Consider the following 139,663-nt stretch of genomic DNA (forward strand, 5'->3'; position numbering starts at 1 on the left):
AGATTATGACGATAATAAACTTGACTAATCATTTTTATTACAGCCAGCCCCATCCATCTGTTACCACGAAAAATCTCGGAAATCGTTTTCGGTTTTTTCCCAGAACCCCAAACGAGTTGCAGAGATACAAAAATCCGGCGATCCGTAGATCCGAAAGAAAACTCAGAGACGGCTTATTAATTTTTCATAACTTAAATACATATAATAATAATATAATTATTTGTTCTTCTCAATAGATTCACTTTTATTTGCATTTTTTTAAGTTTCTGTTTTTCGGTTTTGTTTTCGCTTGGGCTTGCGTAATAAATTATGAGACTATGCTTAATGCTTACGAACAGAGTGTGGGATACATTGGCATCCGTGTATAATTTAATTGTGGTAATCAATACATGTACGATCGCTCATAGACTTACTTATCGCTAGGGGTTAATCCTTCCTTCCAATGAAGTGAAATTAGAGTGTGAGAGTGTGTGTGTGTTTTGTGGGTTTTTTGGGTTTTGTGGGTCGGGGATTGTCCCCTCTCGGCTAACAACTAAATTAACTATGAATGTTAGATATCTTTTGTGGTTCTTCATCTGTGATATGGAAAGCATTTTGCTGGGGCTTCGATTGGGGGCTTCGATTTCCCCCGGCCACCGCAATCGTAATTTGTATTTCGTTTTTACATTTAATATCACAATTTCTCATATATATTTTTTTTTAGATTTTTATTCCGTTTTTAGCTCCTAACCCATATACTCGAAAGCAAAGCGTTTTGGATTTCGAAATGTGTGTGTTTTTAATGATAATAAGTGTGTGTGAGTGTGGTGTGCTTATATACGTAGTATGTACAGAAAGTGGAAAATAAATCTAATTTACGAGTAGTAGGAAACAAAAGCCTGCGCTCGGCGATCGCATCTAAATTTATAGCATGTCATATTATTGCACATTCCAAATAGATTATTAACGTGTATGCGTATGCGTGTGTCTGTGTGGGATTTGGTTATAATATATCATATATATTTATATATACGTATGTACACATGTCTCGCTTAGGTACCTATTATTTTTTTTATATTAGCATATACCTTAAGATTTGCTTTAAATTCGAATTTTGATTTTACTACGCCTTCACTGCCTGCTTCAGCTGCTTGAATTCGGATTCGGACTCGTATTCGGATACGGATACGAATTCGGATACGGATACGGATTTGGATTTAGTTTAGATTCCGTTCTCAGTTTTGTGGAACATGAAACGCCATCAGTCTCTCCATACCAAGCAGCCTTTGGTTCCAGATCAGCAGATCTTTCGATTTGTTTAGCTGGAACACAAATCGCTTTTGATGCATCTTTGGATACGTTTCATGATCCCGCCTTAGTATGGGTGTACGTGTGCTCGGCATTCCCCCGTTAATTCCCCGGCTAGATCATAAAAAATTGTTTATGAAAGGCCCGAGCCCGGGAACATAATCGATCATCGATCAGCCCATTTTGCAGTTGGAAACTTTTGCACTTTTCGCTTGGAACAACAATCAAGTAATATTTTTGTGGGCAACAATTTATAAATATAAAGATTTGTGTACACGACCGATCTTCACCGGACTCGTCGCCGGCTCCTTCTTTCTCCCCCTCATTTCGCTCTAAATCTTGAGATCATTTGGTTGCGAGAATCGATTGCATCTTGACTGGGTCTGGACTGCGATCGCCAAACTTTTTTCCGGGAGTCAAGTGATCTTGATAGCGGATTAAGCCATCTGGATCGTAATCGTGGTAGTGTAGAGTGTTTACTTATTCGCGATCTTCGTTCCACTCACTCATCTGCAATGGGAAAGAGCAAAAAGATATTGATTGTTTAGTAAAAGTGAAATGATAAAGGTATTTACATATGTGGTCATTAGGGGCTTAGGAACAATTATTTATAGGGATGTATCTAGTGTCTCCAAAATCCATAAACTTCTGATAATACAACTTTCAACATGATATAGAAATCATCGTAAAGAAAAAGTGCCATACAAAATAAAAGCAAACTAAAGGATCTATGAATAGGATTGGAAAGGATGGGACGGGACGGGATGGGTGATATTGGAAGACTTACATACTTTACGGCACGATTTCTGAAGGTTTCTTGCTCCATATCGCGGATTTTATGAGTTAGCATGTGTTGCTTCAGGTTGCCCTGGAAAATAAACGAAAAAAAAAGGAAATTTCCCATCAGTTTTCTGGTTTAAATTTCGTTTTAAGCGTAGGCACCGTTAGATAACCCCCCAATAAATTCAGAATAGAAGTATCTATAGCTCACCTTGGTCGTAAAGCCGCGATCACAGATGCTGCACTTGAATGGCCGCTCCTTGGTGTGGCTCCTGTAGTGGATCTCCAGCGCCGAGTGGCAGGGGAATGTCTTGTAGCAGATGCCGCAGGTGGTGCTGCCGCGAACCCCGCTGAGAGCCAGTGGGTTGAATGGAGCCGCCGGCATTACGGACTGGGCGATCTGGTTCATGGCATTGCACATGTTCTGGGTGGTGGCGGGGGGGAAGAGCGGCAGGTTGGGGAACATGCCAAAGGGCGGGCGGGCGCCCATCAGCGGATTGGGCGGCGGTCCCGCTCCCGGTCCGCCTTCCTGCCGCTGATCGCGCGCTTGCGGCGGGGTTTGACGCTGGGCCGCGGCTGCTGCGGCCGCTGCTGCAGCAGCTGCTGCGGCCTTTTGCTGCGCCTCAGCTGCCTCGCGACGCAGTTGCTCCTGGTGCTGATGCAGTGCAGCCATTTGCTGGTGATGGTGGTGCTGCGCAGCTGCTGCCGCTGCTACTGCCGCCTGTTGCTGCATCAAGTGCTGATGCTGCTGCTGCAGATGGTGTTGCAGTCCGGGGGGCAAGCAGTCAATGCCCACGGTGGGCGGCAGAGGTGAGGTCAGTAGGTTGGCGGAGGCGTGGCCAGAGCCACTGGGGCTCCTAGGCAAGCTGGGCGGACTGACTGGCTTCTCCTTTGGCAGGGGCGAACGCGAACTGGAACTCGAGGTGGGAGCAGCACGGGGCGTCAAGTCCAGGGCTCCCTGAGAAGCCTCCGAACGAGCGGGCGAAGAGCTGCGCTTGATAGCCTGGGATGATGCATGTACGCTGGGCGAGGTGGGCGCAGAGGTTGAGCCCACCGAATGGCCATGACTCGAGGCGGAGGAACGCGGTCTTACGGGGTTCGTGTTGACCACGCCGGTGGCATCAATCCTCAACTTTTGCTCGAACAACAGGGACTTGAAGTCATCACCAGAGCGCGATCTGTCGCCCTCCTGCTCGAGATTACTATTCGAGAGGTGCTCCGACGACACATCATCGTCGTAGTCCTCGCCGCAGTCCATATTATCATCCATATCACCCTGCGACGACTCCGATCCCAAGGCGCCATTGTGGGCACCATGATTCGGACCCGGCGGACCCCCTGGACCGCCGGGAAGAGCGCCGAAATGGAAGGCAGCCGCTGCGAAGGGATTCATAAAGTGACCGGGCATCATCGAAGGTGGTGGGTCCCTGATCTCCGCCGCCTGGATTTGCTCCGGCGTCAGATCAGTGGGTTCACCCGTATGCAATCGGATGTGCTGCTGCAGGACCAGGGCATTCGAGTACTTCTTGTGGCAAACGGGGCATTGGTGGAAGTTCCTCATCGGCGGACGAATCTTGTGCACAGCCATGTGGGTCTTTAGGTTGCCCTTGGTGGTGAATGCCCGGCCGCAGATCCTGCACTTGAATGGGCGCTCACCGGTGTGGGTTCGGTAGTGCATCTGGAGGGCACTCTTGCAGGATAACACCCGATCGCAGACCACACACTGATTGGGATCGCTGATCTTCTTGTTCTTCATCAGCTCCTTGAGCTTCATGGTCTCACAGGTGTTCGAAACCTCGATGAAGTTCTCCCACGAGTTATCGTTGCTGTGTGGGCGGGGCAGTAGTGCGGCCATCTCGTGCTTGATGGGATTAAAGAACGGCGATCTGGCCATGTGGTGCGGGTGGTGGTGCGGTGGTGGTGGAACACCCGGCGGAAGTGCTCCGCCTGCGGGCGATCTTACTGGAGAGTGGTGTTCAGGGGATAGCATCTTGGCGGTGGTAAAGTTGAGGGGGAAACGCTCAGCAAAGAAATCCTCGCGGGGTGGCAATTGCCCAGGCGTGGGCAGGTGATCTAGGTGGGATTGGGAACCGGGCGAAGATTGCGGATGCATTAGTGCGGCCGGTTGGATGGGCTGCACCACTGGTGGATAGCCCATGTGGCTATGACGGTGGTGGTGCGGGGAGCGGTGCTCTGATGAAGGAGAGGGTGTCCTTCGTGGCTCTATGCGATGGTCCTCCTGCTTAACCTGTTCCTGCTCCTCCACACGCTCCTCCTTGATGCGCACCTCCAGGGGCAGTGGTTCCGGCTCGGGCTCTGAGCACTCTGCCATCTCCTGTTCATGTTCATCCCGCTGGTCCTTCTCTTCGACAGGTTCGTTCTTTACCTGCGGCTCATCCTCATCCAATTGAGGCGAGGGCTTTCTCAGATCCGTGGGCAACTCCTGAGGGAAGTATTGGTGCGGCGCAGCGGCTCCAAGACTTTTAAGGATTTCCATGGGCGGGCGATAGAGATTCTGGAGGCCAGGGAAGGCGGGCGGAAAGGATGCCGGAGCAGAACCCAATGGGGGCGGGGCGGGGGAATGATTGGGAGAGCTATCCGTGGGCGACATTTGATCCAGCAGCGGCGGATGAAACTTGTCCATGTGCTCCGGAATGGGCGTGGCATTCATGGGCACATGGGGGAACTTTTGGGCATGCCGCTGAAAGTGAACCTTGAGGTTTCCCTTGGTGGTGAACCGACTGCCGCACACATTGCACTTAAAGGGCCGCTCGCCAGTATGTGATCTTATGTGGATTTGGAGCGCCGAGTCCGATCCAAAGACCTTCCCGCAGTACCTGCAGCGGTGCTTAAAGAACGGCTCATTGCGACCCTTTCCCTCACCCGATTTCTCACCGAAGGCAAAGTCGTCAGCCATGCTGTTGGCCAGGATTCCCTGCGACGCGGAGTCCAGCACCTCCTGGGCACGTTTCTGGAGCAGATCCAGGGAATTCGGCTCGGGCAGATCATCATGGTTGGTGATAATGCTGGAGGCCAGGTCGGAACCGAAGGGCAGTGGTGTGTTCTCCATTTCCTTTAACTTGGCCAGCGCATCCTGCGCCGTATCTGCTTTGTGTGTGTTATCCAAACTCGGTCTACGATTTGGTTGGGATTCGTGATCATGTTCACGTCTTCGCTTCAGAGATTCAGCTGGAGAACCGGAGGACTCTCGCAGCGGTACACCCGCATTTATCAGATGCTGACGCGCCTTAGCCTCCGCCATTCTGGCCTCCGCCTTCTGGCGCAGTTCCATATCGGCAATGCGCTCCTCCTCCTCATAGGTATCTGTTTCCTGTTCCTGATCCTGCTCCTGATCCGCATCCTCCTCGATATCCTCTTCCTGTTTGGCCTGGTTAAGTGCCAACTGCGACTGGAGCTGCTGGATCAGCTGGATCTGGAAGAGCTGCTGTTGCTGCAGATTGAAGAGGGTTTGCTGGAGAAAGGCCAGCTGCTTCATGGCAGCCTCATTGTCGGCTCCATTGGAACCATTCGCAATGGTCTTGGCCGCAAACTGGGCAATGGCCATTTGCATATTCTGGATGGCCTCCAGGGTGACCGGTGCTCCTGCTCCGCCCGGCAGAGTTACCTCCGTCGAGGGCACCGCACTGCTGGGTGCCTCATCGGGCATCTCCACATCCACCTCCACGTCCTTCTCCTTCTCCGGCGCCCTCTCGGTGGCCGCCTCCTCGGCACTGGCCTCCGCCACTGGGGAGCTCGGCATGGAGCCACTGGCATTCGGTTCCCGCTCCTCTGAACTGGGCTTTGTCATCGCCACTCTGTTGTTGTTATCCTCAACGGGCTCTATCTCTGATTTCGCCTCGGATTTGATATCGTTCTCGAGTTGGTGGTCTGTGGTGCTTTGCTCTGGTATGCTCTGCTCGGGAGTGCTATGCTCCTCGGGCTGCTCCTCCTCCGGCTCGGGACTCCGGCTCGGACTGGCCGTAGTGGTGGCCGTGGTCAGTGGCGAGCAGCCACCATTCTCCTCCTGATCGCTACCGATGTCTGCAAACACAGAAAACAACATTCTCAAATTATTTACGATACGAGTTAAGTAAACGCAATTCACAGCCTAACTATTTTATTAATATTGAGCTGTATTTTGACACTCAACTAAAAAGTTTATAAGATTTATGATTATGATTTTTTTCTAACTGCACATGATTGAATTAAATGTCTAAAAGTAAATGATTAATGTAAAAATTCCACCTAACCATTTCAATATAAAATTGTTACTCCAATCGCCAAGTTGTTCATATGAAATACATTTTCATGTTTTTCTTCGCATACCAAAGATGCTCATCGCATGCAGTTGGAGTGCAACCAAAATAGTCAGAAGCTGGTTGAGATTGCTGCCCATTTCCCGATAACTCAACTACCTGTTAACTGCCCCCCTGCCGCCCGCTCTTCACCCCCTTCCCCCCGTTGCATATGACTTAATCGCCGGCAATTGTTCATTGCAATGCGTTAAAGTTGCAGCTAGTTGCTGCTGTTGCTGTTGCCGCTGCCAACTGAATGCAATTACACTTCTTGTTGAAGCATGTGTTCTCTCTCCTTTTCCCTCAGTCGCAGCTGTTTTTTTTTTGCTTTCTGCCCACAATTAGTCTCCAAGTCGATCGCTGGCAGTTGCAATTGTTGCTGTTGCTCGTGTTGCTGCTGTTGCTGCTGCTGCTGCTGGCCGACTGATGCTCACTTGTTGCCAGGTGAGCTGTCCAAAGGGGAGAAAGCAGTTGACAGCCGTTTGGCCTGGTCCAGTGCCTCTGACTAATTAATCGCGGCGGGCCTAAAAAGCAAACCAAGTCAAAGATTGGTCCACCAGCGACATCAGCAACACCAAAAGCAACAGCAATAGCAGCAACTTTTGCCGCACACGCACATAAAATATAATTTATGATAAGTCAGAGCCAACGAACTGGGGCCACACTCGTTCGATATATATAATAAAACATATTTCTGCACAAATCAAACGAGTTGGGCGAGTTTTCTGTTGTCTGTTTCTGTTTTCGTCCACAAAAGATACACAGCTACAAACAGAGCTACAGCTATAGCTACAGCTTCAGATTCCGATTCAGATTCAGATACACGGATGGCGAGTACGAAAAAAGATATGCAGATAGAGCGCGCCTGGTCACTATCAGCGCCATTTGCATATCGATCGCATTTATATTATTTGTATGATTACTTTTCGGAACAGAATTCATTTTAAAGATCTTTTTTAGCCGCCTAACGTTCAATTAAAAACGCCATTTGGCCGGCCTGCAATTGCAGTTCAAAAACGAAACCGCTCGGCTGGAGGAGTTATGATTATGATTGCTGATAAGTGAAGTGTATTTTAATTAATTGAAATTAATTATAATGTTGCCATAAACCTTTCAAGCGGCGGCAACACGCAAGCCGAAAAACAAAACCACTTCCAATTATGACGAACATAAAATTGTCTCGAACATGGTTAAGTCATTTTGCAATTGGTAATAAAATTGTTAAATTTACAATAACAATTAACGCAGCTTGTTTATTGTGTTGGTGTTGCCCTGTAAAGACAGGGAGATATTGCTCCTCGTCTGAGGCCATTGCCTTAGTCCCCGATTCGAATTCGATTTGGATGTGGATTTGAATTTGGATTTTGGTCTTTAGTTTGCCGTGTTTTAGTTCCTCGGATCGGAAGCGTGGGCGCCCAAACAAAATATCCAAACATTTAACTAAGTCTATATATACACCGATAGTACCGCCGATCTGCCACCGCGTGTGTGTGTGAGCCATTTAAAGATTTATTTTTTGTCTACCAGAAACGAGCGTATTTTGTTCCACTGACAACTGGCCAGGTTCATTCCGCCCGAGCTTTCTGTATTTGTATCTGCCAGATAAATAAATATGAAATTGTTAAACGAGACGAAATTATATATTTCCCATTGTTGAGGCACACAAACCGCTCCTATCCTATATAAATTCAATCGTGCAAGTTTAAAGGTGGATTAAGTCAAGCCATAAATTCGCGCCATGTCTGTTGGCTAAATTCGAATGAATTATTCCCGCTTCTCGTGCGCAACTAAATCGAATAAATCCCTCCGTTCAGGAACGATTGAAGAGTTTTTGTTGGGGGGGTGGGGCCCGTGCCTCCCCCGCCCTTAAATACTCATAATTGCTAACCCAGCCTGTCCATCAACTCATTAACCAATGTCAACTTTTTGGCACTTTGTGTGTTCAAATATTTTCAACAATATTTGGCTGCAAATAAATTGTGCTTTGGTTTATATCTGCTTTCAGCACATACATTTTTTACCCGAACTTCGAATGGTAAGAACTGGTAAAGTAAATTAATTGAAATACATTTATTTTTAGGAATATGAAAGTATGGGCCAACGAAGCATAAACCATTTAAATTTATTTCCAGAATTCGTTATACATCTTTAAAGGAAATTATATTTTCTGTATTTATACCAAAAAAAAAGGGCTGTTCTTGTGATTCGAATGCAAGAGTTTCGGTTGGGAAACATCGGAATAATCGGTATTAGATCAGATTTTGTCAATATTAATTAAAAGTATGCACAAATGAGTGATTATTGATGATTGAAATATATCCAAAGTTTGCTTTCCCTTTTTAGGTTACCTTCCCATTAAATTTAATCTATAAAAAGTTCAGCAATCACAACTTTAAATATTTACGTTCATCTGTGCCAATGACATTTTTTTCTTTCTGTGTGCTGAACTCGCAGTTCCCTTGGGTCCGTACCTTTACCTCGACATTTTTCAGTTCATTCCTCTAGCACTGACTTTTGCATACGCCTCGACTTTAGTTCTGGGCTGACTTTCAATTATTCCATCATCATATTCAATATGCAAATCGCTGCGAACCAACCGTGAGCCCGCTGGCCTGAGGTGAAACAAATGTTCAGCCAATTGGAAAATGTAAAATCAAAAGCAGAAAAAAAAGAAAGACATGCGAATAAACTACATAAAGTATACACAAAGTAAGCTAAAACAGAAAAAACAACGAGTGTGTGGCATAATTGAATAATATATCCAAGTCCGGTCTGATCGGATTTGGCTGCCATAGGTCACAAAGGGGAAGAGCGCAGCAATTGAGTTTTAGGTTTTTCATACATTTTTAATAGGAACAGGGAAAAAAGAACAGCAAAATCGCATAAATAAAAATAATTAAATAATTAATGCCATTAAGTTATGCGAGCGCGACTTCGATTACAAAGCAAAACGACACAAATTGATGAGCATTTCCATATTCACAGAATTGGCTTTGCACTGACCACATTGCATGTTAAGGTATATAGTCCATATAAATCATATGGAAATAAGCGCCAGCTCACAGCGAGTCTGCTTCGATTTTCATTTTTGCGATATTAATTTAATTTATTATCCCGCACTAATGAGTTAACATTTATTAATGCTCGATGCAGCAACAACACATGTGAATAAACAGCTTATATACCTATGTGCCGTCATATGCGGTGTATAAATAAAAATCGCGCCAAACGAAATGATGAAAAAATATCCCCATCTTTACGCACACAGGAAAAAATGGTTATGATTTTTTTAAAGCAATTTTTGAAACCTAATGTGCACTCACTTGTAATTATGGTTGATAAATACTGTGTGATTGCGGACTTAAATTGAAAATATACTTTATTTCATTTAGGCAGAGTAAAGTAGGAAAATGAGTTAAATTTGGCTTCATCTTTTGAAATGCCATAACCAATATGGCCTCACTTCCCTTAGTCGTAAAATTCACTTGATTCAACAGCCTTACAAATTTCAATAAATATAATTAAGTTCGCTGGCATGCAAATGTCCGAATATCGAAGCTTTCAAAACCAATTAAAGAAACACGCCTGCCGAGAGGCCTCCAAAAATTAAACATAACACCGCGTCCAACTTATTTCAGTGCCTTTCCCAAAGTTATGTATTTCTTCCATATAAAATGAGCCGAAGCCATATTTAAATCATATCGTTTTTAAGTTGCTCCATTAAAACGAAATCGATTTTTGATTTATCATAAAAAACAAGATCGCAAAAGGGGCGCGGGGAAATTAACCAATAGAAGCTGTTAACGTTTGAATTAAATCAAATCAGAAACTGGAAATGCAAAACCGAAGAAATATGGTTTAAATGTATACATATGTCCATATAATCGGGGGGAAAACTGGTGCATTTCTCAATTTGAATATACCATTTTTTTAGACATGATAAGCCATAAGCTCTTTTGAATTTGTATTAAATTGCCTACCTACGATTTCTGCCTCTGATGCCACAATTATTAATGTTTTTACCAGAAATGTTGGTTTCCACTTCGGAGTCTTATCAGTCAAATGGAAAACGGTTGTTAAGAAAACTCCAGAAAACAATAATGACAAATTGGTCAGCTAATCTTAAATGGTTCAGTTATGCATACAAATGGGTTTCGTTTGGAAAATGTCGTTTTTAAGTTCCGCTGATGGGAAAATACTTTCTAATTTGCGGTTTTTTGTTTTTTCTAGAGAAATGACAAATAGGATAACAAAATATAAAAGGCAGCCGCCAAGCTGTTGGTTAAAGATTTTTGACTCGACACGTTTTCGAAATATCAAATTTTTGTCTATTAGAAATTTCAATTATGTCAAAAAACATTTAAGACATTCCTTTCAACAAGTTTTTCTATATCCCAGTGAATTTCCCAGTTTTCTTGGCAAATAGATTTTCAGCTCACCTTTGTCGGCGCTGCGAGCGCGATCCTTCAGCTGTTTGACAATGCCATATTTCACTGTACCAAATTGTATCATTTTATTGATGGTCTCCTGGTGATTATCCTTGAAGTCACTACGCATCGCACACAGAACGTTGGACAGGTGATTTTTCATCAAGAGAACTTTTAGCTAGCACTTTTGTGTGAGTGTGTTTTTGGTAAAGATTTTCATTAACTCAGCTTGATCATTGCACTGTGTTTTTTTTTTTTTTTTTTGGTTTATTTTTGTGTTGGAAAAATAACTAAATTTTAGTTACTCGTAGCACTTTTGTGTTTTGCCGTCGGCAGTGGGAAACGCGTAGTACCGCTGGCCTTTGCGCGTGTTTAGCTAATTTATCGTATCTAGCTGTTGGCCAAAAACTATAGCTGCCCGTTGATTGTCATCGTAAGTGGTAATTTTCGCGGCACTTGAGGGAAATATCTTGTGTAAATCGATGGAAAACTCGCCAAAAACAGAACTGAGTGCGCGTTACGCATACGCAACGTGTTACGAGTGCGGCACTGAGAGAAATCGAGTGCTCGCTGCGAACGTTCAGCAACGCGCGTCCAAACAAGAGTGACACAAACAATAACAGCCGCCACGAATAACAGCCGCCAGAAGTCGTCGGGCGCTCGGCTTTGTTCGGCTGCCTTCGTGAGCAACCGGTTTGTGTGCGTGTGTGAGTGTGTGTGTGTGTTATTACATCCTGACAATCACTATCACTCAGCCAACCCACCTTGTGCTCACTCACACACGCACGCACGCTCTCCCGCTCGCATTTCATATTATTTTTCATATGCGCCTCTCGCTCGCTCTCATCATAATTTTTATTAAATTGCTGTTACTGTTACTCTTGCCGGCCCGCTCACTCCCTGGTGCTTTTTTTCCTTCTACTTTTGCCTTTTGCCTCGGGATGCTCAGTCGCAGTCGCTGTTTTTACCTGAGAGACGTTTATGAAACTTGTTCGGCGAATTATGAGCTGCTCTTCTTTACTCCCTCTCTCTCTTTCTCTCGGGCCGCCTCGTGAATGAGAGCATAAAAAGAAGAAGCAGCGAGACTTCCTTCCGCCTTTTGCGGCTCACCTTTGCGCCATTGTTGTTGTAATGCCCCATCTCGCTCGCTCTCTCGATTAATAATTTATCATAATTTATGGGAGGGGGCTACCCCGCCGACGAGCCCTTGGCAGCCTGCCATCTCACTTGCTCTCGCGTCAAGAGCCTGCTATTTGTTGCGCCCTCTTTCGCTTACTCACTCACTCCCTCTCTCTCACTCACCATTCGCCATCTCGCTCAGCAGCGCAGTTATGAGCGTTGTTGTTGCCTTTTTTAATTTCGGTTTATAAGATTTTGTGTTCTTCGCTATTGTTCGTATAAAACCCCCCTTTTTATCGGGGAATTCTGACTTGGGTGACTTCGCTTATTCGTCAGTTTCTCGGCGTGTGCATGTGTGTGTATGGTGCTCCCGTGTGTGTGTGAATATTATGAACCATTCATCAAAATGATTTCTTTTTTTTTGTTGGCCTTCTGACTTTTGGGCTACTCCCACTTCTTTAATTATTTTTCGTTGCCTCTCTGCAAATGAGGAATTTTTAGCATTTCAAGTCTAGGCATTAAAAACTTTCGTACCAGTTCCCATTTTAATTGCAAATGTTCTTTTGTCTGCCTGAAACACCTGGCGATACCAACTTTTTGGTTCCATTTTTAAGCTGCACAATAAGAAACACTTGGCAAATCAGTTATGATAGATTGAGCGTTTAATGTTAAGCTTTTAAACGTTTCTTGATTCGATTGTGAGTTACCTTCAGGGACTGCTGATTTTTATAAAAAAATCAATTAAGGAATTGGATAATTTTGAAAGTTTTTGCTCTGTTTAAGAATCATTTTAACGATGTGATTCAAATAAATGCACTGTGGTTGAGTAATCGAACATTCTTTAAAACTCTTATGAGTGATAATTTTTTTAATTAAAAGTCTGGATTGAGAAAACGGAAATAAAAAGGTAAGAACATCAGTGCTGAGTACCTAATGTCTTGTTAATGTAGCTTAACTTTTGTAACTTAAGAAACTCTAGCCTAGGATCTACCATCTAGTTCTATGTATTTACACCCAGAAATTGACTTTATTACCGAAACACCAGGAATGCGATGGAAACATCTGAGAAAGAGAGGGCACGAAGGTCCTCGGGAAAATCAACAATAAGCTGAAATAAAAGGAGGCATTAATAATGCTGCTTGCGTCGGCGTCGCTGCTACCAAGTGGGTGAATGTGACAAAGGGGGTGGGACAGGGACTGTCATAAATTTTGGGGAGCGAGCGCAATCAGATGAGAGCGCCAATAAAATGCAGAAAACGGGAGGAGTAGGAAAAATAATACGTATTAAGAGGCGAAAGAAAGACGGCAAGTAGAAAAAAATGAGGAAAGGATGTGGAAAAGGGGGTGATGGGTTCGGATCCGAGTGGATGGGGAGGGGAGAGCCACCTTGCGCACCAGTAAGAAAAAGCCACCAGCACAAGCAGAGAGCATGACGCAGTGTATGTGTGTGCGAGAGAGGGTTTGTTTATGTACAGGGCAAATACATAATTCATAACGCTCATATTCGCTCATTTTGCAGCAGCTTCGACCAACGAAAAAGCGGATCTGCCCTTTTCATATCTGCCATCATATTCACACCCATACCACGGCATTGTCGAAACACACACAGGCATCGCTCTTACACTAACACTCCCCCAACCCCACTCACACACACATAGCGACAGCGCAGACAAGTTTTTGATAGACTCTCATAATCATAACGAAAACAACAACAGCGCATCGCTGCGTCTCGCTCTTCGACTGCCTACAGGTTGCCTTCTCTCTCCCTCTCCCCTTCAACAAAAACCATCGCACAAATGCGCGCTCTGCGCTCATTTTCGAAATGCCAGACCAGCTATTTCTGTCGCACTCTCACTCACCAACAGCGCTGTTCCTCTCCACTGTTATGGCTAAAAGTCTTATACGACCATATCATAGCTAACTTCGAAAATGTTAAGTTTTTCGAAAGGGGCATGCCATGTAAAAGTGCTGTTATTAAGTCAATTCTCTGCGTCTTGAACGTCAAGAATAAAAATCCTGTGAAGTTTCTCACGTATTTATTTAATTAAAAATTTATCTTAATTTTTCTAATTAATTAAATAATAATTAATAAACACAGTATATATAATATAAGGCACAATTATTGGTTCAATATATAAAAATACATTTATATTTATTTTAAAATTTGTAGACTGGGGGCACGATGTATTGTTAATATCTAATATCTAAGCTATGAATAAACAATCTTCAAACCCCATTAGCTTCATAACCATAAACCACGAAATTAATTTGAATGTTTATTTGCCTAGACTTTTAAGAGTCTGACATAGAATTGATTAATTAACTTAGAATGCGGAATGATTTTATAAACCTTTCTGTTCTTTGAAAGAGACTTGTCATAAAACTGGGCATTTAGAAATATTACAAATTAGAGTTAAGTGTTAATGTACAATGGTGAATAGGGTGAATAGGTTTGATAAATAACAACATAAAACTCTATCTAAGAAAAACTATAGTAATACAATACTTCATAAGCTCCTTCCCTACGTTTCCTTGCTTAAAATTATGTTCAAAATTTACAATTCGGAACTCGACATCAATTATTCATAGCCTTCTATTTATTTCACCATTCCATTAGAAACAATAATCGAAAATGCAATCGTTAAGCTCCGGTTTTGTCACCCCAATTCTGAAACCCCTTCTTCCCGAATGAAAGCCTCATACCCATTGCTCGGTAATCTGTAGTCCGAATTTCAATATCGCTTTGCGGTCTCTTTGTTGCCCTAATTTAAAATCCACAACGAAAACAACAGCAATATCCGAAAGTAAAAAGAAAACAGAAATTAAACGCAACTGAAATAAAATAAAAAACGGAATTACTTCCGTTCGGTTTCGGATCGGTTGCCCCGGCAGATTTATGGGGCAAGGCACTCAGAGGATCCTGCCGGCGGTTGCCTCAAAGTCCCCGAGGAAAAGCGGCTAGGAAAATCCGGAGGCCAAGGTAAATCGACTCGAAAGTGAATGGGAAAATGAAATGCGACTAGCATTCCAAGTGCCCAGCGATCTTCGGCATAATTATTGGCCACTCGCGGAGCCAGAAGGGAGTTTTTCCGAGCCTCAGGCACGTTCGTTTCCCTTTTCCCCCTTTTTTAATTGCCGATTGCGTGTCCTGGCAAAAGGATTAGTCCGTTTGTTCTGGCCGCTCGCGCTTTTCACACTTGTCTCATTGCCGCTCATAAAAATTATGGCAGTCCAGGCCCTAATTTAAATTTTCACCGTAGGTCTAGAGGTGAGCAAAGTTCGTGAGCGGTTACGCAAGAGTTTTACAAAATGGCGAAGGATTATCAAGAAGATTTTAAAGAATTTAAACTAAACGTACTAATTATAGTTCTTATTAGTTGTGAAATTAAAATAAAGATTTGTTTAATTATATTTTGGACTTGTGTAAGTTGCTGTAACCTAGAAATATTCATACAATATAAGGTACATTTTTATCACGAGGCCATCTGTATGATACATCGCCGTGCTCTGCGCATGCGTGACTCCATTTTGGAGACGTGCCCACTTTCGTGAAGAGTTCGAAGGTGGGGATTACGTGATCCGAGGGGGGAGTTGGAATCGGGGGAGTGTTGGCTTAGGGTGCGTTTTATGGCCTGGATCGAGCTACCGTTTTGGAATTTTAACAATTTCAAGCGAGTTTTATTTGATTTTAATGTTGACCATTTTTGCCGCCTTTGTGGTTCACTTTGCCTCCTTCACTTTATCTAATTACAAATTCAAATCGCATTCGGCTGAGAAATTTTCTATCAAAATACGAACTCATTTAAATCGCCTCGAAAACGTTTGATGTTTGGTTTATGAGCCTCGTTCCCAAACTCATTTCTCCATCAAATCTTTTTCTTTGCCCAGGTTATAAACGATATGATTGTCGGTATATGCAGGTTCTGAGATTGAAATTAAGATTGGAGTTAGGATTAGTTGATCCATGGGTTGGGCATACTTAATTGGACTAAGAATTCTTTGAGCAACATTCTAAGGAAAAATATATACTTAGTTATATATTTATCCTTATTTTGAATTATTCTTGCTTATACAAAAATCCCTACTCAAGAAATAAAATCTTAAAGTATGTTTATAATCTCGCTGTTTCCCTCACATATTATCAATGATCATTAGGTCTCATGTCAATCAATTGGATGAAGTTAATCGGTAGTCGAATTGCTGATTTGGAGACAAAGCAATTCGGGAAGTTGAAGGGAGCCGTAAATCTCGACGGTCTGCATGGTTACTTTGGTATGGGGGAGCTAATAAAAAATCAGAAAGAATGCATTTATGGAGTCCTTTAATAAACTGAGACTCAAGATCGTCAGTTCGTCGAAAATTTTACAACTCTGCAACGCGATAAAGATTTTTATAGAGCGACATTTAAATATTCCCGGACATCAAACCAGGTATACATAATTGCATATAAATCAATGCGCCGAGAAAAGGTAGATGCATAATGATATCTTCATAGGTATGGGCCTCGAAGTCGATCAATATTTCATTGATAGACCCGAGAGGACACTGCGGGCAAAGGAAAAGCGAAAGGAAAATACGGGAGAGATAAGGAAAATGTCAACAACTCTGAGGCTTGGCCATAAATTTGCCCTTCCCCACACTGTTTCCAAACCGAAAAACTCATTCCTCTCTCCCTGTTAGGCAATATTAAAAAAGGATTTCCCTTTGTCTTAGCTCAAGCAGTACATAAACGTCGAGCAATAATAATTAAAAAAAAAAAAACATTGAAAACGAAGCAACCTTTTTTACCTGCCCTGATTTTCAAGTTCGTTTCGGTTTTTAGTCAATGAAATGCAGACAATTGGCGACAAAACTATCGATCGAGTTGACAAAAACAAAATTATGAACTCAAACAGGTACAAAATCGACTCGATGATCGTGAGGCGCCGTTGATAGTCTGGGCCCACTCATAACTCTCATGCGACTGGGTCCGATAAGGTTTGGGTGCCCATCCTGGCGCCGGTGTCCTTGCGGATGTCCTGTCGTCCAGCCAGCAACCTGCAGGTGTCCCTGCCGCAATTGTTATTCTTCGACTTGTCGTTTTTTATAACGTCTCTGCGCAAATCGAATCAAATCAAAACTCATCAAATATTTGACATAATTAGATTTGAGTGCCGACAGCCGCAAATGGGAGGAAACCAAGTGTTTCCAAGGCAGCGGAAAAACATCTCGAAAGGATACACTGGGACAAAAGTATGAAAGCAGAGAACTGCAAGGGTGGCATTTTTAGCCACTCGACTCACACCCAACAATTTTGTGTGCGGGTGCTACCCGCCACGCACATCGCGGGTACTTACAAACACACAGTATACATCTGCACATGTAGACAAGACACCCCGTTGTGCCCGCACCCGAATCAATACGGTGACCTGCGTCGCGGGTGCCGATCATACTCGGCACCCATAACGGAGGGTAGAGAAGACAAACAGTCAGAAAAAGACAAATGCCTAAAAAGGGATGAGTAACAAAAACACTTGTGGGTTTACCGTTAAACACATGGGTGTTTCCAAAAATACTCGGGTGTTTCTAAAAATACTCGGGTAATAGTCTCTATCAGTCTATCTACTCTTGTAGATAGTCGAGTCACAGACAAGATGCGTAACTCCATACGTTTTACACTCCATACGTTTATACACTATTCTTTCGGCGTGGCTCTAGACTTTGTCGAATACTTTGTAAAATATGTCCTTCATCTTATTATTATATTTTATTATAATTATATATATTATATTATATTTTATTATATTATATATTATAAATATATATATATATGTAATTTAATTATTATATATATATATATATATATATATATATATATTATATTATATATTATTATATATTATATATATTATTAACGTTTTTATTATTTAAATGTAAATTATAGTAAAAATAATAGTAATAGTAATAATGCTAATAGCCGAATTTCACAAAATTCATTTCAAAAATGAATTTATGCAAGAATATTTGTCATTAGAGTATTCAGCTAGCGACTTGTGAAAAATTAGTAAGGCAATGATTCGAAACGGGTGGCACCCGACATGAGCACGAAATTTTTCTTGGGTATTCCCTTTTACCCTTCATTTCTTATACCCGTCGCGCTTCCACCCATACAAATTTTAGGCGTACAAAAAATGACCTGCGGCCGATCGTTGACTGTGCGTCCACTCACCCATACGGCTCTTGCGCAGCAGGCCTCGGGTGGTTTTTTTACTCGTAACAGAAACACAACGTTGGTAAAACACCCGAATATTTTCTGTTGCCGCAAGTAGGGTGTCAAAAAAGACGGGGTGCCTAGAGACCGAGTGTTTATCGGGTGGACGTAGAGTGCCAGTGGCGGGCTGCAGTTCTCTGTATGAAAGAAACATATCTATGTGTTTTTGTTTGAGATAAATAATAAGTTTTAGTAAGTGGAGCCTTACAATTTTACCATTTCGCACTACTTACATTTAATTCGTTTTTTTTCGGAAATTTGAAGAGCTTTGTCCTATTTTTGCGCAGTGTGTCGCCAATCGCTACTCACGCACGCATAATTTCGGAAGAGATCCTTCAGCCCATCATCTCCATCTCTCCTCCACTTCTCCTCGCCATTTGAGAGTCGAGATTTCATTGTTGGCTTCCTTTGTCAATTGCACTCACTTAACGCGATTTCTGAAGCCCCTCCTCGTTACACATTTGTTGCATTTATTTATTTATGTGCTGAATGCTGCGAAAATTATATTTGCCCAGCCCACTCGACAGTCGTTCGTTTTGATTGCGATTGCTCCTTGTGGCCAGCCGCACAAATCACTTCAAAAATTTGTCGAGTGGAATTGGTGCGGGGGGAGAAGTGACAATCTTTTGTATTTTCGCACTCGCGTGTGCAATTCTCGCAGTGCAAATATGTGGCAAAAATGTATCGAATTATGCTGTCAATTAAGTTGTCAGCAAAGTTAAGGGCTTTTCGTTAACAAAGTGCTAGAAAAACGGCGAAATTTAAATTGTTACATTTAAAGTTCGCAGGGTTGTTTGGGGTTAAGCACTACTTAAGAACTATTGAATATTATGCTTATTTAACCATAACAATATAAGTGCTTTTTGCTTCGATACATGTTTTTTTTAGCTACTTAAAATTGTGTGGAATATTTATTTTGCTTCAAGCATTCCTGCAGAGTGGTGTCCTTTTTGTTGAAAGGTACTTTCCTTTGCTAATCTAACAAAGATCCCAAATGGGTTTTAAAACCTAGGGAAAGAAAATCAAATTGTGCGAAAGATGTAGCAATTACATAGCTGTAAAATTAAAGTGTTTGGGAATGAGTAACAACAATGGGTTTCATTTAAAGGATGCCGCCCAGTCCTCACCCTTAATGGCATCTTATCAATCTGGTGTCCTGAAATTAGGAGACACATGATGTCAGACAGTATTCCCAGAACACGGAAATCATAGTTCAAACCTTTCCTTCAATACCTTCACAGTAGCCCATGTGAGAGCTATAAAAACTATAGAAAGCTATAGAAAGAAATCCAAATTAGATCTCGAAAATTAGGCGCAATTAGAGACAAATTTGGTGAGCTCTTCGTGGCGATAAGGCTGCCAAAAAAGCAGAAGGCGAAGACATAATTGGGTTTAATTGCGCAACTCTCCGGGAAATAAACAAACGATATCAGATCGATCCACCAAGAGAGTGGGTTTTACGAGCGCGTGTCAGAGGCGGACTTTGGGTGAAAGCAGGCCCGGATCGTTCAGATCAATACTATATACATTTACAGGTAGATCATACCGATCTCAAGATCGGTATAGTTCGACGAAAGGATAAAGGAGCCATAAACTCAACCCTCGGAAACGCAACAATGTTTCTGTTTACGACCTCGCCCCGTCGCCCATTGTCGATCGCTGATCGCGCTCATTGTGCCCTGTGCTGTCTGCTCTACATATAAACCAGACGATTTATCTTTTATTGTTGGTAAACACAGCCCTAGACCATCCTCCGCATTCTCCTCGATTCTGCCCGATCCGCCCAGCTCGAGTCCAAGGCCAAGGATGAGCCGCGGAGGAAAAATCAAAATTTTATGATCGCCCAACGAGCGCTTGCGGAAACATTTGAAAAGCCATAAAATCCTCCGAGTGCAACCCTATGACTACACGGAGAAAAAACTCGCTAAATTTCCCAAGAGCACAGAGAGATCTTTGAATAGATATATGTATTTTATAGGTGATTCATTTTTAATATAATATCTACAATCACTTAAAACCTCTTCTTTTTGTATGCTAATTTTTAAAATTTGTTACCAACTTTTTGGCGCAGTGTAGGGCTTGGCAGAGGGGTCGCGACCCGAACGAGCTGTTTATACGGCCTTTGGCATATAGTTGATCCATAAACGCGTTGCTAGTTGCGTTTTCATTTCTTCATGATTTTATGGCCGGTGCATTTGTTTTCCTTCAGCACAATATTGCTTCAATTTTTCCCGAGTTTTATGGGTTTTCTATTGAAACAATGGCACATCGCTCTCGAGCGTTATTTCATTCAATTTCTCAGTGTGTGTTCGATATTAACGAGTGTTTTTGTGATCCGGCAGCGAACGGTTCGATCTATTTGTCTATTTCCAGCTCTCACAACATTTTAATTTTCCCTTTTATTATCTATCACCCGATTGCGGTTCATTATCCTCCCGGTCCCCCCTTTTCGGCTACCGCACTTTCATTTCCCTATCAACTCCTTCGGGGGGCGGCAGCTTCTGGGCTTTACGACTTTTAATTGATGTTAGTTTTTCCATAATTTATTGTTGCATTTTACGGTTTCATTTTAACCCTTTAATGGCCAGTCTCCGGCTCCAGCTCCAGCTCCGTTCTTCGCTGGAAATCAAAAATTATGATATTTTTGAAAATTTTTATGGCCTGCGCCCTGCGTTTCTGAACCACGGGACCACAGAACGTGCCTGTCATCGGCATCCACCTCTGTCTCATCCGGCTGATCATAGTCATCCTCATCATCATCTGTTCGATTTATGGCATTTGTGGGAAGACACTGGCTCCACCAGTGGGTTTTACGACTCCAATCGGGAACGGGAACTGATCTCCCCATAGTTATTGCTCACAGTGGGAAATCCTCCATGGACCTGTGAAAACTTTATTAATTGTGTTAGTCGGAATTCGGATTCCTTATAATGAGAACCAAAAACTGGGCATATGACTTCCTAATCATTAGGGTTTTATATTCCCAACTTCGGCTTTAATACTTACTTTTTTTAATAAGATCTTCAAAGAAGTATACTTTCTGGTACACATAATTTCTGATCTTACGTTTATTTTTAAGTTGCGTAGACAGGAAACCATTCGGAGATGCACTTCATAATTCCACCGCTTAAAATGTGATCTACTTAAGAAGGAATTTGCCGAAAGTTCAATGGCAAAGAATTCGCGGAACTTCCAAGCAAACTGCCAACCGATGAATGGCGCCCACCGCAGAAAGAGGTTCTTCATTTGGGCCACCCTCCGGAGCCCTCGAAAGATTCCTCAAAACCCGTTCTCCAAGTGGCGCTTAGGCAGTTCCTTCGTTCAGCCAATTTTCGGTCATTTCTTGGCAGCAATTTCTGGCGTTTTCCTTATTTTTGTGCTCCTCGATGCTACTGCTTTTTAATAAGTTATGCGAACTGATGGTTTGGTTAGGCATGCTCGATGTCTTTTATAATGTGCCCGTCTTAATATGATTTTTGTCCCCATCCAATGGACATTCACGGGATTCCAGAAAGCATCTTTTCAAGTTGCCAGTTCGAATTGGAAATTGCGGGAAAGGAAGGGAACTGGTTCGTTGGATGGATGGATGGATGTTTCGTCAGCGGCTGTCTGCCGTTTGTCAAACTGTCATATGCTTGTCGCACGCTGGCCCAAAAAAAATGCAGGTCCAACTCCAATATATTAGCTGAAATTTTAATTACCAACTGCGACTTGAACCGGACAAACACTCAGAAAAATTATTAACAAAAACACATGTCAAACGAATTAAAATAAATATACTAAAGGGCAAATATTCACAAGGGGCGTTAAAGTTTTTCAACATTTTGTCTTTGTTTGAATAATACCAATTTTTTTAAATAAAATCTCAGCTAAGAGCTATGTTTTTTAAGTGTGAATCTGAGACTGGTCCTGCTGACGCCACTCGACTGCCCGCAAAATCATTTTCGTTTTTTCTGCTGGCACGGCAAATATTTTCCATGCGGAGCATTATAAAAGTTTAATTGATTGATTTATACGTGGGGAGTTGTCAGGAAGATGCCAATCGCTCTGCGGTAGTTCGTTGTCGACTTTGAGGACCCTTTGAGGTCTTAGGTAGGTGGTCAATGGAATACCTTGGCTGACAAATCAATTTCGAATAGCGATCCTGCGGCAGGCGCAGTGCGGAGCGGCTAAGCCGAGCTAAGAGTCCTGTAAACTGTCTCAATAGCAACGCCCCGACGATTGTGCCCGCTCCTTGTAAGCCGCTCAGCTGGAGATGCAAGTCCTGGCGGTCCTGAAAGGAGCTGGCACAATGGCCAGGAGAAATGCGTCCTTTCTTTTGGGTCACCGCACATCGGGTCAAACAGGATCAATCACCGGAATCGCTCCCTGATCCGCAGAATCATGCGCGAAAATTAGTGCAAACTTGGACGCAGCAGGTAGCACGGAGCTAGGAGCTGACCGGAAAATCCGATCGAAGGGATTATAATTCCCGCCAGGCAGCAGCCTTACATATCCTTCTATCCCGTTTCCCGCTTGCTTTGCGACAATTAAGGCAAATATTTTGCGTACTAATTAAGCATGGCTCAAGAGCACCGGAATCGTGGGCGGATTTGCATATGGCGCGTCGGATTTGCAGCCATTACCCTTTTGTTGGCCAAAGGATTTGTCCGTGGGCGTGGCATTTTCCCTCGGCTTATCGAAGATCGATCCTCGCTCCTTCCGGGAACTCGCATCCGTCACGCACCGATCTCTGGACTGTTTTGGCCCTGGAAAGTGATATGCAAATATTGACACCCATCATTTTTCAATATTGAAGCGTGAAATTGTGCCATCCTTTTGCGTGGGATCGGTTAAGCAAAGGAGTGCCATAGAAATGGGTGAAATTCTGCTCAAGGCTGTTTTGTATAATGAAAATTGATGAATTGCCATTCCATCCATTTTTCGAGGTCATCGCAAGTTGTTTTTCATGGGGGTTACCGAAGTCGACTGTCTGCTGAGCATAGCGAATTGAAGTTCATAAATATTTTGCATATCAACATTTTCTCGATTGAAAGAAATGAAAGGGCAACATAAATCAAGTATAATATGTACAATATATTTAATGCTGGAATACACGCCTTTTCATTCTTATTTCTTTATCATTCCTATTCCTGACTCATCATAATGGTCGAATATTTCAATTCGTTTCGATTCACTTGCTAATCGCCTTATTCACTTGCCAGAATGCGAAGAATAGGGTCTGCCAAAGGTACCAGTGAATATGCGCAACATTTCCGCCTCCAAACTGACACCCAATCTGCCCGAAAAGATCGAAATGCTTCCGTTTTTGGCGTATTCATGTCGCCTTCCGGAAGCGAGAAATCATCTTTGGGGCAGGACACGCGGCGCTGACACAGGACACAGTCGAGTCTGAAATCGCAGACAGACAACGAGACATGGGGCATATGCTATATCCTCGCAGGATAATCGACGCTAAATAGCGGCACGCGACCAACATTTTCCGGCCGGCGAGTATGATTATGATTTGATCGAAATCGGGACAAAACGACGACTTCTTGTCAGCGGGCCGAACAAGGAAAAACCCTCATTATGGAAAATAATTTCATAATTCGTGGGGTTGCTGGGCGTTTTTCGCCTGTCACCCCTCTGTGTCCTTGACAATGTGTGAACAACATAAAAGGGGGTTGCTCGCGCTTGGTGTTGCTATAATTTTATGAGCGATTTCGTTTATTAATATGTTAGCCAATGTTGGCCGAGGGTTAATAGGCCCACGACTCTAGTTTTTTTCGGCACGTGGCAGGAAGGCGTTATGTTTACATTTCCCCATCCGCCGATGTTATGAAATGATTTGCTTGCAGTGTAAATATTTGCACAGCACAGGGAAAGGGATTTGCCCACGCAGATTTGCACATAAATGTGAAATTATGAAGGGAATGTCCTCCGGAACGGAAGCAATATAAAACTCGCACTTTATTTAATGTCGACTTCGGTTCATGCCCTTACAACCACTATCTTGTACAATTTTAATCCACTAAAAGTAAATACAACTGATATTTAGTTGACATAGTAAATATAACATAGTATTTATCATGCCAAAATATCCTTAAGGTACATTAAAGACACATTTACTTTTAAAGTAAGATAAAATTGTTATGAAAATATCTTCCCCCCAAGATTGCACATCTGTTGGCCCTTCATTTCCATTTCGAATCCATTTCAAGTGGAGTCACTTTCTCCACTTTCCCTTTCTCTTTCTCCGGCTGCAGGCTGCAACAAATCGAGACTAGCGTGTAAACAGGGAAGCCTGGTGTAAAGGGTCGCTGGTGGCAATTGAGTCTTCACCCCAGAATTTCGCGCCTGGGTCAACAAACTGCTCGATTTCAGCTTTCCGATTTCCATCCCCAAGGCAACTTCTGGTTAGTCTTAAAACATCCCCAATAATGTCTTCTCCTGACTTTGAATTTTTGGTTAGGTTACTTCTAACAACATCTATTCATCTTTTCAAGATAATAAGTGAAAAAGCAGGCGTAAAGTTCTAAAAATCTCAGGGTCAGAGCTAAACATTTAGTTTCAGACTAAGAATAGTCAAGTAATATAGGAAATCCACTGTCTCCAAAGTAATTAGTCATCTTAATTTTCTATAACCCCTCATACTGCTAATTTAGAATTCTCCAATTTAACCCGCCAACGCATTAACCGGCACGTAAAATCCATCAAATGGAAAGAAAGGATTAGTCGGCTAATATTTTTTGGGGAATGAGAATCGGGACATTAACACGGATCACACAGTGCGGCCAAGGCAAAGCTTTGTCCAAAAATAGGATCCATCATTAGAGCTCCGAAATTTATTGGAGGCGGGAGAGGAACGGCGGCGGCACGTTCCAAAACAATTTAGAAAATAATAAATAGCAAACATAAATTAAATTATAGTAATATACCGAGAGAGCAGCCCCATAAGCTTCCCGATGCGACCGATGCAGCGTCTAAGGCGCAATTAAGATAAGTCTCAATGGGCCGGTGTTCCCCTCTGGATTTGGGGTTTGGTTTGCCTTGGAGTCCCGAAATATGGAATATTCGGCGGCGAATATCGGTGGGGGGAATGTCAAAAACGCAATTATTTATCCGAGCTGAAACATTTTAAAATCAATTAGAAAATGTGGCGACGCATGGCGCATGACGAACCAACTGCCACCGAATCGGCGATTTTCCGACGCCCTTCTCCAGCTTTTCCTCGCTCCCGATTTGGGTTTCCCGTTTGTTTATCCAAGCGGCACAAATGAAGTGCCCTGCACCGCTGAAGTGGTGCAGCCCGTTTGTCTGCCGCTTTTCCTAGGGGAAGTTCGAGATCCATCGAATCCATATAATGATGTCAATGACAAATCACGGGCGCACGTCAAAAATCTGTCCTAAAATATTTCGGGCTGTCAATTCGCAGTGAGATGGTGTCTAAAATTAGTTCCCAAATATTGTTACAAATGTGCTGAGTCCAAACAACTGGAAACTAATGAGAGAAAGGAATGGATCGCGGCAAACGAAGTCCTCAAGTGGCTGCACAGCGATTTATGCATTTTGTGAAAGACGAAGGCCCCACAGGCCTTCAATTGAACTGAATTACTTGAACACACAAATAGCTGACAGATAAATGTGCAGAAGTTATGAGTGGATGGCAAAATATACATAGAACATCTTGTGAAACAACAAACAGTTGTCGAGATTTGTATGTATGCATTGTTTATTAAATCGGAAACCCTTTTGAAATATTTTAGAGAGTATTTTTAATATTTCTGTTTTTGTAACTACATATGTCTTTTAAATGCTTATTACTAAGGTGGGTATATTGCACCAAAGGAATTTGAAAATGTATAAATTTTATTTATATATATGTATATTATTATTATATCAAAAAGTTTCTTGCACTCTTTTAAAATGTGTCATAATGCTCGGCAAGTTATCTACCAAATGACAGCTGCCTGTGGATGATGGAAAGCTTATCCAAGGTAAACTAAGTGCCTCCATGAAGGGAATATGTATTCCTCAGGCGACAGGCGACTCAAATCGCAGGATTCGCGAATCGCTGAGAGGGCGCATCAAATCCGCTGACAGACGACACGGAAATTCGCTTTTTGCAAGCCCAGGGAAACCCTTTGCCAAGTCGAATATGGGGTAATATTTATTAATCTCAGGCCCCTTGAACGCGGCGATGCGTCAAACAAGATTGACAATGCCTCATTCAGATCAATAACTCTGCCTGTTAAATGTTCGAGAGTCAACCCCCAAATGAAATTTGGTGACACACACGCATTAAAAAAGACGCCGGCATTTTTGCAACCCTTTCGCGGAGTGGCATAAAAAATTGCGCCACTCTGGGGCAGGCGGAACGAACAAGTGCTGGACACACTGCACTGGGAGAAATGTTGATTGGTAATGATGCAAAATTGTTAAACGAAAATATCCTTAAAAGGGAACTTCACATTAGTAGGGATGGATATAATTTCTTACTAATAAGCACACTTTATAAGCAGGCCATCTTAAAATAAGAGACTACAGTAACGCTCTACTATATTTTTTAATAATATTTTATATGCTCTTAAGTTATTTAGTTTTAAGTGTATGGGGCGATGTTGAGGCCTGGCAAAAGCGGAAATGAAATTAAGCGAAAATATGTTCTCGGCTAGCGAACCCCGCTCGATTTTTGCCGGCTCTTTCTCTAGATTAAATTAATCAATTTAACCAGCAGCCCAGTGGATGGACTAGCAAAGGGATGAGGTGGGGGAAGGGGGATTTCGATCGAGACATACCATTAGCATGATTTAGTGCGGCGACCCCGCGGCTTCATTAGCATAAAACAGTTCTTATGGCCATTCTAGGAAACTGCGGCCGCGACTTTTCTCAAACAATCGCAGCGTTTACAACCGAATGGAGATGGAGATTGGATTGAAGTTGTTTCGGTGAGAGAGTTGGTTACTGTATAATTTTTATGATATTGCCGGTTTTTATTTATTTTAACTGTCGTTCAGTTCCCCCCTCCACCGGCCAAATACATTTTATCCTCAATTAATTCATCATTATTCGAGATTTCCCTCGTCCCCGATTCGACTTCGTTACACTGGGAGTCAGTCAATCTTCCCAGTCATCAAAAATTTGTTGGTTTTTATACGATTTCGGGCGAAATGTTGTTCGTTTCTTTTTTCCCTTTGTGCTGCTCGCGCTCACCCGTCGATTGTCTGTGTGTTTTGTTTAATTTTAATTTATTTACATTGAAATTCAATATTTGGTAAATGTATTTTTAATTTTACTGCTGTTGATTATTATTGACCGATCTGATGAAAAGGAATTCACGTTATTGCCCCAGCCTCAGTTCGAGGCCGTAAAATTCATCACCCAAATGGAATAGATCCCCCAATCGAGATACGGACTCCACCGGGTGTTGGGGACCATTGGAATATGACACATGGCAAACACCTCGTAAGCTTTTCCTTTTTATGGACTGCGAAGAACTTTGGGTGAGGTTCAACGACTCCTCGGCACTTCGATGGGTTTTGGTTTTGCGTTTTTGGGGAAATCTCTTGAATAAACATTTCGATTTATACGGCCGAGCCTTTCATTTCTTAGTTTAACAATTACTGGAAGCAATGAAATTAGGGTTTGCTGGGCGGTATAGTGGGGAAATTTAAATCGGTTTTCCATGATCTATCTTTTTTTTAACAAAACAAATAGATTGGAATGAATAAAATTTGAGTCCCTTGAGGGTATTATATTTCTATGAATGTATACGCATTTTTCAACTCTTAATTAGAATACTTACTTATATTGTTATATTTATTGTAATATAGTAATTATCCGCTTGTTCCGAATTCCAATTCCTAATCGTGACCGATCTCATCTGAATGGAACAGTAAATTCAGCCCAAATGGCAAACAACTTCCGATTAACCATTCGATTGTCTGCATCAATTGGGCAACCCGATAAGTTGCAGCTCCAGAGCTCTGGTTTCGTTCGTCGATACGGCAAACGTTCCAATCTGGGCCCCACAAAAAGGGAATAGACAATGCACCCGATACGTAGTCCTCCATCCTGAAAAACCCGAAACCCCAACTCAGTTGCAGTTACGAAAGGAGCGCAAATATGTGCAAAAGGTGCGGTGTGGGGTGGGATGTTGTGGGTGGGTGGGTGAATGCATTTGCGGAAATGTGTGCACAACATGCAACATAAATGGAAATGCCGTTTGGAAAACATATTGTTTTTGGGCCCCACCAACGGTATAGACCATTGCCGCTCTCCCTCCGTTACCCCTACCGCCCCCTGAAAATGCACTAATTTTCCTAACGCGCCCCATGAGGCTGTAGAAAAGAGGGGGTGGCGTGGGCGGTGGGTGGCGAAAGTGGGCGCACATTTTAGAAATTGGACGGCATTTTTCGTTGAATTGTGTGCTGATTGTAATTCATTCCGAGTGTGTGTGAGTGTGTGTTTGGCCAGTGTACACAGGCAGGCAGTACCCCCCCTCTACTCCCACACACACACACACAAACACAGACAGAGAGGGAAAATTTGAAAATTTTGATTGCATGTTTCGATACAAAATGGCGCTGCAAAAACGAACTCGAACTGATGATGAGGCATGCCAATCCTGACGAGGCGGAGGACGTGGGCGCCCTTTCTCTGCGGCCACGATTGCCCAGTGGTTGGGTTTTCGCAGGCGGATTGCGAGGGGGTCCTGGGGCCCCAAATTACAGTGCGTCCTGGACGCTGGACTTTTGTGCGTTGGCTGCGCCGGTTGCAAATGTGCATTTTAGATCGTCGAAGCGTAAATTAGGATTTCAAAATGACATTTGGAATATTTACGACTTGCCAGCGCAGACCCAACTACACCATCTGCATGCTCCATCCTAGAGTCCTGTGCCCAGAGTCCAGTACGCTGAAACCCAACCACCCAGCCACCCAGCCCACCGTTGTTGTTCATGGTAATTGCGTAGTCGGCTGCTCGATGATGTCCTGTCTGTTTGTGAAGAGAGCACAGGTAAAAGGGGGGCAGGTGGCGGACGCAGAGCCTGTTCGGTTTGAAAATTGGCAAAAAGCTCCCTTTGTTGAATTATGCAACTTAAAATTTGGCACAAGTCCGTCTCACAATTGCCGAAATAGAAGCTTTTGATTGGAAAATTGTTTGATTGGTTGCAATTTCGTGTTTAAATATTTTCACAAGTCCGCACAAAGGGCATAGAGGGAAAAATGCCGAAAATATTTTCCCCAGGCCTGGCGCAAAAGTTACTGTGCCAAAACATGCAAAACCACTCACAATTCCGCTGGATCTGGCCAACTTCTTTTGGGGCAATCAATCTCGGGCATCTCGTTTCTGGAGTCAAACTTGTCATGGGCCCAGGGCGCAAAAAAATGAAATCGAAACCAAAGTCCTGGATTCGGCGGCATTTAGGATACCCAACAAACTGACATCACCTGACCTATTTCAAAATATACTCGCAAACAAGAGCGACACTTTAAAAAATCAGCATATTAAAAGGCAAACTTATTATTAATATATAAATCCAAACGCTTATATGATGTATATATGTGTCACTGCTCTACCTAGAAATATTTATTAATATATCTCATATAGAGCTAAATATGAATAAATATATAAATATTATAAATAAATATAAGTATCAATAATTTTTATTATGATGTAATGAATATGATTAAATTCTTACCACTAACTTACATTTTGGCCAGTGCACATATTGTAGATACACGTATATTTTGTATATTTTCCATTTTCACCGAAGTAAATAAACATCATCAATGTCAAATGGAAATCACTCGCATTGGCAGGCACCCCGGGAAATGAAATGGGATTGGGTGGGATGCCTGGCTGATGGGCGGTGGGCGGTGGGTGGTGTGAGCCCCTGGCGTTTGCTTTTTATGAAACTATTTCAAAATGTGAAACCAATTCGCATAAAATTTTGCCAGCGCGCCTGTGACATGTGAAATGAAAGCAAATAAGAAAGTGAAGTTGGACCCATTGGGTGCGAGAAATAAAATATATAAAAATAAATGTCAATATCATCGCTGTTTGTCCATCGGGTGTTTATTGACATTTTGGCAAACGCAAATCTGGCCGAGCCTGCGAATTTCCCTGGGAAGTCGACATCGTCATCGTTTTTGTTCTTGTTGTTTTTCCTGCCACTGGTGGAAAACATATTTGAAAACCATTGGCACATGTCCTTATGAATGATGTGCTAATGTGACAGACGGCAATGTATTCTTTTTGTGCATTTTTTATTGATGTGGAACGGTGAGTGGTTTTGTGGACCGTCATGTAATAGGTTTTCGATACGAGGTAGATGAATAACTTTAAGGATATGTACAGAAACTTCAGCTTTTTTTGTAAGCATGTTGTATATAAAAATCCATGGATTTTGGCTACTGATCTAAAATTTACAATCATATACACTTATTTCTTGCTTACAATAACAATGGTTATTGTTTTCTATATTTGTTGGCTTTAAGTAGTTACTTAACAGCCTGTTTTCTTTGTAGAAAATTACCATACTTGTAACATAACTTAGGTAATTGAATGACCAGCCGATTCCTGGGACTTTTTTATGACACCCTAGGTATCTGCTTAAATTCTACTCTCACTGATCTCAATTACAGTTTCGTATCCCCCCTTCGAATTTTCTCAACAGCCCCATTCCACAATTAGAGGCAATTGTTGAGCGCGGCTCCATCTACGAATCGTCTGAAAATCAAAACCTCCCCAGGGCTGCATAAATTAAAGGCTTGCTTGACGGTAAAAAAAAGGAAAATAAAATCTGCACCAGTTCGGGGGAATCCCCTCCACAACCACGTGCTGGCATTGCGCGACACAAACACAGGCGAGCAACAAAAAAATCGCTCTGGGACAATGACAGGCCCCAAAAGCGGCTGCCAGGACACTTTCCCCGCCAGCCGCCTGTAAGGGCATATCCTTGGGAGAATGCTGCACCACAGAATTCCAAGAAAATGCGACAGTTTCCCCCTCGAGGAGAGTGGGAGATGCTGGAAAACGCATTTGACACGCGGCGTGTGACATTTATCAAAAAAGGTAAATGGGAGCGGAAAAAACGGATAACTTAAGAAAAAAAAGAAAACAGAAACCGAAACAGAGACAGGAATTGTGATTGATCGGCAGGCAAGTGTGTTACTCATTCGATTTTTGGAATGGAAATGGGGAGTGGCTATTACGTTTGACCTTTGGCACGTGCGCCTTTTCAATAACCCTTTCAAAATGCGGTCTACCAATATGGAACTTAAATCTTATTGACTCAAATCAATCATTATCATGGACTTTTGGCACTCATAAATTTAAAAATGAGTATAGTGAACTGGGTTACGTTTCTCATTCTGATCGATCTGATCTGAATCTTAAACAATTGTTAAAACATGTGGTATGTATGTACTTTTTCTGTGAACAGAAATTGGATCTCAACTGGTATCCATTAGGTAAATTTTCGTGTACAACGATTGTACTGCAATAAAATACTCGATTTGTTTGCCAAATTATGCTCGACCAGTAAGAAATTTATTAATTGTTGGCGACCATAAACAGTGACTTTCAGCCACTTTATGACGAATGTCGAACGCAAGAGTCCGGCTTGTGCCACATGCGGCGATTTATTGGCCCTGTTTGTGCTTTGCTCGCGGTTGCGATCAAAATTGAAAATCGAACGGCATCATTATCTTTCGCCCAATGCTCATAACTCAGTAGAGAGTCGGGTAGAAAGGGATCTGGATCCAATCGCGATCCATCAAGCCTGCAGCCTTGGCGACAAGTCGAGTCTCAGCCCCCACTGGGCAGTGCCATAAAACTTCATTCATTCATTTATAATTTAATATCGATCGGTGTCGAGTCACTCTGATGGATGGATGGATGGGATGGTCGGTATATCTTGGATTGCCCGTATTGCACTGGAGCTGCACTGGCCGTCGTAAAATTTTATGCCAGCCCCATTGCCACGTTTATGGCCGGCAAAAAGTTTCTGGCCAGAAACGGCTTTTCCTCATCGCCGCAACGACTCATCGCCCATCACATCACATCGCATCGCATCGCGACTCATATTTTTGTGGCCTTTATGGCGATTGGCAAATCGAAGGCCATAATTCACAATTTAATTAAGAGCCGCAAATAAAGCGAGCTGCATTCTTGGCCCCAGTTTATCGTCCTGGCTCTGCACATCAAAATCCCAGGTCGGATCAAATGTCGCAGCTCGCAGCGGTTTGCAAGTGTCTCGGTCTCAATTTAAGGTTCTTTCTCATTTTATTGGAATTTTACTATTAATTGTGGGCAGGAAGCAAAAATTGTCTAAAAAATATGTTTTAAATCATTTTTAGAATTTTTCATCTTAAATTTATAAGTTTTTATAATTTGCATACTTTTCTAATTATTTGAAAACATTTTGAGCTCGCTCACGTTATGACTCTTGATTCATGTTACCACAAAGCACATGTACGAGGACATTATATTTTCAATATAATTTCCCTTCTCGATTCCGGATGAGATCCCCGAAGATGTCAGAAACTTTTCACCGCACAACAACATAGCCGGGAAAAGCAAAAGCGAGGCGCGCTGAGAAAGAATGGGCTGCGTAACTTGAAAGGAAGATGCGTAAAAGTAATTTTAATCGAAAATTGATTTATAATTGGAAAATCTCATTTGCAGAAATTGATTTACCGCAGCATCCGCAGCACCAAGAAGGAATCCTTCTTCCGTGTCCCCGTACCCGTGCCCATCTTCGTCGCAGACTCCATCTCGTCCTTTTCCACAGCCACGTTGCCTTCCGGGAAAATGCGTCCAATATTTTTCTGTTCAAAGGCAGTTTTCCAACGGGAAGGAAGCTGAGGTAACCGAGCGTCAAGTGGTTGAGCCAACAAAACTTTTGCCAGCAGAAAAATGTCTGCTAAGGACGAACAGCTGCGTGAACTTGCTAAGAAATGAGAACACTCGCCGAAACTAATATCGACTATTAATGTATTTCTAGATTCTTAAAAGTAAGGTGCTTTTAAAACGTATATATGCATATAGTCAATTAGAGCCTTTGAACATTAAAAGTATACTTAACATTCTGTTTTGTATCTTTTAAAGTAAAGAAATAAATTAATATCATATTCTATATTAAAGGAAATGGAATTGATTATGATTGGTTAAGATAACATTATATAACTGATTTGAATCAGTAAATTTATATATATTTCTGTGAGTGCAGAGTAAGGTGGTGGGAGGCTGAGGAAGTGGCTCGGCATCCTTTGGCCTGGGCCGTTATCTCCTGCCGCTTTGTCATCATCAAAGAAGCTGGCGCCGCGTTGCCAACTTCGCCCATTGACTTTGCTTACGTTTAGATTTTTCTAGCTATTTTCCAGCTGCTGCGGTGAGCGGCACGCTTGCGGCAACATTGTAATTTTGAAAATGAGTAAAGTTTGAAAAACCTTGTGGTTAGCCCCGATTGCGCCCGGCCACGCCCCCCAGAGTGGTTGCTTTTCCTTTGGCCATGGCCAAGGCAAATCAAATTCTTATAGAAATCTTCTTCGCCCGTCAGCTCCTCTGCGCCACTTCCGTTTCCGCTTTGACACTTGTTTTGAGCCCCGCCGCCGCCGACGCCGCTAATTCAATTATGCAGCGAATGCAGAAAAGTTTTTAAATTATTTAGCAACCTCCATTCAGCAATCGTCCACTGCAGCCGTAAATTATGTCCAACTCCGGATTGGAGTCCGAGTCTGGGCGTCTCAAGTGTCATCTTTCTTTGTCTGGTGTCCTGTGCCAGGACCTGGCCTTTGCCAATTATTGCAATGCGCTCTGCGCACGCACCTCCGGCAATTAAAATTAATTTCCTCGCAGACGCCATTGTCTGGCGCAAAAGCCAGAAAGGATAACTTGGGGACGATACACAGTTACTCGCCTGACGGATTTATCTTGATTCCAATGGGCCCAATCCCAGCAACGACGGTGGGTGGTCGCGCTCCAGTGATCACCTGACAAATTTTCTTTAAGTTTCTTTAATCCAAGATATGGTCTCGGAAAAGTAGTTAAAATTCGTGGTTGATTCAATATACTGAAATAGTATACAAGAAACTTGATTATAAAAATGGAAGAATTCAAAATTGTAAAGTTTAATTTTTCTAACAGGTATTAAAATACATTTAGCTATCTGTCTTAATGGATATTTCGAGAAGTTTAACCTTCAGGCATATGCCTTTCATTAACTTTTAAATAAATACTATAACAATATATATTTGGCAACTTATCATTGATTTAAGCAACAATTAAACAACTTCAATATCCATGAATTAAATTAATAAACATTTTTGTGGCACGCAAAATTGAAAACCAAAATTAAAAGACCAAAATAAAAGGCAATTTAATACATTCGTATTCGGAAAACAAAGAAATATTATGACCAGAAATGGCATGCATTAAATGCGAGAACGATCAGATAAATTCCCAAAAGGCAATACAAAAATTGAAACATTAAAAATAAGCTAATCGCTTTTGTGTATCCATCACGCAAATTTTTATAACACTCATAAAAAGTCGAAAAGCCAAATGAAACAGAGGAACACCTCAGCGAACAAAATGCAAATGGCCCATAGAAGGCGATTTGAATGACAAAACGAACACCAGTCGAGTCTTCATCGGTCAGTATTTCGATTTGTGATTTGGCCAGACCTCTGAGCCCGGTTTTAATGGTATGCACGCCGGGAGAGATATGGCTTGTTTTATGCGCCCGATTAGCCGCTGCCAAAATGCTGTCTAAACGAGCATTAGGCCATAAAGATGCCAACTTCCGTTGGCCGCAATCGCATTTTGAGTTGTGGGCGCGTCGTTGTCAGTTGAAGTTGCTAACGAAGTGCCAGATATTTGAATCGTACATAAGTGTATCTATATCTGACAGATATGCAATCACGACTCTTTGCAGCAGCACGTTCTGCGGGTGCACTCGCGTAATTTAACCAAATTTGTCGTATTGCGGCAACGCTGCGTATGCGCAATACGCTTGTTTGGATTTCGCGCGATATAAATCATGTTGCCATAAATACAAAAAAGCCGCCGTACACATGTCCATGTCGCCAATCGGCGATCTGTATTTAGTGCGTCATGTGTTAAATTTCCCTAATAATAGTCAAATGTGCTCAATAAAATGATCACGTACGAGGCAATCGATGCCACGATGCTGTTTTGGACGCAGAGGTGACACAAATTTTGAACTCGTTTTTGATTTATAGCCAAGCTGCGCTCGCTGCCGTTGCCTAATTCAATAAAGTCAAATCAGTGCAAAACGCCAGCGACTTTGCATCAGTGCGATCTGTCGTGTATGTACATATGTATATACATATACCAATATATACCTATATATGATATATCCCAGTGGACAGCTCACAAGATGCCATTGTGATCGCAACTATGTCAATATTGTCACGCCATCCGCACCCCACTGAACTCAGCCAGTTGCAGTGGCATTTCCATTTCTGACCGACAGCCGTCAATCAATTTGTTAGCTGCTGTTTGATTTTTTCTATCCTATCCTTCTTTTTTGTTGTGACCTGTCATTAAACAAATGACGGCTCATTTCCAAATTTGAACCGAGTAATTTTGCTTAATTTGTAATATTTTTTGCGTGCTGTTGGTATTTTAAATAGGCTGTTAACATAGGTAATGTGAAGTCATATCTTTGGCATTCGGTGAACTTCTGATTAAAGGGTATGGCAATGGAGCACTGGTCAAATCAAAAGGAGCATGTGTCTATCGCACTTTCAGTTGCCTTTGGTCAGAGCTTGATTAGTGCGAAAATGCTAGCCAGCCTTTACGTGGACACTAATGGTACACTTAGAACAATAAAGTAAGCAATACCAGATTACTGATGAACATGTAATAAAGTGATTTCGAGGCTTTTTGGTTCAAGTCCATCATAAATGCACGTTTTAAAGATGCTATTCCAAATTTTAAACATTTAACAATGCAAATTCTAATCATCTTTTTTATTTCAACATATTTTCTTAATCCTATTTCAACCCTTTTGTCCAATGCATTTCAATCAGCTGATTTGCCTTGCTGACCAGTAAAACGCAACGCGATTTGATGCCGCCGACCACACAGAAGCGTCAACTCAACTGGGCGGCTGTAAGAGCGGCCATCCATACCCTTTCCCCCAATGAGCAGGGGAGTTGGCAATACTCAAATCGCCCGTTCCGTCGGCAGCGGCATTTGATTTGGCCAATTTATGGCACGTTCCGCCGCCCGCTGCCGCTGCAGAGAATTTGGAGCGGGCTGGCGCAGCGCATGACCATAAAGCGGCGGCGGTCGGCGGCAAGCGGCAAGAATGCCGCTGATGACCAAAACGGCGGACAGAGTCGCTCAGAAATTATTGCACTCACTGACGTTGCACAGTGATTAAGAATATATATAAATTATACATAACCCTGCGTTAAAACAAAGAAAATAGAATAGATAGTAGAATGGAATAGAAATATATACAGAGGTCAACTTGTGTCATATCAACATTATTTTAATAATCAGTCCTAATCGTTAAAGATATTAATAAATATTTCAAAAAAATTTAATTTAAATATGAAACAAAATTTCACATATAAAATGAATACCCAATATCGCCAGATGATTGATTTAGTGGCAGATGAAATATTCATAAATTAGTATATGGAATGCATTATACCGACTTGCCCCACTGTGCGTTGCAGTTGCAGCTGCAGCCGCCTGTGCCCGGCGCATGTCAACATGGGTTTCATAAATGGCAGCGGACAGCGTTTTGTCAACGCGTTATGTTCTGGCTGGTTGTTGCTGTTTTTTTTATTTTTTACTGATTTCGCCGCTTATGCCTTTATGTGTCGCCTCGGTATTCAGTTCAATTTTTTGCCCATTTTTTTGTTGCTTTTTTATTTCGTGTGGTTTTCCTTTTTTTGCACTCTTTCTGCTTATTTATTTAATCTCTGTTTTTGCTTTATTGCACCGCATTTGGCAACTGGTTATGAAGTCTCATTTTCGTATTTCTCTTAATTAAAAACTGCACTAATTTTTAATTAGGCTTTTTTCAGGCCTTATTCGATGCAGCACAAAGTCGGCTCGTTTGGTCGCGTTTCGTATTTTGAGTCGCTCGCTCGATTTGTGCACTCACTTATTAATTAATAATTTATTTTGGCTTGATTGGCAGTCGATTTATGTAATACGGATTCGATTGCGAAATGAATCCCAAAAGGAATCAATTAAAAATCGATTCGGTTGGTTTATGTCCATGCGGATAAGTCAGCGGAAGTAGAACGTAAAAAATTCTTTAAGCGTATACCAACATAAAATATAATATGTACATTTAAAATTAATAGTTGTCAACCGAATTCCCATGAAATATTTATGATCTGCCTTATTTAAACTCATTATTTTCATATCCTAGAACACAACGTGAATAAACTTTGGGGCATCATCAATTTGGTTTCATTTCTCATTGGCTAGATTTATTAAGTTGAAACTTGAGATGTACAAACACTTGTACATTATTGCATTGTACTTGTACCTTTCGAAGGCAGGAGGCGAAAAATTAATGGGCCTGCGATGGAGCACAACGCTTATAACGCTTTCGACCCAAATTTATCAAGCGATTTTCCAGCGAGAAAGTGAAAAGTCGACAGGCAACCCCCGGGAAGTTGCGCCCCAAAATGCTAAACAAAATGAAAAATAAAGTTTTCGCCGGCGTGTGTATACGTAAATATAAAGCACGAGCCATCAAACAATGATGATGCGCAAGAATTCACATTTTCAAAATGGATGGATGGGCCCGGGCCTCAAATGAATTATATGGAAATATATCCTGCCAAGGCCGTGGAGGGCGGCTTGTCAAAAAGTTTCTGACTCGAGAACTTGAGGCATGTTTGTTATCATTATCATTAGCCCATCGTTGGGGGGGTCGTGAATTTTTCAGCGTACTCCAAAGGGGGCGGAGAAGTGGGCGTTACCACCGCCCATCGACGGCGGGTCATGAATTATGGCTGTCAGTTTTTCTTAAGGTGGCTGACTTGGAGGACTTGGAGTGGAGGGCACTTTCATTAGCTTTAATTTGCCGGAAATATTTTGCAGCCCACTCTGGAGCATTTCCCCCACAGCCGGGCTAATCTTTTTGGCATTTCTTTCATTTTTTTTACCCCTGACTCGACCCTTGGGGTCGGCGGTTCTGCTTTGCGTTTTTCTCTTGGACGCCCCTGGAGCTGTTTTTAATTCGGTTTACAGATTATTAGCTGCTCATCGCTTAATGCAAATTCGATTAAGGAATTTTTAGCTAGGTGTTGTTGGGGTCTCAACTCCCCGGACTTTGGTCTCTGAATTCTAATTATTGGGCTTAGGTTTTTATTTGTTTCTGAGTGACTTTCTTTGGTTTATGTTATTTAATTTTAATTTTTTGTACGGCAATGCCATTTTAATGCTCCCCCATCGCCTTCGTGTGATTTACGGGTAACGATAGTCGTCATCATATTTTCTTTTACGAGACAAATGAGCCCTTTTGCAGCACACCTTCTGCACTGAGAAAATGCATTGTAAGGTCAATTAAAGATGAACAAAAATCTGTTAATAGAAGTTGAACACTACCACTACAAATTATCAATGTTATACTGGCTTATTCGCAGTGTATTTACCATCTCGGCCACAATTTGTGGCACGCGTGTGTCGAGCTGTGATTCCTGGAACAACAAGTCCAACTGTCGTCGAACGTGTTCAGTTGCGAGGTGGGAATGGAAATGGGATTGGGTACGGGTACGGGTATGGAGTGGGAATGGGAATGGGATCGAGCTCCGCTTATGACATGTTCATTGAGTTCGCTCCATATATGCCAGGGCCTCCACTCCAGCTCCAACTCCATTCACGCTGTCGCTGTGCGACATAAAATTTTCATAATTTTATCGTTTTTCCTGTAAATGCCGCACTCACGCATTTCCCGGGCGCACGTTTCTGTCGGCACTTGATTATGAGAAATAACAATAAAATGTTGCCCCCTGTTTATGACTTGAATGCATAAATTTACAACCGCCCCTTGACCCCGCCCACTCAGAAGCGAAACCCCAAAGAGCGGTTGAACTGTGATAAAACCTCAAGGCAAGGTGGAAATCGGAGCGTTTACATATTTATTATTCACATGAATAGTATATGCTGGCATATCATATTCAATGCGCACTCATCGCAAAAATTGCGTTGCGGTTTGGCCAAGATAGGCAAATGAAGTTGGCTTTAAAAGCATAAAGTTTAAGTACGGTTTCAAAGGCCGCCTTTCTGGGTTTATAAAGCAACGACGATATATGTATGTACATTACTTTTAATTGGGTATTTTATGTCAGAGAGATAGACAAAGTAATTGCAAAATTTCTTTAGCAATTACATTCATTTGAATAACAAACAACCTTATTGTTTTAATAACATTAGAACATAAAAATAAAAATGGGACAAGCTTATTCGCTTTTTCTATACATGCAAATGTTTAAAAAATGTTTGAAGCAATTCCCGAAAAAAAAAACAAACACAAATGTTAAAGTAAGTCCAAAAAGTGCCCCAGGTCCTTGTTGTTAACACACTTATCGGGGTGACTGTGTCCATGAATCACTTTTTAAGAGAGTGTCGCACACGTTGCCCGTTCCCGTTCCCAATTCTAGGATTCCCCTTCGAAGCATAAGGGATGGTGTCAAAAGGACAAGTGCCAGTGAGGACAGACCGTTATGAAAATTCAATTTTGTGTCGAATTTATTAAAAGCAGCTTAAAAATGCTAAGCGCATTGAAAAGTAGACATTTGGGAATTCCAGCAAGTGTAGATTTGGGGCGGTTTCCATTCCTGTTCGTTATGTTTTGGCCGCAGGCTGGGCACCGCCCTCTATTTAGCCCTAATGGAATAATTTCAGACCTTAAGTTAATCAAATGATTGGTCGATCCGAGAAGTTCGAAAATACTGTTCATATGCCAAATGTGTATATATCCCAGATGTCGTTTAAAATTGATTCTAATGACGAGCATTATGAAAACTCAATTACCTGAGTAACATTTCCTCTGCCCTGCGTACTTCGATTAATTTGGTAGTTCTACTAAAATTTAAAATGTATAAAAAGTCTTGGTAATAAAATTACCAAGCTATCGGTTAGTTTACTGATAGTTAACTGATAGTCAGACCCAAAAGTCATCTTCTCACTTCTTATCTAATCTCTGGCGTCGAAAGCCTTTCCCCCTTCCACACCGCACTTAATCCGGAACTTTGCTCACTTTTTGTACATTTTAATGCGCACTCACATATTTTCCCATTTTATGCAAATGTGCCAGCCCAAATGGCAAACTGCCCCCGGGTCCAGACCAACCACGCCCACACCCAGCGCACCTACCCCATCCAAATAGTGGAAGCTTGGCCAACAACCCTCAGTTATCCGGAACACTTTGCTGATTATTAAAAGCATACTTCTGGGCGGCGACGAGATGATGAGGCGGTGGCTAAAGGACAAGTGCATAATTTTCCAATTGCTTTGTTTTATGTGCGACTTATGGGGTGTCCTTCTTCCGCACGGCTGTCCCCTTTCATTCCGGACCCGGAGTTCGCTCCTTTATTGCCGTACAATGTAAACAACAGCATCGCCACAAGAGATCTCGAAAGCGTTTCAAAATTTCATTATTTTAATTTAATATGCAAAAGGGGGAGCGTTCGTTCAAGCTGTCCTTTTGACATATTTTCATTTTCATTTCTCGCTTACCATAATTTCCCTTTTCATTGTGGAGATTTTAGAGCCCATTCCGGAAGGTGTGGCAGTGGAAGTGCGCAGCTTTGAACGCAGCCAGCAGGTTGACTTTCGCACCACCCATCAAAGTCCGCGGTGGTGGTTTTGGATTTTGAAATTCGGATTTCTCGGATTTCAACCCCTGCGCTTATGATTATGATATTATTTCGAAATTATCCGCTTAGTTTCACGGAGTGGAAGCGGGCCATATGTGCGGCCGTTGTGCCGGAAAATGGAATCATCTCACTGTTAATAATGATGACATATGATTTCCATTGTCAAATTTGTTAAGTGAATTGGGCGCTTTGTCATCTTTTTTATTGAGTCAAGTCGAGTCGAGTCAAGTCAGTTATGGGTGTTATCTGTGAGCGGGTAACCGGTTGCGTTAAATTTGTTGGCACATCATTAGTCAGGGCGATGTCGAGGAAGGTGGAAGGACTCCAACATGAACATGACAAGGATTCCCAGTCGGTTGCCGCATCTGTTTTGATATTTTAGTGTGGTAATTTTGAAGGGGTGCACAGTGATTCCCATTGTTTGGGCAAAGCGGCCAAAAATACTTCTAGTTGAGGTAGACACTTGAAACTTAGCATAAAATTGTCTTATTTTTGTAGCAAAATATATATATATATGATAAAATCAGCGGGATCGTACCACTATATCATATAGCTGTCATATGAACGATCAGTTTGAAATGAAGTGTTAGTATGGAAACTTGGAATTCTACATAAGAAATTAGTATACAATGTATATGTATATATGTATACTATACACATCCAGGGAGAGCTTAGCGAAAATTGTATGACTTTGTTTGAAAAATCATTTTGTTGCAAACAATATTGGATGCAAATTTTTCACAGAACGTGAACACAGAACGTAAATATACTAAATACCATTATTTATTATATTAATGTCTTCCATTGCAGAGTTATGTCGATTTATAAGGTTTTTTATTGATATAAATAAATGTAATATAATACATTTGAATACCTAGACCAATTATAAGAAAGTAATGATAAATATAAAGTCAAAATTGGGCCTTGATTTTTTTATTTTTGGCCAGTGTGAACCAGTGTGGGGTGGAAGGGTTAGCCATAGCCATAGTACATCATACGGACAATGTTTGGGTTACATAAAGTGGGCGGCCAAGGGCACAGATTTTGATTTACGATTGGCGAGCTTAATGCCTGCTATTAGCTAAAGTTAAATTCCCGTTCGGATGAGTAATCGAAACTAATTGGATATGTTTTTTTAAAATAAGTTTATACACCCTGCACGGTATGCAAAGATAGAAGACTTAGCTTAGCCCAAAAATATGTTCATGTAGATGGTAAACGCTAAGAACTCACCATGCTGAGATTTGTATAGCATACTTTTTGCCCAACCACAAAATATGACAAGAAAATCTTTATCGCTGGACACTAATACTACTTGTCTAAACTTATCTAATAAATGTTTATCAAACTTATTTTAGCAATTCTTTCATTTTAAATTGACCTGGAAAAATAAAGACCATCGTCACTCCGTAATCCTTAGTTAAATAATGTCCACTACCTCATATGCCAGCTGGCCGTAACTTTTCATTAAAATTCATAAAACTTTAGTTGGCCATTGGGTATAGATCACGTTCGGGCCATCAATCACATGACTGGCGGGACACGAGCGAAATTTTTAATGGTCGCCAATCAAAGTCGGTCTAAAATTACGCCAGAAAGTGACACAAAATCTTCGCCACGGGTGGCGTCCTCCCACATCCTCGACCACCCACCCACTCCAGCCCACTCCCATCTGCAATCCGGTCTGTTGGCAATTTCCACCTGCTGTGCGGCAAATTGTTCCTTTCGCCTTATTGAAAAACGCAAAATCCACGGGGTGAGTCCTGAGAAGGGATTACGTTCACCTCGCAGGGGGCTGCCGAGTTATTCAAGGCAAATTAATAAATGGACTGAGCAGGAAGAAATCGGCTTGGGTGGAGATAAAAAACTGTTGGCTACGAGGTGAGACGACGGCAACCGCTTGACAATGGACATTTACAAATTTCGTGTGATTTGTTCCCGACATCGCCACTTCCGTGATGTCTTGTCGGGGTTTTGGAGCCCGCTCCTTGGCTGGTTGCTCGCCGGGATTATAAAAATAAAAACTGCCTTTTGCCATATGCCATTTAAATGATAAAAGGATTTCGCCGTCCTCCCCGCCCACCAAAAACAAAAAAATACATACACAACACCGAGGCTAAGGCTGACCGCCCCCAAATGGACACGCACACGTGGTCAATTGCGTTGGGGTCAACCCTTTCGCACCAGCGCCATCATTCTGCTGTCCAGCCTTCTGCCCACCTCCAGCTCCAGTTCATCCCCCATCTTTGGCTTGAAAGACACTGAAACAAAAACGAGCTAACTTTCTATGTGAAAAGAAAACCAGCTAACTTTCTATCGGCAGAACAAACTAAAGGTAACCTGATAACATTTGTTTTAGTTAATATAGTTGAAATATATTTAATAGTCTTAGTGCGAGTTTCAGTGTAGAGCTCCTGCTTCGGCTCAAAGTGTCAGCACATTTTTCAAAGGCGCATATAAAATGGCAGTCATACATTATGGCCATATCTGGTCGGTCGGGCCAGTCCGGAGGCAGACCAAGCCGTTGTCAGAGGATTGGGTAGATGGTCAATGGGGGTCGGGTGGTCGGAATGGGGCTCGTGTGCCCGCCCAGCAGTTATCCCTGTTTTTTGTGTGTGTAATGCCTCGGTGCAGATTATGCATTAAGCGCTTATTTAGCATTTTTCTTACATAATGTCGCCACCACTTTGCAATGTTCCGAGCCCATCCCCAATGTCCAGTTGGAATGCCATGTTGTGCGGAAGGATAGCGAATGGAATGGGCTTCTATGTATATATAAGACCATAAAAAGTAGAAAATGTTGTGTGTCCTCTAATCTGTTTATGCTTATGTTGCTGTTAGTACATTAACCCTTGGCTTACAAAAAGGGGTGGTCAACGATTCACCTTAATTGCCATTTCCTTTGGCGATTGGATTGGAAGCAAGTAACAACAACATAAGAAGTTAGCTATATAAAATATATATTATATATAATAATACGTGATTTTTTTTAGGCACTGACAGCTGAAATGGTTGTCTCTGTTCCGACTTAATACGAATGTAATTTCCCATTCAATTGTGCTCATTGCAAATGGATTCGAAAGCGCACAGAACGCAGAAGGAATAATTGCTTTTTTGCTAATTAATTTGTTATTTTGACTTGCTCCTCATCTGCCCATTGGCAATGTCCCTTCTTTTTTCCGACTGTCTGACTGCCTCATTTCTTTTTGCCTCTCCGATTCGAGCTTATTTCGCTATTAGCGAGGAGCCCTCGTAGGCAGAATGGATAATTAAATAAGGCGAACAGAGTTGAGGCAATGCGCTGTGACTTAATGAAAATTGCATTTTAATTTCATAAGCAAGGACTTTGGAAAATCGCCCCAATTAAGTGCCCTGCCCACAAGCTGGAGGAACCTTCATAATTTCCGCATTTAGGCCAAATGACCGTTGCGGCTTAAAATAATTACCCAATTGGCTTTAAGTGGACACACGAGCATTTCATAGTTGCCACACCGCCCATGCCACCCTCCCTTTAAAAAAAAAATGGAAACTCAGCTGGGGGGAAAAATGGTTGCTTGAAAGTGTCCGTTTTTTATTTGATTTTCTTGCCTTTTTTGCCTTTGGTTAGCTGTCGCTCACGTAGGCAGTGTCCATGTAATTAAATTAAAATGGAAAATTTACTCGTACTGCGGATTAAATAAATTTTCATTTGCATTTGCATAAGTTCGTCCCCGCTGCTGATTCTCCAGTTTTTCTCCACTCGGTTTGTCCTGGCCCTCTCGTCCATTCATTAATTCCTTCATTATGCCATTTATTGCTGAGTTTGCTAGAAATGTGCCAAAGTTTTTATTTCTGCGCCATGTTCATTAACAAAACTTGGAGCTTACGACTTAGTATTACGACGCATAAATGCAATTCTGAAATAAGAAGGATATTCAATAATTTAGTACTAACATAATTGATCATTTTTCTTACGGGTTAAATCGAAACTTCACTAAGAGCTAAATCTAAGAACACCTCTTCGAGCTTCAGCACACCTTTACGCTATGCAATCCATCTAGTATGAAGAACATATGTACATACATACATATGTTCATAATCCATGCTATCAAATATCCTAGCCGCACCTGCCTGGCAGCTTTGTTTGGCTACGTAGTGCTGGAAAAGCCGAGTTTATGATGTCCTGGTTAGGCAGGCGTACATAAACATTCCTTTCACTGTGGGATACACATGGCTGAATATTTATGTTGTGTACAATGTTCAAATTCCAAATTAAAATCCTTCAACGAAAATTATTACATTTCATTTAAACCGAGCAAGCAACTTAGGGCGCATCATAATTAATCCCATGCCAGCGACCAGAACTAAAGTGACGGCGAGGATCCCAGTCAAAGTGAATATGTTGTGAGCGGTTGGATGTCATATAAATTCCATAATACAATGTAATTAAATTTGAGTCAAACTAAAGCACGTAAACCACCCCATAATTGAGCGTCATCATATGAGTGCCTGGCAGCTGTAAAACACTGTGAAAATTAAGAATTCTAAACAGTTTTGTAGCTTTTAAACACAATTAGAGTACAAATAAGTTATATGGTATCTAATATTGAACAAATAAAGGTCAGAGGTTTTATAAAAGAGTTTTTATCGTATCGTAATCGTAATCGTAAATATACAAAACAGTTCTTAAATATTTATATTGTTGGATTCTTTTTATTGCCATGTTATTACAGCATTTTTGTCTTATGAAGTCATAAACCAAGTGCGCAATTAAGCTGCTCGAGTGACAGGACCTTTCCACTGTGCCCCTTTTCTTTTTTTCCAGTTGGACTTATTTTTAACACTTTATTGCTTATAATTTACGGACAACCAGTGTGGGGAAAATTCCCTCAAGTCAAAGTCGCGGACACGACATGGCGGCCAAGTGGCAACCTTTGTCCACTGACAGCACTGACCCTCCGTTGACCCCCCGTTTGACCCACCCTGTGACCCCACAGATTGGGAGGATGGCCGGCAGCTCATTACAAAATGTTGGCGTCGGCTGTCAGCTACACATGAAAATTGCACAACGTTTGCCTTATTACGGACAGGACCAGCCAGACCCACGAAATCCTTCCTCTTGCTTGGCATTCGGCTTGGTAACATTTTTTTTCACCAGTTTCCTCATTATACCATTACAAAGGGTATATTGCTAATAGCCAGTTGTTTGAAACTATAGCTATAAAGCTATAAGGTATAAAGTATTAAGTAGAAAATATATTATTTTACATTATCAATAGAACAGTCGAATTGCCGTATCAGTTTGTCTGTTATTTCATTACTCCGAGGGTATTTAAGGATCGGCTTGCTGAAGATTTTTTGTTTTGTTTTAATTTTGTGCCTTGCTCTCTCACTTTTCCTTCGGTTCCGCTGCCTCGGTCTTTTTATTCTAATTAAATTTTTTTTACCCAACGGGAGGTGGAAACGGACTGGGTTTTTGGCGGCCCAACAAGGCGAATTTATTCTTCTGTAAAAACAAGAAAAATTACGCAAAATAAATAAATTTACATAAGCTCGGCATGTGCAAAGAAGAAAAAAGCCAAGCAAGTATTTGTACATAACAATAAATAAAATTGCATTTTCATTTGGGTTTTTCCCTTCGTTGGGCCCGACTTTGGGCGGTTGGGTTCTAGGTCTAGGTTTCGTTACGTTTTCCAATTTCTCAAAGAAAGCCAACTGGAATTAAAACAAACAAAAAATAGGGCTACATTGGTGTTCGCCAGTTATTTCAAAATATATTGTAGAAGGGAACTTTAGAACGTTAGAGTTTAAGAATATGTGCAAATGTAAAGCAAGCTTATTGAAATCTAAAAGTAAACTTAAATGAAATCCTTAGCAAAACATAAGGGAAACCAAAACAAACACAATGTAAATCCAAAGGAACCCCAAAAGCAAATCCAAAGCAACGGGTATCTTTTAGTCGAATCATTTTGATTTATCGTTTTAGATAACATATTCAGACAGGCTTTATCCTTAACCAACATTTTGCGTATTTTCTGACTCCCAGCACTAACCAACTCCAAAAACCCGCTTTTAGCTAAATATGGTCAAGCAATTATCGCCTGTTAATTCGAATAAAAGCTCCAACCTCCACTACTGACCACAAATTTGGATTAAATGCTCCCAGCAGTTGAACAATGGAATAAATGAACTATCGTTTTCCATGTTCACCTGATTTTTTGGCTATTCTAATAAGCGGATCTACTAATCTAATAATTATGAGATATACAACACTAGAATTTGATGGATATGCAATGAATGGTAAACTATAAATAAAAATATATTGTTTACGCTTGCGATACTATTCACCTATCAGATTATAAAAATTGCGAAAAAATTTTCAGAATAAACAGCTTAAAAATATTTTTTTTCAAAACTATCTAAGCTGCCTTATGAAAGTTTATCTATGTAGAACACTAGGATATATGAACGATGGTTAGTCAAACTACTTTATAAATAGCAAACCTATTGCAGGGTGGGGCACTTTGGCTACATCATCACACTTGCCACATTTTCCATCTGCCTCTGACTTTCGCCTGCCCTGCCGCTATTTTAATAACGTGCATGCTGCGCATTTGGGATAACATCTGAATTTATGTAACGACACAAGCACAAACAAAGATGGCAGCCAGACAGGCGGAACGTGAAAAGCGGAGCGGAAAAGCGGGAGAGCGGGAGGGACAGCGACGATTTCCCGGGGCCCGGCCGGAGATGGAACGAGAGGGGAACAGGGTCTGGAAGAAAACTCAAATGAAAACTGATGCGGATTAGTATTTAAAATAATGTCCTGCAGGGATATAACTTGTGCCCACCCCTCAAGCCATGGGCCTCATTCCGTGTGCTTTGCTGCTTTTATTTTTTCTCACTTGATTTTTTATTCTTTTGTATCCTTATACTTTTCTGCCATTTTAATTCCTTCGCAGCGATTTTTTCTTTCGGAGAATGTTTCATAAAATTTATATTTGCAGATAAGTGTGCTTTCGGGTGGCAGGGGAAACGGACGTTTTTATTACGGGACAATTTACATATTTTTCTTGTTAAAATTCCTCAACATTCCCCAGCCAACTGGGTCCTTCGTGTCATATGAATTTTCCCCATTTTCTTGTTCCTGAATTAATGTTAATTTTTATTACACTTACTGTATCGCTCCTGCTCCGCGAACCGATCCCCCATTTCATTTACATTCAAGTTTGTTTGTCTAAACGAATTGGGAAAAAAACGAAGAAAACAAAAAAGCTTGGAGGGAAAATACCAATGGCGGAGTCCAGATGAAAATGTTAATAATAAAACAACAAAATCCGAATGAATGCGTTGCAAATCGAAAAATAATAAAAATCGAATCGCTCTCCTGTCTGCAGGACATCAAGTCCCCCAGTCGATGTCTCATTACGTATTCCCCGAACAAATTCTATTAATTATCGTTATGTCCTTCTGATGGGTGGCTGCAATACCAGGACTTCCCGCTGTTTGTCCGCCCGTCTCTTAATAAAGGTAACATGGGGTATTTTAATTTCGTTCAATAAAGAATGCTTAGCTCCCCTGAAAAATGGTAATCAATTTGTAAGTGTAAGCGGTATGATTGCCCTTAGAGAAAGTTCCTATTTTTACTTTCCCAAGTTGGACTAGCGATATCCATTTAACAATCGAAAATCACAAAAATAGTTTTGTGTGCATTTCCCATGTGATATTCAGCTACTAAATTATTCCCAATTCAATTTGCAATGGCCAAATAAAATCACAGGCAGCCAACTAAAGAAATGGGACATCGAGCACTCGTACTGGAATATGCAGAGATGAGCAATTTGTTGTTCCGAAGCTGCTGGCGCCCGTCATGGAAAATTCTAAATGTTTCAATCAACTATTCGCAATATTAAATATTAACGTAAAACTCGAGTGGAGTTGTCTCGGACTGACCCTTTCGATGCCGTGCCCAAAAAGTCATCATGTGTCTGCAAACACACTTACATCGCATTGATACTAGAACGTACACAAAACAAAATATTATTATCTTATTTCTCTAACATTTCTTTAATATATGTAAGTTGATCGAAAATTGTATTTTGTCCAGGAGTTATAGTCAGGAATATCTTTAAAAGATACGAATTTTTTTCAGTGCACTGAAGCTGGCAAAGTAATTTTGGGCATTTTTCATCATAAACAGCAATGACTACGCTTGCAGTGGGGGAACTCAACCCCTTCTGGGAATTTCTTCCTTGGCCGGGCTTTGATTTCGAATTGGATTTGAATTCGGAATTTTTGGCTTTCAAGGACCGCCGGAGGTTGAATTGGAAATGGCAATGGAGTCCGAGTTGGTCAAGTTGGTCAACGCATAAATATTTCTCTTTGTTCAGCCATCGCATTGGAGCCAAAAAAGAGCATTACGTGAGTGTGCGAGTGAGTGTGTGTACCTGTGCACCACACATCCTTGCCTGTCTGCACTCATCCCACATCCCAACCCTCCTGTCTGCAGAACCCCTCCTCGCCCTCGCCATCACCCCAGCACCAGCACAAACAAACAAGCAGAAGGATCTGGATCTGGAGTGGTGGGCAGCTGGGAAGGATGCTCAGATATGAGCAACGGTCGAATGGTCAAGTCAAAGTTATTGTCATGTCATGTAAGTGCCAGCCACCCGACGTTCACACCCCTTTCTGCATCCTGGCTCGGTCAGATTTTCCAATTTCATCTTCATCTTCCATACAGTACAAGTATGCCATTTTGTTTTCCCTTTGCGGCACACAGTGGGCACCAAAATTGTTTTTCACAAAACCTTTTCATATACGCATACATTGTTATACATAGGCTAACACCATAAATATATGCTTTAAGCATACGTTACATTTTTGGGCATTGTAACAGAACTTGAAGCTCTACAGCACAACATACAATTTTACGCCACTTGGGATAAAAAAAATATATATAAAATAATTTACAAAAACTTACTCATTTCTTCTGGTCTGGTTCTGGAAAAAGCACTTCACGGTTTGAAAATTGTGGAGAGTATCTGATGAAAAGCTGTCACACGTGCGCTGAAGTTAAATGTATACACACCTGCCAAAAAAAAGCATTATCGCAAATTCATCGAAAGTTTTCATAAGTTTGTAGAGCGCTGGGGGAGATCGTGTTCGGGAAAAGGTTTTCCCCGTGGGTTGGGTAAAATGTAAATATCAGTGGTAATGGCCGCCGCCTCAGGAGGTGGAAAAATCAACTGACCAGTAACTTTGGAGCCAACTTTGATGGCATCTTGCGAAAGTTGAAAGTGACTTAAGTGAAATTTCCACCTCAGGCGGCTCAGCAGCAGGACGACCTCGTCCCCTTTTCCATGGATTATCGAGGGGTCACGCCATGAACATGAGTAAAAATTAAATTGATTTTCCTCGGACATTGTTCGGACCTGTTCAGAAACTCGGTGTGCTTTTCTTTTTGGCCCTTCATGGGCTTTTGTCAACCCTATGGATTTTGTCGCATCCCTCGGAAAACTTGAGCTGGGCGAACTCCTTCAACTCGCCTATGTGGCATATTAAATTGGTGCGCAAATAGTTGTGTATTTTATTGACTCACTTTTACAACTCAGCCAAGAGTATTTCGCATCTGCCCAAATTTTTAGCCAGCAAAATATTAAGTTGAGAGCTTATCCCCTGGAATCTACCAATGCCGCATTACCATTCCTATTTCACTCGACTTAAGCGACAATTTCATTTCAATTAAATTATAATTATATCTTCAGTTTGGCCCCATCAAGTTTCAGTCAAACAAAAAGTACAATTTTCATTTTCACCTTTGCGAAAGACGAGGCGGGCGTTGATAATTTCCCAAAATTGTTTGACACTTCAAAGTCATTATGAAGATAGCAATCACCAACCCCGTTCCTCGGTCCGCTCAACTTTTCACCAAGGGTCCTGGCATATCTTCACGGCATTCACTCCCTCCCACTCCCAAGGCCAAGCCATCCTTCAGCTCCATCCTGGCCCTCGTCGTCTTGCCACTTTATTCAATCCTAAGATGGGAATTGCCACGTCTGTCTACATACCTACATACCCGCAGCGCTTTTTGATGTAATTTTGGTAAAGCCAAAAAATGTTTCCTTTTCCCGAGATGTCTTTGTCTCCACTTCACTCCCCGGGAAAGTGGTTTCCGAATGCGACACGCTCTGACAAATTCATCCGGGGAAAATGAGGAAAATGGCTGAAAATTAAATTTGGAATTAAAATTTTTGCCATGGGCACATAACTTTATGCCGCTGGATTTTCTTTCCGCCGAAAAGGATTTCCTCACTCAAGGATAAATACTTAAGGCAAGCGAAGGCATAATAATAGCTAAGCAGCTTCTCGAAATTAAGACGATTTAGTTGTTTAATTATATCGTTATCACTGGGCTCCACAAATAAAGAGCGATTGAAAAGGACGTAATAAAATATAATATATATATAGTAATAAAATACTTTTTTCACGGTTTTAAAAATTAACAATGTTGCTTATATTAATTGGTGCTTTTAATTTGAATTTGTAGTATTTTTGGCGGCGATATGTTATCAACAAACAACTCTTCCAAAAATAAACCTATAGGTTATTTTTTGGCAACCGAATACAATGCCACTCTATATTGTGAATAACATTTAAGCAGCTGATCGAATTCTTGTGTTCAAAACAACAAAAGACAAAGCATTTAATTGTGCGTTAATTTTTTTTTTTGCCTTTACTTGTTTTAGGAATTATTCTTTAAAATATTCATCGGTAGAGAAAAAAATATGCAGACATTGTATGTATGTGCTTGTATAATATACTTATATACTTCAATAAATTCGGCAACTGCGCCAACAAATCGAATTCGAACTTGTTTTAGCTAATAAAGCAACAAATAAAATACGTTATAAGTACGCTAAAATAAACCAGTTGCAAAACAAACATATATTTAACTGTATATTGTTCCCATTTAGATAAATAAAGGAAAAATTTAAGTTAATTAAGAATATGTACTTAAAAAATATTCTTATCAGCTTAATATATGTATGTACAGCGGACGTATAAATATATACATATATATTTTTGCATATAAAAAGATTCAAATGCATCTTATTCTCAAAAATATTAGTCATAGATCTTTTCAGATCGTTGCTAAATTCATCTAAGTCTCGATCAGATGGGCTGTCGCCGATTTTCTGGAGGAGGACATCACCCACACGGAGGTCCGCCTCCCCCTCGTCACCATCACCACCATCGTGGCAGACATGGTGGTGGTAGACACTGTGGACACGGACCCCAGCACCAGCCTTTTCCACCACCCCATCATCGGCCCCATGGACATGGAAGCCACTTTTGGGAGGGATACGGTCCACCTCCACCACCGCCCCACTATCCACCACCAGGGGGATATCCGTATGGTGGCCACTATTGGCAGGGATATCCCCCTCCGCCACCACCTCCTCCTTCATCACACTACCCCCCACCATCTGGATCTCCAGCAGGAGGGTGCCCGCATTGTGGTTGCCCAGGAGGCGGTCCACCTCAAAATGGATCTCCCGGTACCGAAAGACCTCACAACGAAACCTCTAACGACGATCAGCATGGCAGCTCGCAATCTCCAATTCCCGGTGACGAAGTCCCTACTGATGAAATACCTGGAAAAAATAAATACGAAATCATTGATCTTTAGACAAAAAACAAAGTAGAAAATGTTTTAACATCAACATTAGATTTTGTAAACTCACTATGTTATGTTATATGTTGTATCTTATTAATGATTTTATATCAACCGGGGTAATATTGTGTTGATAAAGACTTTAAATATAAAAACATTTTGTAGTTTAATTTCAAACTCATTTATATTCCCGTCATTTTAACTTGGTACTGAAAATTGGTATTCTTTTTCAGATTCTTTCTGTTTTTCCATTTCCCCTCTTCCAATGAACTGGTTTATTTTATTTTCCATCCTAACCAGATGTTGAGAGCAATACTTTTCTGTGATTTTCTTCTACAGGTAGACCTCACACTTAAGTCCCTCAGACAGGTAGAATACCTTTCAGCTACCTACTTGAAATTACCAAATCGTGGTATAAAAATCAAAAAAATTTTAAACTGGTCTCAGTACTGCAACTTCTGCCACGATGAAACTACTGGTGCGTCTTCTAACTTAGAAATCCTTATTTTAATAATAATAATTTTAAACCTATAGATTGCTCTGCTCCCGCTGGTGACCGCTGTTATTGCTCAGAATGGATTCGGCCAAGTTGGACAAGGAGGTTTTGGAGGACAAGGAGGATTTGGAGGATTCGGAGGACTCGGCGGGCAAGCAGGTTTTGGTGGACAAATAGGATTCAACGGACAGGGTGGAGTTGGCGGCCAGGTAGGAGTTGGTCAGGGAGGAGTCCACCCGGGTCAAGGAGGATTCGCTGGACAAGGTTCTCCAAACCAATATCAGCCCGGGTACGGAAATCCTGTGGGATCTGGTCATTTCCATGGAGGTAATCCAGTTGAGTCCGGCCATTTTCATGGAAATCCTCATGAATATCCGGAACATCATGGCGAGCATCACCGTGAACATCATGAGCACCATGGACACCACGAGCATCATGGACATCATAGACATTAGCACAAATATTATTTTGTATAAGAATACCCATGATAAAAAAAGAATGTAATACTATATTTCTCCACCGTGAATTCTTAAGAATCCCCTGCTTGTTTCTTCAAAAAGCCTGAGGTCTATATTGTATCTAATGTCCAGATTTGATTTGTAAAAGTGATTGTTTATCTAAAACCCCCTTGAGATCCAACATACAACGTGCCTTCTTGAATTTCAGTATCTAAAATGAAAAAAACGGAGTCTCAATAAAAAAGTAAATAAGGAAACGGAACCCTTTACTCTGTCCATTTTGGTTGAGGCATCTATAAATTATTTTGCAGATAGCATACAAGTATATATACCCCACACATCCCATCTCAACTTTTGCAATCGGAGAAAAGGATGCCGTCGACCGCTCCCCAGCGACATTTTCTGACCAAAGCAGCTGACAGAATTGAAAAATAAGCGACGTCCGACTAAAAGGGGATGGGGCCGGGGATGGTCGAGGGTGGGGTTCGTGTGGGTGGGGGCTGAAGGTGAAAAATAAAAAATGGCGTCCAGTCGAGTGCTCAACCTCAAGATTTATAACGAAGGAAAAAAATAGAGTCGAGGTGAGGGTGGGAAAAAAGAGCACACGTTAAAATAATGCAAAAGCTGAAGAAAACTAAAAAAAAAAAATGTGCGGGAAAAACTGCCACCCACACGGCCAAGGAAAGAGCGAGAAGGAAAACCGCACACACACTGATGCACGCAACAACGGAAATGGAAAGGATAAAATTAATTTTTCTCCTTTATTGCCATTTACTTCACCTGCTGCTTTCTCCCACTCGCTCGCGCTTTTTCTCGAAGGAGAGCGAAAAAGTGGCCCGGAAAAGCGGGGCGGCTCATAGTGGGTGGTGGCCAAAGGGTGACCCACCCAAGCGGCAACATTGCTGACGCTATCAAACACCACAAACACATTTAGTTTGCGGGAATTTGTTTTTGCGTCGCTCACTTTTCTTGCTGCTTCTTTTTCTTCTGGCAATTTGCGCCATAAAAATGTGAAAAAAAAATTTGCAACAAAATAAGAGCGGAATAAAAATGCCATGAGAGGCAAGAAGAAATTGTCCGACAAATAAAAATGGCATAAAAATATTCCACTCACCTGAGAGGTGCGAATTGGGTCCCCAATACACTGTCATAGATAAGGATGAAGATTATAGAAATTTTAATGTTTTAAAAATCTTATAATTATATTTTAAAGGAGCTGTGCATAAATTTTGATCAGTATTCAATAGGGAATATCAAATTTCGTATTTTAGCTTTTATAGTTAGTAGTATGAACCTTAAGCTTATATTTTAGATTGAAGACCGCACCCCTTACATAAGGCACCAAAACGAAAGTTCAGTGCCGAAACTTTCCCGTAGCCACAATATTCTTTCTTCTTCGCTTTCTTCATCTCTGAACAACTCAGTCCGTACTATAAAATATCTATAATAAATCTACTTTTTTTCAGAAGCACACTGAAAAACTCACCGAAGCCTCGTTAAATAAAAAAGATGGCAAAAAGGAGGGAATTTAATACAAAAAGTCGCTCACATGTGAAGGGAAAGGGCAGAATGTAGCCGTGTCCAGTTCAAAGGGAATAAAAAAGTGGAAACCAATAACAGCAATGGGGATGCAGGACTATCCGCTGGAGGAAAAAGGAAACATATCAAGCCGAGGCGAAGTGAAGCAATAAAAATGAAATGGGAGTACTAGGAAATAGGAATGGAAATATTATGTCCCCTCTTTTGGATCAGATAACTAGATGAAAGTGGAAATGGGATGACCTCACCTAGAGTCCAGCCAAAGTTTCCCTTTCTCCAAGCCTTGGTTAATATTGCGCATACGCAATGTGCGACGACGCCATTTGGGATGGGGAATTATGAAGTGACCGCTGGAATTATGAATTTGCTTGATTTTCCCAGCCAATCGGAAGTGCAAGCAACAATTTCAGCCAACCACAGGAAGGGCTTTTTGAACCTGCGCTTATTGCATAAAGTTATGTGTATATATATCATAAATCCATAACGTGCCATACACCCTCCTTTTCGAAGGAAAAAACCCAACAAGGCTCGGTTGTCGCTGGCTTCAAATTACAACCACAAACACAACGGAAATGGGGGCGATCGCGGGGGTAAACAGCCCTTAGAACCCACCCACATGCACGCACACTAGCAAATTTCGCTTAAGTCAACAAAAGAGGGGGAACAAGCGAAAAGAAAGCGATTTTTTGGGGGTGAAATACCGAGTCCGGCGGCAGCACCCTCAATGCCACCCAATTATAACCGAATGGGGAATACGGAGTTTCTGGCTGGGTGGAATGGGTGGGTGGCTTATTCGAGACTGCACGCTTTGTTATTGTTTCATTTTTCTCGTTTTCCCTTCGATTTTTCTTCTATTTATATACGTGCCATCGAGTGTGTTTGTATTTATGTGGGATATAGCCAGGGACTCGCAAGATACACGTACACATGAGCATTCGGGCAAAGTTACTGCGATACGTGCAACATCATAAAAGGACAAAACAATAACAATAAAAATCATATATACTCATAGCCCGGCCAAGACCACACCACCCACATATAGCACCACCTCCCCCTCACACACTTTCTGACCCACACCATTCTGCTGTATATATGTGGGTTTATATGAAAATAAACGAAAACCGTTAAGATATGAGCGTGCACAAGGAATACAGAGTGAAACTGCCCCACCGCCCCCTTTAATGTTTATTCTTCTCCGAGATCGACTATCAATGGTCAACGCCTTTTATATATCCTTGCATCTATAATCTTCTGTTACAGACACAGAATAATAGAAACATTTCTAAAGATAAAAACATGTTCCTATTCGTTTTTATCACAACGAATTCATTTACTTAAAATATGTAATATTTAAATACTAACAAAAACAAATGCTTCCCCTATTTGCACGATTATTTATTATCTAGGTGTTTAGTGTAATCTTAGTACCTTGAAGATACTTTTTAGTCGAAGTGTCTACCCCTAAAATCTCCCACATAGATCACTGAGCATCTTATCCTGTCCGTGGCTACTTCCATGTGGCATATGGCATGTCAGCGCCTCCTAGACTGGACTCCATCGATTTCCCTTAGCGGCAAATAAAAACACATTAGACCAGCTAAGAACCTCATTTATGGAGAGGGATGGCAGTGGGGTTCGAAAGATGGCCACGGCAGAGCCAAGGATACGACGTTCGTTGTTTGGCTTGATAAAATGCGTTAAAACGAAAATTAAGCAACACAATTAATGGACTCGCTTTATCATACAATTTTAATGGCTCAAATAAATTGGCCAGAACTAGCACAGAGAACAGAACAGAACAGAGTGGCCACGGACTGAATGTAGAGCACACTCGTGGGTAGATGGAAAAGTTTTTGTTATTCTTTGTCTGCCATAAACACATTGCCACAAATGGATATACTACACGTCCAAGAAAACATATTTATATATATATGACTAGCTTCTATTTTCACGACTTAATTTAGCCCTAAGCTTAATTAGTTTTTAGGTCGCTGTTCATCTGGTATTCAAGCTAACAGAATAAAGTCATCTTTGGGGAGGATTATCCAATTGGTAACCCAATTGCGATATGGGGACTTCTGGCCTTGATGGAAGTTCTCTAAGAAAATGTACCAAATTTGTCAAAACTTTGATGGTAAGAGAATGATGTATCTGAATTAAATAAAAGTACCAAGAATATTTGTAGTAAATAATAGTATCTAAATTATATTCTAAAGTCATATAAGTATATATATTTTTATCTCGGGGCAACACCCAATCTTTTTGATGTATGACATCATATTTTAGGATCCATCAACCATCTCTTCCCAACTCATCTCGTCGGTCTACCCTAAAGGAAAACCACACGACATGGCCTAAGCCCGGACTGACCAACATTGTTATAAAAGTGCAAACAAACATGGCCGGAATGGGTGGCTGTAGGCGAAAATATCACCCAATCGAGGCGAAACCAAAGAGAACTCAGCTTAGCTGAGCGGCGGCGAAGTGAAACGAGTCCACACATTGACCAAATCGAGGAGCTGGCAATCAGGAGCAGTGGCCGCAGAAATATTTGAGGAGAAAACGCGCAATTCCTTCGCCAGCACCACCCACTTAGTGGTGCGAAAGGTACTACATTTAAGCATAAAAGGTACCAGCTTGGTGATGAGGTGTAATGGTTTTCAGTAAGGAAATAGGTTCTTGTTTTACGACTATGCAAGTGGGGACATTTAAAAGTGTCAGCTAACAATATTTAATTTTCAAAATCTTAAAATTAATTATCAAAATAGGTGGTTAGGAAAAAAGAGAGGTTCTTTCAAATTTTTCCCAACACATAATTTCTAGTTTTAAAATATTGGTACCGAATTTTGTACCGAAATCCAAACAAAGTAGTTTCCCATCACTGTGCGAGTGAGAAAGTTGTCTTAGAGGAAGAGCGAGCCAGCAGGTCGGGAAATTATGAAGCTGAAGACGTAGGTTGGGTTGGAAAAGGGGGTGTGGTTGAGGGGGTGGCACTGTGGGTGTTTCAGCGGGTGGCCAAGTGTACAGGACACCGCCGACCTGAGCAAAGGACAACGAAATAACAAAAGGAAAGGCGACGCACACACAGGCACTGCGAAAAAAATGAGAAACCGTGTGGTCCGCTGGCTCGGCAAAATAAATCGCTGGACACGAAAACGAGCGAGTGCGAGCGAGATGGAGGAAGGGCCAGAAGAAGGACTTGCTGGAGCCGAAGTGCGATAGAGAGGGCAACGACTAGCTGACCAAGAAGAAAGCGAGAGAGAGAGAGGCAGCAAGCGCCAACAGAAATAAAAAATTGAATGAAATATTTTTATAACCACACACACACACATACATACATGTGCACAGCAAACAGCAGGAAATAGAGGGAAAAAATATAGTGAGTAAGAGAGAGCGAAGGAGATGCCCAGCAGGGAGTGAAAGAGATGGGCAGCTGAGGGATATTGATGGGGCGCAACAGTAAAAGGAACCCATGGAAAAAAAAAAGAAGGAACGCCAACGTGCTTATCAAATATGAAGGAACCGAAAGTGGGTCGAGGTTTTTGGGTGGTGCGGTGGTGCGGTGGCTGGGCGTTGGTATCATAAAAACCATGAGCTCACCTGGGGTAGTTGGGTCGAAAGTTTTATGGATGCCCGTTGCCACGACAGGTGGTCAGAGCACGCCCACTCAGCGACCGCCCACTGCCCACCGCCCACCGCCCACTGCCCACCGCCCAACTTCCACCATCTTACACATATTCTTCTCCTTTTTTGTAGTCATAAAAACAGGGTGCAAGGAGGGGGATCGAATGGGAGCTGGCACACGTGCGGATAATAAAAAATGTTTTACTTTTCAATCGACCAATAATATGGCGTTCAATGGACAGGCCAAACGTGCTAGACCCAACCAAAGCGCCCCCCTCCACCCAAACAAAAGGAGAACCGGCTCAAGCCCGTGGATTCACACACACGTACGTAGTTCAATCATCGTTAAAAAGAATTTCATTTTGAAAAATGCCAGAACTTCAATAAATTATATTGCTTCTGGACCACAGAAAGGAAACTAGAGGAGGCGGCCGGGGTCAGAGGTTAAGGATGCTCGGTCGTGGAGGGATGTGGCCACCCACCGTCAGGTTCGCTATCATAACCACAATACAAAGAAATCGGGTGGGCAAACAAAAAAATAAAAAAAATACATATATAGAGAGAAGGAGCCATCCGCCGTTGGTATCCGTAAGATAGCCGGGTGCGGACAGGTGAATCAGGTCATCGGGTGCTCTGGGAATGTGGAGCGAGGATGAGACCCGGAGCCAATGGCATTCTATAGCGTCAGCGTCTCCAGCTGCCCGCTCGATGGTTATTGGTTCGCGTTGCAGAAATATAATATACACACACACCCACACAGACCTCTGGATATGTGAAATAAAAATTGTGAAATGAAAGGAAAAAGCGGAAAAGCTGAGGAAAAAACTGAGGAGCAGCCATAGAAAACTATTGGAAATGCGAGGGCCGAGACGAGCTCAACTTTGTTGCAACGCGACATTTTTTTTGTTTGCCCTCGAGCTTAAGTTCGTTGGTGGGGTGTGGTGGATTCTGGGTGGTGGGTGGTGTTCGGAAGTGGGTGGGTGGCCACTATTGTCATAATGACGCGCATTCCTGTGCACTTGGCTGCCAGCCCGCCATTCGCTAATTAAGTCATGGGCTGTCCTGTTCTGCGACAAACAACACTGAAAGAAATTGCTAATCCACAAAAGACATAAAATATTCAGAATCATTTACTCCTTTGTAAAACATACTTTGCGATTTTCAGGTGGCTATTTATTCACAGATGTTTACAGAGGTTCAATCGGTTGTATTTATATTATATAGCTTAAGGTATTGGTGGGATATTTTATTATTTATATCCACCTTCTCAAAACTGTACTTAACTTACTTAACAAAAACAGTTTCAAGCAGTTAAAAAGATACAAATACCTATAAAATTTCAGATTATTACATGTAAAACGTCTTACATATCTATGCATAGTTTTACAAATCAAGTTTTCATCAAAATTAAATTTCCCGCTCCCCTGAAGATGCGTTTGCAAATTCCCCAGAAGCTAATCAGGCAAGCCTAAGCGAATTTGCTCGGAAAATCCGTCAAAGTCACTGGCGTTTGGCCCGCGGCATGCATCTCAGGCCATTAGCCTATAAAAGCGCCCACACATGTCAGCCAAAAAAGTCCTCGAGGCGCACTCCGCCCGTTGTCATCGCTATCGGTATCGGTATCCACAGGAGTATCAGCATCATCACACGAAAGCAACTGTGCTGAAAATTTGGATATTTTTGAGCCAAATGGGGGTATTATTTCCTATAATCAAACGATTGTATTTATTCAAAACTAACAACACCTGAATAAAATATGTACATATTTGTGCTGCCTGAGTCTGACATAAATCTTAATTGCTTTAAATATAGTTAATTAAGTTTATTTAAAAATTGATGTTAACTAACAGACTTACTTCTTGGCCAAATCTTATAAAAAATAAAAACCATTCACTTTTTTTAAAAACTAATTCTAGCTACTTAAGCTTCATTCAGCCTTTACCCACGGCATCACTGGCTTTGAAAAAGGGGGAAATCTGATGCTGGCCCGAAAAACGCGTCAAACTTTGACAGCCGCTGGCTCAGTGAAGGGGCGGGGAGGGTATTTCTAAAAAATGTGTTGCATGTTTATTTGAAAAATCGCTAAAGGATAACTAAAGGATTCCCCTAAGGGTATTTCGCAAGCTCGAGTGATTTGTTTGCGAATTTACATATATATAAAACCACTCCATAGCCCAGAACTCCCAGGGTATTTTCCAACTGGTTGAACAGCTCCACGCTTTCTTTTCATCCTTTGCATTTTTGTGCTACTCAATACGCGGCGGCAATAATTTTGCATAACGAATAAGTTGAATAAGTAAAAGTATCCAAATTGAATCAGTGCAGAATGGAATACGCCCCCTAGGTGGCGCTGTGGTGTTAAGTGGCGAATTCAATTTCGCTGGCAGTTTACGACTCTCAGTTGACATTTATGAGACGCCATTTTTGTGAAAGTGGAGCTTATCGATTTCTAGCTGTTTTTTTTTTTTTTGGGTGGAGCGAAGGGCAGAAAGCAATCCCCAAATGGCAGCATCATTAACTAACCTGCCCCGAAGTCGGTAAATAATGTAATTTATGAATTACAATTAAAAATGCGCCAAGGGCAGTGGACATTGAGCTGGGCAAACACATGTGTCCGTCCTTTTTGGGGGGTGCTTACCCTCGGTCATCGTTGTCTGGCCATTTTTGTGCTTCGCTCGTCAGTCCTGATCCTGCTCCCCTCGCCACTCCGCTGGCAACTGTAATAAAACTCCCCATTTGGTCATTTGGCAATTATCCCGATAAATTAGCAGCCGGACAATGGCACAGCAGCGTCGCGTCGCCCTCCAACCACCCACACACACACAGGACCTCAACTTCCTGCTTTATTTTCGGAAAGTGAACAAGGGTTGGCACATGAGGTAGCTCGAGTCCTTGAATTTGGCGATCTAAATTGCCCATGCGATTTTATGCGGTTTTTAAATGGACTATACCCATATGTAGGTTAGTATCTAATCTATAAAATCTATTGAATAGGGCTTAAAATTAACACCAATATCCAAAAACTGTCTCTCTATATGATTTTAATAAATTAATATGTATAAAACAATCTCTCAAACTGTGTCATATTTCAATATTATTTTTCAATTGAAATAATACCGCTTACACTTCGGTTTACTTATTTGAATTATATTGGTCTTATATTTAAGACCACCGCCGCTAAAGCTGCAACTATATATATAGTTTTTTGCCTCGCCGGCAATTTTTTGTTGGCAACACTTTTCAGGTGTGGAAAATCGGCTTTTCAGGTTAACAAAATCAACTTGGTAACGAATTAAAACGAACCGAAAAGCAAGCGGCCAGCAAAAACAGGCACAAATGCAAACAGGCCAGGTTGGGTGGGGTGGACGAGGGGGTGAGGTAGTGAAAATGTGGCGAGTGGAGCTTTGGAAAAATGCAAAATAAACGGGGGGCTGGCAAAAACGAAGGCAGCGAGCGTGTAAAAGGCCTCGAAAACTCAATCAATCAACGGACGGTATAAAGCGCGTATACGCAGTGTTGTCCATGCCAAAGTAACAAACGAACACACACGCACATGCAGCGCAAACACACACGCACACCAACTCAGGTTGTTAGCCGCTTGTTTCGCACTGCTTGCCAAATACCACAAAATCTATTTCGATTCGCAATCAAAATCCCAAATTCCATTTGTACTATGACGAGTCCAGAGTCCGGACTACGGACTTTCAACTACGCCCGTACGAACGGACTATTTGTGCGTATTTGTGTGTGTGTGTGTGTGTGTAGTGGAGCAGAGTAGGCCGGAGATTGGGAGAGACTGCGATTGGGAAATCGTGGCCAACTTGTGCTTGAGTGCTTTCGTTTGTATTTAGTGGTGGACTTAAAAATACAGAGGCCCCCAATCCAAAGTCCCCAACTGCAGCACCTATACCCCCATTGAGCCACTCCCTTGGAACTATCCCCCATTCGAAAAGCGGAACTCCCACAAAGGCCGTGGCCACAAACGCATCCGGCGCTGACGTTGAACGATGAGTCGCCACCGAATGCCTAGCAGTATATGCCTATTTCCATGTCCTATTCCCATTCTCAATCACTCGCAGAAAAAGTGAGTTCCTGCCACAAGAAAATATGGATGCCACTTTTGGAAGTCTCCAAAAGTTTGCCACTTATTGGATTAAGTTTAAAAAATATTTATTAAAAATAAATCCAGATTTCCTTGATTTGCTCAGTGCATCCGTACGTGGAATGCCCCATCTCCACCAGTTGTCCATTCAGCTGCCATGTTTTCCAATTTTCGGCGCACTGCGTTGCATTCAGATTCGTTCAGATGCAACAGCAGTGGAACAACAACAGCAACAAAATTCGCTCGCTTTTCCCGAAATTTAGTCATTGTTCGCGAAATTGCTTATAGACGCGGCACTACCGCCACCACCACCACCCCGTCGTTTTGACCAATTTTCCGGACTGCCCAGTCCGACCTGCCATGTCGACGCTTCTCAGTGAGGGAAAATTCGGATGAAAGGGAGTCCGTGGAGCTGATTGCAACTCTTTGGCTTTGGCTTTGGCGGTGGACAACCGCAACGAGCCGCTTTTTGATCGTAGGGCGTAGCACAAGTAAAAATATTATTACACTCTCGCGACCCGCAGTAAAATGGGGCTCCCCAGTGGGTCAGCGCACAGGCGGAACAAAGGACACCGCCACTCGAAAACCATTCGCGAATTTATTCGCCGGAAAAGTTGTAAAATTAACAAAACGATTTAGTGGAAGAACCGCGCATCCTTTTGCAAAATAGGCTGTTTAGGTCTATGAATAAATGGTTGGGGATTTGTTACTATGCAGGTGAGCTGAAGTATTATGGTAAACCATGAATTTGGTTCGATTCTAATTAAGATTATGTATTGAAACATATTAAATGAAGTTCATTGGGTTTTTCAAAAGTTTATAGTAGTTAAACTTTATGCCTTTAAGGGTAGGTATATTTATAAATATTGGAATATATATAACAACTAATATTGCGTTGGACTGCTTTATCCCTCGGCAGTGACAGGCACCGCAGTGCTTGGCTTAGCCTCCATCACTTTTTCCTGGGGCTGCACCAGCGCTTTGGTCGGCAGTAAGTGCTTTAAGGGCTCAAGAATGCGAGTCTGCTGCAAGTAGGTGAGCTGCTGTTGCTCCAGCTGGAGCAAGCTAATGCCCAAGTGAACAGTTAGCGACTGCGGGGGAAAGACTCCATGGATGCACCTCTGAATATAGGGTACCAGGTCGTAGGCCAGACATGAGCAGAGCCGAACAAATGCCTCTCGTTCGCTGCCGGCGAAGGCCTGCTGCTCCTGCCGATAAAAGGCAAGCACACGCTGAGCAGCCTGTTGCAGGGAGTGCTGCAGACAGCGGGTAACGTCGGTGGCCAAGGCCAAGGGAGCACACAGACGCAGCTCGTTCAAGGCGCTCAGATAGCCATTGCACAAAGCGGCCAGGGGATAGAAATCCAATAGAGTTTCGGGCGGCGCGTAGGACTCCTGCTCGGGATCAACCTGCTTGCGGGCGTGAGAGTGCAGCGCCACCTTGTTGATTAAAGTGAATCTTTCCAGTTCCCGCTCAAACTGATCGTCGACCTGCTCCACGCTGCTCTCAAAGCGACGGCGGATCACGCCCACGAAAATTGGAGCCATAAGAGCACGAAAATCAGCGCCCACGCGGCTAAACGACAGCCCAAAGTACATGCACTGGCCAAGCACTGTTTCCACGGAGCCAACTCCTAGCTGTAGATCGCGTTCCAGAGTCTGCAGAAAGTCGTTGATCTGAGGAAACAGACAGAAAGTAGTGTGCATGCAAATAAACTAGTCATGTCGTAGCAACCTTATTGTGCAGCCAGGCCTGGAAAAGTCTGTCTCCGTTGCAGCTGACGCCCTGCAGCGGTCTTAAAGAACTCTGCGTCTTCAGAGTGCCCTCGTCTTCCGGGAAAATTGCACGATACTGGGTGATTATATTGAAAAGATTTATACGAGTAATCTCGATGGTTTTCGATAGGTGCTGCTGGGCTGTGAAGAGCAAGATGCAAATTGTTAGTATAGTGCTTAAATGTATTAACAGGAATTGCACTAACCATCTCCAGTGGGTATAGCCTCCAGGCAAGAGGTTAACCACGCGTCCCTTGCCTGCAGAAACTTCAGTCGCAGCTCGTTGTCTCCGAATGCCTGCATCCGGCGAAGGTAGCCCACGATTTGCAAGCACTTGGGCAGCTGGAGATCCGTCCGCAGCTGTGCAACCAGCTGCACCAGCATGGTGTGCCACAGGGCTTCCACTGAGCGCACAATGCTCTGAAAGGATTCGCTTATTAAAGGAGAATGAAGAAAATTAAGCTCAAGGACAACGCACTGTGACCACGGGAATATGCCCCTGATGCTGGCCCAAACGGGTGGCGTAGGCGGCCAGTTCCAGAGCCTCCTCGTAGCGGCCCTCGCGGATGCAGCGCTCCATGAGTTGCGGCAGTTCGAGGACTTCCAGCAACTGGGCGTTCTTTTGCAGAGTAATGGAATTCAGACGCCGTTGCTCATTTAGCTCGGCTGAGTCCTGCAGAAAGCGTTCGCACTGGACACTGAGGTCGGGAAGCTTGGACACCAGTGTGTCCAGCTGCTGCTCTGACCGCAGGAACTCGCTGAAAATCGAACGCGAGTTCTCCGCGGTGGTGATGAAGGTTCTGTAGTTGGAGATGGCCAGGTCCTGTGTCTGCTCCAGAATGGTGCGTGCCTCTTCCGCCAGTCGCGTCTGCTCCTTCTTCAGCTGCTCCACCTTGCAGGTGCCCAGTTTGGCCAGGTAGTTATCCAGCTCCGGATTGCCACGCAGATTGTCTGATGGTGCGTGTCGCACACGAAACATAAGTTCTCTGACCATTCCGGCGGCTATAAATGATGCACTCACCTGGCACACCGTCGGGGAATATCAGCTTCAGCACCCTCTCGTTCTCCAAGTCCATTTTGTCCGGAAAGTCCATTGTTTTCAATTAAAAATTAAAAAATAACCAATTTGTTGACGCCTGTGAAAAACAGCTGATTGAAGCGGTTCGCAGTGCTACCAGATTGACGGTGTACTGTCAGTACTGCCAGATTGCCGCGAATATTTGATTTTATTGCTACCAGATCGACTGTGTACTGCCAGTACTGCCAGATTGTCGCGAATATTTGACTTTATTGCTATTTAAATTCATTTTAAAAGGCTTTTAGGATTCTAAAGTCAATACAAAACTAAAAAGCTTTTTATAGAACGCATTTTAAAATTTAATCTCACTTTGCAATGGTTATGGCAAAGACACTAGACACTATTTTTTGGCCGTGGCTCTAGAGGTGGCTCCAGGCTCTCTCGAGTTTTTGTTCGAGAGAGAAAGAGCGGAGAGCGCTACAGCAAACAGTTCTTTTCTACGCATACAGTGATAGCAGACAACTATATTTGTGCACACGTAAATTTGACGAAATATGCCCTTCACCTTAGAAGTTCGTTGATTTTAAATCTATATTATGTTTTATCAATATGCACATTGCGAAAAATTCTTGTTTTGCATTGCCTTAACGTTATTATTATTTAAATAAAGCTTAGAAATATTTATAGCCGAATCATAATATCACAAAATAAATTTTAAAAATGACTATAGTAGAATATTTGTTATTAGAGTATTCAGTGTGCGACGTGTGAAAAATTATTAAGGCAATGATTGTCGAGTGCTTGTGTCCGCACTTCGTGCCTCCAGATATGTCTTTTGCAATAAGCAGTTTTCATAATTTTATTTATTTTATAAATTTTTATTTTCTACTACAAGCCAAACAAAATATATTTAACAACACCAACCCTCTAGACCTTCTTAGCAAACCCAATCCAGATAACATACAAAAACTCATACTTTTCCTCAAAAAAATCTAATTATACCACAAAATCTAAAAACAAAACAGGCAATTGTACATAACAAGCCAGCAATTAGTTACCAAATTAGATCTTAACTAAATTAAGATATATTAACATTGTAAATAAATATAGCTGTAAGCCCCGTAGCTAATGCTATACTATCTAAGTTAGTCCAGATTTGTAAACTTTTCTATCTATCATAATAAATAAATAAATAAATAAATTTTCTACTACGTATTATTTTTATGAAATATTTATTTCTCAATGAAATGCCTATTTTTGGAAAATTTATGTTAAATTTCCTTTGTATTTGCTTTAAATATTTAGTATATTTATTAAGTCATATGACTTAATATGATGGATGTAAATGATCCATTTTTATTATTTAAAATGCGCATTATATTCAGTTGTTTTTCAGTTTTATATTATTTTTTTGGTCTATCGAATTTGATATTTTTAAAAAAGGCGCACTTTTGGGTGGGAAGAAAAATGTCTAATAAATATAGGACCCCACAATTGTAACAATTGTAATGGCCTCCCCGTGGTGTTCCATGGGTACCGATTATTACATAAATTACACATAATTAATTAACATAACATAATATAAATAAAATAAAAAGACATAAATATAAATATGTAAACGGTAGCTAATTCGAGCGGCGATTTTAACAAACGAATTTAAAAAACTTTAAAATTAAAATAGTCAGGGCGTGAATTTTTAATTATTATTTTAGTTCATCATATTGCTACGAAATTGGCCACAACTGTAAATAGGTAAATTCGTTTCTTCGATCAGAATTGATTTCGACCCGAAAATCGTCTTCTAGCACAACACGCACACATATACGCGTTCTCGTCTCTTCTTTTACTCACACAAGCAAGCAAATTCTATTTTAGATTTCTTACGCTCTCAGCGTCAAAGAGAGCGAATTTGGACTTCACCAAAAAAGTGGGTGCACAGTGCCAAACCAATGTATGGCAGTTACGCATCTTGTTATTTGGTGTGTGTCTTTGGTTATGGTAATGACAATGAGAAAAGTAGTGTTGAAAAGTCAAGAATGAAGTGTGGCAGAAGCTGGCTTATATGTAACTCACCTAACGTCTTTTTAAACGTTTAGCTATATGATTTTTGTTTTATAATATATTTTAATTGTTGGATGCAAATAAATATATTTATATTTAATCTATATCTATTTTTAAAACTGAGTGCTACACAAAGTACAATTTTATTACCTGTTGTTGTGCCATTACATGAAAGTTAATTGTTAGGGTACAATTTAGTATAATTTCATTAACGAGGAAAGTTTGCTAGGAAAGACAATTACTTTTTCCCTATTAATAAGTTCGAAATAGCGATATTTCTGGATTTTATTATAACATTTGAATCATTCATGGTCTTTTATTTTCGATACGCACTTTACTTTCCTGGCACAGACCTGCGATCAACTGGAGTGAAGTGAACCTGCTTCTCAGGCGCAACCGCAGCCACAGTTATTATTTTTGCACTTTCACTTGCTCTGACCCAAATATCGAGGGCAGTGAGCTGATACGATTCCTTTTTCGGGTGCCACTCACACAAAATGATATGATTTAGCATGGAATATATAAAAGATATTTTAACTTAACCGTAGAATACAACATTATTACAAACTTATGCACTTTTCTTATGAATGCTGTGCAGACAGCCGCTTTTGCACAACATTTCGCAATAGCAATTATTTGGCAATTGTTGGGGGAAAACCTGTTTTTTTTTGCGGCCAGGAAAGGGAGCGAAAAAAGGCAGGAAAATCCATCAGCGACCACCCACTCCACTGCTGGACCTTAGCTACATCCGCCAAGCAATAGACTCACCCCACCACCCACCGCACCACCTGGTGGCGCAACTCTTACTCAATGGGAGTTTTCGTGGCCAATAAAAAACGGACGATGAGGAGCGGTTACAATATTGTTCGTGCGGCGTCTTGTGGGCGGAGCTGACAGGCGGGCGAGAGAGAGGTGGATAGTGGGCGGTGGACAGTGGGCGGTGGGCGGACTCGGGGGGCGGGCGAGGACATAATAAACACACAACGATAATTAAACCGCGGTTAGACTGGACAGCAGAGCGCTTTCAACAGTTTTTTTTGCTGTCAGCGGGGGTGGCTTAAACAGTATCGAAAGTTGTTATGCACTGCCTAATAATTACTATAATAATAATTAGTAATTAAATACATTTGTTTACTTGAAAAGTATAAGTTTCAAAGATTGTAATCATAGTAACTAGTAGATATGTATTCTAACCCTAACACTATAGTATATATGTATATCACTATAAAATGATAAACAAAAGCAAATAAATAAAATAAAAATAAAATGAATAAAACATTAATGTAAGAAAATACAACATATTGTTTCGCATGGCTTATGGTATTTATTTATATTTATTTATTAACTTTAGACCAGCTGAAGCTTAAACGGCACAGTAAGCCCTCGCTAAGTGCAGTTCCCGCAATCAAGTCCCGAAGATGCGCGCCAAAACAAGCTCTCTGTTCTCGACGAGGCGTCTAATCCTCGCCAGCAACATCAGCAGCAACAACACATGCAGCAGCAACAACACTTGCAACAGCAACAACACATGCAGCAGCAACAACACTTGCAACACCAGCGGCGGCCGCAAATGAATCAAAACAAAGCCCAGGCAACAACAAATGCTCGGGTCCACCACTGACCTACTAAGACGCACTCTCCGCTTCGGAACATTGGAACGGTGGAGCATTGAAGCGGTGGAGCAGTGGAGGCAGCACCACGAGAACCGAAGACTGTCTTCCGAAGACTCCTCGTTGCGTGTGGCGCTTTTTCTTGTCGATGTACTCCCGTGTTTTTATTTTTTTTTTTTTTGGTTTTTTTTTGCGCTGGGTCGTTTTTCAGCGTTTGTCGACGAATAATAAATAAGAAAAAGTTTTCCTGCAAAAGCAAACCAAAAGGCAAAAACAAAAACAAAAGCAAGCCGCACAGTAAAAATAAGAAGCGTTTTCGCTGCTCAATCGCAACGTTGCTCTCTCACTTCGTCACTCGATTTTCTCTCCACTCGGAAGAAAAATGGGAGTAACAGCCAAAGTAGTTAGTTTCTTATCTATACTCTTAGTGGTAGAAACATATTATTTATTAGTTAAGGTAACTTTAGTTTCCTTTAGTTAAGTTTTCTATTTTTTTGTTATTTACCAAAAAGTATCTTAATCTTTGTTGAATTTAACTAAGCGCATAATGTTAACTATGAAAACTAAAAAAAAGTATTTTTATAATAGTTTTTAGTTGTAAAAGTTGTACAAATTCAAATAGTAACCAGAGATGGACAAAGTTCACAGCCTTGCAACTCTAGATTTAGTTCAAGATTTTGAATGTTTTGCGTATGGTGCGCTTAACTTCCCTAGAAGCACCACAAATTTCTAGCAGTGCATTGGAGCTGGGTGCGCGGCGGTGGAAGAGAAAGAGAGAGGCCGACGTTTGCCGTGGGACTTGGGCTTGATCAGCCGCTGGTGGCGTCGCAGTTGCAAACGTGAGTTCGAGGCGTGTGAACGTGATTTCAGGCTTTTCGGCGGCTCTCCTCGATTTCCTCGATTTCGGCGCAGTGGGAAAAGCGCCTCCCGGTCCACAGAAAACAATAAAAAAAAGCAAAACAAAAACGAAAAAAAAAAACAGAAGCGGGACCCCTGAGGTCGCGGAAACTGCAGACGATTTGCGATTGTATGGAAATATGGACTTTGCCACTAATTTTCATTGCCCTGCGAGTGTGTGTAAGCGTGCGAGTGTGAAATCTGCGTGAAACATTGCCAAATCCTTCGACAGATTTCTATTTGCACCTATTTTGCATTCGGCAGTCGGCATCTGCCATTTGCCATTTGCCATTTGCCATCGACGCGAGTGTCAATCGAGTGAAAGTAAACAATGGTGCGCACCCAAATGGATAGGCGATCGCCGATCACTAGACTAATAACGGTAAGTGGGGATCGCCCCAGGCGCTCGTCTTGCATAAGAAAGTGTCAAAAATTAAACAATTGCAACAGCGAAACAAATGTAAATCTGCCAGCGAAACTCGAGATGGTAAATACAGGTCACAATGTATACATATTGGTATTATACAAGCAATGCAAAGTGCAAAAATATTCAAATATTTAGTTTGCCTTGAAGTGATTTTTTTGACAATTCTGTTAGCTTGGAATGTTCAACAATTGAAATGTTACTATTTTTTATTATTCACAAAAAACAGTGACTATTGTGTATTGTGTTGCAGGTTTTTCTCTTATATATTTAAACCAAGGTATTATTTTATTTGACTGAAGTAGCCAAAATATTCATATCTAAACCAATACAATCTCCTTTTAATTGACCAAAAATCAATTAATCAATCGACTGGGCATATTTCGTTATTGGCGTCCCCTTGGGCAACAAGCCATTGATGAAAATGAAATCGCAATTAAAAGATGGTCACGCGTCCCCGTCATTTTTTCCCAAAATGTGTTGAAACGTTTGGGCTAAGCGTTTTATGCATATTAACAACTTCTGCCCCTTGTCCGCGACTGGGTTTTGTTTTCTTTTAACGCATGACTACGCAATCATAAAAGCATAACCAACAACGAAAATGCTCAAAGTTTCCGCTGTGTTTGCTCTACTGGCTGGCATTGCCGGTCCCAAGCAAAGGAGTGAAAAAGAGAGACAGAGAGAGAGAGAGAGAGGGAGAGAGAAGCGGAATAAAATAAAAAGTTTCACTTTCTTCGAGAGCAATGCGGCTAACTTGGGATCGACTAGTTGGATTTGGCCCAAGCCAAAAGCCGAGACCAAAACTCAAACCGAAAGCGAATCGGTTGCCCAAAAAAAAAATATCGACTTGCCAAAATTGGGAAACGAAGTTCGCGGCCTTTTCCGGCGGTGTCCAATCAGTGAAATTTTTGCGCTTAATTTTACATTTCGCCATGAATATGCACTATTCGAGAAAGGGGAAGGGAAGTGGGGAGCTTGCAGCACATCAAAGTCAAGTTTGTTGCCTGAGTCTTTTGTTTCGGCTGGCCTGCAACCTCGTCGAGTTTGTCGCCTGAGTCTTTTGTTTTGATGGGGAAAATTTCACCACTCGCCAGCTGCCAGCTGCTCGCCTGGCAATTAGCAGAAACAGCAGCGGTCAGGCCAAATTTGGTTAAGTGTAACATCAACTTCATTTCCAGAGCCAATTGAATTTATAAATAATTCATTCTAGCCACTCGCCAAGAGAGTCGGTCGGACGGACTGCTGGCGGGCAACATTGTATTTGTATTTGGGAAATGAAGACATAGACTGGAACGTCTCCTCCTCGCGGCCAACCCCCCTCCGCCCGCCTTCCTGGCCACCGTGCGGACTGGGTTTTCGTAGAAAGTCGCTGACACATTAAAGTGTTGCAATACGTTTCTCTGACGACAGCTTCGGCATCGTCTAAGATTGACAAATGTCTTCCTCGATGCGAGTTGACTTAATGCCCATTTGCACTGCACCGCAGCATCGGCACTGCGTCGCCGCATTCAGTTCTGCCACAAGAAGCAACTAAAAGTAGCCAGCCAACACATATGGCTACCAGTAGTAATAGTTCCAAAGCAGAATCTTTAATAATGTTTTCTTGAGCACAGAAAACTATAGAGAGCTCATTCAAAATGGGCTAAACTAAAAAAAATTAATTGTTTCTGTTAATTTACTTACTTGAATTATGCTTTCGAGCTGTGTGAAATCGAATGAGATCAGCTAGATTCAAGCTATTCTGCCAGCACAGACTGGCGCAGTTGCAAGCTCTCACGGCTGATTGGACATATTGATTTGTTTCGCCGACTTGGGACACTGACAGCCGCATTTGCTCCAGTTTCGCCGTGGCTTCTGCGCTTCCAAGAATTATGACAATGTTAATGAACGAGATTCGGCTTAATTGTCCCGATGCACATGACAATCGGCACTAATGCCTGGCTGCCTTATTTACTTTTAGCCGAACAAAGCGAAAGTAATTCTGCTTTCCATTTCAGGCGTCTTCGTCTCTTGCGGTCTGACCTGATTTGATTTTCAACACAAATTAGTTCGCGGAGAGCCATTTGTTTCGCACCCAAGATGCGGTCTCATCCTCGGGTTTTCGATTCAGACCTCAGATCACTTTCTTCTCGTAATTGCCATGGTCTGGGTGCCGTGGAGCACTTGATTGTCGTACTTTTCCCAATTGGAGAAAAGGGTGTTAGCGCTAGCAGGGATTCCACCTTGTCATTGATATTTAAATTTCTTTTGGGTACATGATGTGTGAGAATAATTATAATTTGCTTGAGTCTCTTCAAAGAAACTGAAGAGACTTTCAACTTTTTTCTAGCTACATTTCTTAGTTACTTGGTGCTGGAAATGATTGTTTTCATATCTTCCCTTTAATGGACACATATTTGCCTTCAAAAGTATTAACTACATTAAATTAAAATCGGAATGGAATGTGGATATCTTATAAAATTTTTTTAAATATTATTTCCTAAACATTTGGTTTCATTAACCAGAGTATATTCAATTTAAGCTGCAAACTTTAGAAAATGTCCCCAAAATTTACTGGAAAATATTACGAAATATCTTAAGCATTGACCTTGCTTACGTATGCTAATGATGCTGGAATTTTCCCGAAACGAAACCCAGATCAATAATCACTATTACCTAACCGCATGGCAAATCGTGTTGAGCTCACATTTTGGACACACATCCGCCAAGGGAGCCGATCACTTTCTTTTCTTTTCGTGATTCACCCGCGATCGATATGTGCTCGCCATATATGAGATATATGTGTATATAAACGGAGTGCATATGATTTTTGGCCAACCGGTTCGGTTGTCAAAGAAAGAGCCAAGATTCCGAGTCCGAGAGACCCTATTAGGACCGACTTGCAGACCAATATGCCCGGCTTTTGGGCGGCAATTGTGCAACCGAAAAGGAAAGTTGAAAGGGCTCCAGGGCGCGGGAGGTGGGGCGGGAAATGCGATGACTTTTCCAGCGCGCGCGGCGCAATTTACTTTTACTTGGGTAACCCATTTCGCTTTTGATTGCTCTTTGCATTTCACTTCGCCGGCTGCCAGTGGCCGGTGTTGTCCAGTTGCAAGTTGTCCGCCGCCAGCTGCCGGTTGTTGGTCAGCCATTCGAGTGGTGCGGTCCGGTGTCGTGCGGGGGGTGCGGGGTGTGGCAGGGTGATGTGGCTCCGACGGCGGTTAGTCTGGCGTGGTGTTATCCATGCAGTGAGAAAAACTTGTTGCTATCAGATATTGATATACGAAAAAGGAGTCTTGTCTTTAAATTATACTATTATAGCTTATCTTTTATTCACAAGTATATATAGTTTTAAGGTATTATATACTTTTATATAATATAATTAAATTTAAAAAGAAAGTGTTAAGACTTTGTCTCTGTGCAATGATTGCTGAAATTGCGGCCATTCTCTTTGGCGTTGCACTTTGAAGGTGGGATGCAAATGCACATCGATCATCTTTATGACTTGTGATTGTCCAGTTGGCTTTGCGTGAAAGTAAAATTTGATTTTCTACCGGCTCTGGCCATTCGTTTTGCCCGAGTGAGAGCCTCTGGCCCAGGTGCATTGAGCCCACTTGGCTCCACAATACATATGTATATGCTGCTACATAAACTGAAGTTTTAGCGTCACGCCATTTGCTTATCAGCCAGCGATTGTGGTTTCAATTAAGATTTCCTCTGCTCAGCTGGAGCTGCTGAGTACTTCCATTAGCTGGATGGGTAATTTGGCCAATCAATCCAGATGGGAAGAAAAGCCTTTCGAAAAGCAGGAAATGTGTAAAGTAACAAACAGTATATATACAAGAAGTGAAACCTACATGCATTTTAAGATATATATGGGTACTATATCATGTTTACACTTTAGTCTTCATTCGAGGTAAAAGATTAGTTGAATAAAACATTTTATTATGGAAAGTTTAAAATGGAACAATAATTGACTATATTTCCCATATCTTTGCTTGCAGACTAAGGCTATCGTGAGTTTGCTGATCCTATTGGCGATTGCTCTACCACTAGCTTCCGCCGGATTTGGCTTCGACTCGGCCAACTCGTGCAGTCCCAATGGGAAGATATCGCGACGTGGTCGGGCCCAGATGCTGGCCGCGATTCCCTGCGACCTGGGTCAGCAGGCCTTCTGCCATCTGCCAGGATCCGCTTATCCATGGCACGCTGTACGACGATTCGTGCACGAGAACCAGGGTCTGATGAAGCGCATGTACGGCGATGTGAGGCACATTTCCATTCTGCGGGACGAGATCCAGAACAACGAGGTGGACGCGGACGACATTGAGCAGACGGCGGAGCGATACAGCAAGGATGGCGGACGGCGGAGTGCCAAGTATCTCATGAATAGTAGAGATCGCGATCGTGAGCGGGAAGATTTCGGAAGCTTCAAGAGCAACGATGTGCTAATAGAGCCGCACTTTCGACCAGTCTCCACGATGACCACAAGTACGACTAAGGCTACGACGACTACAACCACTGCTCCCGAAATAGTTAGTAGCACTACGGACCGAACTCCAAATGAGGTTACCGACCCAACGCCTGGAAATACAAATAGTACGATAAGTACCACTCAAGGAACTGTGCCACCTTTAAACGAAAAACCCGAATTAGAAACAGACATTGTGGAGATCCAGCCCAGTCCAGAGTCGAACAGCGTCTACGAAGTGGTGTCCCCTTCAGTTCCATCAACCACGTCCACCGCCAAACCTTCGTCCTCAGCTGGTGAAAATATACAGATCATTGACTCACCACAGTTGGGACTTCGTAATCTAAGTGCAGAGGCTAGTCCATCACAAGAACCACATACTGCCACAACTGGGAAGTCCACATCTGTGCCCAAGAGCTCGACAACTCTGCCCATTAGGAAAAGGAAACCGGCAGAGACGACCACCACTGCAGCCAGTCCGAAAGTCTCGAGCAGCATGTCGACACCAACCACAACAACGGCAACCTTGCTGATACGTCGCAATGTAACCAAGTACTCACCCGCATCCGTGACCACGCCCATCAGCTTCGCCTCGCTCTTCTCCGGCACCTCCAGCGGGCTTTTTAGTCCGGAGAAGCTGCGCAGACCCTTGACCACGACGAGCAGTACAAGTGCTCCAGCTCCATCTCCTCCGGCGGGAGGTACTCCAGCGAGCAGCTCGACCGGAAGCGCCAGCAAGTCTGGCCTGCTAAGGGAGGGTCAGCTGTTCCAGGATGCCATGAAGCAAGAGCCCGTGGCTGTGGCCAGCAACTTGCGTGGAGTGTAAGAATATGATCCATTTGCTTATCCAATTATATAATACAATAATGATCTCTCTTCAGGAATGCCTGCCCCGTGAAGGATGAAGTGGTGGCTCCCTTTTGGGCAAACAATACTCGCGGCGAGGTCTTAGCCCTCCTTAACCTCTATCCCTTCGAGCAGTACGTCCACTGGGAGAAGTGCACGCACGAGTTCAAGCAGATGTTCTGCCGCGATGGATGCAGATGTGAACAGCAGTACCGCCTCCACAGATTGTTGGCCTACGATCCGCATAACGAGTGCCGCGGTATATTCTCCGACTGGTTCCGATTCCCGTCCAGCTGCATATGCAAGTGCTACAATATACCGATGGAGTTCCGCGCAACATCACGTAGTCCACGGTCCGATAGTCGCTTCGATGCTCCAAAATCCAATCCCATCGAGGCTGCGGAGGCGGAGGTCCAACGGGCCATTTACGAACATGCCACGGAAGAGTGGTATCGCCCACGCGATGAGTTCGACTTCTTGGAGGACTAACGCCATTGGATTTCCTCCTGCGAACAATTGTACAGTAGTTTTAGGTTTTATAGAATTAAGCTATAATTTTCTTTAAGATTTCAAATTAGTCCTTACCATACTCATTTAAGAAACTTAAACCGATCCCCAACGTTCTTCTTCGATCATATTGCAAACAGACCTTCAATCTCACTTAAACCTATAAGTAATCAATAATTATAAATTAAGTCATAAGAGCGGCGTTATGTTAATGTAAATATAGTCCAACATAATGCCCGATTTACGGAAAAACTGCAGAGCGAATGTACCTTGAAATACTTACGAACGCATTGCGGCCATTGAGCTGCGTACGATGGTATTTACTAGAGTTATGTATTTATTTATTCAAATGATAGCTATAAGGATAACCATAAACGTGGCCATAACATAAACCCCAAATCTTTTGATGGAACCTAAACGAAACCATAGGCGTTCTGGAAAAATATTTATTGCAAAAATGTAGTCTGTATATTTAGAATGCTTATGTATAAAATAGATTTTATTGTATTTAATACGTTGATATATTACTGTTGTTTACTCTTTATGTACACAAGGGTACGATGATAAATTAGATTTATAAATTGTATTTATTTTGTAGAAAAGGTTTTCTATTTTTTTGTTTAGCAATTCGAAGGCATTTAAGGCACTTCATTTCAGTTTAACCATTTACCACTTAAGGCTAGTGATAGCATTTTGTCTATCACACATTTAAATAAAACTTCTAGTGTTGCTTAACTAGTCGCGTTTTTAATTTCGCAGTCGGGCAAAGAAAGTTGCCAGAATAAGATAAGTTTTAAGTAAAGCTTGATTTTGAAGCGGTTCTCAAAGGAAATTGGATAGTCGAAACTATTTAATATACACAGTTGAACAGTTAAAGGTTTTAAAGCCACGCTCTATTGCCACCGAATTTATCGAATCGTTTGGGTAAATAATAAAAAATATCAGATACCTTCACTTACAATTACATAATAATAAATTGCATACAAACAGACTTTTGGCGTAGAATGTCGCCAGAGAAGGAAATCTAGTTCCAAACGGTATATATAAATTAGATATATAAATTGTGGAAGCATTTTCCATGTTTGTGATTAAAGCTGACCATATTTTGCCGTCAGAGCGATCGGACTAACCGCAAATAAAGAGTAAGTCTATAGACATTAATTAGGTGACAGAGACAAGAAACAGGTAGAAATACCGCGCCCTAACTTCTAAGTTGCAAGTTGACGCCAATTGAATACTCTGCGTTGAACAAAACAAATACAAACTTGATACTATTGATGCGCATTGAAAATACTAATCGTGAGTGTCGCGTTGTGTGCTAATAACTATAACTAGGATGCTGCAATGTCCAAACTGTCCGTCCAGAAGGCAATCCGATCGGATCAGCCACTCGATACGGGCACCCAAAGCAGCTTGTCCTGCTCCTTGTCGACGGCATCTTTGATTTGGGTGCACATGTGCTTGATACTGACGCCGGGGATTACGGCTGCAGGAAAATGAGAAAGAGATTATTCACTTTGAATTGTTGATTGATTAAAAGAAAGTGTTACCTGATATGTACTGCTTGTAGTCGGTCTCGAGCTTCATTGCCCGCTCGTACATCTCCTTGGCCGCCTTGGCTGAGATTTTGTCGGTGCCAAAGTCGCGAATATCGCGGATTTGTTTTGCAGACTTAAAGCGCAGCAGGAGGACAATTGGATAGATTTGTAGGCGCTGCAGACGCTCCACGGCGGAGATGGACACGTCAAGGATGCAGTGGCGTCGATCCTGTAAGGGATATTTGATGAAGATGTCTGGAAATTTCTGGAGTTTACCTACATTTTTACAGGCATTGCTAATGGACTCAACGGTGGTGCATTCAAACTTGTTGCCCCTTCGCCGATAGTCCACAAAGATGTTTTCTTTCAGACCCTCCTCCATGGCCTCCTGCGAGCAGTCCATGGCCGTCACCTCGCACAGTTTGAAGAGGTTGGAGAAGTCAATTGTAAGGCGAACCATCAGACACTCGGACAACGGACCGATGATCAGCACGGGCCGGCGAATGGGCGCTAGAAGATTGTGGTTACATTAACATACTTCTTTTAGTTTTCATAAAAAACTGACGTACAATCTAAAAGCTCTACACGCTGGTAGCTAAGTGCTCCACCATCATCGTTGAGCAGACCTAAGTCTGGAAAGAAGCTAAGCTGTGTGTTGCTGAAACTGGCAATCTCCGTGGAGTCGCGGGACGAGCTGCGCTGGTTTTTCTTACGACGAAAAAATGATCTTCTTGCCGAAGTGCTGCCGCGTCTGGCCGTTCCCGTATCACAGTCGACCACCTCACCCGAACGCAGTTCCTCTTCCACCCTGCAAAGATATATAAATATGTGCAAATATTTCAAATTTAAGTAATTTGCCAACTTACTTCATTTGACTGGGTATTATGCCGCACTCCTTCCGATGGCCCATCGCATCCAGCTTCCAGGCTCGCCACAAGCCAAAAGTGCCATTAAAAACCGTATTGTCCACGTAGAGCACCTCGTCCTTAACAAAGCGCAAATCGTCCTCGTTCAACTCACCAGTCCGGTCAAACCCCACGCGAATATAAAAGGAGTCGCCAGGCTCGTCTTTAATTTGCTTTAGGGCTGCAGGTAATACATTATATCATAATGAATACAATACTATAGAAGTGACGAAAGAATTCACTACTTACTGTGTAACTTATTCTGCACCAACATGGTGACCGTATCCGTAAGCTTTGAAATCTCATTGGCCGCCTGCTCAGCAGTGACTCCGCTCAGATCCACACCATTGTACTCCAGTATTTGGTCCCCCTTGCGAATTCCAGCATGATCAGAAGGCGATCCCGCCGCGACGTCGTGCACATATATGCCAACTTTATTGCCCCCAAATAGCTTGATTCCCAGGTTCTTTGACTTGTCCATGTGCAGAGTCACATACCTTAGGGCTGGAATAGAAAGTCCAAGTCATGTCATGTGCAAAATACGAAAGATTGACGGCTTTGTTAGTAGGGAAGAAGCTGCGATACACAATGTGTTTGTGAAACTAACGCTCATACACTTCCGTTTTAGAATTGGATTCTATATACATATTACAGATATTGGGAGTTAAAATATTTCGAGCCATTTTATCTAAAATCCTTGTTCTTTGCGACCCTGAGAATATGTACCTTATACAGCCGGAAACTCTTCCTGCTGCATGGTTACCTTCTCCGTCGAAGGCACGAACTATGGGGACATGCTACTACCCCGGGAGTGTGGTTAGTAGTGGGTGTAGAGTGGTGGCTACGTACTCTCTGCTGGAACGGATGCAGGTGGCGGCGGCAAGGATGGCTTGGGTTCCTCATCATACACCGTCGACGTGGCCGAGGCAGTCGTTGTTGTGGTGGTGGCCGCCGAAGAAGGCATGTCCTGGCTGCTGCTGATATCCGACTGGTTCTCAAGGCTATCGGTGAAGCTCTGGTCCTTAATCGACTGATGCGACAGCGGAGCCCTCGAGCCGGGCCTCGTTGAAGGAGCCTGCGGCTGCATCGGCAACGGGAAGAGCGAGTTGCGGGCAGGAGGACGGGGAGAGTTGCGCGGAGTCGGGGAGCCCGAATGATTGATGGGAGATTCTGGTTCCAAATTGTGCGCTCCCTCGTACTCAATTGAAGGGAACTCTGCAAAAAAAAAAAAATAAACAGCACAATTAGAATGGGATAATCTCGGTTACGGACTGACCGGTATACTTACTCTCCGGATTGTACTGAACGAGCATTGTAAAGGAGTCGCCGCACTGCCGCAGCACATTGGCAGCAATCTCCTGCGTGGCCGCCCGCATGTTAATGCCACATACTTCCAAGAGTTGATCGCCCACCTGGAGACCGGCACGCATCGCCGTGCTTTTGTCAGCGACGGTTGACACAAATATTCCGCCGCCGTTGTTGTTGCACTGAATGGTGATACCGAGCGACTTGTCGCGCTTGTCGATGGTGACTCTTCTAAGGTCTCCGGGGCAGAGAAAATCCGCAGGCACATTGGAGTTGCGCTTGCCACTTCCGCCGCCTCCATGGCTAAGGACTTCTACATGAACCTGCGGCATGGGCGAACCGCGGCCACTTCCTCCTCCACCGCCTCCTCCAACTCCTACGCCCGATCCAGTTCCATTTCCTCCTGCAATATTTGCACCGTAACTGTTGTGAATACTAGAGCTCATCAGTGACATAGGTGCGCGATCCGAGGACGAGGCTGACATGGATCCTCCGGAAACTGGCCCCGTGCTCGTCACATAATGATGGTCGATGCTGCCAGAGCTATTCTTCACCATACTGCTGCTTTTGCTGGCCACACTGGGATTAGATGGAATCCTTAATCGCTGATTGTCTTTCTTGCGGGGAAATGTTCCGCCTTCATAGATAGCTCCGCCAACTCCCGAGACTCCACCACCCATATAGGGATAGGGACCGTGTCCGTAATCAAAGTAAGGAGCATGCATATGGGGATGTGGATGCGGCATCGGGTTGGTCTGCGTGTGATGGTGCGGATGGTACTCCAGATCAGTGGGTATTCCAACGCTGTCGTGCGGTGCCGTCGCCGTAGGTAGCTGTTGCAACTGCTGCTGAGGCGGTGGTGAAGGCAGGGTCAATGGACTGGATCTCCGGTTACCCCGACCACCGGGTCCAAAAGTGGGAAAGAGCTGCGTGTGTCTATTTCCCGGCATATGGGTGGACTGAAGAAACCCACCATATCCTCCGTGAACACCGGAACCAATACTCTCGCTATCACTCGGGTACTTCGGCACATGCCTTACTGCCTGCGGCACATGGCGCTTGGCGTACATCCCGTATTCGCTGATAGCGGGACTCTTGGCAGACAGTATTGACTCTATAGAATTCTGCGATTTCAGGGACACTACGTCCGGCGGTTGGCCAACGGGCAGCGGGTGACTGCCTCTGGGCGGATTGAGCGGCATGAACACAGCATTGGGATTGGATCCTGAGCTGTTTTTGGGCAGGGGAGGCGGATGGAAGACGTCATAGACCTGCTGCTTGCGCACTGGAAACTCTCCGGCCGCCGGACCCGTTCCACCGCCCATTGATCCCGATCCTACTCCAAAGCCCGTCGATGACGATGAGGCGTTCATTACTTGCTGCTGGGCCTGCTGGCCACTGGTCTTGGGCTGATAAAAATCCCCGCTCGGAGTGATATTTAACGACAGGCGATGGTTACTATGCGGCCTGGTTCCGTAGCGCTCTTGTGAAGGCATTTTAACCCTGGCATTGGCGCCCATCAGAGGCGCTCGCTGGATTGGCTTTTGGTAAATCTCCTCGGCAGTCACACCGTATAGCGAATGCCTCGGATGTGTAGGATAACTAGCGTTGGGCATTCCATTGGGCGGTCCGGGGGGAAACAGTGCTGAGACTCCCGAGCTCACCGGATTAGAATTGCGGTTTGGATGCGTTTTTATAGCTCCACCGTTTGATCCCCGAATGTGAGCCAGTGGCTTAGACATTTGCGGGGGCAGCGGTGGAGGCAACTGATCCTGGATCAACGCTGCTGGCTGCTTTTCCGGCACTCCAACCTCACCCATCAGCTCGTCATCCTTGTCCACATTTATGGGACCGGCCGTAAAAAGCGACATCAGAGCACGCTTCTTCTCATTGCCGCGCATGGTGCCCGTTGGGTTTTCATGCGAGATGTTGGTCCGCGGCCAGGTACCCATGCTCTTGGAGGCCTCTTTCTCCTTCTTGGTCCGCTTCTTGCGGTTGAACAGATTCTCCTTGCTCTTCTCAGAGCTGTTTTCACTGAGCACAGAATCCAAAGCAGCGATGGCGTCGTCGTGCTCCTGCTCAAAGTTATCCTCTGGTGTGCCCGGCTTGCTGAACTTAAGCTTACGGAAGAAAAATTCCGCGAACCTGGACGGATGTTTGGTGGCGCTACTGGGCCCACTTCCTCCACCTCCCCCGGCACTTTGGACATGCTGCATGGAGTCAATGGAATCTGTCTGCGCCGACGAGGTGGTCATTCCCGGGGGTAACTGATCCTGCACGTATTTAAGGGCAAACAGATTGAGCCCATCGCTCCGGGGATCATTCAGCAACTGCATCACTTCCTCGATTGATTGCACCGAGTCCATCGACTTGTTGTTAATGCTTAACACTCGGTCGCCAACGTCCAGCTCTGGTTCGTAGAAGGCTAGCGAATTCTGCTCGATCTTTGCAATGAACACTCCCATGTCCAGTTGCAGGCCATGCGGGCAATCCCTATCCCTAGTCTTTAACTGAACAGAATAGGCGTGCCGCTTGCTGTGACGAGTTCGGGAAACGAGCAGGAGGGAACGAGGAGCACAGGCGCGGATCTCATCAAGAACCATCCGCTTCGACAAAGACTGGCAGTCCAAGTTGTTTACCTTGCAGATCACATCGTTGATCTTGAGCTTCCCGCAGGCGGGTGAACTGCTGGTAACGCCACACACCAATTTTCTCTTGTTGCTGTCATCCAGGATGATGCCCAGGTCGGACGTGTGCTCGTAGCCGGACAGCTCTACTTCCAGGAGATCCTCACCCTCGTAACTGCTTGGGCGGAAACTGCGTCGGGATCCGGAGGCATTACTGTCAAGATTTTGGCGCTCTTGCTGCTCCATTTGTTCTTTCAACAAGTCGATCTTCTTCTGCGCTTCGTCCTTCTGCTTTTTAATCTTCTCGCTATCGCGGATGGCCATCAGGGAGTCGGAGATGGCTTTATCTCTCTCGTGGCGCATTTTGTCACAGAGCGTCTTCACCGAATCCCGCTCCTGCACGATCTTCTCACGTTGTGATATGGCCCAATCCCTTACGCGCTTCGCTTCTTCGGCATCCTGGCTTGAACGCTCCACCTCCGAGAGGGCCTTTTCTAGACTCTTGCGCAGCTTTTCCAGTTCCTTGCTGTTTTCCAGCTCCTTTCCACTCGGAAATTCTTTGGACCACGAGCTATCGCGAGACTTTAAAAGATCGCGCTTTTTAAGGTCCGCGTTGGCCAGCTGCAGAACCTTGATTTCGGCCCTGGCCAACTGTTCGTCCTTTTTGAGCCTCTCAATTTCTTTGTTGGCCAGAACCAGATCGTCTGACATCTTCTGGTGCTCCTGCAGCACGTTGTCCTTCTCGGACAGCAGTTGATTAAGCTCCTCGGTAAGAGAGAGCACATTCTTACTCTCCTGGGAGAGAAGAACCTTCAGCTTCTGGTTTTCATCGCCTCGCTCCCGGTAGTAGTTGCGATCCTTTTCAAGCTCGATGTAGGACTTCTTGTACTTCTCCCTCTCCACGGCCACCATATTTCGCTCTTTCTTCAGTTCGGCCAGCTTCTCACTGCAGCTCCCATCGCATCCCTGTGTCTTGCCAAAATAATAAGGATTCCCACTGCCGACTGGCGGCACTTGGCTATTGCCATTCTGGGCCTGCTGGCTCTGTTGGTTTTGGGTCTCCAGCAGCAGACGCTTGAAACGGGCGCTCTCCTCCACCATATCGGTGAACTTGTTGCGATCGGCCACGTAGTGCTCCTGGTACAGAGTTAATTCGGTGGCTAACTCATCGCATCGCCTCTTGGTGTTCGCATGCTGGTGGCGTAGGGTATTTAACTCCAAAAGTGCGGACTTGTACTGCGCCTGCAGTATATCGTAATTAGCGCCGTTTCCACCAGAAATGCCCGACACGCCCACACCGCTACTGACGCCCTTCGAGGGCCCGTTGTTGTTGGACATGTTGGCAGCTGTGGTGCTGCCGCTGGAGTTGGACGGCGGTCGTAGGGTATTATCATAGCCCACATACTCCGAGCTCTCTTCTAAAATGGAAGATGCTATGGGTAGGTACTTTAAATGAATTCGGCGACTTACCTTCCTGGCTACTCGTGCTAGTCAGCGATAGATCTCCAGATGCCATCTTCGCCATCACAGCATCTTTAGGTAATACTTAACATGAAGGTAACGCTGAGGAATAAAAGTACAACAGATTATTGACTTCGATTCAATTAAGCTTGTGCTAGTCTCTCTTTATACTCTTTATATCACTCTACGAGTAAAGCTTATTAGGCTGACCAACTAATTTGTTTAACTTAGGGTTTCGTTCATCTGATCAGTTCATTTATAGATTTTAAACCTCTATATAAGGTCTCTAGCAGCTTATTTCGTGCAATTGAGAATTTTTCACCATTCTTCAATAATAACTATATTCAATAATAACTATAACTAATTTTTTTTTGTTTATATAGTTTTTCCAAATGTGAGGATTCAAACTTTTAACTTTTAACTGCACTAAATCTAAAAATATACTGTAACTGTTTGTTAACTTTTCTAGTAATACTATTTTGACCATAGCTGTATTTTTTAAAGTGTGCAAGTAAGTATGAAAAGCAAGGCATTAGAAAAACGAAACTTTCACAATTTTTGTGAAACCGCGATTTTCACAATCGAACGAATCGAATTTAAATACAACTGCAATGGAGAATGGAAAATGGGCGGGAGTGGGCGTGGGCAGGCAGTAGGGAGAATGGGGATAAGTGGAGAAGAGTAGGAAAAGGGGAAGTTACGCAGTTTTTGGAAACTCTTACAAGCGGTTATTGCTTGCGAAAACGAAATGTGTGGCAATTAAGCCGTCGAGTTAAAGCATCGCGACTAAGCTAAAGAATTAATTGAAGCAGCCGAGCAGAAAGCGTAAATTAATAGCAACATGTATGCACACACACACACTTACCGAAACACCAACACACTCACAGGCGGGCAAAACAAGTTGGCCGAATGAAAGAGAAGAAAGGCTGGCGAACACACAAAGGTGGAAAGCGCTGCGAGTTATATAAACCCTTTTTTCCTTAGATTTGAGTTTATCTTGGCCAAGCCGCACGCTTATTTGGCCGAAAAATAGGAAAATATAGCGTATTTTCCTTTACATCGAAAATCTTATTACGCACACTCACACACACGCACGCGAACGCAACAGCTGAATGGGCGCGCGAAAGAGAGGGGACGAGCTCCACCCCAATTCCAGCCCCGCGGGAAAGAGAGGGAGAGATGCAACAGGCGGACGTTGAACGGGACAACCGACGACTTTTACCGTTTTCGCTCGCGCATCCGGATTCCGGAAGTTGAGTTTCTTGGATCGTTGGGCGAAAGGTCAAACTCCACGGTGTACGAACACTATTGGAAGATCACTGCGACGAAAGCGATGACGAATGGCCAACGAAAATTAAACGAAATGAAATAAAAAAAACAACACAACTTCTTCACTAAAACGTCACCAGTGTGACCGCGGAGTGACTGATAAATAATACCCTCACGAACTTTATTAAATCGATAGTATTATTAAATATCGATTTATTGGGCAAGCTTTGTTAAAAAAAAAACAAATAAATCCTGAATGTAAAATATACATATTATAAAATATTTTCTTCAAAAATCTCAAATACTATTTTATCAGTAAGGTGCCCCCAATATCGGAACTGCCTCTCCTCTTTACGAAAGGGTGGCAGCGCTGCTATGTGGGTGTGTGTACACGCTAAGTTGGCGCGCAATCGTGCTGGAAGTGTCTTCGCTTAGCAATGTTCCCAACCCATTAGAAAAATTGGGAGATTTTAATCAAATATGTTATCATTACACATTATTTAGTTCAAACCGTTGTTGTTTTTTGTTCTTTGTAATTTGTAATACTTTTTGCAACTGCTGCACTTTGCGCAAGTTGCACGCACTAACAACCTTTTGGAAAATGGCCAAGCCAGGGCGAGCAAAATTTTCATTCATTAAAAGTAAAGTGATTCCCAAGAAGTTAGTCAATTTGCAGAGCAAAAGAGATCGAAAAAAGGTTGTCAACGATGCGAGCGCCAAGAAGGTTGTGACTTCCGTCGTAAGCCACATAACTAGTATAGTGAGCAACCTGAGTCATAGTACGGATTCCGATGAGCATATCGCATCCACCGCGCCAAGTGTCTGGAGCACTTCAGTACCCATTCCTCCCTCCTCCCAACGAAGAATGCCCAAACAGAATGTTCGCAGATCGGTGGTCTCCATAAGTACGTTACCATCGAAAAAGTCAAGTAGCGCAGTCAAAAGAAAATTGTCTTATATTGACGAAGAGCCGTTTCATTTATATAAGCTTAGGAAACTGGCAGCCAGCGCGGAAACTCAGCTTAAAATAGTTCATTCACATCCGCACTTGACTAGTTCTACGGACAGCGTGGAGGAAGCGAGCAATCAGAGTGATGGCGATAAAGTGGACTCGGAAATGGGAAATACCTCGGATCACGAAGACCAGATGACTGTTTCCTCCGACTCGAACATAAGGATGCGCTTTGATATCCTCCAAACCCTCAGGAATATTCCCGATTGGGACGAACTTAGTGATATCGGGACTTCGGATCAGAATCAGGGCATCGATAAGAAGAGTGTGGAAATGCAGGCGGTGCCGGGCTCGGAACTAGAACAGTTACAGATTCCATTGGCCCGCAGGTCGTTGTCCTCGTCGGTGGAAAGCCTCATTCCCAGCGAGACCAATTATGAAGCACCTTCCTCGCAAAACGATGACGATGTGCAAGGTCCGGAGATACCATCGCCCTCAGGACTAGAGTCTAATGACGAAAGCGACTGGAGACGGCTGGGAATGCAATTCAAATCGAGTCATGTGGCCACTTTTAAGGACATTACATCTGTGTCCCGGTCCTCCATAGCTAGCCTCAATTCCATCCGTACGACTCTTTCCATCGGTCAACTGGTCCAAAGCTATCTGGATGGGCTTATCGAGAAAGTTGTGGACATATTCGTTAATACAGAATATTTGCGGAAGAAAAATCTGGACAAAAGTAAGCTAATGAATCGCCTGCTCAAGGAAGTCGACGATCACCACTGGGAGAGCCGCGACAACAATTGGCTGACCAAACGCCTGACCGAACACCACCTGCGTCGATTTAAGTACTCCCTCGTAACGCCGAGCAGCAGATCCCACATTAACGAATCCCATCGGCGGCGATACATGGGCGCCCTAAACGAATTGGATCATTGGCTTCACAGGACACGACAGGCTGAACAGATGCACCTGGCTGAAAGGGAACGACTGCTGGCGGAATTGGAGCGGATGCAACTGGAGGACAACGAGAAGGTCGAGAGGCTGGAGGAGGTCTTCAGAAGCACTATACTTCGGGGCACCCAACCGTCTGAACGCCTTCGCCTTGTGAGTCTTCAAAATCTGTTAAAAATTAAACAAAAACATTTTCATTGTTTAATTAGGTAACGGAAACCGCTCTTAAACATATGAGAGCAAAACGCGATGCGTTGTCTGCCACACGACTGATTTTGATCATAAAGCAGCATGACAATTCCTACACTAAAAAGGTCGAAATTAAACATTAAAAAGAAATACATTGGCTTACTAAAAGTGTTTATCCACAGAAAGTCGATGAGATTGAGGCGATTTCTGGAGAGGTCAAATTGGAAACCTATCTGTCCGCGGATAACGACGTTCAGCAGATGGTTACCACTCTAAACCGTAAGTAAGATGATAAAATTTGGAAACTAATATAAAAAAAGAAGTAAAAAGTATCTATCTATCTTAATTATGTGCAGATAAAAACGCTGAGCTGGAACGAATGTGTACGCTGGTGAAAACCAAAATCCATACCATTTCCCATCTGCGATGTCGACGGAAACTGCTGAATCGCAGATTCAGGGAGGCCAAAGATGAGTTACGAGAAAGGCGGAAACGGCAAATAGCATTGCGCGATGAAGTATATAATTGTAATCTGACACACAATAAACTTCTTGACCAGATCAAAGAAGTCCGTCGTGAGGGTGGCATTATGTGCTATCCCAAGTTGTTGGCCGATTTTGATCGGACCGAGAAGTTTATTGCCATCAAACAGGAGAGTATTGAGGAACTGAAGACCCAATATGACAATTTGCTGAGGAGAATCGACAAGATCGAACTAAAGATTCTGGAATCTAGGTCGGATTAAGTTTATATGTAAGATGCAGGGGTCTTGGCCAAAAAATAAATCAAAGAAATCTTCAACAAATATTATATTTATGTACGTTTTAAATTTGTTAGTTAACAAATAAGCGAAGAAATAACCCAGATAAGTCAAATCAGACGTGTCAAAATTGAACAATAATTTATTGGGGGGCATTTCAAAATTTTATTGAAAACCATATCAAATCGATGGCTTTCTTCCTCATCCGCTTGGCCCTGGTGGCCGGTGCGGTGTACGGAACCCAAGAGCTGGGAATATGGGAAAGTTCCGACCACACAAAGGTGCTCTTCGAGGGCGCCAAACGGGAGGTGAGTCCCTACGCCGAGGACCTGATGAACCGATTCTGTTGCTGGCGGTGCGACAAGTGCAACGAGGATGTAAAGGTGAAGCCCTGGCAGGAATCCATGGTGGATGCCTGGAACGAGACGATGAAGAAGACATTCAACGCCCTGGGTGTCCAGGTTCCCTTCTACTACAAACGATTCTCGGAAGACTTCCAGCAGGGCATCGACGACTTGGTCAACGACAAGGAGGAAATTGATACCAATGCAAAGAAACCCCAAAACCCCAAAAAGAGTAAATAACCAAGTCACACCTCAAAATAATTTGGTAATTTACATTACATATATTCACAAGCTCCTCGATAAATTGAAAGTTGCCAATGTAATAAAATCTTTAAGTATTGTATTTTTAAAGATTTCGATTATTTCATAGTTGCGTGCGTGGCTTCTTTGTGGCCGAGGGAATTCCTCCTGCAGCTTCAGCAGCCGTGCAATAGGGTCTAGTGGTGTAAATTGTAGAAGTGGAAAGACTTCTTATTGCGCTACCACGGACATCCTTGCGAAACTTTTCGGGTAAAATCGTTGGCACGGCAAACTGGTCGAAATGATTCACCTTGGCGACAATGGGAGGAGCAAGGGAATGTGACCTCTTAAGAACCGGGTTTGAAGATCCCATAGCCAGCCTCGAATTGGAGCCAAAGTTTAAGCCTGGACCAGTAGTAGTAGCTGTTACCGGATTTAGGGGCGTCACGGGCATGGGATTCGGTTGCTGAGTCTCAGCGACTTTTTCCTTCAACTCGGCCATTGTACCCACCTGACACTGCCGCCAGGTGGGCAGCATCAGTCCACGGCTCACAGTCGGCGAGGGCAGAGATGCCTGGCTGGGAACCAGGGACTTCACCGGCTGATGGATCGCTCTCTTGCTCAGATCCTCTGTCCGCTCCAGGTTGGCTATCTCCAAGTCCTCCACACTCACCTTGGTGCGGTTGGCCAACTTTGCGAAACGTTGAGCCTCGACGAGCTTGTCCCTTGCCAAAGCTATGCCAAGACATTCACATTAAATGTTTCCATATATCTACACTCCGCTATCAACTCACTGTAAGCCAGATCCAAGATGACACCACGAGCCTGCGGCTCCACCTCCAATTGCAGGTCCTTCAGCATACTATCTACAAACTCCAGATCAGAGCGGATGTCTAAGTCGCGCTCGCTTAGCTTGTATTCTGTTTTTTTGTTCATTTTACAAATTCAATTGATTAATAGGCAGAATTTTCCCAGTTTGCAACTGACAACTTGTCGATGAACAAATTTACCTAGGGTTTGCAGGCTAATGCGCAGCAACTCTACAAATTGTCATCATTTTTATCGGCAATGTGGTAATCTTTTAATTATGTTCCATAATATATTTATATATTATATATAAATATATACATATATTTTTTAAAATATACCAATCTTAGAATTTATTTTCCATTTACAGTAAATGGATTAGAATTCTAAACTTAATAATAATTACTTGCAAAATGCACAATGTTCGAGAAAGAACCCAACAAGGATCACCATCCCGGAAATGAGCCCTATGTTTCCAATGATCTGCTGTGCCATATTGGGTGCGTAGACTGTCAAGTGGCGGTGCTCCTCCACCTCGACGAAACTGGTCTCCGAGTAAGTCTTGACTTGTGGCTCTTCAGTACTAACCACCGAAGTGCGGGAACCTGTATCAATAGCTCCGGGTGATCCAGAGTCATCCTGGTGGTCATTGAATCCAAGCCCTTTTCCTGAGCGGAATTGGCTCTTCGGTTTGCGGTTGTTAGGACGCCTATATATATTAGAAGAGGTATCGGGCTGTGGAGAAATCGGTGCGTTTAGTCGGATATTATTGCCTACTCTCGCGTAATTCTGTTTTACCTTACACCAGCGGGGAAAACTGGGTGGAGCAAAATTCCATAAACTGATGCAATCTAAAAACATGTCGTCGTCCATCTCATTTCCATTCACGGTGATAAGAGCCACTACAAGGAGCACCGCCATTAGGCCACCTCTTTGACGCATCCGATAGAGGATCATTCTAATTTGTATCCACTCCACGAGAAGTTTAGAATATAGAGAAAAATTAAGAGACTATTTCACAAGCACGTTTTGTTCTGCAGATTTATCAGAAAGATCTCCCCCAAGCAAGAGAGCTTTTTGGAGCAATTTGGCGTCTTTAAGAAGCTCAAGCATAGGAGGAGCTCAACCAAGCAAGAGAGCTTTTTGGAGCCATTTGGCGTCTTTAAAAAGCTCAACCATAGGAGCTTTTACGTCACAGAATCTTTAAAATGCGACTATTCAAATTTAAATGCCATTCAAGCGTTAAAATTTGTATTTATATTTTATTTTATATAAATTTTATTTTTACTTGTTCTATTTTATTAAAATGTTTACTCCACGTTTCTTATTTGAGGGAACAAATACATGCTTGAAATATTTTTAATTTTCAATCAAATTTGTTTTGCTACAACTAAATATAAGTTTTGGTGATTTAAACATAGTTTTTTACAATAAGGTCCCGCATACATATAAAAAAGTCGAGATAAGAATAAGATACGGATATCCATTTGTGGGATAGTGTGAGCTGGTGGCGGCACTGTACATAAAATCATTGGTGGAGTTATAAGTGTCCTGGTAATTGCGGTTGGACTTCGAGCTGGAGGTAGTCCATCTTTGGTATTGGTTGCGATACAGAGATCCGGAATTCGGTTTTCTGTGTGGCTTGTCGCGGGGCTTGTATGCCGGCGGCCTCTCGCGAATGTTTGTGGGTGCTCCACCCACGGTATCATGCGCTGAGTACGCCGGCGGAGGACCTTTGGGCAAATTGTGTCCCAAGTCGAACGTAGGAAACGAAAAGGTCTTCGACAAAGATGAATAAAATGGAGGAGAGTAGGAGTGTCTTGAAACAGAACCGTAAGTGGACCCATAATTGGATCTATAACCGGATCCATAGCTGGATCCAAAACCGGATCCATGGCTGGATCCATAACCGGATCCGTAACTGGATCTAGAACTGGACCCAGAACTGGAGCTGCTACTTCTGCTTCCACCACGGGGGTTTCCCGTTGTCATATTTAGAGCCTGGAGGATCGTCACCATCACCAGGATGAACTTCAGTCCCCTCGGAAAACGAGACATTCTGAAATTTACATATAACATTCATTGACATTCGAGGCGAATTACCAAATTATTGGAACGGATGCCAATTAAAATAATATTTGTTTTCTTGTGAAATTTGATAAGGTAACATACAAATTTCATTATAAAAATGTACATAATCGGTAAAGAACATCAGATGTTTTTATTTAATTAAGTACCAGAAAATGACGATATTCAACATTTAGGAAAAAAAATAGTATTTGAATATTTGAAAGCCATTGAGGATTAGTTTACCTGCAAAATTTGACTAGGATTCTGGCACACAAGAAATGTTGTTGTCCAAATTTAATTTTAATGGTTTTATTGCTAATTTAAAATGTTTTGGTGCCGCGAATATTGGTTTCACTCAGAGAAAGGAAACCAAATAACTAAGCTTCCGAAAATATTTCGGTCGGTATTTATGTTTTTTGTGGACAGCTTTAGAGATCAGAGTTCGACTACGAGTCAAAACAATGTTGATAACAATTTCAATAAATTTGAAGAAATGTTAAAACTGTGAAATTTCATCAGTAAACAATAAAGTGTTGCAAATCTTTTATACAGTATATGTAAGCCACTTTCCCCTTTCTGTTCCCCCATTTTAAGTATTAACGCACACATAAGCATATTGTAATTGTTTGGTACATTTATTGGTGGCTTACTTTCAGGTCTAACAGAACTACGAGTATATATCAAAAATTCGATTGTTTTTTATTTTTTACAAAATATATATAAGGAAAACCGTTTGACCGGCGCTAGACATATATGCATATCCACAAGAATCTTGAGTCCCATAAAATGGCAATAAATTACGGTTGCCAATGAGACTGTGTCCTTGAGTCACTTAAGGGTTGTGTGGAGGCAATGGGCCGTTAGTGGAGACAGTAGGCCACGATTAGGGTTACCACCGTGGAGATGAGGCTGAAGTGTCCAAACGTTCGCTCTGCCATACTGTGCGCATCCTTGACGATAGATTCCGCCGAAAGTCGAGCCTGTGTCAGACCCGGCATCTTCATAATATCCGGCTGACCACCGGGAATTATGGGTGCCAATGGCACAGATCCCTCGGGAATGGCCACAGGAGTGGTCGGCTGAATGGGAGCCAGTTGAACGGATCCGGCAGCGGAAGCGGGAGGGGGTACTGGACTGTCCACTGCTGGTGCCGTTCCATTGGCTGGAGTAGCAGTCTCCGGTGGCGGTGCTGGATAGCACGCGATCTGATCCAACTCTATAGTCTTAGTAGGATCTTTGGGATCCGGACCGGGCACTTTAACGGGCACGCAGATGATGCCACCACCAGGTGGTGCATTGGGATCAGCAGGGGCTCCAGGTGCAGGAGGGACTGGCGCATTCGGATCCGCCGGATTGGGTGCAACTGCGGGTCCAGGAGCCACAGGAGATCCGGGTGCAACAGGAGCTCCAGAAGCAGATACAGGTGCCGCTGGATCAGCGGGAGCAGGTGGCGATGGACCTAGCGGCGCCAGTGGAACTGATCCTGCAACTGGTGCTGGCGGAACGGGTAGAGCTTGAGAGCCAGTAGCAGGTGGAGCGGCATAAACAGGTGGCACTGGGACTGCTGGAGAAGCGGCTGCTTGGTTTCCTCCAGCATTTATCACCGTAGTACCCGATCCCACATCTGTGGTGGTCACCGATCCAGGTGGTCCGTTATTGATAATGATGATTTTGTCGTCACCACCATGGCTGCCTCCACCGCCACCGCCGCCGGAATAGGAATTGGAACTCTCCACCACACGGGTGTGGGTGGGTGTCAGTGCGTGACCCAGGATGGCACCACCCAATGCTCCAGCAATAAGACCAGTGCCTGTTAAACAAAGAAATGCAAACTAGTTACTACTCTGCATAATGCGGATAACTCCATTTTGGACTCACCCAATCCCAAGCCTGATGAGGACTTCTGCGGCGCCTGTGGATAGTAAACAGCTCCTGCCGGCAAAGCTCCTCCAGCGGGCAGGAAGGTGGCTCCTGCGGGCAGACCTCCGCCGACTGGCCCTTGAGGATAGTAGGTGGCTCCATGGGGCACTTGTCCGACTGGATGGTAAGATGCTCCTGCTGGATATCCACCCGACGGATGGTAGCTGGCACCGGCTGGAACCTGACCCGTGGGGTAGTAGGTCGCTCCGTGGGGCACTTGACCCGCTGGATGGTATGAAGCTCCAGCCGGCAAATGACCTGCCGGATGGTATGAGGCTCCGGCTGGAATTTGCCCGGCTGGGTGGTAGGTGGCTCCAGCTGGTAGTTGACCTGCCGGATGGTAGGTGGCACCTGCTGGCAACTGTTGGCGAGGATAGCTGGATTGCACATTATGGGCATTGGTGGCCGTTATCGGCTGATATCCACCGGAGGAACCAAATCCACCAGTGGAGTTATTGCGGCCTCTGTAGGCTGTGTTGTGTGCTCCGCCATAGTAGTGGGAACCACTTGAACTGGAACTGGTACCGGGACTGGCTGCTCCTACTGGACGATATGGGCTCTGGAGGTTCGTGTTGCTGTGCGTTTGGGTGGCAGCCGAATAACTGGGTGGAGCTGGCTTGTAAGCCGGGTTGTAGGCTGGCGGCCGCTCATGTATGTTGGTATGAGCTCCGCCCACTGGATTCGAGGGTGAGTACGCCGGCGGAGGTCCTTGGGGCTTCGCTGGGACATTCCAGCCAATTGGTGAAGCGGGTGCCGATGGAGCCGCACTGTGCGTATGGGAGCTGCTCACCTTGCTCACCGGCTGCGAGTGGGATCCACCTCCGTAGCTCAGCCTGACATTATCATGGTGTGGAGCAGGAGCTGCGTGGTGCGATGGGACTGAATGCGATGGCGCAGAGTAGCTGTGTGAGCTGGTCCTCCTGCTAGAACTGGAACTGCTGCGGCTTCTGCTGCCACTGGACTTCCATTTGGCATGCGCATCCTCGGTGGTCAGTGCCAATATTAGCAGCACCGCCACCAGCAGCCTGCCACTGAGCCGCGTCGGGTAAGGGGTCATTCTGGAATGGATCCAACACCCAATTAGTTACAGTATTTCTAGTGTTTGGGTTTTTGAGTTAAACAAGATGCCTGCCACATATGTATGAACATATAATGTTTCATTTAATAAATTCTTTACCTTCGCAAACAAAACAATAATAATATTATTTTTTTATGATGATCATGTTACATTTTATATACTTTTGCTAATATGCTTTAACATGCAATACCTGTATAGGGTATTTAACCCTCGACTACTGCAGATGAGCTTATTTGTTTGCTTCCTCCTGCACCCCAATGTCACTCATCATTAGCCAGTATGGTTTTATCTTTATGTTTGTGTAAAAAACAATTGATTCAATTTACGTTAATAATAAACACAAATTATGGTTGGTCTAATGACACTTGGTTTCCCGTTAGCTTTTCTAGGTAGCTGCCATTTAAATATACGTGATTAAAGTTTTCCGCAGTTCTGGAACTTTGCTGTTCCACTTAAAATATTAAACAATCAGCGAAAGTCACGCCCTGATTGCCAAATTTCCAGGAGGTGGGCAACAGTCTGCGCCCACTTTATTTGACCAAATTAGAAGCGCGTTATGCGTGTCTTGGGCGGTCCTCTTAATGATAATTAACTTGCTGATTTGGCCGGCTTGTCGCGTGGCTACACCCCATTGAGTTTCGCCTTGAGTTCTCAAACACACCCACGCTGGGTTCCAGAACTATAAACACGGGAATTTAAAGGTCAGGTCTTCGACTTGAGAGGCCAACGGACACAAGGTGACACGGGGGAAAGTAAGGCGCAAATGGCGATTAAGGACTTTTATAGTCAATGACTAAGAGACATATAAATGCAACATATTTACTACTGTACTAAACACCTCGATTCCATTGACTTTTTCGCTTGAATTCCGTATTTATAAACAATAGATTTCCGTGCTTTATTTACATGCAATTATATGTAAGTAAACTTTTGTTTGGAACTGACACATGCACCTGCTGTAACGTGCGAGTGATGCTAAAAACATGATAGACTGGTTTGATGACTCATCGAACCACTGAACTGCAACGCATGCGCAGCTATGACGTCAGTGGGGAAATTGTAGCGGCTCAACACGAAATCGCTTATCTCATGTTTGTTTGCCCACAGTCTCTCGATTTCTACGAATTGCACTAGTTCTGGGGCATCTTAATAACAATTCTCGCTTATTCGTTCTTGAAATACTAAGCTAATCGCTAGTGTCAAATGGCAAAACCCTAAGAGATTAGCGTGGGTTCGATGACAGAGTTGTTTCAACCCAAATTTTCAATAATTTTGGGAAAATCTAATTACCATCACTGTTGGGACTTTAAATAATATGCGCTGTACATACGTATGTATATTAATCAAATTACTCATTACTAGACTCGGTCTAGAAATCGCTTGCTAATCGCAGATTTCGTGTCAGATGTCAAAGCTTTTTGAGATTATTGCGTATTTCAAGTACGACGTTTTAATGCAAATGAGTTGTTCAATAATAAGTGAATCACTTATTTACTGGGCCTTCGAAAGAGTTTATTTTTGGAGAAGACTTATATCATATATGGAAAAAATTCAAAGACTCAACATGCTCGAAAGCCGGTTAGTTACGTGTGTTTTTGAGTGGGTGGAAAGCATTTTGGCACGAATCGGTTTTATTTGCCATTTGGTCAGCTGGTCTCAAAACTAAATGGGTTAATATAAAATTTTATTTGGCTAACTAATGAGGTGGGGCAGCTGTTTCTACAGTAATGATCTAATGATCTAACCCTTGTCACGTAATTATTATTTTAAATTTTTTTATATTTTTCATTTTGTTTTAAGGCTGGATATAAAATTGTTATATACATATGTGTATAAAACATAAATTTGTTCTACATCATAAGTTATTATTTCCATTTCGAGGTATTCTAACCCACGGTGCCTGCCTTTACAATTACAAATCAACCTGTTGAGTGCATTTTCTTAGGATCTAACTAACTAGAATCTAACTAGTATTAATTGAAGACATACATACATATGAATGCAGATTAATTACATACTTCTGCATGTTACTATTCGAAATAATTAAAATTAATTAGAAGGGGGGAGTCAAAAACGCGTCTATTGATTTTGATTGAAAAAAGCTATTTGATATGTATGGTTTCTTTTATATTTGAACGCAATTTCACAAACAAACTGTTTTCCTTTTGCTTTTGAGTGACCTTCAAGTCGGGCAATGTATGCAAAAAAAGATATAAACAAAAGCAACCACCGCAATTAGTGTTTAAACCAAGGGAATTGCACTTCTAACAAATGGAGCTCTAGTACAATTTTGAGAATCAAATTTTGACATATAGCACTGACAAGCACTCAGCTTAAAATGTGAGATAAACTTAAATTTATTTTAATATTTACTCTGGCTATCTGTTTATTCCGTTTGCTGTTTCGCCGCGTGCGATATTCGCTTTGTGTCGTGCAAAGTTTCTCGAACAACTGAGCTGTGCCAGCGAACCAAGCGCTCGTGTTTTTCGTTTTTCTCGGGAGCGATTTGCGGCGGACAGAGTGGCGACCGCGAGAGCGACTCGTTCGGTGGTCAGTACACTGTGCGAAACTTGGTGTGCAGTTTGAAAAAATCATTCAAACTTTAACGTAAACACCACTTATAACTAAAAAGGCAATGTCAGTATAATATTAGTAAAAACTGTAACATTCTCTTTTAAACATTAATATTAATTAAGCTAAAACCCTATAAGAGGTGTTTACAAAGAGTTACTCAACATTGAGAATATAAAATGCTATCATTAACCGTTAGGTTTTTATATAGTCTCATGACCGTTTCTCTCTGTGCACTCACCCACTGCTCTGCACCAATTATATATCTATAGAATTTTGAGATATTTGACGTTGTTAGTGTTTCATTGGTATTCAATTTTCTTAAATTCAGCATTTCTAGTGCCACAAGGGAATTTTTGATATCACCCATTATGCGTATTTTAGTTGGAAAACAATTTCCGCTGGTGCTTGTTGTGATTCAGTGACTTTTGACACCATCTGCAATAGAAAATTCTTTACAACTCGAAAAAAATGTGCTTTTTGCGCATTTTAATCAAATTGTTCCTAACTATTTGTTTCCTAAAATGATCACTGAAAGTGAGCTTGTAATGTATGTAAATGACAAAACCTCTCGCCATATTCACTACCCTTTTACCACTGTAGCTCAGTGGAGACTTTTGTTGTAGGTGTTGTTGCGTCTAATGAGCGCCAAGTGAGCTTCATTGCTCTTGTTGGATCATCGCACGCTCACCGTTACAAAAGGTTTTTGTTTGTGGGTGTGTTTTGAGCTCGTGTCGCTTTGGTTTTTGTTTGGATGATACCCATTGGTTGTAGTTGAATGGGGTATTTTGTTTTTAAGGGGCAACAGAATTATTTGTTGGATTTGCTTGATAAAAAAATCATTTATGTTTTATTTATGTTTCAAATTTCAAAATTATTTCCTCTTTGATCGGATTATAAATTATAAGCCTGTATGCTCGTGCTGTTACAACCTCATTTAATGTGAACAACTTTTGTAGTTACCAGATCCCTAAAAATCCTATTAAAGTTTAATTTTTATTCCCAGTGTGCTTTTACCTTTTTTTATAGCGGGACAAGCCCTTTGACAAATGTGAACATTCCGATGCACAAAGGAGTCTCTGACGTGCGTGTTCTATTTTGGTGTCTACTGACTTGCGTCAAACTGTTTGTGTGCTCACGACAGACAAGTCCTTTAATAACACACCTTAGTGTGAGATAAAAATTAAACTTTATAGTTCTTTAATAAATATCTGGCCAGAAACAGTTCCCTGATGATTTTTTCTGTTTGCTAACAGCCTACAACCATTTATATGCCAAATCCACATACCGAACAAGCTTAAATCTTTAGTTAGCTTTATTTCACTTAGTTTTTAGTAGTTAAATAGAATCCGTTTCGACTTCATCACCTCTTGCAGCTACAAAGTTGGCCACATCCACGGGAGTACCTGCATGGCTGACCTCATCACCACCACCAAGTTCTGTACCATCATCTGCACCACCAACAATATCGCCGGCAACGATGGGTGGCTCAGTGGTTATGGTGGGTTGGAAATTGTCCGGATTGTGGGGTGGAGCTGGAAAGCAAACGACCCGTTCCACTTCTCGCATCACCTCCGAGTTTTCGGGATCTGTTTCGTTTAGCATGATGGGAAAGCAAATGATGCCACCATCTGGATAGGGCTGAGGAGTTGCCTCCGATTCCGTGGATTCCTCACTGGAAACAGCTTCACTTCCTCCGTCACCTTCGCCCTGCCCCTCCACATCCTCCTCCTCCGTGAGCGGATTTTCCGGGGGGACCACTGCGGAGGATTCTCCCGAAATAGTGGTCTCATTGTGCAAAACTCCCTCCTGCTGACCATTGTTGACGATGATGATCTGTCGACCATTTCCCTGGGGCGACGACTGACCCTCCTCCGGATTTCTATGGTACGTATGGTGTCGGTGGCCAAACAGAACGTTGTTCATCATGTGACCCGCCAGCATTCCGGTGAGGAAATCTCCCGTACCTGTACGGCGTAAAAAAATTAGAGAAAAAGTACAATTTTTAAGTGGACCGGGTTGAAATCGTCAAAGTAGATTAGAAACTAGACAATGTGAGAGCAATTAATTGCATTAATAAAGCTGCATTGTTAAAGCTATGAATTTACAAAAATTTATAGATTTTAATCCAAGTTATCTAGTTTTATACAAGTATGAAAGTTAAGGAAAAGGTCGTCCAAACTAACATAACTATAACTATATGATATATAACTATATGATATATCAATGTAGTCTTTTATTTAGCAAGCTGATAAGTCTTATATAGATTATATATGCTTAATGGTCTTATGCCTTTTCTAATTTTCCAATGCTATTTAAATCGAAGCTTTTGATAGCAAGCTACTCACCGATTCCTCGATTCATTCCGACGGGTGGTTGGGCATAGTACACCGCTCCCGCTGGCAGGGCCTGGGCATTGGCATAGTACGTTCCGCTGCCTTGGCCCGGATACGATCCGAAGCCATAGCCAGGTGGCATCTGCTGGCGCGGATAGCTGGGTATCTGCTGCTTGGGCGGCATCATGGGCATCTTTGGTGGTGCCGGCGGCGGCGGTGGTGGTTTCGGCACCGTCATGGCCGTGTGAACTGGCGAACCGCTCACCACCCGCCGCCCACCGCCCGACGACGAGGGCTTCTTGTACTTGCGCCATCCGCCGAACAGTCCGCCAAATGAGCCGCCGCCACGCCCCCTTCCGCCGCGGGCGTCGGTGGGCTGAAATGTGGATGCGGCGAGGAGCAGCAGGCTGAGTGCCAGGTACCAGGATTTCATCTTGGCTGCGATAGTTTTGCAATGATCTAAACTGATCGAGTTTTGCGGACGAACTGGAGGCAGGCGGCTTAACTGCGAACCGTTTAGCCGAGGAAAGTGGCAAATGCGTGAACGATGCGCTACACTCTGCAGCAGGGGTATATTTATTTCACTAGTAAGCATGACAACTCAAATTATATGTAACAATTTAACACATTCTTCGTTTGGTTTTAGATGTTTAGCCGTGTTCTGATACATTAGTACGCCGATCATTATTCGTAAGTCAATGTAGTATGGAAGGGTGTTCCTATATTTCCTATATCCAGTCGAACCCATGCTCACGTCGCATTCGTCTATCAGAATTGTGACAACACTTGCCCGTGGGGATGAGCCCCTATCACTGAAAATTGAATGAGTGTCGTCGTGTAATAATTCAATTGCCGCTAATTGAGACGAGCTCGCAAAGTTCTCGGATTTTCCTTTGGAGCCCAAAAAGCAAAATATCATGTTCTCGGCCGATGTTGATGCATGCTGCTGAGGCGACGGCAATTTGCCAAATGTGTCGCATCAAGTTCCATTACGGCAGAAATTGGTATTTTTAGTGAAATCTTGTTGCGGACTGGGCGATCACAAAAGATACAAAGATACAGAGATATACGGCGTACTTGGGGCTCGTCACGTTGAAGACGATGACGACGATCGCTCATGAACCTTATGTTGACCCATTTCGAAGGCAATGCATTTGCATCTGCACCTTGAAGACCAGAGGCCATTTGAATCCATCGTTATGCTGGAAATGTTTAGCACTATTTATAATACGTTGAACTACAAATTCATTTTATTAGAAGAAATTAAAAAGTATTTAACATGTTGCACTAACAAAGCAAGCTAATGCAGTGTGTTCAAAAAATACTACTTCAACTATTAGGTAGTTATAGTAGATATGGCGTTTGTCGACCTCTCAACCGTGGCAAGTATCTAATGGGTGGAAACTTGATCATTATTCAATGGGATTTCACTTCAGAATCGCTGTTCACTGCCAAAGGAATCGTTCAGAAATGCCAATCAGACTTGTGGTCTTGCCAGGAGTACACTGAGTTGTGGCTCGTTGGTTTACCTTATCAACTACTTAGATATATTCTTCTGCGTATTTAAGCTACCAACTATATCAATTTATGGACTGATAAGTGCTTTCTTATTGCTGGTGTACTTAAGCCTGACCTTCATGCTGACTAAATACTTGTGGGTAAAATAGATAATCGCGTTCCCTTCCTAATTTAGTTTAAACCACTTTCAGTTTTGTGCCAAATTTAGCGACGCTTATTGAGTTTGCACCCATGACCATGTTTGGATCTAGTTTTCTAATGTTTGGGCCCACATTTTTCGTGTCCTATTACAACAGTTTCTGGGAAATATGTAATCCTCGTAATCCCGAGTCCATATGCCTGAGTCCTTTGCAGTTTGCAAAAATGATGGGAGACATACTGCGCTATATTTTGATAGGAGTTATGGTTATTTGTATGCAGGGATATCGAGTTGACGGAGTTACTTTTTGGTCCTGCATGTCCTTTATTTTGACTGGAATGGTTTACTTGTATATCGTTATCAGGAAATCATACAATGTGCATCTTATAGTTGCGGACTTACACTCGATAAAGTTTCGGGTAACTGTGTTTTTGTACACTTTTTTGATGGTTTTACTGGTGATCTTTGTTGTGTCGTATGCTAACTTTCAACGAAGTAAGGTGAAAAGTAAACAAACTCAGGAAAACTATTTGGAAATGGATAGCGGTGATGAGATTCTGGGCAAATACCAGAAGCAAAGGGCTTTTTCCAGACGCGAAATATGGCTGAAGGCTGTGAATGGATATAGGAACATGGCTGATTCAAACGTGATATATAGGATTGCAATGGTGAATATATATATGTATTCAATGATACATGACCATGAAAAGGTAATCATATCTATCTACAGATACCATCCTACTGTGTATTGGCCAACTTTATCCCGGTTATATCCAATGATCGCGCTCTGATTGGCTGGAACAAGTACACAAGCTGCCTGGGTTTGCTTATCCTGCCAATCATATGCCTGCCACATGGCTTCAAAGCTGTTAGCTGGTTAATTGTGTGCCTGACCTGTTGGACTCTCAGCATCCTGACCTTCATCTCCACTCATTCCTTGAGGAGACCCGATAATATATGGATTTTTGCGCTGCTGGGATTGATCGTCAGCTCGGTGTTCATTAACTTGCTCAGTCGAGAGATAGAGAATATTATATATCAGTACATAAGTATGCAGTTTGATGTCATGCCTGATGTGACGGCACTGATATACTTTGGATTGGGTGAGATGTTAAGTGAATCCATTGTTGTGCGGTGCCTGCAGCAGAGGAAGATGTGGGATGCCACCTTTGGAGTTGTGATGAGCTTGGTCACTTATGCGATCTTCCTGGCATTTCCACTACTTTTCTACCAGGGATGCTACAACAACAAATGCAGCGTGAGTAGATTGTTAATTCATTGTCGTTGTGGAAACTGTCACGAATTTCCCACTTCAGATAATTGTAACATCTTCCACGGAAACAACCATTCATTTCATATTTTTAGTCCTGTCCACTTGTCTGCTTCACGTTTCCTTGAGTGGCTATGAGTTTCGTATATCCTTGTTCTTCTATCTCTTGGTGTTGACTGTTTTCTATGTAACACTCCAGTGGATGACTCACTACGATTGGATACTTTCCTTCGCCACTCTGCATAAATCAAAAAACAATGATTAGTTGATAATGATACTAATCTGTGTCAATTGATTGGTTATAAAACAAAAATACTACCACTTAGCTTTTATAAACGGTTTAGTTGGGTTAAGCACAGCTATTTGTACCCAAATGTGAGCCACTATACTTTTCGCATTTAATTAGCATACTTAACTTTATCACCCATAAATATTTACCTCTAAATAGATATTTATTTTATGAAGACATCAAAATAAATGAACTTAAATTTTCTTAATAAAGATGTCACAGCAAAATCAAAGTTTAATATTAAGTCATATTCTTGGACAACTTTCTCCGCTTTTGGCCAGCATAATCGCCATAAATTATCATGGCCTATTGATTGCCGCCGTCCGTTTAAACTCAATGCTGATGACGATGCCTTGGCCAGAAACACGCACTTAGACCATTTACAACGTTTAGGCCCTTTGAAAGTCATTTATAACGAAATGTAGATGTTGAATCGCTCTCGCACCCAAGGAGCACCGAAAAGTGCGTCGTATGTCATCCATAAGAGCTGAAATTAGTTCCCAGAGTCGGAAGCGGGCCAAACTGGTAAAATATTTACGAGCTTCAGAGACGTTTTGGGGGAAAACAATCAGAGTTTGGGCCCAAGCCCAATTATGAGTATGTATGTGTGCGGGCGAGGATCATAAAAAGTAACTACTTTGTGGCTTATGTGTGGAGTGCCCGAAAATATTGTTTGTCTGTGTGTGTGTGTGGGTGTCGAGCGGAAACTAAAACAAAAGCATAGTCTGCTTCTGGGCATTTTTGAAGGTGCTAGAATGCGAGGGATGTGTGTGTGTGTGTATGTTGTGATTGTGTAATAAAAAATATCCAGCTGACATTTTGTGTCAAGCTCCCTTTTTCATTTTGCCACTTCAGTATACTTGTCGCATGACCAAGTCGCCCAACAACTGAGCTGAAGCCATGAAGGAAGTGGGAATAAGCCGGAGAAACCATGGCGACTTCGATACCTGAAAACTTGAAGTATATATGGTTTTTCATGTGGGTGCAATCAATACCGAACAATAATAAATATTAAAAGAAGTTTTGGTTTCAAAAAGTGAGCTAGTCTTGGGGCCAATACCTGTAGGACTTGAATGCTATTTAAATTCGGCATGTTTTATCTATAAATAAAGATAAAAAGATTAATGATTTAAATTAATTTTTGATATATCACTGTCAAGTTATTAGTTTTTTTAATTTTCTATTACAAAATGTATGGCAAGTTTTATTTTCAACGGACTTACATGAAACACCAGGTACGTGGCAGTTGGCTCAGTTTTTCACATTTCTATGCTGGAAAAGATTGGGGGTGACGCTGTTCCCGCTTCGCTGGCTGCTTGAGTGATGACAAATTACGTTTGTCAGATTTATGACCAATTATGAGCGTGTTATATATCACCCTGGTGAGAAAAGGGCGGTGGCCATGGGAGTGGGCGGGCGGGCCAGTGGGCATGGCCAAATGGCAACGAGAGCCACCTTAATGGCAAGCGCAATGAATAAGTCGCCGTCGTTTGTTTGCGGTCTACAGCACAGCCACATTTGCCGACACATCGGTGCAAGCCCATATAAGTCGGTCTAGGTTTGGTAATGCCAGCACGTCCTTAATGCTATGCCACTGTATCGCATTTCGTACATTTTCTCGCGCCCATTTCGCGTGCCCCAAATCCTCAACTCATCAAAAATTGTGCCGTATTTCTTCGTGTTTTGAGAAATGATTTCGGATTTGCTGGGAGAAATGGGCGAGGCCCTTCGAGGGAATACAACATATCGCGTGTCTTTATTTTCACACTTTCGGCTGGTATTATTTATGGTTTTAATGCGTTGCAAATGGCCAAAAATCGTTTTTATTACACGCGCAGTTAAACTTCAATTACGCTCGCTAATCATAATGCATATGTCTTGGGTCGTATACCGTATATAAATAATAAACTAAATGATGCTTGACTGTATGATCTTATGTTTTACAGCACTAAATCATATGTTGTTTTTGAATCAAGGCTTTAACTCATAAGTTTTTCTGCTTTAGACTTGTATGAGTTTGTCTAAATGGAAACTTATAACTAACTAAGCTAAATATTAAACTAAGCAAAAGGTAGCGAATGTAAAAGGAAATCGAGACACACCTGTTAAATTCCTAAATCAACTCTCGCTCTAAATCATTCCCTCGTTTTGCTGTGACAAAACACAGAAGGCGCGTCGAAATATGCAAAAAAAAAAAAAGAAACAAGAAAACTCCCATAAAATAAGCGGCTAAGTGCGCAAATTAAAATCGAAAACCATAAATTATACAAAAATAAAAACAACTGGGGAAAATCCTTGGCTTTGTGGGCGGTTGGGTGGTGTGCCAGCAGCTGTAAGCAAAAACAACGGAGCCAAAAGCATTTTATGCTTCACTTTACAATTCAATCAGTTTCAATTTCCACCTGCCGAATACATTTCCGTTTTACAGTTTATTTCGGCTGGCGATTGGCGAATACGGCCGGCTGTTTGTAATTTTTTAATTTCGACTTGAATTTCAAAATTCAATTAGTTTTCGCCACGCACCCCCAACCATCCAAACCAAAACCCACACACACACACAGACAGGAAGGAACAAAGGCATAAAACAGTCAGTCCACAGATCCTGTGAAATCGAGGCAGGCAGCTGGGCTGCTCCACACCGCAGATGTCCGCCTGTGTGTCTGCTCTGGCATTGTTGGTTTCACTTTTTAGATTTATGCTTTTAGATTTTAATGAAAAGCCACATTTATGTAGATGCCTCCACACTTCCAGAAGCGAAAAGATATAGACTAGATGGGCGGAGGCGACGGCGGATCCAGGGAGAGATGCAAATTTTGTGGTCCCAGGCTTTTGGGGGCTGCCCAATTTAAGCCCCATAACTCAGACCGCAGCGTTGGAGAAATTAGTTCAGCCCGGGGACTGGCTCCTCCTGCTTATCGAGCGTGGGAATCAAAGATTTGATTTGTGACTAGGCTACAAAAAATGGCAAAGCTGCCTGCTAAAGTCTAGAAGCATATTCAATTTAAAAGCGATCTGGCTAGATAAAGTAAAAGAAGTGATATTTCAGTACTTAGAAACTAGTTTTTAATGAAAGTATACTAAGTATTGGCTAAAAGCTAAGTGTAAAGTGTAAATTTACCCAAATTATTTGAAATAATTCAAAGAAAAAGTTGGAATTTGGACCACGCTCTGGTTGAATAAAATATAAGATAACTATATTTTTATTCCTTTCATTTTTATATGTTGCGCTTTAGCAAGTTCAAAGGGCCATAGTCTACGTAGCGTGGGTTTTCAATGATTGCAATGATTGCGCCCAGGTCCTCGAATGCACTCATTAAAAATGAAGCCAATATAGACCATTGATTCGTTTCAATAATCAACGTAATACAAGCGATGAATTCGCACTTGAAAAACAATCGGCTGGCTGCCAATTAGGGGAAAAATTTGAAAGCGCATACGGTAAGAGTCGACTGTGTTTCATATATATGATTCTTTTTTCTCTTTGCCGCTTTTGTTGCCTTTTTGCGCGCGCAAACAAGCGGCAATATCTACGGTCAGCCAGTCGCCTGTCCATCCATCTACGCGCAACTGTTGCTGCTGGCAACTGTGTGGCAGCAACAGCAACATCGGCAACAGCGGCAACATTGACATTTGCAACAGCATTGGAAACGCGTAAGCCGCCAGCAGCTAGTGGGTAGCGGCAAATAAACATTCAAGGATATGTGCCACGCCCACTCACACGCACAGGCTGTGCAAAAAGTGTAGCATACAACTCAGGGCGGCTCCATCAGCAACATCTGCTGCTGCTGTACTGCTGCTGCTGCTGCTGCTGTTGCCCCACTGCTGCATGGCAACTGCACATTACCGTTTCGTACTTTTTCATGCATTCATTTCGATAGTTAGCCGGGCGGCTGGCAACTCCCTGAAAATATTGCCCCGACATGGACAGTCCACCGAAGTGAGCCAGGCATTAAGGACTTTTCAGTCCGCACAGTGGACAAGCAGGACTTCGAAGGAGAAAACTTCCAAAGGAAAGTTAAAAATATAGTTAATTAAATTAGTAAACATATTTTGAAAATTGATCATATTCGATTTGATTTAGCTAAACTTAATTTTCTTTCAGCTTAATTATTATGTTAGTTAATGCTTCTGTAAGTACGTTTACTGTCTGAACCAATTAAAATTATGTTTAATTTGGCCAAATATGTACGTTATATAGAAATATAACACAGACATGACTTTAATTGAATTAACTGAATTTGTGTAAATATTCCAATGAGAAGAAGACCAATCCGCTCAAAGGGAATTGAAATGTTCCAGCGAAATTCGCTTGCCACATAATAGCTGTGGCCAGTGTACGGCTGCAGGGGATTGGTTCATCTGATAAATAAGCACACGTCGGTTCGTCCTCCCTGGTGTCCCTGCTCCTGTCCCCGTATCCGTATCCGCATCCGTCTCCGCGCCCATCCCGCTTCTCCGGTGTCTCCTGTTCCGGCGCGAGAATGTGGCCCGCATGTAAGTGTGTGTGTGTGTGTTTGCCGTGGCCTGGCTGCAACTTGACCCCGGGTCAAATGCAACAAGATGCGGTACCTCGAGTGGTGCTGTAACGGTTGCTGCTGCCGCTGTTCTTGTTTCAGCCGGTGTTGCAAATGAAATTTTTCTTCAATTAGTTTATTTTCACACCAATGATTTTGATTTCAGGTCCGATGCCCAGCCCAATCCGCCCCTGTTTGTTGTTATTGTTGCCGCTTTTCCAGCATCCTTCTGTTAACGAGTGTGTCCATGTGTATGTGTGTGTGCCCGTGTATATGTGGGGCAATTAAGGCGCGCGTAATTGTTGCCAGTTGTTGGATGCTGGATGATGTCCATGCCGATGCCGTTGCCGATGCCGATGCAGATGCCCATGCCACGGCAGCGATGCAACAATATCATTCCGGCCAAGTGAAGTCCGGCCATTTCTTGCTGAACATTGAGCATTTTGTTGCGAAGCGCACATTTTCGATTGCCTTCCACTTGATGGACCGCCGAGTGAAATCGGAAAACGAAAAACTAAAATGGAAATGCAAAAAATAACGAGGCAGCTGGAAATGACTGAAGTGGTAGCCAATTTGAGGAGTGTACATGCATAAACATGGAATCAGAGTGGCAGAGTATGGCAGGTAGCACCCATCACATTACCTTTAGTTGCTGGCCCATTACGTATACGCCACGTAAGGCGGCAAGAATGAATTGGATTTGTCAGCGTGTGCACAACTTAGAGATACTCGTATCAGCAAGAAAAGGACCTGGCATATTCCCGAAATGAGCATGCGATACACGTGCTGCCGCAATTTGTCACATGAGCCTCTAAAATATGCCCAAGGGTGTTTGAAGCAAAAAGAAAGCCAAGAGCTTGCCACCACACACAGTTCGTGCGGCTCGGTAATTGTGTTTTAAAAACCAATTTCTCTACAAAAAATACACAAAGCTTTGGAAAATGGTAACGTAATCATAAGATACAAGGAATATTCATATTAAATGAGAACTATAGGTTGTGGGTGAGTCTAAACATCACTTTTATTAGGTTTTAAGATAGATTGAGTTCATTTAGTTAAAATAGCTTACCCTTAAATTTCTTGTAGCAATTCAAGTCAACTAAACGATATTTTATTGAATTTTTGTAAACTAAAAGTATTTATTTTGCATAAATGTTTTATTATTTATATAATATTAAATATATGAATAAAGAATTATATGAGATTTTGTAACTCAGAACAGCGCACAAAAGCAATACACATTTAGATGGCAGGCAGCTTAGCGGTGCAAAAAATATGAAGTCTAGCTAAGATTAGATGATTTTTCAAGATAAAGGCAGCAAGTTGGTAGGCACTTTTCGTAGCCAAGGATGCTGGGTACTTCGCACACTTTTCTCAGCACGGATATGTGTATTTAAATGAAGCAATCAATAAAATGCCTACAGAATTCCATTTGAACTGTGAATGTTTTCAATTTGGGTCCTTTGCTTCTGACTCTCGAATTTAAATGTAGGTCTGCGTATTTACATTTCTTTCAAACAAACAGCTGGTTTTTGTTTTGCACAAACACACATGGCGTAGACACCGACATAATTTAATTTCACATGCCCTTGCAGCGTTAAACTTTTGTGCCTTTGCCCTCGCGTCTCATTTGCAAATTTAAGTTATGTAGATTATAATTAGAAAAGTTTTTGGCCCCAACAAAAACTTTGTTTACAGCCAACACCAGGCCCGCCCGCCATTTCCCGCCGACCCCCGCCTTTTCCCGCCATTTTCCCGCTTTCCGCTCGTAAAGTCATAAAGTTATAGGTAAACGCTTACGTGCATTGCCCAAAAAGCTTTTCCAGTTCCGTGAAAAGCAAATGCCTGCGCCCGCTGGGCAATTTGAAAGGGCCGACTAATTAATTACCACGGAATTCAAAAAGGTTTCCCTACTTTCAGCCATTTGAAAACACAAAACTCGCATTGAGCAGTATGAATATTATAAACGGCGCGCAATACGAAACTAATCACTTTTAATTGGCCATGAAAAAAGGAGCCAAAAAGTCAAAAGGAAAGCTATTGAAAGTAATATCCGGTGTTTGAAATTTGAGAAGTTTTGTTTAGAAGCCACCGATGAGTTTATGACCCAGAAAAGCAGCGAAATGAACACCGAAAATGACAAGTTTTAAGTTTTTGAATTAATGCCAATTAATGTAAAAGGTACTTAAATACAAATTGTTACTAAGCAATTTTTTAATTGGCTTTCCTTAATGGTCTTATCCTTTAGATTTTAATCCCAATATAGTAAAGACTTATTCTGAAAACCATCCTTTTATTTAACGATATTTAAATAAATGCATATTTCCTGCTAATTTTTATCCCAGTCCAGTTATTTATCTTTTAATGAATTGAAAGCTGTGATTCTTAGGATAAAAAACTAAATGAATTTAAAATGGTAATATATATGCCACTTTTGTTTATTCATACTCTTGGATAACCTCACTGCAAGTGATAGTTTTTTATCAGCGCTAAAAAGTGCCGCGAAAGCCGCAAAACAGGCAAACAAAACATTCGAAATATTCATTACGTATACGACGTGTGCTGCAGGCCTTTGTTATTGGCATTGTCTGCTCGGTGCGCTGATTTACAGCCGTTTTTTATTTTTATTTTTGTTTTGTATTTCGCATCATGTTTTTGGCGTGTCTTTTGCACCTCGCGTGTTTGTCGATTTTTTACGACTCACGTGCACCCATAAAATGGTCTGTGTGTGTGTGTGTCTGTGTGAGCCGTGTTAATTATGCTTTTAAGCAAATTAGCCAGTGCATTGATATACGCGAATAATGCGAAATCGATTTTGGCGAGCAAGCCAATAAATTACCCACAGAACAAGAGCAGGCGTCAAAACAGAAATCAACAAACAAAAAAACAGGTGCCAACATGTGTGTAAATGTGCGCACTTATTTTTTTATGCCATGCCACAAAGGAATGCTTAAAGCCGGGTTGATTCTTTAATTTATTTCACATTTTTATTTACTGCTTGTTCCAGTTTTTTTTTCATTTGGTAGCTTGTGTGCCAGCCTGGCAATTTGATAATTACAAAGGAAATCCTATTAGCGGCGCTTATTTATGCTAATTTCGTTATTTTCGCTTAATTTTTAAAACATGAGTGCCCTGTTATCTGTGAGGCAGGAGGAGAAAGTGGGAGGAGAAAGCACGTCGCGGGGGCAGCAGTCTTAAATTTCATTTAGCGTCTCTGACAGCATTTCAAAGGCGGCCCAGCACGCACCATTCAAATTAAGCAACGCGTACATTATAATCTTCTATTGGACGGAGGATGCGTGCCCCACGGACGGACAGGTGTATCCTGCCTCACCTGTTCGTTCATACGAGGCGGCCGTGTCGCCCTCAATTATGTCACATGCGCACTGCGTCTTCATCTGCGAAACGAGGAGCACAACAATCACGATACACACGCCCAAGATTGCCATCTATTAGGGGCAAATGCCCTCTGCCACTTAGCCCCCTGCCACACCATTCAATGTCCTTGGCCAATTTCTGTTGAATTTTTTACCTTTCTCATTTGATGCGATAATTTGCTGACATGAATAGATGTGAAAATTTCGCACTTGAAAATTTGCCGTGGCCTCTTAATTGGCAAGCCTTATTAATATTTAATTATGTCTGATATTTTGGGAATACGTATAAATTTATATACCCGGGACATGTCCCGCCCGAAGGTAGGTATATGGAAATACTTAGGAAAAAACATTAAAAATAAAGAGAATTTATCAAACATGTCTATTTAAATACGATAATACGATATTTTTAACTTGTCAAAATAACAAAGAAGTATTTGCCGCAATATACTCAAGGAAGCCATGAAAAGGACTGCTAATCAAGAGCTTGCATTCTGGACTTTAATTAAATCCACTCCCTTTTTAGGTAGCTTATTTCATATGCCCTTTAACCAATTACCAATTTTATTGCCAGCCATAAAAGGCGACTTTTGTAGCTTGAGATTTTGCCCTGTTCTAGCGTGGATCAACAAAATTTGCCTCATTGTTTCAATTTATTATTAACTTTTATACCTTGAGCGGAACTTTATTTACCAATAAATGCGCTTCCTTCCCATCCAAGCTACTGGGTACATTTTATAGCTTTTTAAGCCAATTTCCGTTAACGCCCCAATTGTTGGCCATTTATGCCTTGTTGTCAAAGTTGAAGGTCATTAAAATGCCGGTCCGTGTCCTGACATAGTTCTTCACCCGATTGACGGGCTTAGGGGCGCATTCCGGCCCGCTTTTGGCAATTGGCTCTGGCCTTGCCAAAATAATTGTGTTTTCTGTCTCTACCTTTTTGCTTAAACAAAGTTGAACTACAAGTTGAAAATTTCTGGGAAACCGGAAACCACTGCTGATGGTAGTAGCTACGCTTGCTTGATTTAGTTTTAATAGCAGCATCTCTTGTTCCTGCTACTCTACTCTTTGTGTGTTTCTGCAAAAATGCTTGGCATTTTATGACGAGCTGGAAAATACTGGAAAAGCTCTGGCAGAAGCCGAGAATACAAGTAGTACGTCGTGGCTCCGGTACTCACATGCAAGTCCTGATTTTGTCATCCCTGCCCGGGGCTGGTGAAATAAAAATGAGCTACCGAACTGCTGCGACAACGTCACAAACCCAACCGCCAACTAGCCAACAATAACAAAACCTGGCCAAGACGAAGGGGCTAGGGTAAGACAACAAAAAAGAGGAAAAATTACTAGCATAATAACGCAAATATTTTACGATATACAACAACCAAAACAACGAGACTGGGAAATCAGGGGAAAGCCAAGAACTTAAGTAGCTTCAGGCGCGCAAAGAAACAAAGTAAATAAAATTTTCCCTTATTTTTCTTGAACCATACTTTTGGTGGCCATATTAACTATGTAGTAAGGGTTGTATTGGTGTAATTTTATAATTGGTACTCTTACATTGCCAAAATTGTAATAATTAAATAGATTGAACCATAAATAAAATCATTTACAAGATATATTGTAAACAATCTGTATATTAGTTTTACAAAAGAATTTCTTTCATTTTTTACGTAAAAATAATTTGAAAATTGTTAAGACATTTATATACATTTACTGCATTTTAGTATGTAGAACCAATGCGATCACCAATCAACACTTGCAAAGAGTATTCAGTGTTCGCCTTGGGAAAAATAAAGTTTTCACTCTGGATTTTTTTTAGCTGGCTCTTATTTATTCTCTACTGGCGCACGCATAACTTGCATTGAGGTTAATTTTTGTGCAGGGTATCTGATTGGAGCGGGTGGTGGTTAAGTGGGTGGGTGGGCGCTGTGGACGGATTGCAGGCAGCCCCAACCAGCTGATTGTCAATCGCCCGCGGCGGAGACACAATCAGTTGCGTTCGCTTTGGGCCAATGACGCTTCATTTAAAAAGCAAATAAAATTAAAATACGCAGCATTGAGTGTGTGTGTGTGAGTGTGGAAATGTACGCGTAGATTTTTTCGACAGATCAAACAGTCGAATTATGGGCAAATACGTGTCTGCAGAGGAGCTGCGACTTCGGTGGGCAAATTAAAAGCAAATATCGCTGGCGAAAAAATCAATTAAAATCAAATAAGGCTTTGGGTAAATATGCAGCTGATTTAAAATTATTTTTATGTACACGAGCGGCAGCTGATCCTTTTTAAAACCCCACTCCACGTCTCATTAAAGCACACAAATTATAATTATTGAAAGACCCTAGACCAGATGCACTGGATGCCCAGAGCAACCCTCGCAATCCGCAGGACCGCCGTCAACACTTGATAGTGTTTCAATGGATGCCACTCGAAATGGCATTCCATTGACCGAACCCGCCCCTGCCACGCCCCCTCGGCGGCCACACCAGCCTCGTGAGTCGAGTGCCATTGAGGAGAAAAAGGTGGAAAGGGGAGGGGGTTGGCTTAAAGATGAAAACTCGACGGACTCCGATCCGAGGACAAACAAGAAGGCGGACAATTAATAAAAATGGAATTTACTTTTATATGTCTCGTCGAAAACGCTGCTCCTCGTGCCCTCACTTCCTCTTCCTCTGCTGGTCCAGCGTCGAATGGCAATGTCAAACCATCCTTGGTCCTTTCATGCACTTGTTGGCAAATTATTCCGCATCTCATCATAATGATAATTGCATGGAGTGAGTGTCAGAGTCGAGAGCGAAAATGTTTTCGCCAAGATTGTTGAAATAATCGATTGACCATGCCGGGCCAACAGTCGGAGAGTGATTTATACCGAAAACAGTCAATCAAATTACAGCAACGGCAACGGAACAGGAAGGTCCTGCGAGAAACAAAGTAGCTTTCAATGCGCCGACTGATTGAAGCCTTTGTTGGTCAACATCCTGTGGGGAGGAGCCTTTATTTACTTGAACAAAAAGGCGGGAAAACGAAGCGAGTGAGCGGAAACCAAAGAGGCTTGCAAACTCTGTTTGATTATCGTTTTATTGATCTTGTGTCTTGTTTAAGACACTTTCTTCGCTTTAATTGCACAATAGCAAACGCTTAAGCGATGCTATAATTCTTAAAAATTCGTATTTGCTTGCAAATGGAATGAACTTCATATTCTACTGCGGTATAAAGAAGAGGACATTTCCTGTTGCCATTTCCGCCAAGCATTTCTCCAACAATTAAGTAAATTTGTATTGAAATTGCCCCACAACTGCCAGAAGTAATCTGGCAAATGACATCAGACTCGGACTTAGCCTTTGTCATAAGTTTCGCCGGTTATTTACTCGGCCAGCGACATCTCATTTGGTTATCTCGAATCCGCCAAGTACAGGCACTTTTTGTGTTGCCACATTTATTTGGGGGTCAACCTTCTTCATTTCATTTGACCCGAAGTCCGCTTAAGTGGCTCAAAAAGTAAAGGGGCCAGCCAAACTTTTCTGGCCGCGGCGAACTAAAAATTAAAATTAAAAATTATTACACGCGAACCTTTTTTTTTCTTTGGTCGCCGCGCATTTCCTTCTCAAATTACGGCGACAAGGTATTCGGCTATAGAAAAGGGGGTGGAGCTGGCTGTATCAACAAAGGCCAAAGGCAACCCTTGGGCAAATAATACTTAAACCCTCATTAAAGAAACTGAGAAGTAAAGGGAAAAAACCCGGCAAATGAAAAGCACGAAAAAAATGTCACCCGTGCTCAGTTAATATAAACAAAGAGCGGCAAATACGAATGTAAACTTGCTAGCAAGTCAAGCAAATTTGGCCAATTTGTTCTGTTCCTCATCTTCCCCATTTCTTTTTTGCCTTCTACAAAGTAATTAAGTTTTGTTTGGAATTTTTCTTACGCTTTTGTGCCGGACACTACTTGGCGAGCTTAACGCATTTTACATTTCTCTGTCCCTCAGTTCGGCAAATAATTTTCCGCCGGAGTACAAGTAACCCGTAAATAGTTGGACATTCGGGTGGGAGTGAGTCCTTCCCTTTCCCTGCTCTGGGACCACTGGGTCCTCATTAAGCCCGGCTCTTTAACGCATTAGGGTGGCAAATGGACTTTAATTTAATATATTCTGTCAATGGGCCACCAATAATGTGACATGAAAGGGCGCGAAAACGACGACTGGGCGGGTCAAGTCGGCTCGGAACATGGCCTGGGATCGGTATCTGGCTTCCGGATATCTCCTTTCCTTGTCGCTGGCCAATGCTCGCCATAAATAATACGCATATTTCGTTCGGGTTTTAAATAAAAAGACGAGAGAACGCTGCAGTCGAGTTCGTCGACTATCAGATACCCGTTAATCAGTTATTTTGTTCTTATTTGTTTTGTCTTTTATATAATCATTGGCAAGAAAATATAGTAAAATAGTATAAACAAAATATTTTACAAAAGTGTGGGCCTTTATGAGTAACAAAAGATAAAAAATCTACTCTGAAATTTTAATTATTAAAAAGTGTACAAATTGATAGAACAATTCATGTGTAATAATAAATAGGTATATATTTAAAAGCTTGTTTGTTTACTTAAAAATATATTTATTGTAGAATTATTCGACTACTTTAAAGTGTTTTATTTCGTTTTCGTAGAGTAGTAAACTATAAATATAAGTGCGGATGCTTGCCCGCGTTTGTCATCATGTATTTAATTACTCAGCCAGTTTTCATTAAATGTGTTCGGGTCCCGCATCCTTACTGACCACCCGGAACTCCTTCTCCTCCTTCCTTCGACCATAAAGTATGCGAAATATCTTCCAATTATTTTTCCCCGTGAATTGCATGTGCATGTGTGCGTGCGCGTACGCGTGCTTGTTTGTCCATGTGTGAGTTCAAAGTGTTTGGCCGGCAGAAGTTCAAAAAAGTAAAAAAAAGAATTAAAAGTGGGCGAAAAATAGCATGGCCCAGGCAAATAAAGGAGATATGGTAAGTTTCTGCTGGCATTAAACCCCCTTTCGGCCATCCTGTAAATTTGAGTTGAGGATGCATTTTTCATGCGTTAATTTTTCATTTTTAATTATTCGATTATAAAGACCTTAAATAATTGAAAGCCTGCAGGCCAATATATAAATACACGACAGTCGTGTTTTAAAAGCGAACAGATAACAAGACTTCTCGACTGCGTGCGAGCGCGAAAATTGTCTTAAACGAGCCGAGTTCAGATGGTGTCATTGGGAATTAATATTTGTCAGTGGAATGCGTTCAGAGCTCAACTTAATGTCGGCTCAACTGAATATCAGGGAATGCTGCTTATAGCTTTACTTATTTTTTGAAATACACTTTGGGGGCAAAGGTGTACTTTTCATACCAAAAACCATTTACTGGCGCTTCATACAACAAGGCTTAACAAGGCTCTGGCAAATATGTTTACTCACAAGCTTCTTTGCCACTCAAAGTCAGCACTGGCCACAAAGTCGCAAAATATTTAAGAGAGCTCAGAATGCACAAAAATATTGTAAGAGTGAAAAGCAAAAAGAAAGGAATGGCCAACAAACAAGCCCCAGAAATGCCGGAAAAGAGAAAGCAGTGCAAGGTATGGCATTTTATTTGGCACTCGAGCAACTAACTTTATAACGAGTGCAACTATTTTCGCAGTAAATAAGTTTGCTACAAAAATCACCGAGCATGGACCAAGGGCAACTATTTGTTAACGTTTATAAACTAAAACTAAACTCAATGCTTAACGAAAGTAAAGCGAGTGCAAAGGCGTGCCGGCCCCAAAAATTGTTGGCTACATATTATTTTTATAAAAATATGTTGCTGAAAATGCAAGCACAAGGCAAACATTTGTTTCGCATATTTGTTGCCATTCCCCTCCCTCGGCTGTAGATGAGTGTCTTAGTATCCTTGTATCCCAGTGTCTGTGTGACGGAAAAGGACTAAACTATGTTGCCGCCGTCGGCACTCGCCTTGAATTTTCCGCAGGATGCGATGTCAGGGGAAATCTAGCGCCAATAACTTGCAACTGCTTATGAGACGATCTGGCGGACTCGACAACCACGCGACAGCCATATGAGTTAGTGGGCGCTCAATTGGTGGGAGGGGGGCGTGGCAGCGCGCTCCTGCGGGAGGACTAGTCCACGAAATATCTCGAAAAAGATGCTAGTTTTTATGCGCATTATTGTGCCACTCGAAGCGCTCAGCTGCAGGAGCATTTAAGTCTGCCCGAGGTCTGGTTTCGTTCTATGCGAGGATCTACACTTAGAAAAAATATTTTGAATATTTTTTGTACAATGTTTGTTTATCAAAGCAATGCCAGTGGCGCTGATACAAATTTTTGGTTTATTATTAAATGTTTTGCGACAGTGTGCTCTTTTATAATCAAACTAAATGAATACTTATATGCGCATTTTTAATTTAGTTTTTATAATAAATGCTATAAAATATATATAAATTATGTTAGTATTTAAAGTAAAGATGCTTTTCAAGTTGCAATAGTTTCTTGCCGCAATTGCCTGCAGCAAATCGTTTATTCGCCAATGTTTGAACTGGAAAAGAATTTCCCAGGCGCAAAGGCAGCCAGAGGGAGAATAACTGAGAATAAATTTATTGCCGACTTAAAAAAATATGCTTAAATTCAGCTTGAAGAAACGGGATTCCGAGGAAAAAGTTTTTCTCATAATGAGGGCAAAGTCAAAAGGAATCTGTGGATTTCATTATCGTTGTGCTGGCTGACAAAACTAAAGGCGGCTTGATTGATTGTTCGGCACACTTAATTTAATGAATTATTTAAGCAAACGAAAACAAAGCTAAATGCTTATAACTTTTTGTTCTTTTCCATTCGGCTTCGCATACTTATTTTTTAGACTTTTTTGAACTTTTTTTTATGTGACTTTGAAGGACAGCGCGAGGCAGAAGAAATAAACCATTAATAAAATCTTTCATTTATTCATTCATTTATTTGGCCGTTTTCTCTACGCTTGCGTGTCTGCTTTTCCGCTTGATTAACATAATCCTCCATTTATTATGAGTGTGTGTGTGTTGACAATCGGTGGGTGAGGCTGTGTGCGTGCGTGCGTCGCTGTGATTTAATTATGTAATAGTTTGACTGAAGTGGACTTTGGCCTAAGGCCCGTGCCGTCGCTCATTGGCTGTGTGTGTGTGTGTGTGTGTGTGGGCCAGTATTGTTTTAATTGATTTGTTTTGCTGCTGCCGTTGGCCTCGTCTCCGGTTCTTGGCCAGGTCCAAATCCTGCCCTTGGATGGCTTAGTTGAGTGCTTCAAGCCGCAGCCTGATTGCGAAATGCTTCAGCTACTTGATGAGACGGGATTTCTACAGTTGGTTGAAATATGATCATTTGATGAGTGATGGACAGGACACACTGGTGGATTAATTAACTTGGCTTCGAGATAAAAAGGAGTTATTTACAGTAAATTCACATCATTTTTTCAGATAAATTCAACTTAGCAATGCTTTTATGAACATGTCATTCTTTGCCCCTTCGCCAGAGTATAAATGAAAGTCACAAAAACTTCTCAAATCCTATCCATCCACCCTACAACACGTAAGCAAACAAACAAAAAACTGTCAGGACTCTAAATACTTTTGAATACTTCTTTTCAACTCACCGGGAATAGAATAGAAGTACCCCAACAGAAAAAGGAAAACAATAAATAATATAAATGTGTAAAGAATTCAAAGAAATTAGCATAATTTCGGGGTGCTTCCAGTGTCCGCAGAGAGTCCCTGCCACCAGGAGCGGGTGGCATATGGGCCACGATTTTGGCCAACTGTCGGCAGCTTCCCGACCTACCAGGCCATCCTGACCATTCTGACCACCCTGACCTGACCCGACCTGATCTTGGGCTCCTGCCGGGCATTAGTGTCCGGTGCTGGCATTGTACTCGCAAACTTTTTTCCATTCAACCATTGTGATTTTGAATTCGAGACTGCTGTGCTACCCTGCAGACATTCAAAATATTGAGTTTGCTCGAATTTAAACACTATTTGTACAAAATTTGTTTTCACCAAAAATTGGTTGGAAAATGTTGTAATATACACCATTATAAATAAAACTAACAATTCATTGAATCTTGCGAAAAATATATATATATAAACATAGTTCAATAAACTCCTTTTAAATTGCATCTAAATTTGTCTAGGATACTCTTTATTCGAAATTGAAATTTCGTTTGCCCGGCTTTGTTCAGCTGGGCAAAGTTTAAACTTTGGTACTTGCCCTGCGCATAAGTCAAACACGTGCCAGGAAGAAGTTTTCAAGTTTTATTCGCAGCCACACTCGAAGACACTCTCACACCTGCTAACTGGACAGGACAAATTTAAATTCCATACTGGCCACCGCGTCCGGACTCCGGAGGGTGTAACAATTCTCTTTCGCCGGAGATGGGGAATTGTGGTAGCAAAACAGTGAAATGAATAGCTAATCTTTAGAATAAATTAAATGAATTCTCCGTTCTTTCTTTCTTTTTGGTTCTATATTGGTAACACTTTTGCCGCGCTGACGGTCCGTGTGTGTGCCAAGTAAATCGCATTAATTTGGTATGCTGACCACAAAACTGGGATTTATTAAATAGTCAACTGAAACTCACACCAACAAAGGGCTGTGGCCAAGTGAGACGTGCGTGACACACACACAAATGCCAGCGGCAAGTCTTACTTAACTTATTCTACGTATGTGTGGGTCAAATTCGCTGCATGCGATAAAGTTAAAAGGTTCTCCCACACACACACAGACGCACACATGACCACGCACATAGCTACAGATGAGGCCAGGACACCGCATCCTGTGACCCTTTTTGTATCTGTATATGTATCTGTGTGCGCTTTTCCGCTTCCCATTCAATTGCTCACAGTGGAAAATCAGTTTGAGATATTTTCTCGTCAATGCCCTCGAAAGTGTGCTATAAAATGATTTGATTGTGGGGCATGCGGAAGGATAATGAAATCAGTGATCAGCGGATAGGAAAGTCTAAGAATAGATCTCAACTTTCTTTGTAACTTTATGATTGTAGGCCATTGTCCATTGTACTTTAATTTGTTGTAAATTTGTTATTTATTTGTAACAATTACTCATATGAACAAACTTATAAATAATTTAAAGCTTTTATTCAACGGAATCTGCTGGAAAAAGACATCACGTTTGAATAATTAAACAGTTTAGGGGTAGAAGTACAATATTTCCAAATACACTGGAAACTATTTTAACTTAGCTTAAAGGATCTTAAATCCTAACTCCGTCACCACTGTGCCCTCCAGACAATGTCGAGTTTGCCTGCCTGGCGGGATGAGCTGTGTTCCTTCTCCTTTCATTACACGAGACTCCAGAAAAAGGATGGCGAAATGTGGAAGGATAAGGGAGCCGGTGCCAGGCAACTTACACATCCGCCGCCGATGGCAGTGCAAGGGGCTTCATTCGAGCCACTGAGTCAAAAGTCTGTCGACTGGGATGCAAATGCCGCCGCCCCAGCAAGTCAATAAATAAATTCAAACAATTTGACAACTTGCTCAATGGAACCATTCGATTCAAGGATGTGGATGTGGAGTTCGGGATGGCTCCCTTTGATTGTCACTGGGTGCGTTGGCTAGCAATTGCGTTTGAGCGAATTTAAATTAAAGTGTCATTGAAACTGGCAGGCCCTCAGCGAAAATAAAATTTATAGTTTCGGCAGCTCAAAGGAGCAATCGCTCGCCAATATAGGGGAAATGCCATCGGCTGCCCCACACTCCTTTCCACTTCCATTTTCTTTTACTTTTCCATTTTCAATTTCTATAAGTGTACACGCACACGTCCGGTTTAGATTTATCACTTTTGATTCGGGGAGTTCAACAAAGCCTTCATCCCGAGCTCCTCTCTATTTGGGCAACTTGTATTGATTTAATACATTTATTTGCTACCCAGATTCGAAATCCCCTTCGCTTTAACGGACCTGATTCGATTTTTGTTTGTGCCCGAAGAGGAAAACTTTTAATTTAATTTCGTATTTGGATGTTGGCCATGTTTATCAGATTAAAAACTTGCCCTTTTCCACTTGGCCGCTGAGTTGAATGTCCATACCCATACCGGTGGACTGCAATTTGCTGAAAAAAAAGGTGGCAGAAAATTTAATCATATTTAAAGCAATTTGTATTATTTAATTCACACGGATTAACATAGATAATTTTTTAATTATCCATAGCTGCAATAATTTCACTTATTATTCTACTTGATTTCAGCTAGTTTTTTTGTTGACTCTAAAATTTTGCATTCAATTTATGTGCATTTTGCAACTAATTATTTTCTGTTCATTTTTTGCGTGCCATAAAATGCAACAATCCGTTAAACGTCTAATTTAAGTCACTAGCCGGTATATTTTTACTGTTATTTGTGTTATTATAAAAACGCATTGGCAAATAATGGTTCTCTGGTTAATATTAATTTGTGCAAATATGTCAAGCTAGTAGTAAACTAACAATTTTTATTACGCGACATCTAATTAGTCAACAATTTAGGCTGTTTTATCTGCGCGCAATCAATTCCAAATAATTTACATTTTCACTCATTCATTTAAAATAAGTTGCACATCCTTTTTTCCTAGGGTTAATCAAGGGAGATCCAATCAGTTGGCTGATATTGACCAATCAAACGAATAAATGAAACCAACTGAAGTGCATTTCATTGCGATAATCAGAAATTGATGCTGCGGAATGTCGTTCACCCTACGAATGGATATTTAGAAAAAAAAAAACTTGTAGAGTGTTTTAGTTTCCAGGGGCTTAAAATTATCGAGCATGTCGAAATCCAGTCAACACCTTACATTTTCACTTGGGTCAATCCCACAAAAAAAGGGAATTTTCTAAAAGAAACGAAGAGCTAACAAAACCAAACGATTCGGAAAATAGATGCAGACAATGCATGCTGGGGACAAGAAACCCCTAAAAAAGACATGACTTTGGTGGTCCATTTGGGGCTAAGCCAGAATGATGTGTCTGACTTTTTGGCGAACTAAGCTGGCTAACTGCAATGCAATGACCGCTTTCACAGTCGGCGAAACTTTCATTTCACCTTGAAGTTCGCTTTGCATTTAGGTAAAAATTTTCGAGACCTCAGCGGAAGTCGTATATGGTATTTATGAGCGGAAATGAAAGTATAAAACCATAAAACTGACACCAAAACCACCTACATATATGCCAATATAGCAGCGCACTCAATCAGCCCAGTTTTCAGCCATTTTCCATTTCGCTCCGTCGGCAGTTTTCCCTGGCTCCTGTATCCATTTTCAATTTTTTTCCCCACCCCCACCTTTTTGCAGCCTCGAAGGCTCTCAATATTCTGCCATCTTCTTTACGGCCAGCAACATTCATTGCATTTTTCTTATAAAATTATAATGTCCAATGGAAGATTTCTTTATTCTCTTATTTTGCAACGAAAATTGAATGAGTTTTCCGTTCATCTTCAGCATGGCCATAATGTGAAATGTTAACATGATTTTCCAGCTCTTTACTATGCATATGTAGCAGCCACCATTTTCCCCCATCGCCAACTAGCTTGTTGTCTGTTTGTGTTTGGCTGCCGGCATGTTCACAAAATTAGAAAAATATTTCCTTTTTTCCCGGTTCAGTTCATCGATGGCTTGGGACCAATCAATGGCCATTCCAGGACGACGAGGATGGGTGGGGTGTGTTTTGTGTGGTCAATCTATTAATTTACCTCCTTATTAAGTTATGCCCTTTTATTACGTTTGCCTTCACATACCGAAGACATTGTCCTGGTATTTTCAATTTACGTGAACTAATCTAATTAAACAGGACAACTTGCTTAAGGCCATTGAATAACTTTTAAGGATGGTGTTGCTTAATCAAAAAGGAGTTTCTTCCATGCAAATTTATGTTCAAAGATTAAAAGCTTACATAACTTTGAGCAATTTAGGGGTATACAAATTGTTAATAGTCAATATTATAAATTTTTTCGTTTCATATATATTATATTTATATTTGGCATATATTATATTTAGCATTTAATTAAAAAGCCAGTTTTAATTTTGTTTTAAATTTATTCCATGTGAAAAATACTATTTTATTGTATTCAACCATTTTTTTGTAAAGTTTCTCTATGCAATTGATATCGACTTCAATATTAAATGTTATCCACTCACACCTGCAGGATCAGCGACTGAGACAGCTGATGTGCGAGAGAGGGACAACAAACCGCTGCCGACTCCGCTGGGAATCGGGCAACACACAAATGCCATTAACTAGTTGGTGGCGCGACAACTTTTCACATTTTGGCCGCTGGGCATCCATCCACAGGACACCTCAGTTCAGCTCAATTCGGCCGAGGATGCCGCTGGAATGCCATAAACACCAAGCGGGAGTCGGGAGTCGTCATCATCATTACCATCGTGAGCGGCATCCTGTGGGAAGAAGGAGTACCGGCCGGGCATCATCCTTATGCTATTATCAACAACATCAGCCATTGTCAAAGTTTGGCGCATTTATTTGGTTGCTCAATCAGCGCCCAAAGCGATTTTGCCGTCAATGTTTTCCCCTTGGTACCCACTCCATTCCCCACCAGTTCCAGTGCCCCCACTGGGCCACAAGCTCGGGCTCATTTTTATCAAAGAGCCGGCGGAGTCCCACTTCCACCTGCGTCGCAGCCGCCATTTACAATAATTACCATCAAATGAACAAACAAACTTTTGTGCCCCTCTTGTCCTGGACTAGTGACAAAGGCGAAAGCCGAGCTAAAAGCTCCGCTGACCCCACGAGCTCCGCCTTTTTATAGCCAACCACCCACTCGAGCAGCATCTCACCCAAAAGACTAAACCTCATTTACGTGCTCTAATAACACTAAACTGCATGGTAAGATCTCTTTTTGTTTGGTTCAATAGGTTAATAAATAAAGAAATTGGAAGATAAATAAAAATTACCTTTTTTACATATTATTTATGATTTATTTGAAGATAACCATTATTGATTTTTATTGAATGCCTATATTTACCTTAAAAATAAGAGAAATACCATTTAGTGTTTAAAATCCCTTGCTTTGCAGCACAGTGTGTCTTGTGAAGAAGCCTTTTCCAGGACAGCACCACCGAAGCGGATTTTGAATCTGGTTAGCTGGTGTGGTGCTTATCGTGCAGCAAGCATCACTCAAAAGTTGCGTTCTTTTCCCTGTCGTGTTCTCTGTTTTTTGTATGCCCTGCTTTATTTTCACTTTTCCCAGCCAGTCGTGGCTGTCGGCTCAATTTTCCAGCATTTGTACATTAGGCCGCTGAGGATTAACAATAAGTGGACCTGGTTTGAGGAGGAGTGCTTGAGTGGTTGGGGATGAGGATTGGGGAGCGGACTAGCTTATGCCCCGGGCCAGGAGATGTTAATGAGGGGCTGGGGATGGAAACCACACAAAAGCTGCAACCTGTCAACTCTGGTTAATGTCGAGGCCACTTGAGTCCAAACTTAAACTCCAACTAAAGTTTAAAACAAGAGAGAGTCGAGTTCCTCGACTGTTAGTTTCCCGCTATTTAGATAGTGGGAGCAACTTCGAAATTCCTTTGATTTTATGATATTATTCCAAATTGGCTAGTCACAGATAAAATCCATAAAAACATACGAACATAGCCATATCGATTTGGAAACTATATAGTTATTAATATCGATTGCTTTCTGAATTAATTATTAATTTTAATTTTCAGTGAAAGCTGAAGGCCAAGTGGAATAAAGCAAACAGAATAATTGCGACTTAAGTAATTGACACAAGTAAAACCTTAAGCGGTGCACTTGCACGTTTGCCGAAACCGCAAATTAATTAATAACCAGTGACTTTTTGAGGGCAACACATGTGCAATTAAAAACCGCGATAAAGTCAAAAAGTCAATGGGATTTAAGCCTCCAATTAGGATTTAAGACGCCGGCGAGAACAGACAGTTAGCTGCAAGAAGTTTTCCACTCAGCCAGCGCGGCAATTAAACAGAGTTGAATTTCCTAGTTGGCCAAGGTAACAAGGAGCTCGCAATTAACGCGATTAAACATGATGCCATGATGCTGGGGGAAATCTCCGGCGAATGACGGGAAATCTCAAAGGGACGTTGGGGGAAAATTCCCTCGAGTGGGAGGCGTCATCTAGTCAGTGTCGATGTCAAGCCATGTTTGCACTCGTATTTGTGTTTGGACCTAAACGCCTTGCAGCTTCTCAATTTATGAGCCCAAGTCCTTGCCACACTCCCTTCGCCCTCCCCTGCAGCCGTCACTAACATTACTTTAGTAGCTACTACCTACCGCGTGTGGCTGTGCAGGTGTGTGTGTGTGTGTTTTATGTGCCTTGTAAATATTTATGCAACCGGTAATGACGAGTTGGCAACTGCCAAGTGGCTGCTTGAAGGTCGCAACTCTGGGCATCTTAGGGCTGCAGATTGCCATTTCAGCTGCCGGTGTGGATTCAAAATCTTGAGGTTGTTTACCGAGGTACGGTCCAACCTTCAATGGCCGCATGATATGCCCCTAATGAAATGGTTATGGTACACTAACTCTCAAGAGCCGCCCGAAGCCAGACAATTGCAACTTACCGAGTGCTGCTGGCTGAAAGGATCTTTAAGTTTGCATTTTAAAAAGTTTCAAGTTTATGATTGAAGCGAAAAGTAGTTGATGTTTAAGGGGAAACGGAAATTAAAGCTCTACAAATTAAATTACGTTACATTTCTCAATACATTTCCGTTGTCTACCTTGTGTTGCTTCTATTTTTAAAGTGGCCATCCATTTCTTTTTAATATGGTTATCTATTTTGCATCTATATACATATATTATGAAGCGTGGCCCTGATGCGCATTCGGTGTTTGTTTGGCACCCAGTCGCAGGTGCCACTGAGCGTATACTTAATATGCCATTTATTTTGGGCGAAAAACTCAAGGCTAAGCGAACGAAACGAAAGCCACTGAGATGAAATGAAACGAAACCCATTCACACAGATGCGACCATCTCGACGACGACACACATAAATACTCGCATCTGAAGGATCTTGGGCAACTGCAGACGGAGAAGTGTCTTGCATTCGATAGTCGAATTCATTGTCGCCTTTATTGTTGCTCCACTCCGCCACTCTCCGCTGCGTTCCGTTCCGTTGTCGAGAATCAATTTGGCAAAAGTCATTGCATTCAATTGTCACTTGACAGACGACAAATGGTGTTGATTCACAGACACTCGCATGCAGCAGAGGCAGAAGATTCTGCGACAGAGACGACTGAGCCGGACCAGGATTATTTATTTTGGACACATGTACTCCGAAGACTTTCGGCACACGAGCTTTTGGCCAAGCCAGCCAAGGAGGCATTTAAAAAGTTATTGGCCAGGGCTTGGTGAACTTTTCAATTGCCGGCAACTTTGGCCTGCCAAAAAATACATTTAAAGAAGAACTGGCCCAGACAGAGCATAAATTTGCAAAGTGCCGGGCCTCGGTTAGTGCATAACTTCTGTGGCATGCCAAAAGCCACAAAACAGCAAAGGCATTGCCATCATGAATAAAGCACTCAGATTCACATCGCATTCGCATTCGCACCGAGACCCACATTCACACTCGCATTCGCACTCATTCAGGGAAGCACTTCAAAGGCATTCACAGTGTGTGTGGCATACTTTTGTGGGAAATCAACTCGGGCCAGTCGGGCGGCGACAGAAGTTTTTGTACGTCTGAGTCCCGTCGACTGAGTGACAGGTCGGCGGGTCATCGAACCCGAGCCTGCAAACTAATTACAAACCGATTCCGTACTGCAACCGCACCACACCGCAAAAGCCGCAAAAAAATACATCAATCTTTGGCATGCTTCATTATGCATTTGCATTTTTCTGTAAAATTGGTGACAAAATTTATGTATTCTGCTCTTGAAGCTGCCAAAGCTGGTTTCTATAATATGCAGATGTTTTATTTCCTACAATTAAGTGAATTTGCTAAAAAATTATGAGCAATCTTTCAATTTCGAAAGAACTTATTAAATATATTGTCAAAGATTAAAGCTAGCCTCCATTATTACTTATTAAGAAAAATAATTTTAAATATAATAAATAATTTGCTTAAAAAAAAAATGTAAGCATGAGCAAAAACTATGTCAAGACTTGTGTCAATATCCTTAGACTTTATGAGCTATAGCTATAACAGACCACTTTCGCATTACCATTTTCGATGACTTACTTAAATCGGCTAAATAGCTGGAAAACTATTATATATCTATAGACATTATCGCCACAGCATGCAAATTTCTTAGCGCCAGCTCAGTCCTATTTTTGAGCGAATGTTAGTCCGGAAAATGCACCATCCGAAGGTCCTCGGGTGACAATTCGCGTCTCACAGCTGTTGGCACTCTGGTAACTACATTTACCCCCGGTCTACATCCACTAGCTCGATCTCCCGGGGACCAGGACCAGGACCAGGACCAAAACCAAGACCTGACCCCTTTTGAGGCACATACGGTTAATGAAATTGTGCACTCAATCGAGCGTAATGCCGAGCGAAAGTCAGCAGAAATCGAGGCAGTCGCCGATATGCAATGCTTCTCGATGATGAGGTTCCTCTTTCCAGAGTTGGGGATGCCGATGCGGATGGGGAGGATGGGGATGCATTTTGCAGCTGCCAATCCCCACCTGGCTGGCTACAAAAATTAACATCAACGACACTAAACTGCTATCGCTGGCAGCATAAAGCTTGGCAATGTGTGTTTGCAGTCGAGTTTGAGAGGGATTCCGTAGGTTGTGCGAACAAATAGTAAAAAAAAGGACATAAAATGTTGTCTGGGCCATAAGCGAACCGCAGCTGAATCCTCGGTGCCCAGGTCCAATGTGATTTTGGATATTTAGCGTATTAGGTAAATGGCTCGCGTTTTTTACTTGCCGCATCCGTTGCAAGTTGGCTTTGTGCAGTGCTTCAACATTCCCAGGATGTCGTGCTGTTTCGCCTCCCACTCAGCTATTATTACTTTTTTGCTTTTTTCTGGCTCCTCTTAAATGGCATTTTGAATTTTAACGACCATAACTGCAAGCTTATCTTAAATGCTCTTTTATGGCTAAATTTATGTTTGGCCCGGTGAGCTGGCTTCTTTTCAGAGCAGTCAGTGCCTCTCCAATGCTGCCAACTTAAGATGATGAGTTTCAATTACCCTTACAGTATAGGAGTATTTTGTACGAGTATATGAACCGGCTGCATTCAGACAATTTTCCATATACAAGTGGGCTCTGGAGCACCGCCGTCTGAGTTATGATTTTTCCAACTTCTTAGATTAGCCGGCATAAATATTGAGGCAAGTGCTGTGATGCCGATAAATCGCATAGCATAATTTATCCAACCATAATTTACCATAGACATACATATACATATCCAAGGGAGAGCCAACTGCTAGCTTGTAGCAATTTTTCAGCTATCCTGGTGCCGCCATTTGTTTACCTTCCGGGCAATTGTCCCCGCACTCGGTTCCCTTGGTGTATGAAAAATGACACTGCCAATGTCTATTATTAACACAAATGTATTTTGCCCCAGTCAACGGGCGAGTGTCCCCATTTATCGCACATGCTAAACGGCACTCGTGGGAACTATCTAGTAGGACATTTATCTAACACACCAGCCATATCTCTATCTGTATCTGTATCTACACCAGGCCCAAAGGGCCATGACTCTTTCGCTATTTGATCGGCACATGTAACTGTCATCGCTCTGCTGGCTAATTAATTACGGAACAGCTAGAACGTTATGTTTGTTTAGGCCGACAAGCCGTATTAGCAATTATTATTGAACTATATTATTTGTTTTGCCATTTCCGGCGCAAAAAACCAAAAATCTCTCCCAGCGGTCCATTTAAAGCGATTTGTGGCCCACAACGTCGATTTGTGGCGCGTGCCCGCAATTTTCCATAATTCACTTTAGTAGCTCTCGCACAATGGCAGGACATTTCCCAAACATGACGTTCATATACGAACTTTTCAATTAAATTCATTACACCTTCTTCCGCCGCCTGGTGCTCTTTCCTGTCGCTTAATTTCCCAGCAAACACTAAGTCATTTCCGGCCAAACGGCCTAGCCATTACCTTGATTATCATCTCAAGTTCGAGCCGGTCATGGAAATTCTTTTTCCCACTCCGCATGGGGCACGTTTTCCCGTTTGTTTACCTGTGTTTGAGGTGGCCAGGCTTTGAAGCACTGGGCCAGAGTAAATTACAGCTGGAGCTGGGATTGGATATCGACCAGTGTATATCCTGTTTTCGACCATCTTAGAAGCTTTACTAATTTAAATATTCTACAAAAATATAAGACAAGAATTTATCCCACAGCCAAGAATATGAGAATAGCTCCGTCGATATATATCAGATTTTCGCATAACAAAAAAACTGTGGAAAAGATTTTAGCCAGTCAAGCTCTTGTCAAGTTTTACGTTCCCCCGAAACCACATCCCTTTGCAACTTCTTTCTACATGAAAAATAAAAATATCCTGGCTTTTTTCGCTCACTTTTTTTTGTGACTTGCACGCGCCAAAACAAAAGTTGACAAACCAGCGAGACATCGAGGCCAAAAGGTAACATTCTCGCAGGACTCGCAGGAAGCGGGCTGAAAGCGGAGCCACCTGCTCCTGGTTGTAGGTCCTTTTGTGGATGCCGCAGCTCGTGCTGCGCCCAGTGAATTATTTTTCACGTAAATTGGGTGTGTTTTCTATTATTGCCCCAGACTTCCGGCGTGACACAGCGCCTGTCAGCATGGCAGCAAAGCCACTTGTTTCAAGTCGTTTAAGTTATTTTAAATTTGAAACGTGGCTCGTTTCGGACAATGCCGTCACTTGATATAAAATATTTTCAGCATTTTTTCACTCCAATTTTGCGCTTTCACTGGCATTATTTTGTGCCTTCTCTTACCCAACTGACGACCGCCGGGTCCGGCCAAAAAATATGACAACTCAGCCAGAAAGTGACCAACGCAATCCCATCCAGATGGATTTTTGGGCAACCGAGCAGGAACTGAGGCGAATGCTGCAAGAAGTTGAGGAAATTAAACTCATTGTCGACAACCTCTTGAGGTTTCTGGCTTATAAAAAAGTATACATATATTCGTTTAAAAGCTGATTTATTCAATGTTGAACTTAACTGTGAGAATAAGAAATGTGTTGAGTATTTATAAATATTTATAGAGTAAAAGGAAATGTATCGTTTGTCTGCATATGTAAATTGTGTATGTTAGCTATTATTTGTTGTATTACTTTTTGTTATGAGAGCAACTATTTGCATTGATGTGACTTAAACCTCTTACCATGTTTTAGTAATAATCCCAAATCGCACTTTTGGGCGGTGTATTTTATGGAATGTTTCTTATTGCATTTCACAAATACATGTCATTTGAATTTTATATTTATCAAAGGGAAGGAGTTTAAATCAAGGCTTTTCAGGTTTCACACATTAAACAGAACTTGTTAATCCCCATCTTAAGTCGTTCGCTTACAATATTAATCCTGCCCGCTCCATTTTCCCCATCTCTGCAGAGTGGTAATTAAAAAATATTTGTAGCCTACTTAGCGGGGCTGGGGAAAATTGCACTTTGTCAATTGCTCTCACCTAATCAATTATGTATTGCTCAGCTCTTTTAATTATCCCAAACCCACGCTGAGCAATCCACAATCAATTTGGCCTGTCACACCCGACAATTCACATAATTCGCCCCGATAAAGAAGCAAACTGTGAGCATTTCGTAGCCAATTGATGGTTGGCATTGGTAACTGATCCAATGGATCCATGGAAGGAGATTGGGGGTCCCTTAGCCTCACATAATCCCCGGAGCTCGACATTGCCGTGGCATTTTGTTTAGAAACTTTTAATTAGTGTTGCGAAAGTTTTTCAATTAACACCACCTGCACAACTATTTATTCTGGCCGCCTTTCGTGGGGCATACAGCTTCCAGCTACTAGCTTCTTCGAAACATTCGCCCTCATTGTTGTTTGTGTCCTGGCTGTCGACTGTAAATTATAAAAATATTTTTGCACTTGTTTGTTGCTGGATTGTTGCTCCTGTTGTTGCTCATTGAGCACCGACTACCTTGCACCTTGAACAGCTCAGAATAATTCAGTACATGGCTCCCCCGACAGCCCATTCATTCAGTTTTCAGCAATAAAATAAATATAAAAACGAAAAGAAAATAAAAGAAAGTGAATGGAAAGGAAAGGAAAAGTGCGGGAATGAAAGGAAATTGTGGGCAGCCGATTTTATGGAATGTTTTCTAATTGAATTTCTCTCGATCGTAATTTAATATAAATTGCGCAAGTTTTGACAGCCAACACAGTTGGCAAACAACGCGTACTTCTTGTTTTCCAATATTAATTAGCCTGGCCGAAAGGAAAACTGATGTTGCTGATTCTCTGACATCTGAAGTGCCAGTAAAAATGAAATTTACTAATGGATATGAAAATGTTAATGGGAATGGAAATTGTAATGAATGTGGAATGGTTTTGTGGTATTGCTCATGAACGACTTCTTATGACAATTTCTTAATTTTATAAACACGGCATAAGGTCACTGCTAATTAACTGAAATGGGGTTCTAAATTATGAAAATTGTGAAAAATTAACCAGGTGTCAGATGTATAGAAATAATATATATATATTATATCTTGCTACTTCGTTAGATTTTTCCTAGGCAGTCATATAGAGAATTATTAAGAAAGAGCATTGAATATTTTGTATATTAACCAATATAAAGGTTTCTGTAGCATCATTTCCTGCATTGGTATGAATTTTCAATCAATCATTATCCTCAAGCTGTGGCAGTGCCCTGCTCCAAGGGAACTTAATGTCAAATTAAACCGATATGTGTGCACATTGGAAAAGTTGGTTTTCCTCTCACTTCCAAAGCGGAAAAATGCGAAATTATCGATTTCTCTGGATTATTATACAAAGCTGGCTGGCCCAGCGAATTGCCAACTTAATGAAATTTCTGCTTATGCGAATTCGCTTGTTGTTGACACATAAACAAGCCGAAGACATCAATAATAAAGGCTATTTGGCCGCAAATAGAGGCCAGAGATGAAGTCATTGAACCGATGACGACGCAACTTCCTAGTCAAACAAAGGCGAAAGGAGACCGCGCATGCGGATTAATAATAATAATAATAATAAATATTAAATGCCATTACAGCTGCTTGGGATTTATCTCAATGAAATTATCTAAACGACGTAATCTGGTATTCAATTGCGTGTCCGCAGACCGAATAAAGATGCGTCGCCCGGACGAACTAATCCGAGTCCGAGAAAAGAATCCCGGAAAGTATTCCGGAGTTCACGTGAAGCGTTGAGGGCTGAGCGTTGTGCAGAGCACAAACTGTTTAGAAAAGCTTTATTTATGCGCAGACATAAATTTAATGCTAACAAGCAGCCAGAACAGACGCGCCACGCCCGCCAAAGGTGCAAGTGAAATTTATTTGGCTGATTTTCCCTCCGTCGCACTTGACGAAACAGCGCAAAATAGTTGCACTTGCTGCGAAAGCTGCTGATGCTGCTGCATCTGCAAGATGCGTCGGGGGTATAAAATTAAATTTCAACTTTTAACGAATATTTACGTGTTGCCAGATAAAAGTGGCATAAAAACTTTTCCGCAAAGTGCGAAATAGTTGCCCCAAAGAATGGCCCCGGCCCTTAACAACTCAACCCTCGACCCGGCGAAAAAATGCAAGTGTTAAGTGTGAATTATGGTGCAGCATGTGGAATGCATGGAAGGTGCTTAAAGAACAATGCAATCCATTTCGATGGCGCACACGTAGCCGAGCGAAACAATTCCGGGGATCCTTAAGAATCGATTAAGAGCCTCGAGATGCGGAGCAGTGCAAAAAGGCATAAAGTAGCTGCCCACTTAAGTACACCTATCCACTATATCACATATGCTGTAAATGGCCATTTTCTATAATAAATTGCAAATAGGGAACATTTAATTTCCGTGCTCTAAAAAATATTATTCGCCCATTACACTATAACTACTCTAAAAAAAAGAGAGGTTTCAAACAAAATAACTATCACTTGAAAAAGTGCTACATACATTTGACATTGCATTACGCATATTATTATTTTATGTATATTATTGATTATTATCATCAGTTATTTTACATAACCGAAATGCGAAATTGCCGGAGCATAAAGTACAATTTTTATGCATGCTTAGTTCAACTTAATAATCACACATTAGTTCAGCTTACTCAAAGCCGTAAAGTGCAGTTCGCAATAGCACTACAAAATGTAATTTAAATTCTGTTTATATTTCCCCCACATATGCGAGCAGTAGTTTTGTTTTAATTGTTTGTAAGCGAAATATTTCAAATATTATATTTTCTGTCAAAGGGTTTTGAGTCCCAGCCATTCTCATAGACGATGCAAATAAATTTCGAATTAGTGACAAATTGTTTTCCAAGACAACTGAAATTACGCAACTAAAGGGGGGAATGCACAGGAGTGGGATTCCCCCTATCACATATACATTTACGTGAGTCCTTACGGAGAAGGTCCTAGTATGTATGTATTGGTTGGGAATGCCCAGGACTACAGTTTTTGTATGACTGCTGAATTTTTCAATTTTCTTGGCAACCAGCACAAATGCAATTTGTTTTGCATACACACACACACACACACACACAGACTGAAGTGCCGATGCAGATGCAAGATACAAAATACAAGAAACCATTGTAGAGTGCAAGGCAATTAACCTTGCTGTCTTTTTGGCAGTTGTGGCACACTTGTGAACATCTTCAGATTATATCTCCGCACGAGTGTGTGTGCCTAATACTTGGATCCGCATCAGTGAGTCGTTGAGGTTGCTCGGCCACTTCAGGTGCTGTAAGTTTTTAACCAACTCAAAGTCTCAATGGGCCGCAATTAGCTCGAGCTCCCTGCATTTAACTGAGCTATTTAGCCCGACATTTATTCTTTTCGGCTGGAGGACTGCTAATTGCGCTCTTCAGCTTCCGTTTCGAGTTGCTGCACTAGCTCAAGTCTGGCTGGCTGAAGTCCCAAATGCATGCTCATCTCGAGGCTTCTTCTAAATGATTCACTTTATGACCTGCACGGTATAAAATTAAATTTCAACTTTTAACGAATATTTACGTGTTGCCAGATAAAAGTGGCATAAAAACTTTTCCGCAAAGTGCGAAATAGTTGCCCCAAAGAATGGCCCCGGCCCTTAACAACTCAACCCTCGACCCGGCGAAAAAATGCAAGTGTTAAGTGTGAATTATGGTGCAGCATGTGGAATGCATGGAAGGTGCTTAAAGAACAATGCAATCCATTTCGATGGCGCACACGTAGCCGAGCGAAACAATTCCGGGGATCCTTAAGAATCGATTAAGAGCCTCGAGATGCGGAGCAGTGCAAAAAGGCATAAAGTAGCTGCCCACTTAAGTACACCTATCCACTATATCACATATGCTGTAAATGGCCATTTTCTATAATAAATTGCAAATAGGGAACATTTAATTTCCGTGCTCTAAAAAATATTATTCGCCCATTACACTATAACTACTCTAAAAAAAAGAGAGGTTTCAAACAAAATAACTATCACTTGAAAAAGTGCTACATACATTTGACATTGCATTACGCATATTATTATTTTATGTATATTATTGATTATTATCATCAGTTATTTTACATAACCGAAATGCGAAATTGCCGGAGCATAAAGTACAATTTTTATGCATGCTTAGTTCAACTTAATAATCACACATTAGTTCAGCTTACTCAAAGCCGTAAAGTGCAGTTCGCAATAGCACTACAAAATGTAATTTAAATTCTGTTTATATTTCCCCCACATATGCGAGCAGTAGTTTTGTTTTAATTGTTTGTAAGCGAAATATTTCAAATATTATATTTTCTGTCAAAGGGTTTTGAGTCCCAGCCATTCTCATAGACGATGCAAATAAATTTCGAATTAGTGACAAATTGTTTTCCAAGACAACTGAAATTACGCAACTAAAGGGGGGAATGCACAGGAGTGGGATTCCCCCTATCACATATACATTTACGTGAGTCCTTACGGAGAAGGTCCTAGTATGTATGTATTGGTTGGGAATGCCCAGGACTACAGTTTTTGTATGACTGCTGAATTTTTCAATTTTCTTGGCAACCAGCACAAATGCAATTTGTTTTGCATACACACACACACACACACACACAGACTGAAGTGCCGATGCAGATGCAAGATACAAAATACAAGAAACCATTGTAGAGTGCAAGGCAATTAACCTTGCTGTCTTTTTGGCAGTTGTGGCACACTTGTGAACATCTTCAGATTATATCTCCGCACGAGTGTGTGTGCCTAATACTTGGATCCGCATCAGTGAGTCGTTGAGGTTGCTCGGCCACTTCAGGTGCTGTAAGTTTTTAACCAACTCAAAGTCTCAATGGGCCGCAATTAGCTCGAGCTCCCTGCATTTAACTGAGCTATTTAGCCCGACATTTATTCTTTTCGGCTGGAGGACTGCTAATTGCGCTCTTCAGCTTCCGTTTCGAGTTGCTGCACTAGCTCAAGTCTGGCTGGCTGAAGTCCCAAATGCATGCTCATCTCGAGGCTTCTTCTAAATGATTCACTTTATGACCTGCACGGTGCTCAAAAGTGGGCAAATTGCAATTGCCTTTGCAGTGCGACTGCCTCTTTAATTGCCCGAATTTCCACTTTAAATTGAGTTATAGCACCACCACCTTGCCCCCGCATCCAGAAACTTGGCCCAAAAACAGGGGGCTGCATTGACATTTCCATTACCATCCAGGACTCGTGCATTTGTTATGCAATCCGTGCCAAAACAGAACCGGCGGAGCGAACATTTTTCCCATTTGGCAGGCAGAGCAGCCAGACAAATCCCAGCCTGACAACGCAGCGCATTTTAAGTATTAATTTGAGCAAATCTTCGATAAGCCGAAGCGAACGACTAAGGAATGCTCTAATCGAAAAGGGATAACATTAAAATTGATGTTAATGTTGTTGAAAATCCTATATAATCAGATCTATACCTATTCGCAATATCAGTTTAACACCAAATGTTTGAAAAATTACCAAATATTAATAGTTATTATAAACCATCTAACAAATGTTTAAATTAAAGATTAATTTTGAAATACTTTAAAGAATTTATAGTTATTGTTTTACTTTTCTTATAAGACTGTTCCCTTTTATAGAATGAAGTCATGGAGATTACTAAGGGATGAGTGATGGTTAGAGATATGGAAACCCTATGTTGCAATATTCCAAGAGACCGTTAACACCTGCCCAATGGAGGTGCTAACCCTTCAACTGGGAAATTGATGTGGCCACCGATTGATAGCATTTTTATATGCCTGTAGGGTACATACAAAGTTTCGGTAATAGAAATTGGCCCACTGGTGCCGGGAAATCGAAACAAAAGCTGCAAATACCGACTGGGAAAGGCACAAAACGAGCCAACTGGATCACGAGGCTTTGGGCCATGGCTCGATGCCAATAGCCATTCTCATAAATGTGTGTCTGTCTCAGTACTCAGCCTGTTTCAGCTGTATATGTGTTCGAGTACTGCCCCCTATTCGAAATGCAAAAAAAAAGTAGTGGGCAAAAATGTAGATTTCCAGGAAATTGTGGGGCGTAAAATATTTTGCACAAAAGTTGTACAACAATAGCATTAACAAGGCGAACAGAAGTGAAACAGAAAAGCTGGAGCGTGTTGGCAAATATTTGAACAAATATTTGGAGTGCATCGAACGCTCGAATGCGTCGAAAACAATCGCCAACTATTTCCCATATCCGTTTCCCTGTCTGTTCATTTTTTTTTAAATAATTTTTTCAATTTATCTCGTTCTATTTTAAGGTGTGCCAACACTTTTCATTGGCTTTAAGTTCAACTATTTGGAGTCTTAATTAGAGGGGGTCATAATTACAGACAGCCGTCCAACTTGATGGGCCACAACGCCCACAAAGGTCGGCGGTACTTGGCCGAAACTCAAAGGAGCTGTCGGCTTTGTCAACTTCCTTGACAGTGCGGCCACGTGCGACACGCTCTAGGCGGAAATTAAAATTCTGGCTACGTTTCAAAGGCAACGGCAACAAAAGCAAAGACAAAGGCAGAGAGCAAAGGGCATCTAATAAACTTTCGCGCTCAGGCTATGAATTTTCGTAAGCCAAGTTGGCCTCTTGATTCCACGAGTCCTCCGTTTTCCACCAACATTGGGGCACGCGCTCATCGGTCTAGACACAAATCAAAGAACTACGTCTCGCACACCAATCAATGTTCGTCCTTCGCCGAGTGAGTACTGTAGAAAACTCCTAGGACTGCCTCAAAATTGCATGGCCAAACTTTGAGGCTTCTATTAACGGGTTTTTATGTCCACTAATATAGTTTTTTAAGTCTAGAATCATATATTCAATAATGGACTTGTTTAGCCGATGAAAAGTATCAGGTTACTGTAGTGCTTACAAACTAAGTAAAGCTAATCGGAAATGACTTCTCAAACGACTATATCCATTTGTTGAAGTGCAAACTCTAGAAGAGATTGCTTTGCATGCAGCTGCTGCCACTTCTTCAATTAAGCCAAGGAAAGTTCGTTTATTGACCGAACCTGAGCTGGGGACAATTGTAACAGTTTATCCAAGTAAATAAACGGCTAAGAGCGGGTTAATGAACGGCCAACAGCGAGGGGTAAATGCAATTCAGTTCGCAGTTGGATTATTTATTTGCTCTTTGCCGGGTATTTAATGGAATAATATTGTTAAAAAGCTGCCGGCAAAAGAGCTTTAAAACATTTAATTAATTTTTAAAACTGTACATTTTAGTTAGATGGCTTACAAAAATAGAGAAACAAAATACGAAATTAAAACTTGTTGAATAGCTTTTAAGTTCTTATTGAAATTTTTTGATGATGATTTTTTTAATTCTCATGGAACAACTTGTTTTTAAATTTAAAGATATTTTAATTTGAAATAATTTTAATTACATAATAATAGTAGTAATATAATTATAATATTTCTTAAAGAAATATCCTCGATTTATTGAGTTAACACGTAAGACTAACTTTCTTCCACTATAGGCGTTGACAGTGCAAGTAACGCATTTCACTACCCCTATCCTTTCGTCCTTCGTTCTATCTGTAAAACAAAGGAGCTTTTAACATGTCGTCCTGCCAAAGTGTGTGTGAGTGTGTGTGCGAGTGAGTCGAAGTAACCTTTGGCCGATTAAACATAAATCCCTATAAAGCAACAAAGTAAAAATTGCCAACGAGCCAAGTAAAAACTTTGGCAAAGTGCTCAACATCTTGGAGCTTCGCTGCTTCCGCGCTTTCCACGCTCGATGGCAAGGACGTTCAGCTGGCTGATGGGTGGATGGCGATGGTGGGTGGCGGATTGGCGGAGGCCTTTGAAGCCCTGTTAATGCAAAGACGGCGGGGCCCAAAGGGGCGGCTGAGTAATTTATATGCCAGGCACAAGATCATCGCTGTTAGGGCATTAAAAACTTAAATAGTTTTAATGCGACACAAACTATGCGCGAGTGGAGCCGAGAACACGGCGAACAAGCCGCACCACTCCGCGCCCAAGGTGCGTATACTTAACGCAGCCTTAATTATTGTACTTCCCGACAAAGGAGCATTTTCGCGAAGGAGGACAAAGATTGTAAGCCAACATTCATAATGTGCAATGGCTCGTTTACTCGGCAAGAGGACAATCTTGTCCTTGATGCCGGGCCAATGTAAATTTAAATAAAAATGCAGATGAAATCGGAGATACAAACTCAGCTACAAGCTGCCTACGGAATTGATTTGAATGACCAAGGAGGAGCACGCAAAGCAGAGAAAGCCCCGAAGAATAACAATAAACATTTCTATCTGCTTCATTGGTTATTTACTCATTTCGATAGAAGGAGAGGCATCAAACAAGAAAAACAGCGTAAAACGAAAAATTCCCATCTCTGGTTTTACTTCTATTTTTTTTTCCAGTTTTGAAATCGCGAAAAGGACTTCGCTTGATGGCATCGAAACTAAAGCAGCCAAATAAGCAACCGCAGGGCAGGGTCTGCTGATTTTCTTCTGTTTTTCCTTTTTCATACATATATACATATATATATAAATATATATATATTTTGTCGAAGACAGAAGCTGCTTATAAAGCAATATACAATTCGGGCAGCCAGGCAACAACAATCGAAGCGAATCGATATTTTTCGCTGCTGGCTTTCGCCAACCGCCCACTCCTCTTTTTTCCACCAAGACTTCTTCTTGGCTTCGGTTCTGGCCAAAATGGATTTTCGGCACCTCCGCAGGGACCCGCTTCGCTCGGTGTCACGGGTATCTGGGCGGGGCTGTGAGTGGGCGGTGGGGAAATGCACTGGCAACTGAAGCCTCCGATTCCGGCCACATATCTCGCCGGCTGAGGACTTCAGCTTGGGAGTTTTCACGCCTGAGTCCGTGGTGAAGTTTTTCCACCCGCTCGGTCAGTCAGCTGCTAGTGTTGAGGTTGGCTTTTCTGGCTGTGGGCTTTGCATTTCCAGAGTGGCGCCGACTCCCTCAACGAGTGCTCTGTTATACCAACTGTGATACTAGGAGAGCATCCCATAGGGGGAAATTATCTGGGAACAGTTTGTGTTGGTGCTCTTATACTGAGAAGAGCCAGAAATAAAATAGCACGGGATATTGTTCACCTCGCTTTGAGCAATAATATCACAAACAATAACAATAATAAAGTTTTATAACTTAAAAATGTATGATGGGCGTAAAATAAAATTTAAAAAGTTGAA

At 42.2% G+C, this 139,663-nt stretch overlaps 15 protein-coding genes and 1 long non-coding RNA gene across 24 annotated transcripts; 7 read left to right on the forward strand and 9 right to left on the reverse strand.

The window, feature by feature from the left end:
- Positions 1-219: 219 nt before the first annotated feature.
- LOC6731976 (homeotic protein spalt-major) lies at positions 220-11,455 on the reverse strand. 3 transcript variants are annotated; one of them, XM_039292506.2, is made up of 4 exons: positions 10,802-11,455; positions 2,279-6,108; positions 2,079-2,155; positions 220-1,797 (listed from the first exon to the last, which is right to left on the reverse strand). In XM_039292506.2, exons 1-4 carry the CDS (start codon positions 10,950-10,952, stop codon positions 1,794-1,796), a joined length of 4,062 nt encoding a protein of 1,353 aa, XP_039148440.1. In that variant the 5' UTR covers positions 10,953-11,455; the 3' UTR covers positions 220-1,793. The 3 variants fall into 3 exon arrangements, with proteins under 3 accessions (XP_039148440.1, XP_039148436.1, XP_039148443.1); XM_039292502.2 differs by having other exon boundaries at positions 2,075-2,155; XM_039292509.2 differs by lacking the exon at positions 10,802-11,455 and adding an exon at positions 6,218-6,272 and having other exon boundaries at positions 2,075-2,155.
- Positions 11,456-51,619: 40,164 nt separating this feature from the next.
- LOC6731978 (histidine-rich glycoprotein) lies at positions 51,620-52,750 on the forward strand. Of its 3 annotated transcripts, none has more exons than XM_016179997.3 (2): positions 51,620-51,714; positions 52,141-52,749. In XM_016179997.3, exon 2 carries the CDS (start codon positions 52,183-52,185, stop codon positions 52,693-52,695), a length of 513 nt encoding a protein of 170 aa, XP_016024653.1. In that variant the 5' UTR covers positions 51,620-51,714; positions 52,141-52,182; the 3' UTR covers positions 52,696-52,749. The 3 variants fall into 3 exon arrangements, with proteins under 3 accessions (XP_016024653.1, XP_039153044.1, XP_039153047.1); XM_039297110.2 differs by having other exon boundaries at positions 51,623-51,714; positions 52,135-52,750; XM_039297113.2 differs by having other exon boundaries at positions 51,640-51,714; positions 52,151-52,750.
- A 289-nt stretch (positions 52,751-53,039) lies between these two features.
- On the forward strand, positions 53,040-53,896 carry LOC6731979 (protein spalt-accessory). The gene is made up of 2 exons (XM_002079077.4): positions 53,040-53,158; positions 53,215-53,896. The coding sequence occupies exons 1-2, from the start codon at positions 53,147-53,149 to the stop codon at positions 53,629-53,631; spliced, it is 429 nt and encodes a 142-aa protein (XP_002079113.1). The 5' UTR covers positions 53,040-53,146; the 3' UTR covers positions 53,632-53,896.
- Positions 53,897-63,725: 9,829 nt separating this feature from the next.
- On the reverse strand, positions 63,726-65,867 carry LOC6731982 (conserved oligomeric Golgi complex subunit 8). Its single transcript, XM_039294550.2, has 5 exons — positions 65,696-65,867; positions 65,153-65,625; positions 64,881-65,094; positions 64,634-64,815; positions 63,726-64,575 (listed from the first exon to the last, which is right to left on the reverse strand). Exons 1-5 carry the CDS (start codon positions 65,766-65,768, stop codon positions 63,805-63,807), a joined length of 1,713 nt encoding a protein of 570 aa, XP_039150484.1. The 5' UTR covers positions 65,769-65,867; the 3' UTR covers positions 63,726-63,804.
- A 4,293-nt stretch (positions 65,868-70,160) lies between these two features.
- Positions 70,161-77,218, forward strand: LOC6731983 (protein spaetzle 4). Its single transcript, XM_002079081.3, has 3 exons — positions 70,161-70,642; positions 74,668-75,956; positions 76,016-77,218. Exons 1-3 carry the CDS (start codon positions 70,592-70,594, stop codon positions 76,467-76,469), a joined length of 1,794 nt encoding a protein of 597 aa, XP_002079117.1. The 5' UTR covers positions 70,161-70,591; the 3' UTR covers positions 76,470-77,218.
- On the reverse strand, positions 76,920-85,772 carry LOC6731984 (disks large homolog 5). Of its 2 annotated transcripts, XM_016178407.3 has the most exons (10): positions 85,189-85,770; positions 84,333-84,425; positions 80,219-84,280; positions 79,780-80,145; positions 79,180-79,434; positions 78,892-79,111; positions 78,595-78,833; positions 78,306-78,535; positions 78,038-78,254; positions 76,920-77,973 (listed from the first exon to the last, which is right to left on the reverse strand). In XM_016178407.3, exons 2-10 carry the CDS (start codon positions 84,385-84,387, stop codon positions 77,870-77,872), a joined length of 5,748 nt encoding a protein of 1,915 aa, XP_016024655.1. In that variant the 5' UTR covers positions 84,388-84,425; positions 85,189-85,770; the 3' UTR covers positions 76,920-77,869. The 2 variants fall into 2 exon arrangements, 1 of the variants encoding a protein (XP_016024655.1); XR_005545085.2 differs by lacking the exons at positions 76,920-77,973; positions 78,038-78,254; positions 78,306-78,535; positions 78,595-78,833; positions 78,892-79,111 and having other exon boundaries at positions 79,298-79,434; positions 79,657-80,145; positions 85,189-85,772.
- Positions 85,773-86,059: 287 nt separating this feature from the next.
- Positions 86,060-88,494, forward strand: LOC6731985. 3 transcript variants are annotated; one of them, XM_016180000.3, is made up of 4 exons: positions 86,060-87,651; positions 87,708-87,812; positions 87,870-87,966; positions 88,044-88,494. In XM_016180000.3, the coding sequence occupies exons 1-4, from the start codon at positions 86,194-86,196 to the stop codon at positions 88,430-88,432; spliced, it is 2,049 nt and encodes a 682-aa protein (XP_016024658.1). In that variant the 5' UTR covers positions 86,060-86,193; the 3' UTR covers positions 88,433-88,494. The 3 variants fall into 3 exon arrangements, with proteins under 3 accessions (XP_016024658.1, XP_016024656.1, XP_016024657.1); XM_016179998.2 differs by having other exon boundaries at positions 86,061-87,651; positions 88,018-88,494; XM_016179999.3 differs by having other exon boundaries at positions 86,062-87,651; positions 87,870-87,970; positions 88,044-88,252.
- Positions 88,495-88,535: 41 nt separating this feature from the next.
- LOC6731986 lies at positions 88,536-89,134 on the forward strand. The gene has a single exon (XM_002079084.2). The coding sequence runs from the start codon at positions 88,636-88,638 to the stop codon at positions 89,029-89,031; it is 396 nt and encodes a 131-aa protein (XP_002079120.1). The 5' UTR covers positions 88,536-88,635; the 3' UTR covers positions 89,032-89,134.
- LOC6731987 lies at positions 89,062-90,036 on the reverse strand. The gene is made up of 2 exons (XM_002079085.4): positions 89,826-90,036; positions 89,062-89,766 (listed from the first exon to the last, which is right to left on the reverse strand). The coding sequence occupies exons 1-2, from the start codon at positions 89,965-89,967 to the stop codon at positions 89,156-89,158; spliced, it is 753 nt and encodes a 250-aa protein (XP_002079121.1). The 5' UTR covers positions 89,968-90,036; the 3' UTR covers positions 89,062-89,155.
- A 129-nt stretch (positions 90,037-90,165) lies between these two features.
- Positions 90,166-90,926, reverse strand: LOC6731988. Its single transcript, XM_002079086.4, has 2 exons — positions 90,637-90,926; positions 90,166-90,573 (listed from the first exon to the last, which is right to left on the reverse strand). Exons 1-2 carry the CDS (start codon positions 90,793-90,795, stop codon positions 90,241-90,243), a joined length of 492 nt encoding a protein of 163 aa, XP_002079122.1. The 5' UTR covers positions 90,796-90,926; the 3' UTR covers positions 90,166-90,240.
- A 204-nt stretch (positions 90,927-91,130) lies between these two features.
- Positions 91,131-92,461, reverse strand: LOC6731989 (probable ATP-dependent RNA helicase ddx17). The gene is made up of 2 exons (XM_016178406.3): positions 92,152-92,461; positions 91,131-91,897 (listed from the first exon to the last, which is right to left on the reverse strand). The coding sequence occupies exon 2, from the start codon at positions 91,894-91,896 to the stop codon at positions 91,264-91,266; it is 633 nt and encodes a 210-aa protein (XP_016024659.1). The 5' UTR covers position 91,897; positions 92,152-92,461; the 3' UTR covers positions 91,131-91,263.
- A 61-nt stretch (positions 92,462-92,522) lies between these two features.
- On the reverse strand, positions 92,523-97,432 carry LOC6731990 (nascent polypeptide-associated complex subunit alpha, muscle-specific form). The gene is made up of 3 exons (XM_016178405.3): positions 97,280-97,432; positions 93,787-94,886; positions 92,523-93,718 (listed from the first exon to the last, which is right to left on the reverse strand). The coding sequence occupies exons 2-3, from the start codon at positions 94,883-94,885 to the stop codon at positions 92,769-92,771; spliced, it is 2,049 nt and encodes a 682-aa protein (XP_016024660.1). The 5' UTR covers position 94,886; positions 97,280-97,432; the 3' UTR covers positions 92,523-92,768.
- Positions 97,433-98,774: 1,342 nt separating this feature from the next.
- Positions 98,775-100,307, reverse strand: LOC6731991. The gene is made up of 2 exons (XM_002079089.4): positions 99,826-100,307; positions 98,775-99,444 (listed from the first exon to the last, which is right to left on the reverse strand). The coding sequence occupies exons 1-2, from the start codon at positions 100,244-100,246 to the stop codon at positions 98,816-98,818; spliced, it is 1,050 nt and encodes a 349-aa protein (XP_002079125.2). The 5' UTR covers positions 100,247-100,307; the 3' UTR covers positions 98,775-98,815.
- A 799-nt stretch (positions 100,308-101,106) lies between these two features.
- Positions 101,107-103,221, forward strand: LOC6731992. Of its 2 annotated transcripts, none has more exons than XM_016180001.3 (5): positions 101,107-101,195; positions 101,250-101,467; positions 101,523-102,138; positions 102,201-102,728; positions 102,787-103,221. In XM_016180001.3, exons 1-5 carry the CDS (start codon positions 101,169-101,171, stop codon positions 103,003-103,005), a joined length of 1,608 nt encoding a protein of 535 aa, XP_016024661.1. In that variant the 5' UTR covers positions 101,107-101,168; the 3' UTR covers positions 103,006-103,221. The 2 variants fall into 2 exon arrangements, with proteins under 2 accessions (XP_016024661.1, XP_044778515.1); XM_044922580.1 differs by having other exon boundaries at positions 101,154-101,192.
- Positions 103,196-103,876, reverse strand: LOC123327109. The gene is made up of 2 exons (XR_006541577.1): positions 103,568-103,876; positions 103,196-103,516 (listed from the first exon to the last, which is right to left on the reverse strand). It is a non-coding gene; the product is annotated as an uncharacterized LOC123327109 (long non-coding RNA).
- A 1,357-nt stretch (positions 103,877-105,233) lies between these two features.
- On the forward strand, positions 105,234-106,118 carry LOC27209324. The gene is made up of 2 exons (XM_016184765.3): positions 105,234-105,702; positions 105,763-106,118. Exon 2 carries the CDS (start codon positions 105,802-105,804, stop codon positions 105,967-105,969), a length of 168 nt encoding a protein of 55 aa, XP_016024662.1. The 5' UTR covers positions 105,234-105,702; positions 105,763-105,801; the 3' UTR covers positions 105,970-106,118.
- The last annotated feature ends 33,545 nt before the right edge of the window (positions 106,119-139,663 follow it).

The sequence above is a fragment of the Drosophila simulans genome, chromosome 2L (assembly GCF_016746395.2).
Source record: "Drosophila simulans strain w501 chromosome 2L, Prin_Dsim_3.1, whole genome shotgun sequence".
Classification (NCBI taxonomy): domain Eukaryota; kingdom Metazoa; phylum Arthropoda; class Insecta; order Diptera; family Drosophilidae; genus Drosophila; species Drosophila simulans.

Excerpts from the sequence above, each read along its gene's own strand:
- LOC6731976 (XM_039292502.2), bottom strand. The coding sequence starts at position 10,952 with ATGAAAAATCACCTGTCCAACGTTCTGTGTGCGATGCGTAGTGACTTC. Across the intron at positions 2,156-2,278 it reads ATCGCGGCTTTACGACCAAG|GGCAACCTGAAGCAACACAT; the intron begins GTGAGCTATAGA and ends TTTATTTTCCAG. Across the intron at positions 1,798-2,074 it reads GAAATCGTGCCGTAAAGTAT|ATGAGTGAGTGGAACGAAGA; the intron begins GTAAGTCTTCCA and ends TTCCCATTGCAG.
- LOC6731978 (XM_016179997.3), top strand. The coding sequence starts at position 52,183 with ATGGGCTGTCGCCGATTTTCTGGAGGAGGACATCACCCACACGGAGGT.
- LOC6731982 (XM_039294550.2), bottom strand. The coding sequence starts at position 65,768 with ATGGACTTTCCGGACAAAATGGACTTGGAGAACGAGAGGGTGCTGAAG. Across the intron at positions 65,626-65,695 it reads ATTCCCCGACGGTGTGCCAG|ACAATCTGCGTGGCAATCCG; the intron begins GTGAGTGCATCA and ends ACGCACCATCAG. Across the intron at positions 64,576-64,633 it reads AGGCCTGGCTGCACAATAAG|ATCAACGACTTTCTGCAGAC; the intron begins GTTGCTACGACA and ends CTGTTTCCTCAG.
- LOC6731983 (XM_002079081.3), top strand. The coding sequence starts at position 70,592 with ATGGTGCGCACCCAAATGGATAGGCGATCGCCGATCACTAGACTAATA. Across the intron at positions 70,643-74,667 it reads CGATCACTAGACTAATAACG|ACTAAGGCTATCGTGAGTTT; the intron begins GTAAGTGGGGAT and ends CTTTGCTTGCAG. Across the intron at positions 75,957-76,015 it reads GCCAGCAACTTGCGTGGAGT|GAATGCCTGCCCCGTGAAGG; the intron begins GTAAGAATATGA and ends ATCTCTCTTCAG.
- LOC6731984 (XM_016178407.3), bottom strand. The coding sequence starts at position 84,387 with ATGGCGAAGATGGCATCTGGAGATCTATCGCTGACTAGCACGAGTAGC. Across the intron at positions 80,146-80,218 it reads CGTTCAGTACAATCCGGAGA|AGTTCCCTTCAATTGAGTAC; the intron begins GTAAGTATACCG and ends TTTTTTTTGCAG. Across the intron at positions 78,255-78,305 it reads TTAGCAATGCCTGTAAAAAT|GATCGACGCCACTGCATCCT; the intron begins GTAGGTAAACTC and ends TATCCCTTACAG.
- LOC6731985 (XM_016180000.3), top strand. The coding sequence starts at position 86,194 with ATGGCCAAGCCAGGGCGAGCAAAATTTTCATTCATTAAAAGTAAAGTG. Across the intron at positions 87,652-87,707 it reads CGTCTGAACGCCTTCGCCTT|GTAACGGAAACCGCTCTTAA; the intron begins GTGAGTCTTCAA and ends TTGTTTAATTAG. Across the intron at positions 87,967-88,043 it reads GATGGTTACCACTCTAAACC|ATAAAAACGCTGAGCTGGAA; the intron begins GTAAGTAAGATG and ends AATTATGTGCAG.
- LOC6731986 (XM_002079084.2), top strand. The coding sequence starts at position 88,636 with ATGGCTTTCTTCCTCATCCGCTTGGCCCTGGTGGCCGGTGCGGTGTAC.
- LOC6731987 (XM_002079085.4), bottom strand. The coding sequence starts at position 89,967 with ATGAACAAAAAAACAGAATACAAGCTAAGCGAGCGCGACTTAGACATC. Across the intron at positions 89,767-89,825 it reads CATCTTGGATCTGGCTTACA|CTTTGGCAAGGGACAAGCTC; the intron begins GTGAGTTGATAG and ends GTCTTGGCATAG.
- LOC6731988 (XM_002079086.4), bottom strand. The coding sequence starts at position 90,795 with ATGATCCTCTATCGGATGCGTCAAAGAGGTGGCCTAATGGCGGTGCTC. Across the intron at positions 90,574-90,636 it reads GTTTTCCCCGCTGGTGTAAG|CCCGATACCTCTTCTAATAT; the intron begins GTAAAACAGAAT and ends ATTTCTCCACAG.
- LOC6731989 (XM_016178406.3), bottom strand. The coding sequence starts at position 91,896 with ATGTCTCGTTTTCCGAGGGGACTGAAGTTCATCCTGGTGATGGTGACG.
- LOC6731990 (XM_016178405.3), bottom strand. The coding sequence starts at position 94,885 with ATGACCCCTTACCCGACGCGGCTCAGTGGCAGGCTGCTGGTGGCGGTG. Across the intron at positions 93,719-93,786 it reads CTCATCAGGCTTGGGATTGG|GCACTGGTCTTATTGCTGGA; the intron begins GTGAGTCCAAAA and ends TTTGTTTAACAG.
- LOC6731991 (XM_002079089.4), bottom strand. The coding sequence starts at position 100,246 with ATGAAATCCTGGTACCTGGCACTCAGCCTGCTGCTCCTCGCCGCATCC. Across the intron at positions 99,445-99,825 it reads CGGAATGAATCGAGGAATCG|GTACGGGAGATTTCCTCACC; the intron begins GTGAGTAGCTTG and ends TACGCCGTACAG.
- LOC6731992 (XM_016180001.3), top strand. The coding sequence starts at position 101,169 with ATGGCGTTTGTCGACCTCTCAACCGTG. Across the intron at positions 101,196-101,249 it reads TTGTCGACCTCTCAACCGTG|AATCGCTGTTCACTGCCAAA; the intron begins GCAAGTATCTAA and ends ATTTCACTTCAG. Across the intron at positions 101,468-101,522 it reads TTCATGCTGACTAAATACTT|TTTTGTGCCAAATTTAGCGA; the intron begins GTGGGTAAAATA and ends AACCACTTTCAG.
- LOC27209324 (XM_016184765.3), top strand. The coding sequence starts at position 105,802 with ATGGGCGGAGGCGACGGCGGATCCAGGGAGAGATGCAAATTTTGTGGT.